This window comes from Scleropages formosus, chromosome 3 (genome assembly GCF_900964775.1).
Source record: "Scleropages formosus chromosome 3, fSclFor1.1, whole genome shotgun sequence".
NCBI classification, from domain to species: domain Eukaryota; kingdom Metazoa; phylum Chordata; class Actinopteri; order Osteoglossiformes; family Osteoglossidae; genus Scleropages; species Scleropages formosus.
This window is the reverse complement of record NC_041808.1, coordinates 3,100,118-3,207,628: the sequence shown is the minus strand read 5'-3', so window position 1 is coordinate 3,207,628 and position 107,511 is coordinate 3,100,118. Positions and strand designations below refer to the sequence as shown.

Below are 107,511 nucleotides of genomic sequence, written 5' to 3'. Positions count from 1 at the left end.
AGCCCCCCCCCCGATCCCTCTCTCTTTCTGCCCCCCCCCTTCCTCTTCCTCTTTCCATCTACAGTTCATTTGTGCGCAACCACACCTCTCAGGTGACCAGATACCGGAACGAGCAGAAAGTGCCGTGCGTCACAATATTCGTTTTAAATTTATTTTTCATTTAAAATAAAGTGTAACGCGAACCCACACACACATTGTCTGAAACCGCTTATCCCAAGCGGGGTTGCCACGAGCCGGAGCCTAACCCAGCGATACAGGGTGCAAGGCTGGAGAGGGGGGGACACACCCAGGACGGGACACCAGTCCTTCGCGAGGCACTCCAAGCGGGACTCGAACCCCAGTCCTACCGGAGAGCAGGACCTGGCCAAACCCGTCGCACCCCCTGTAAAGTGAACCATAGTTGTTAAAACATCACTTTATTCTGTATTTCAAGTATTGCGATTGAAAAGTCTGTAATAATAATTATAGAGAGAGCAGCCGGTAGCGTCGTGATTAGAATTGCTTTCTTTGAACCCGAAGGTCACAGGTTCAAATCCCACCTCCGGCTGTAGCTCCCTTGAGCAAGATCCTTACCCTGAATTACCCCTGTAATGTTACTCAGCTGTGAAAATGAGTGAGTAGTTGTAAGTTGCTTTGGAGAGAAGCATCTGCTAAATGAATACATGTAAATAATTACATAAAATAAATATTCTTATTTTTCTGCGACGCACTGGCGTCCTGACCAGGGTGTGTAACCTCCCCCAGGCTTTGTGCCCGCTATTTCCGGGATAAGATCCAGATTGCCGCGACCCTGACAAGGACAAGCAGGGAAGGAAAGTGAATGAGCATTATTATGCTATTATTATATCAGTGCGGATTTTTTCAGGTGGTTTCCCAGCATGCCAGCCGCTTGACTGTTACAGTGACCTAACTCGCTCATGTCGAGGACCCCCCCATTCTAGTGCGGTCGTACAATGTGAGTTTTCTGTTTCTCCTTTGCCTTAGTTCCTCAGTCTGAACTATTTTGCACTTTTGTCGCACCGCTGGAAAGTCTCGTGGTTGTCCGTTATCGCCCTTCCTCCCCATCCGACCCACCGTGCCTCTGGTGGACCCCCCCGGTGCCCCTCTCTGTGGGAAGGCTTGCGTTAAAGGTGTGTCAGCCTGGACCGGGCCGAGACTTGCAGAGAGAGCTCCTCGAGGTCACACGTATTTTCTCGCATTCGCCACCCCGTCATTACATTTATTTACTTAGCAGACGCTTTTCTCCAAAGCGACTTCCAATGAACTGTATGTAGGGTCATCAGCCCACACACCTTATTCACCGCAGTGACTTACGCTGCTAGATATACTACTTACACTGGGTCACTCATCCATACATCAGTGGAACACACTCACACTCTCTCTGTCACTCACACAATATGGGTGAACCCGAACAGCATGTCTTTGGACTGTGGGAGGAAACCAGAGCACCCGGAGAACATGCAAACTCCACACAGACCGAGCAAGGATCGAACCTACGTCCTCTCGCACCACCCAGGTGCTGTGAGACAGCAGCGCTACTCGCCGTGCCACCGTGACAAAGGAGAGGCGCAACGTCGGGGCATCGGAGACGCAGATGAGAGCCGCTCCGCGGCCGCCGGCGCCTTTCAGGGAGGGAAACGTGAACGTTGAGCTAACGTGTCAATAGCAAATTACAGCGCGGCGCTGATGGAAGCTTCTTGTTGGAGGGAGGAGGAATGTCTGGCGGGCGGCCAAATTGTAATCGACGTCGAGGGTTCAGAGTCGGGCTGGAAGCCGGCGCTCCTGCGTCCGTCGCTGTATCCAAGCAGAACTGATATTTTAAAGGAGCCCCGTGAAAGAGAAGCTGTAAAGAAGAGGTCGCCCGGACGTGTTTAAGAGCTCGACGAGAGGCGTACTCTGGGAGTTTGCCTTAGGGGGGTGGGTCGGGGGATCGACAGCTGGCGGGGAGTCTTGTTTTCGCCCCAGCCTTGACGGACAGCTTTATGTGCACGCGCTAAAACGTGGCACGCCACACTATCTGTGCCTGGAGCGGGAAGCGATGCAAGCGTGCGCTTCGGCTCCCGCTCGCATGGACTGGAGCGAGGAGTCGCGAGTCGGAAGGGGCTCTTTCTCCCGTTTAACTGCTCGTGAGGGGCTTTCATCAACATTCGTTGTGAAACACGCTTTTTGCGATTTTTACCGCACTCGAGGCTGCGTATTTTTCAAGGTGCATACCTTCGCGAAGGATACAGTGGCAGTCTCTCTCCTGGGATTGGCTCCTTAAACGGGCCGTTGACAGCTGGGATGAGACGGCCCACCGCGGGGTGACCTTCGCGTCCTCGCAGCCTCGTATGATGAGCTGACGGGGTGAGGTGGAGGACGTTTACAGGTGAAGGACACGGACGGAGGTGATCTCCCCCATCCAGGCCACGTGCGTTTACACTAAACAGCCCCGTGTCTCTCTCCGTCTTGCAGACGTGGGAATCTGCGAATCGCTGGCGGACTCGTACTGGACCGAGGTCGATGCCGGTCGGGGGTTCTGAGGCGAACGGTCATCGTCAGCGCCCGTCCCACCCCCCGTTTTGAAGTGCGCTCTCGCACGGCTTTGTTTTTCGCCGTCGCTGCCGTGGCCTTCTGAAGTGGACAAAGTGCCTCGGGGCGGTCGTCAGCTTTCCCGTTACCATGGAAACCGCAGTGGTCTCCTCTGCATCCGAGTACCGAAGCGGCAATGTCACGCACGCAGCCCACACAAGCAGGCCTAGATTTAGCTAGGTGTGTGTGTGTGAGTGTGTGTGTGTGTGTGTGTGTGTGTGCGCGCGTGTGTGTTTGTGTGTGTGTGTGTGTGTGTGTGTGTGTGTGTGTTTGTCTGTTCCCATGGGGCGCTGCTAAAACAAATGAATAATTGATAACATGGAGGCACTAAAGGCCATACATCCTCACAGTCATGCGCTCATATACTTGGACTCCATACACACACACACACACACACACACACACGCGCGCACGCACACACTTACAGAGCCACTTCTGAGCATGTCAGAGCCACGTACACAGCCTCCAGCCTGCGCTAAGAAGGGGTGATTATGGGCACAACACTCCCTGTGACTGAAGCATCAAAGACGCGAGAGAAGAAAGTCTTGGTCCAGCTCTTGGCGCCGCCGTGAAACGGAACCTATCAGCTGCGACTGCAGGAAGCTTTTCACCAAGTGGCTTCCAAAGCTAATTGTCACGAAGCTCTCGGTCACACCACGCACTAAAATCCAGTCGTACCCGTTGGCTCTCACACACACGCACACACACACGCACACACGCACACACACACACACACAGAAACGCTCACACAGAGGTAGTAGACACAGCGCTGTGATGGATCGCCTGTCTCCCGGAGCCGACCCCCGACCCCCACCTGGGACCGGAGCCTGGCGACGGCAGGCGTTTGTCTCTCGCGTATCTCCTCTCTACTGACTCAGCACCTGCAGGGCACGGCACGCGAAAAAAACGACACGACGGCGACGGAGAGAGCCGAGACGTGCGGCGGGGGTCGGGGGAGGGAAAAAAAACCGTACAGCTGGAGCGCCGCGAGTGGCCTGTCGCCGGCCGCGTCTCCGGGGAACCCCCTGCTTCTTATCGGTAGAACGGGAGGCAGCTCACGGGGTCTTTAAGACACAGACTTGGAGTCTGCGATAAAGACTTTGTGATAAAGCCCACTTTGCAAATGCCAAGGATTTCTTGTTGTTGCTGTATTGTTTTGGTTACGATTTTGCTTTTTTAATCTCTGCTCTCAGCTGAGGACGATGCCCGACGTTCCGGTGGCCCCGGGTAATTCATCACGCGAGCGCCTCCCGGCCCCTGGCTGGGGTCTTCCGAAAGAAGAGCGCCTTGCTACTGGCTGGCGGCGAGAGCTCTGTTGGTGATCGCCGGCCTTGCGGGCTGCTGAGCCGAATACCGGTACCGTCCCGAGTTGGGCGAGTTTGTGAACCCTACCCGCCGCAGTCGCAGGGACATATAGACTGAGAAACACCTCGGAGGCACCGCCGCGGCGGGGCTTCCGCGACGTCCCGGTTCCTGGGAATCAGCTGTTTGGGTGCATTAATGCTCCGGTCAGATGCGTCGCTCGCAATTTTTCATTTCTTTTTTGTCTTCAATATCATTACCGAGGAGGTGCCTCTTTGGAGAGGGGAGGATGGACAAGTACCGTGCACGCACACACACACACACAGAAGCGATACATCAGTGCGGCTGAAAACGAGCTGAGCGAAACGAGACGTGACGTCACAGCTGGAAGAAGCGGAACACATAAAACGCCGAGAGAACGGCAGGGAGGCGTGGCTATCCTGCTGGCTCCGATTTGCCTATTCCCTTAAACTCTTCCGTCGTTTTAACCGCTTCATTTCGGTTTAAAGCCGTCGTGTTTGCCTCAAGCCGGTAATCCGTTTCGTCTGTTCTTGGTCGGCGTATCTTCGTTAGATCGTGTCGCTACGAGAGTTCCGGAAGCTACAGCGCTCGCTGGTGCGCCTCTCTTGTCTCTCCTGCGAATACGAGGCTCTTGCGAAAGCTCCTTTTTTGCTGCTAACCATGCGACCGTTCCCCTCGATCGTATCGCGTGACCCATCGCAACGCAATCGCTAAAGACCCTTTAAATGAGGCCTCCACGCTGCCTCCGCCGGACACGTTTTATTAGCGCCGCGGCTGCTTCCAGTACCGATACCATTGTGTTTTTTATCATTTTGTTATGTCTTGAACGAAGATCTTTCGGCACTTGTCGTGGCACGCTCGCGACTTTCTTTTTTACCGCGGCTTTAGCGAAGCATGGAGGCAGGCGTGACGGGCGTGCCGATTCTCGCGCCGTGCCAGGCGACGCCGGCGGTTTCGACACGTGCGAGCGTTTAAGGAGGGAGCGGGGCGTCAGGCATCCCCTCAAGAGCGACTCGCCGCATATTGTTGCGTTTAGTCAAACAGCTGTTTGCAAGAAACACCGGGGCGAACGGCGCAAAAGGAGCCCGAACGCTCGGCGAACGCCGGCGTGTGACAAGCAGAGGAGCGGGGAGAGGATTGCCATCTGTAACGGCGCCTTGTAGCACCCCAGGGAAGCAAGTGGCTTTACACCGGCAAGGTTGTAGGTTTAATCCACGGAAGGCCCCTGCTCTTTTACCCTCGAGCACAGCACTTAACCTGAACTGCTTTAGTAAAACACCCAGCAATTACCGATGGGTAAAAAGTAAAATTGTAGGATATGCAAATCACGATGGATAAGAGCGTGAGATAAGCAGCCGTGTCGTACGGCACCGGATCTCATTACGGTGTCCTCTCTTGCAAAGAACGTTTACAGGGTAGGATTATGCCGGGTGTATTTTTTTTCTTAATTCCAGTGGAAGTGAGTAAGGGGGGGGTTTTTTTTCCCGCAGAGGTGTGTAACTGAGCCGTCCTGCTCCGAGAACCTGAACGTCCCTCCGGCGGGGTGGTGGGGGCCGGTTAGTGTTTCTCAGCGCCATGCCGGTGATGAAATATTCATCGCATCCAGGTCTCACGGGGAAGGGTGGTGGCCAAGGAGCTTCTTCTTATTAGGGCAGTTTGTGCTGCGCTGGAGCAGCCCACGAGGGCCAGGGAGGTCTTGGGAAGTCATCCTTCATCAGTCGGGGGCCCGGTGAAGGTCCAACAGGACAAGAAAGCGCGGAAGTTCGATGCTCCGCGACCCGGTGTGAGTTATGGGGTTCTGGCCACCATCGGTGCCGCTTGCCTCATCCATCAGGAGCGGGAAGCTTGGGGAGGGGAAAGGGGTCGATTCTGAAATGCTGGGACGGCAGAAGTTCTCGACGAGGGGTCAGTTTGTATCTGTGCCGCCTCCTGGCCGAACTTCAGGCTTCCTGTTTCTCGATTCCACGTGGTTATCTCCAGGAGACGGTTACCGAAGCCAAGTTCCTCTGTACAGTTTCATTAAGAGATCCTGGAATACATCTTCCAAAGTCATTCGTGCAATTTCACGTTTAACCGCCTCAACGGTGACGGCGGGCTTTCCCGGAAATACCCACCTACCTTAGCTACTTCATCCGACGCGTCGGATGAGCCGTGGGGGGAGGGGCACTTGTCGCCTCCCGCTGGCGTTTGGGTCAAGGGTTTTCGTGACAATGGCAGCAGCCACAGCAGCGAGCACACGTTCTTCCCTCCAAGACGTCCCTGCTTGTGCCCACCTCCACCCTAACCCCTCTCCTCTCCCCGGGACGCTCCGACTCCTCACACCGCCGTAGCAGGCCTGCTGGCGGACTAAGTGCTGCGCCAGCACCGGCGACGGAATTCCATTTTGTCCAAGCGGGATGTGGTTACGGGGCAATCGCGGGGGAGCAAAGAGGGCTCGCCGGGGTCGTGCTGCAAGGTTGGGAGAGCGTGGGGTTTAGCTCAGGATTAAGGCGAGGCGGCTGCTGTGCGAAGCAGCGGGCGGGTGCTTGCGCCGGTGATGAACGGCCCCGATGCCGGCAGCAGACAGCGGAGCGGTGTAAATAATTGAAAGTTCAAAGGAGCCACTGCCGGGACCGGCGCAAGCGGTGATGGATGAGTCGGAAGGCTCGTCGCAACGCGGACAACTCCGCCGAAGAATCCTTCATATCGAACCGAGCTCTGCCGGGACCCCAGACGACGGAAAGCCAGTCCATTACCTTAGAAAAAAACGTGACAAGAACAACAGGACTCCATGTATGTGACAGCGGAGTTTTCTTTCCCCCCCGACACGTCCGTGGCTGTCAGACGCACGGCGGCGCTCCCGACGACTCCGGGAGCCTTTCTTTGCTCCGGTTGGATAATAGATTAGCTGCTTTATTTTATCTTGCGCGAGGTTAAATGAGACAGGAGCACCGCGGAACGAGGCTAAGGGTGGCTGGGCCAGACCGGGAGGGTGGCGCCGCACGAGCTACGGCGAACGAAGCGCTCGTTCTGATGCCGGATGGCAGTTTTAGCAGAACCTCCGAGTGCCGGACACAATTCAACTGGTCCTTTGAGAACGTGGCAAATGTCGCTGAGACATCTGACGTCCCTTGGGTATCTCAGTCGCTTTGGAACACTGGCGCTCGGTGTTGTTTTACCGCACAGCCATGTGAAGTACTCGTGTTTAAAGGAGTTTACCGGGCCTTATTGAGCTTTTTGCCCCCCCCCCCCCAGGGTTTGTTGTTCACTCCACGATTCCTGGTATCAACACGATGGGTCCCTGTCTTGCCAAACCTTCTGTAGGGAGGACAGAAGCCATGTAGAATTCCACCACCGCCGACCTTAACGTCTCCAACAAAAGACAATGCCGAAGATTTCCGGCAACAGTCGGCTCTGAAAAGCAGGTAACTGCCTGCCTGTACTCAAATATTTATTTTCGCGGAGACATTAGGCAATGTTCGGAACGGATTTAAAGACTTTGAAAGATATTTGACTATTTCAACCATTCCAGGCCTTTCAATAAAGCAGAAAGGAAAAAAACGTGTAAATGTAAATAATTTCTTAATTAAATAATATTCAGAGAAGTCAGACTGAAAATACACCGACGCTGGCAGGAATTAAGTCTATTCAAATTCAAATTTTGGATTGGATTGGCAAACCGCCAGTATCATGCTGCAATAAAAGGTTGAAAATACTCTTTCTGCAAACGTTAAACAAGGACACAATTCCTCATCATTTCAAAACTGCTCTTCATTCCTATAAATCATTACTAATCTGTTTATTAAAATAAGTAATCATCCTAACAAAAGGATGAAGTACACGTCACATTAAGTTACAATACACTTCTTTCAACGGCGAGGAATTCTGAAAAATAATTGAACTAATTGAAATGCAATTATGGTTTTTTTTCTGCAGCTTTTAGTGATTTTATTTGTTGCAGTCCTTGCCGCTGTTGTTCTGCTGCTGATTGCATTTTGATCGTTTGATGTGCATCGTCGTCGTTCGTCGCCCCCCCTTCGTTGACGCGAGTTTGGTCGTGCAGTCGACGCGCGGTTGGCGCAGCCGAGTTGCCGCAGTAACGCTGCGTGGGTGTTTGCACAGCTGGACTTGTGTGTCCTTTTAGTTTCCTGCAGTTTCCTATGGGATCAGTAAAGTTTTGTCCATCTGCCCGTCGACCTCATGCACTCCATCAATGACTGTGCGCATTTACCACAGTGTCGCACTCATGACTTTATTCATTAGCGCATCTTGCACTGGAGGCTTCCTCCATTCGTCGCTCTGCATCATCCTCTATCTCTAATGGTAATTCTTACATTTACATTTACATGTATTTATTTAGCAGACGCTTTTCTCCAAAACGACTTCCAATGAACTCTATGTAGTGTTATGAGCCCACACACCTCATTCACCGTGGTGACTTACACTGCTAGATACGCTACTTACACTGAGCCACTCATCCATACATCAGTGGAACACACAGATCTTAAGAAAATCTTAATTTTTAATCCTTTTTACAGCTGGATACTGACTGGGGTGTTTTAAAGCATACGTGCCCCTCCCATCAGGGGTCTAACAACAGGCCCCCTTTTGCTCAGGATCTAGATCTTGACGCTTACCTAGATGATGGAAACCTGAAACTGAGCACTGGGGGAAAAGCGGGAGACTCGAAACGGCGACGGCCTGTCGATCCACTGGCGCATTTTGGCAGCGGGGAAGGTCATCCGTCAGCAGGACTTCGGAGTCCTGGCTCGGGAAGCTCCGCAATACACCTCGGGGTTGAAAGGTTAGGGGACAAAGGCCTCGGCGCCTTGCTCTCCATGTTTCCAAGAAGCTGAGAAGGAAGGAGGGGGTGGCAGGAAGTGAGTCGTCTCCTATCGGTGGTTGTGTTCAGCTGCTTTCTCTTATCGCGGATGTCACGTTTCACGGATGCGTTCCTTTAGGGAAGCCGTTAAGTGAGATACTGCGGTACTGCTCCCTTTTCTCCCTGCTAGCTGTGCTAAAATCCGTGTAAAGGGCACCAGTGTTTGACAAGCGGTGGATCATGTTGTTTGGGACTATATACTCACACCCCACGGTGATTTATACGTCTGAGCTTTGTCCGGCTGCTACGGAGCGAAACGCGGGACGGGGCAGCAGCTCCTCCAGTCCGGGTGGGGCGAACTGGACCAAATTGACCAGGTTGTTCTGCTGCAGGACTGCCGGGGGTTTTATGACCAGTTACGTCTGCAGGACTGAGACGAGACGCCGCCCTGCCCTGCCGTCGGCTGATGGGGTGAAAGGCACACCCAGGGGGAAGGGAACGCTCAGGGCCTGTTGCTGGGGGGGTGTTCAGAGCAGCGGTGGGCCGCCGATTTGACATCCTCACAGATTTTGTGTAGGGACAGCTGGTAGCGTAGTGGTTAGAGCTGCTGCCTTTGGACCCAAAGGTCGTAAGTTTGAGTCTCACCTCCGGCTCTAGTACCCTTGAACAAGGTACTTACCTTGAATTGCTCAAGTAAAACATACTGTGCTGTATAAATGGGTAAATAATTGTAGGTAAATGGCTTTGGAGGAAAGCATCAGCCAACTGGAAATAGACACTCTCATTTTGACAATGGACAGCTGGTAGTGTAGTGGTTGGCATCGCTGCCTTTGGATCCAAAGGTTGTAGGTTCAGTCCCCCCCTCTGGTTGTAGTACCCTTGAGCAAGGTACTTACCCTCTGTTGCTCCAGTAAAAATGACCCAGCTGTGTGAATGGGCAAATAATTGTAAGTCGCTTTGGAGAAAAGCCTCAGATGAATGTAGGCGATTCCCTTTCGCGAAACCGCTCGCATGTCAAGGGCCGGGGTGCCCGCAGGGGGTCCTGTTATGCCTCAGCGACAGAAGGTGAGGAAGCACCTGTACAAGAACAACAGCAAGACACAGAGCACAGCAGTCATAAGGGAAGTGTCCATTACCAGAGCCAGACACACAACCCGTGGGGTATGAGCGCAAGCGGCCGATTCTACGCCTGTATTTCTGAAGGATTTTCATAGGAAGTGTTCCATTGCGCTTCATTCCTGGGTAATTTATACAGACGATGTAAAAATGGCTCCTAATTCACCGGTGCTACAATTACGTACCCTGCCTTGCCTTGCACCCTGTGCTTCCAGGTAAGACTCTGGACCACGGCAGCCCTGACCGAGACAAGTCGTAGTTAGCGACTCGTACGAAGTTGCCATGGTAACAGTACGATGCTCAGCTCCTTTCTCCGGTTCGCTGGTCCCACGTCAGCCAAAGCTCCCCTGCTTTCCCACAATCCACTTGTCTAGCCGTCCACCAACACGTTTAATTCTCTTTCCTTACGTGGGGCAGTTGCGGAGGCGTTATGGCTGGAAGAAGGTCTGCACATGGTTGGGTGCGCTCAGCAAAGGGCCAAACGTCACCTACGTATGATACACGGCTTCTCCGTAAAATGGTAAGTGACACGCATTCATGGCGTTTCCACCGGAACCTCCCGCATCTCATCAAATTAGGACGAGAAACTGGCTCGGAAAGACAAGCGCCCGTGGGGAAGATCGCGGTTTGGCTCGCGCCGAGTCGGCCCTCGCAGCTACGCTATGCTCGTCCTCGAGAAGGGAGCGCAAAAGCCGGAGGGGTTCGACACCGCTGCTCCCCTCGGTCCCCACCTGAGCGGCTCGCAGCCGTTTGGTCGTACCAATGGCGTCCTTCGGAAAGCATTTTGGACATTTACAAAATGAAGGTTTGACTCTTGGTCATTTTCACTATTATTCTTGCGCTCACGCAACACAAAGGCAGCGTGAGAAAAGCCCTTTAATTGCGTTCGGTGTTTTTGCCTAAACTCGGCCAACTTATATCCTGCAATTGAGACTTTTTCCCCGTCTTGATCAGCGAGGGAATGGGGTGCTTTGCCAGCACTTTGTTTCTGCGTGACCCTAATCTAATAAAACCGTGAAAATTGGGACTGACTCTTAAAGCATAACTATTTTTTTAGGATACACGTGTTCTAAAAATAAGCACGTATCCCAAATATAAAAATGACAAGCCACGGTGTCGGCTCGAACCGCTTGAAGTCGTCTCTGTTTCAACGTCCTCTCAAAATCATCGTCCAGTTTATGACGCATGTAAAATAAATGTAGTTTATTAATAAATCGTTGATCGGTATTCCAGTGTCTCGTGTTATTAATAGATACGCATCACCTATTTATCAAATAGACGTAATTATTTGAGATGGTTTTATCAAATACAAAATAGGAGTTGACTCAGTGAACATGCCAGCCCATGAGTCCTCTTCTGTTTTGTCTGCTGTTGACGAAGTTCGGGACGATCTGGACGAACAGGAGGGGAAATGAATCATTCTCAACATATGTGATTATCACAGAGAGCGTGATGAAAAGTTACGCACGCGCTCATGGTGTACGGTCCCCTGCGGAAACAGCACACGGCACGAGTGCGCCGGAAACCCCGTGATCCCCTGTAATGAAATTCTCGAGGGGAAGCGAACCTCTTCCCTGCAAAGGCCGCGGGCCGAGGTGGTAATGGGCAGCAGGGAAATGGATTAGCAAACGGCGAGTGTGTGTGTGTGTGTGTGTGTGTGCATCGGGCAGCGCGTGCAGCTTATTTTATATTGTAAGATTTAATATAATGATCAATATGTGTTACAATTTAAGTAGAAGGCTGAAGAGAGAGAAAAGCATGGTTGGACCTCATCATGCTGAAATATTAACTGCAGTAATTCACATTTATTTCCTTGTGGAATCAGACTTCTGATGATTGTTTAATCCAAATGCAGTCCAGCTTCTTTATTAATATTATTATTACTATTATTATTATTATTATTATAAGGGGGGGTGTGGTAGCACAGTGGGTTTGACCGGATCCTGCTCTCCGGTGGGCCTGGGGTTCGAGTCCTGCTTGGGGTGCCTTGTGATGGACTGATGTCCCGTCCGGGGTGTGTCTCCTCCCCATCTAGCCTTATGCCCTGTGTTGCCGGGTTAGGCTCCGGCTCCCCATGACTGTGTATGGGACAAGCGGTTCAGACTGTGTGTGTGTTATTATTATTATTATTAATATTATTATTATAAGACAGAGGGGTAGAGGATTCACAAAATAGTCTGTGTCCAAAACCAAAATTTTTCCTCACACACATAGCTGTATATAGAACTGATAGGGAGTAAGTTTTATTAATTATTATAGTACAGTAGTAGTAGTAATAATAATAATAATAATAATAATAATGTTATTGTTGCGGTTGTTGTCCAGTGTGCTGATAACGCGTAGCTGGCTCCAGGAGGGGCTGTCGGTCCGCATGGAGAGGCGGAGGCGGAGGTGAGCTGGGACCGCGCTGCGTTTATAACCTATTTGCCTCTCTGCTCCAGTGGCTGCACTCAAAGGGGCAGAAAATGAAACAATGATGCGGGAACCCTGGGAACACGTCGAGCGGCCCATTAAAGACCACCCGAGGGCCTCTCGGCGGAGGGCAGCGAGCGGCGACGGGGCGGGTGGAGGAGGGGCGGGGCGGGGCGGGGCGGGGCGTTCTGCGTCGGCAAACATCTAAGGATTCATTTCGGGATTTATTTCGGAGTTGGGTGTATCAAGGATGCGCGCCATAGTCCGGACCAAAGCCTCGCAGCGTTGTTTATTTTTGGTTAATCCAATCAAAGGCCTGTCTCGGATTTACTCTTTCAGACTAAGACTTTCGGAGGTCTTCAGAAGGATTCCTGCGATAATGATGCGGAGCGATGGAAAACCGTGGACCCGCTCCAGGGACGCCGACACCCGACACGTGCCAAGCGCCGTCTCCCCGATCCCTCCGCGAATATCGGGAGAGCGGAGCGTGCATCCGTGTTGCGCGAGTCACGACTGAACAGCGGGAAAGAGGCAGGAAGCGGAGCGGAGCGCAGCCGCGAGGCCCCGCGCTTCCGCCGGCGTAGTTGCGTTTGCTCCCGGTGCTGCGAGTTACCTGCGCAGGTGTAGCCGCCCCCGTCGTCTAAACCCTCAACGTTTAAGCTCCTTATACACATTTAGCCCTTTGTACAGATGGGTCATTTTTACTGCATCCATTTAGGGTAAGTATCTTGCTCAAGAGACAGCTGGTAGAGTAGCAGTTAGAGCTACTGCCTTTGGATCCAAAGGTCGCCGGTTTGATTCCCACTTCCAGCCGTAGTACCCGTCAAAGTACTTACCCTGAATTACTGCCCAGATGTCAGCTGCTCTGGAGGAAAAGTGTCAGTTAAATGAATAAATGTCGGGGGTACTATAGCAGGAGGTGGCGTTCAAACCTGCGTCCTTGAGTCCAAAGGTAACAGCTGTAACTGCCAGGTGGGGGTGGAGCAGCATACCTGTAGTGGTGTTCTAGTCCTGGGGGAAACCTGTGACCCGCTGAGAGAATGAGGCCGTATGGGGTGAACCCAGGAGGGGGTGTCTGTCTGTGTCCAACAGTGGCCTGACTCTCGTGTGGGAGAGGTAAAAATAATTGTGGAATAAAGAAGTAAGAGTCCAGTGGTGTGTGAGGAGTCCTTGGGTGCCCCACCCCCACCCAGCTCCCTCTGCGCCTGCCTTGCTGGCCTCTCGCACACGCAAACAGGTTTGGCGACTGTCAGCTGCTTAAGAGCAAGTGACGGATGGGCTTTTGAGTCCCTTTTAAAGCGACGCCACTATTCCAAGGCTCTGTTTGCCTTCCTCGCTTCAGCACCGACACCTCATTCGTTTAGCAGGCCAGTCCTTCGAAACCTCCCTGCCCCCTTTCGTCCATCCTTCGGTCGCCCCTCTCCGGGCGAGCCAGGCGGGGTCACGCAGGGGGCGACACTTTTATGAGGTGAGGACGTTTGCTTGAAGGCGCGGGCCCTTCAGGAGAGACGGAACCCGCGTGGCCCCGCCCCTGGGAGGAGCCGGGGAGCGCAAAGTCACGCGCGTCGTTCATCGGCGCAGGAGCTTCTCACCCCCGGCGAACAGCGCCGGTGCACGCAAGGCCAGTCGGGCGACTTTGGACTCATTTTGTCCAACCGTTACACAAGATGCTCATAAAAAGTCCCTGTTGAAACCAGACCCGTCCTAGAGGAGTCACCTAGGTCACCATCAAGTCTTGATGGTTGAGGGCGAGGACGGCCTGCGCCGTGGGGATGGAGAGCGTGGCGGTTTGGGTCGGGTTTAGCGATTTAAGCCCAGTCAGTGGCGGAATGCACAAGAGGCGTCCGTGCACAAGATCCCAGGGGCCCTTGGACGAGAGCGCCGTAGCCCGACCAGTGTCGCGAGCGCCGTTGGGGAGTCAGAGATCCGCACGCGTCCTACGTCCGAGGCGGAAGGACACGCGCACGTACCCATGTTGCAAGCACGGCCGTGAAATACCGGCGCCGCGTCGAGCAGGGCTGCGTGCTTAAGGTTCGCCGTGCTGCGTTCGCCTGTTATCCTTCGGCAAGCGAAACGCCCTTCGTAGGGGGCGTGAAAAATCAAATACAAGCCTCGTAAAGCTTATTGAGGAAACTGTCAAAGGAATGATACACCAGCGACGAAAGGAAGCGTGCGAACCGGGAGACGGCCGGTTGCGTTCCGGAAGGTTCGGGGTGCAAGGCGCTGGAGAGGCCCTGATTTTGTAACCGGAATCTGTGCGGAGAAATACCCACGTGTTTAAACAGGCTCAAGTGTAAAACAAAGCGATACAGATAAAAGTGTCTGCTAATTCCAAAGGGACATGAAGGGGATAAGACACAAACGAAACATGTTTTCTTGTATTTATTCATAAATCATTGCTAAGAAAAAAAAAATACTAAAATACTATACATGTATATAATTCATAAGCTCCCTTTTATATATTTACCAAAAATTGAAAATTAAAAACCCAAGTCTAGTATAAACATTTATGTCATTACAACATGTAACATATTTTAGGGAAAAATACTGAACCCAAAAAAGCAAAAACTTTCTATTATATAGATACAAAATCAGCATTAAGATATTTTGATATTGAACAGCTGTAGGAAATTAGGTGCGTTTTAATCCTTACCTCTTTACAATTTCTTTGTCACAGTCACAGTGGACTTAAATACCATTTTGGGAACGTACAGATCCTTCTTCGGGCCTTTTTTTTACCTTAAACGCATCTTTACGGCAGAATACGAATACGGTTCGGTACATTATAGTAGTATTGCACGTTGGCTTTGGGGGGGGCTGTCAATGACGTGACATCACTTCCCCCTCATGAGGACACACCTAATCACACACTCGTTACACAGTGCCGGTTGCTCGCCGGAGGCACGTTTTCCGCTTGACCCTCGAATACACGGTGACCTCGTCTTTTTTTCCGACAGAATAACACATTGTGCACAGAGCCCGGTGGCTCCCGTTCCCTCTCACCTCCTTGTAGGAATCCCGGTGCCGCAATCAGGCTTTACGACTGGGCCCCGCTGTCTGCGGAAGTCTCTATTTGTTCATTACCTCTCACCCAGTACCGTTAACACACACACACACACACACACACACGGAAAAGAGATTATTACTGAGCCCTTAGAACCACATGGTTCACAGACTGGATTCTACTAAACGGGGGGGAAAAAAAATGCTAGATTATGCAGTAAAATAAGTACAGTCGGTCGCAGACCGGTGTGAAAACCTAATCAAATTAACAAGGAGTTGTTCAATTTCGGCAGGATCGGGTTCTTCCAGGATGGCGATTTAGCTCGTCGAGATAGCCTATCTTAAATGCATTTTAGTGTGCGGTAATTATTTTCGAAAAGAATGACTCCAGAGGACGGGTCTGGGTAATTACCGCTGATGGGACATCAATATGAACTTGTTACGCTGAGGCTTCTCTGCGCTTCGTGTGGATTTAACTCGAGCGAGCGGTCGTGTTTACTTCATTTTATTTGAGGCTAGGCGATACTCGTCAACATGACCTTTTACAATCTCGCTCGTCGCTCTCATCCCTACGTGGAAATTTCTGGAGAACCGGCGAAGCGGCGTCGCACGAACAAATCCCGTTCCCGGCTCAGGTTCGCAACGCACACGGACGTAAGAAGGACATTTCACGTACACTGAAATCAACTTGAACGAGACCACTTACAGCATAGTCAGTTTATAAAATCAAGATGCATAAATAATTTACGTCAACAGAAAATGCACATATATGTTAACAGAACAACCATAAAAAGCCGCCAAGTGCAAGAGCCCAACAAAACGTCTCATTGCGGGCGTCAAAATCAGGTCGCGCCAGCGATGTCACTTCCCGCGAGGGAGGGCGGAGACTCCCGGAGTCACACTGCTGACACCATCGAACGATGATCAGAAACAAATCCAGTGTTAGTTTGCGTAAAATATATCTTTTTATTTTAAGGACTCTGTCAAACCAAGGTTAAAAAAATGGTAAGCGACATTATACGTAGTGCAGCACCTGATTTTCTTTAAAGCTATTAGTTTTGCAATGTTCGTAACAGCAACAGTGACATAAAAAAATAATTCAACAATGGTAGAAACCAAAGAACAAACCGTTCCCCCCGCATTAAATCCAAACTTAGCAGAGGTTTGCATAATGGATAACAGCAATAGCAAAAAACAACGACAAAATGGTTTTGGCAGAAAACATCCCAAAAAAAAGAAAAGAAAAAAGTGACATGCATCGTTACGACTGACGCGCCAGGAAATGCTTCGGCTCATTCATCTGATTGTCCTTCACAGTAACGCGAAAGGGGCCACGAGAAGCCTATAAGTGCTCGAGCTGCAGGTCAGTGTGCTGCACCAGCAAACATCAATGGAACGTAACAGGAACGTCTTCAGTGTGTAACATCTGCTGGAAGGTCGTCCACACGTACAGACAACAACACTGTCATCTTATATCTTATTTATAGTCATAAATAAATCAGGTCTGTCAATCTGATTGCAGTTTCCCGGATTAAAAAAATACAACACTCTGATTTCATTTTAATATACTTAATTTATCATAATTTAACAAAAACCTTAGAGGTGCTTTGGTTTTTGAAGCCAGAAAAAAAAAAAACAAAAAAAAAACAAAAAGTTAAGATGTTTTCAGTGTTTTAGGATGAAACAAGAGACAAATTACAGCCTAAAGACCACAAGGCTCTCTGTCGTCCCTTAGGGTTCGTTGCCAACTTGAAACAGAGCGTTTCGGTTTTTCGCGTACAGCTGGTCCCCGATTTGCGATGGTTCGACTTGCCATTTTTTCGACTTTACGATGGTGAGCTGGCGATAGACATTCAGCGGAAACCGTACTTCCAATTCTCAATTTTGATTTTTTTTTCCCGGACAAGAGATACGCGGATCGATACTCTCTCGCGACGCTGGGCAGCGGCGGCGATCCGCATCTCCCAGTCTGTCACGCGCAGGTGTGTATTAAATGCATTTTCGACTTACAATATTTTTGACTTACGATGGGTTTTTTCGAGGAACGTAACCCCATCGTACATCGGGGACCACCCGCGTAACCAATAAATGCTGAATCCGGGAAATCACCAACACACGAAACAGGTCTCATTAGAAAGAAGAAGTTTTGACACCTGCATTTTTATTGTCTGTGTTTCCTTTTTTAATGCAAGGCAGCTGTCCTTTCTGCTCCTCATAGTAGCATAATGACTTGGAAGAAATAAATAAGTTGTCAGGTAAATAGAGGAAACAATCGAACGAACGAACGAACGAACGAAAAGCGATGAGGTGAACGCAGAAAGCCAGGTCTTTTCTTTTCCTCTCCGTTACAAATGGAGCCTTTCCTCGGGGAGAAAATGGACCCTTCTCCGCCCTGACTTATATATACAGCCTTTCACAACTTGGCCTGTCCCGCCTCAGTGGGGGGTTTGCAGTGCTGGGTTTGTCGTTCTTCCTGAAGACAAGTCAAATCAGTCCCCCCCCCCCTCCCCAAAAAAAAAAAAAAAAAACAAACAAAAAAAAAAACAAATGAGAAATAAAGTTCTCTCTTCTTACAGATATACATATAAAAACAAGGAAAATTATCATTGATCTGTACAGCTATACAACCTGAATAGGAAGATAGGCAAGAGGTACTTAAATGTATGGCTTAATTGGAAAATCATTCCTTAATTTTTACGTAGAGAAAATTAATTTATTTATATACTTTTATAATAACTCATGTAGTTGCCAGGGTGTTACAAAAGCATAAACTGAGGTCTAGAGAGTGTCCTGGACACTCTTATTGGGCCAGTGCTCTACGTACCAGTTCTTGTACCACTCCAGTGCACGCCCCGTGTCCCCCAAACAGATACATAGTCAGGCTGCACTATGGTCAAAAGCTTGTCTGTTTGGTCCTACCAGGATCACTGTAAAACCCGTGCATGTCACGATCCTGGACACCTTAGGACCTGTAATGCTGTTCCAATGCAAGATGATCTGACCTCACAGATCTTCTTGCCTGTGCGTTTGTTTGGTCTGCAGGAAGAAAACTCAATCACGCTCCAGTGGTTGACCGCTCATCCCAGCAACTCCTTAGGGGCGATCGCAACTTTCAAACTTGGACCGCTTCCCCTTTAGGCCCCTAGCTAAGACTCCTGCCGGAATCAGCCTTGAGATGCTCTGGGATTTGGGCCGATGTGCTGGAGTGCTGTGGATGACAACAGCTTGCTCTAGTGGCGAGCCTCAGGTAGGCCTGTGCCTATCGAGGTGTGCTGGAGTCCTGTGCGCCTTCAAGAGCGATGCTTCTCTCACTTGGTCCAAGCCAAGCGTTCCCAGTTTGCATCCAGCAGAGGGGGAGCGGAAAATGAAGACGGGGAAAGATGGTCGCCACAAAGGTGACCACCGTCACACCCCTTTCACTCCTCTTCTCAGCTGCAATGGACAGTTCCTCGACCTTCGCTGAGGGCTCAGGTCGTTCAGTAGTATTACTAGGAGGCCAGCAGTGGAGGCTGCTAGCAGAGGATGGACACCCCGTCGACCGTGACTAGCTGACCGCTGGTGGGGTCATAACTCCCAGCCAGGTAGTAGAGGTCCTGGCTGCTGGCGGATGGCTTCCGGCTGCAGCTTAGCTGCTCGTACTCCTCCCGGCTCACCACCTGACACTTGTGGGAGATGGTCTGTACATCATTCTCGTCTTCATGGGAGGATTGGTACAAGGCATGCTGGAAAACATCGAGAGGCACACAGGGTTAAAGCCGGAGGCTTCTGTGTTTGACAGATACAAGCCTATACTCATGTTCTTGAGTCTACAGGCTACTGATTAGATAGTGATCTTGGGTTCCAGACAAATCCGGTATTGTTTTGGCAGGTAATACTGTTGAATTATGGCCGGAGCTACACATCTTGTTATCGAATCTGTGGTGACACATAACGTTGTACACGAGGGACAGGATATTCCAGTCCTGGAGGGTGAAACTCGTGCAGGTTTTAGAGCGTCAAAAATTGAGGTAGAATAACAGTCAGCCTGTTTAAAATGTGCATCGTGACACAAGTCCTGCAGCGACATAAGAGGGAATCTACCTTGCCGTCCCTGTGCCTCTTGCCGAGCTTCGTCTCTTCTGGGTGGTAGAACCACTTCACCTTCACCACCATGTTGCTGGCCCAGGATTCCCAGAAGCTCTCGATGCGGCCAATGTAGGGCAGGTTCGGTCGGCCAGCAGAGAGAAACACGGCGCAGTCACCAACGCGGACCGTGTCCCGTCCACGCACTATGGCCTTGTAGAAGAGCTTGCGCGCTTTGCCCTTCATTCCTCGTCTCTGTGCAAACAGGTAAAGTCTCAGCCAGTAATCTTGAAAAACCTCCGGCGAGCTGAGGCCCCACAGAAAGTGACTCTATCACTTGAAATGCTTGGGGTTTCCCAGTCCCCTGCGATGCTTGTCACTTTTTTCCTGTTCTTTACAGTACCGTGAGCTCAGAAATGGTTAGAAAACGTAAGCGTTAATTACTGTCTAGAAAACAGCTTTTGTTTTACAGCATCTTGTTTTATGATAATATCTCCAGGACACTTAAAAAAAAAAAAAAAAAAAAAAAAAAAAAAAAAGACAAATGAATCTCACCTGCGTGGGATTACCGGACCACCTCCAAAGCTGTCTTGCTGGAAGAAAGGAAGCCATCTTGGGTACGCTGTTGGTCAATGGCAACCGCTCCTTCCTGGCACGGTGCATGGGACTTCGCGATGGCGACAGTGAGGAGGGAGAGTTGGGGCAGTCTTTCCTCCTCAGCGGCTTGATGTTAGCACTGTTGTTGCTGCCGTTATTGCCCCCTGAACCCTTGGTGCTGGGGATGGCCTTAGCCTTTGCCACGAACGTGTGTTGCGCCGGGGCCGATGGTGGCTCTGGGGATTGCTGCAACAAGGCATGGTGAGAAGAAAGGCATCCCTGCAGCAGCAGCGTGGAGCCTTCCTCATCATCGGAGCTGTAGGACGAGTCGTTGTCTGAGGAGCAGAGGCTGGAACTAGATAAGGAACCGGAGCTGGAGGAGCTGGAAGAACCAGAGGACGACGAGGACACGGAGAGGCGGGAGAGGAAACGTCCTGCAGTCCGGAGGCCACCTGAGGCTGCGGCCAGTCGACTCTCGTCTTCCTCATCCTCCTCATCCATGTCGGAATAGAATCCGTGGCAGTTGCTCAGGCAATTCATGCCAAAGTCAGAATACTCACCCATAGTCATGACGGGTGAGGGTTTCCGCAGATGCGAGGCCCCCTTTAGTAGCAGTTCGGCACGAGTGCTTCCGCCTTTCTTGTTGTCCTTCACAAGCAGGACGGGATGCGAGTACCCCACCGAAGAGGGCATCTCCCCTAAGCTTTTAGTCCCAAAGGTCTTGTCCGTCCTCTCGCTCTGGCCAGAATTGCTGAGCAACAGCAAGGCTTTGCTGTTTTTGGTCTTCGGGGAGGTCACCCCCTCGTGGTCAAGCTTGACTAGGAACTCTGCACCGGCCTTCCTGCCCCGTAAAGCCCCCACCTCCCCCGGCCTTCTGCCTCGGCTGCAGGGGACACTCTTGGCACTGAGAGGCACGATGGCCGTCTGGCTGCCAAAGGATGAGTAGCCGTTAGCTATGCTACTGAAAGAGTCTACCTCAAAAGTGCTTCTGAAGATGCCTTTGGCTGGGGTTGCAGTTGAAGCTGTAAGAAGTGGGAACATCTCCTCCCTCCCTTTGAGCATTTTCCTAGGAGTGCCATTGAACTGAAACATGTTGTTATTTGGCCTCTTCCTGGGCACGGCTACCGCAGGCCAACCGGTGAGAAGAGCGCCGCTCTTGCTAACGCTGTCCGACGTGGGACTCTTTGTTCCTGAGTTGACGCTTTTTGGTTTGCCTGAAGGGGAGACATCGACGGCGTTCAAATTCAAAAATCAGTTTCAGTCTAAGGAAGAAAAGCAGAAGATTGGAGCAAAAGAGAAATGCAATATCTGCCGTCACTAAGGGATTGCGGATGTCGCATTCACTGATGGAGCTGCTCAAGGTCGGCTTGTGTGAGTATAGCGAGAAGTTGGGAGAACCTACCAGATTCCATGTGTTCTGGGAGTCTGAAGGAGCAAAGCGGTACCGCAGTGGTTGTGGAACCAAATTTAATTATGCTTATGTGATGTTCGAGGGACGACTGTTCTGTGCCTGCTACCTGACTTGGCTTTGCTAAAAGTCTTGCTTTCCTGGGTCCTTGTAGTCGCCATGTTATCCTGCCGCTCAGAGGATGCGTTGCTCAGCCCGCTCTTCTCTAGGGCGCAGCTCCGGGGACCCTGGCGGCTGCGTGAGATGAGGGCAGGCGATGGCTCCGCACCTGGACAGAGGGATAGGTGGTTGAGTGAGGGGGCGACCGGGTGGACAACGGACCGAGACGTTGGATGGGGCCAAATTCGCTCCGTACTTCTGTTTCTTGTTGATTATTATCAACTCAGTGCAAATCTTACAATGGATCTGGTAGTCGGGTGGAAGAAAGCGGACGTTGTGCAGCGAGATCCAACCCCTGTCTCCATCGTCAAACTCCACCATGACACTTCCCTCCTTCGGCTCCTCCCCAGGACCCCCTATGAGACGGGGAGAGAACTGCAGCTGGAGCGAGTTGAACGACTTTTATTCCATACGGGAGGTGCGAACCCGTCCTTCGCGCAAAGAGACGTGCTTCTCCCACCTCTTTGTACGTATCCAGGATAGAGGCATCTCGAGCGCTCGCTCCAGTACGCACACACTCGCGTTCCTGCTGCCAGTCTGGCACCCGTCTCTGGGCGCACCTCGAGCACCTGAGAGATACGAGGAGACAATCCCCAATCAACGTCACAGTCAGGAAGCACTTGGAGGGAATCAAACCGGGATCAATCAAGGAACAAATCAAAAGTCAAGGAAAAATAAGGAAACAAGGAAAAATCAGCACAATGGAAATAATTTACTGAGGGCAGTGACACAAAAGCTCAACTGTGACGCTGGGAACTCAGAAGCTCTAAATTGTGATTGCAAGTGCTGTAGGTGTTCCGCAGCATGGCAGTGAGACACACACACACGCGCACGCACGCACGCACACACACGCATACGGTGGAAATGTCTCGGAAGCTTTTTTGTTTATCCTGGGCCAAATCATCAGCTTGACATATTTTTTAAAAGGCAGGAAATTGTGATTTGTAAATCAAGACCTGCTGAGTAACCGTTTAAAAAAAGAGCCATGGAGACAAATAAGAAAAAAGGGGGAAAAAAATGTAAACGTGATTATTTAATTGCGGCCTGCCAGCGTTTCCCCCCTGCGGTACGGGCGGGCCTGACGCCCACCGTTCGCTGAAAGCTCTTTCAGCCGCCGTTCAAAACGGTTGCCGTGGAAAAGGCGCACCGACTGAAGATGGGGGTGAGGAAGCGGGGGGTTATCCAATCCCTTGGCCGAGACACGCAGGTAAAATTCCCGACAGCGAGCAACCCGTAAGATTATCGAAAGAGAGAAAATGACGACGTAAACTCGAAGCGGCTTCCTTCCCTCAGACCGCTGTGTCGGTTTAGAGTAAAGAGATTAGTTGTGTGACAGTCAGAAGCATTTATGTCTCAGGGAGTCTGGACAGACAATGCGGTGCGACCGTCTCCTTGCGGTTCCCCTTCCGGCAGGAGCACAGGGGTCATGTGGGAATTCAGCCAGAGAGGATGGGCTGCAGGGGGTGCAGCGGTTAAAGCTGCCTTCTTCCTTTCCTTCCAAGGGCCCGTGTTTACACTGATTCATTGATCTCATGCTTTTCTCCAAAGTGCCTTACAGCGTTAAGGTCCTTGCATTCATTTACCCATTTATACAGCTGGGTCATTTTTACTGGAGCAATTTAGGGTAGGTACCTTGCTCAAGGGAACTACACCAGAGGTCTTCAGTCCAAAGGCAGCAGCTCTAACCACCATGCTACCGGTACCTTCCCTCGATCAAGGTACTAACCCTGAATTCATACAGTAAAAACTACCTTGCTCTACAAATGGGTAAATCAGCGCAAGTAGCTTAATATTCTAAGTCCCTTTGGAGAGAAGTTTCAGCTAAATAAAGAAATGGAAACACTACATGAGAGAATCTGAGGAAGCGCTTATATCTGTGTGTGTGTGTGTGTGTGTGTGTGTGTGTGTGTGTGTGAAAGCATGTCTTACAAAAACCTCGAACCTTTCTGGGCAGCGAGACAGTGGACGACGGAGACCGAGAGGCTGGAGTGTGAACAAGAAAGAGGAAGAGAGCAAAGGCGAGGAGTGAGAGAGAAGGAAATAAAGGAGCATTAATGCCTTGATGTGCCCTTACATGCGAGTGTGGGGGGGGGGGGGGGGTCTGTGTGAAGTTTCTCTCATTCTTTCTCTCTCCCCCCCCCCTCCACTCTCATTCACTTTAATTACATCTCCACCTCCGGAAGCCCTGGCTGACTCGTGCAGATAATGTGGATCAGATTGCAGGCAACAACAATGCCAAGCGTGCCCCCCCGAACAAGGGGGCGGGCAGCTCCTGTGCCTGGGGTGTGCTGGGCATGGGTGGCAGGGTGTGTGTGTGTCTGTGTGTGTGTGTGTGTGTGTGCGTGTGTGTGGCGGCTGGGGGACGTTGTGATTGATGGCACGGTACATCAAAGCACTGGGTACTCAGAAAGAGTGGCCCTGTTCATCACAATGGGTTTTGTGTGTGTGTGTGTGTGTGTGTGTGTGTGAGAGAGGTGGGGGTTGGCACACAACCTGGGGACTAATCACGAGACCACAGACAGCTGCACTGCATAATCCCACGGCTGCACAGCCTCTCACTGCGGCCAATTTTTTGTTTGTCTGGGCAGACAGACAGCTCCTCCTCCTCCTCCTTCTTCTTTTTCTTCTCCTTCTTCTTCTTCTTCTTCCAGCTTACTGTCCTTTTTTCACCAACTTTTTTCCTTCCCCTTTCCTTCAAGTCTTGACCGCCCCCCCCAAGCCTTCCCCAAAACACTTATGATCTCTCCCCTTCGAGAGCCGCACAGGTGGGGTGGGTGGTCGGGGTTCGCAGCGTTGGAATCGACACAACGGCGTCGGTGGCAAGGGTCCAGAAGGGCCGCGGCGGGAGGGACGGAAGTCACGGCTCAAAGAAACGAGAGCCGTCTTACGTCAGAGAAAAAAGGAAAGCGAAAGAAAGGTTAAAAAAAAGAGCAGAATACGTCAGTACGGAAAATACGCTGGGATGAATGAGGCCGACAAAGTAGTGTGGGTCTACGGCGTGTAATTAGCCCCATTTCCCCTTTTGCCTTAGAAGAACTAAGCATGTTAGCATAACCTGGAGTTGGGCAAAGAAGCATTTTGGGAAGGGGGGACTACCCCACCCTCCAGGCGACCGAGCAAACCCAAGCGGGAGCAATCACCGCTTATACAACCCGTAGACAAAACAAGCGAGCGCTCCCCCCGGGTGGCTGTTTCGTGTTAGCCTGGGCCTAACCTGGACGCGCTTCACAAATGGGAACGCCACCGACACGGGGGGTGGGTGCGGGCGGGAGGGCGCGGCGGGACCGCTCCGCCAGCTGTGCCGGGTCAGCGTGCGCCGGAGGAAGCGGGACGTTCGCGACGCCAAGACGAGATGGGGATTTTCCCACGAAAACAAGAATATCCTGCCTCCGCAACATCATATCATCTGCTGCAGATGTTTACGAGTTGCTCTACCTACAGAGTCGCCCGGAATGGGATTAAAAACACAGTAATAAAGAGCACGCATATCCCTCTAGGACACAGATGTTCGGGCTGTAATGACTTGAGCAGACTGCCGGAGAATTGGGCTGTTTACGGCGCCCTCTGCCCCCCGCCCTGCCCCGCCCTTCCTCGTGACACCCCCCTCTGGGGGTCCGCGGAGGCGGCTCCGGGTTTCGGGAGCGCGCTGCGAGGTTGGGGAACGGAATGGGAGGGGGTCGAGGCCGGGTGCGCAACTCACCGCTTCCTGCAGCAGCTGCTCCAGGGAGTAAATCCTGGGTCTGTTTCCCCTCTCTCCCTCGATGACAACGCTGTAGCTGCGGGAACAGAGGAGGGGCGATAACCGCGCGTCACCGGCGGAGCGGCTCGGGGGAAGGGGAGCAGGGCAAGAGCCACCGTAGCATAGCTTGCGTCCCAGGCCAGGGTTCCCGCAAACGGAGCCAGGGGCGCGGTCAAGGCCGAGCGGCACACCTCGGTACCGTTACAAAACAGGTACGCAGGGAAGCGGAGCCCGGTCCAGCTTTGTCTGCCCGTGCGGACCGCTGGCTCCGAGTTAAGGGGCCATATTTCGAGGACAGGCCTACGCGTACGGCTTTGACGCTGCCGACATCCCATGGGGGGGTTTCTTGTGATGTTTCCAGAGGCAGCTGCTCAAAGCCTGTCAACAGAGTGTTTTATGTCCCATCTGAGCAGCTTCCGCTGGACCCCAACACCGGGGTGAGAGTGCGGCTGCTGGGAGACAGGAAGCGGGAGAGCAAGGGCGCCAAGAGGGAGGAGCTTACATGTCGGGGAGGTCCAGGGTTTGAACGTAGGCTGCGTAGAGAAGCTCGTCCTCCTTGGCGATGAGGACCTTCAGCCCATCGACCAGCAGCTCCTTGGTGAGAACGCAGTTGGGCACGGCTGTGGGGGGGTTACAGACACACGAGACTCAGTCTTTTTTACCTTTTTCTTTCGGAGGCGGATGGATGGAGCAACGACTGAAATGAAAATGAAAATATATTACGGCAAAATATATTACCACAGCTCCGTACCCTCGCAGCCACCCCCAGCGTCGATAAACGAGCAAAAAGCAACCGGACAAAAGCGAAAACAAAAACAGAGAAAGACATAAACGAAGAGACAGAAAAAAATGACTGAAAGCATTCGGAGGCAGCAGGAGGTTCCGGGCTGGAAAGGCGAGGAATCTAGACATCGCTTTCGATGTCTCTGTAGCGCGGCAAGGCCGACTCGAACCCGAATCCGCCCAGACCACATAGGAGAGATGCACCGGAAATTCAACTGCAGCTGTGAAACAACCCCAAGATGCGTCCACCCTCTTGCCAGATGTGGGACCGAGGGACACCACGCCCTTCGCTCTGGCTGCTGTTTCGGACGGCATCCGCCTAGGCGCTCTCTCTCCCTCTCTCTCGCTCTCTCTCTGTCTCGTCCCCTTCCATCAGCTAGAGTCAATCAGTTGGAGTGGCAGACAGGAGGGACTGTCCTCACAGTGCAGGACTTTAAAAAAACCCGTCTCGAGAGTGTGTGACGGCGGCGGTGTCATGTGCAGCGTAGCGGTGGTGCACTCTCACGCAGCCATACCGGTTTCGTCTGTTTGCGCGGACGGACTGTAAGGTCACCTGCGGAGGGCGATCTACGCGGGTGCGCCGGGCTGTCCTCGTCGTCGCCCTTCTCGTCTCCCTCCGAGAAGCTGCTGTCCGCGTCCATCTGGAAGCCCTCGTCCGCCGCGAAGCTCTCCAGCAGGCGACTCACGGCGCGACCCTTCGTCTGAGGGGAGCAGAGAGGAAGCGGGACTCATCGTCCGGTTCCCCGTCCACAAATACAGCGCGGGACAAGCTTCCCATCGATTCGGAATTCCATTCGGCCGGTGTCTCGTCCGTTTTGTAAATTAAAACTCCAGGAAAAAGTTAACTGCACGAGGTATTCATATAGAATACGGCTGCGAGTTTCTCGGAGGCGCGTCCACCTGTGCGGACGAGATTTCCGGAATATTCCGCGAAAGCCCAGTTTACTGCATTGCCCCTGGATGAAGCCCTCGGTCGGCCCCCCGCCCCACCGAGGCACAGTCGGCCTTCCGCACCTACTTCCAGGATGACTTGGGAGCAGCCGGAGCTGATTTAACGCTGCAGTCCTTCCTCGCCGACTCTTAGCCGTACTTTAACAATACATTATTCATCCTCCTCGGCCTCCGACGTGCTTATCTTATCTGGGCTGATTTACAAGTGCTTACGTTTGACATCTTAACGCACGTTGTGTAATCCGCTTATGTGGCAGAGCAATACGGCGCAGAGCGTGGCGCTCCGGGGCAACGCGTGGGAGGACGGAGACCCCACCCCAGCCCCCACCTGCTTGTTCCTGTCCCGTCTGCCGCGGCCGAGGTCGTCGCTGCGGACTGGAGGTGCCAAGCCTGCCCAGCATGCTCTCCTCTGCAAGGCGCAGGGGGAACAATGAGCTGTGGCTCGGGGCAAATTCACCCCACTCATCCCAATGGCGCCAAACCCCGCCCCCTCGGAGTAATCGCCCGAAAACGGCACCACCCCAGCAATCCATTTACCGGCATCAACCGAGACGCAGAGCAGGTAAAACACAAAGTCAACCTTCGCCATGTGAGACTGCGGTTAAGTCCGGTAAACAAACGAACAAACGAGTCCTTGGAGCGCTTCGAGGTCGACCGGAGCACTCGCCTTGGCCAGAGGAGCCTGCAGCGCCGTGGTTTTGCGAGCGGCCTTCTTCAGCCTTTCGCTGGACATGGACAGGACGCCGATCCTCCCCCTGCGACCGCAAGGCCCCACCCCGGAACCCAGCCTCCCTTGCAGCAGCGGCTTCTTCTGACGGGTCAGCGGCGGTGCCTTGGAGCCCTGCGCCATCCTGGGACCCGCCGCGGGGGGAGCCGCCGTCCTGCCGGGGGCCCGCTTCCTCACCTTCACCTCTCCCTCCACCACGCCAGGCAGGTGCAGAGCGCCTGAGAAGAGAACAAGTTAATCGAAAGTGCGGTCAATACGTCGCCGATCTTTCTATACACTCAAATATATAATCATATCTAAAAGACCTTTTTTTGTTTTTTTTTTTTTTTACTTTTTTCTTTACCCAGCAGTCCTTGTCTTTCCTTTTTATTCTTGGCCTTCTGATTGGCCTCCAGCTTCACCACCGACGACGGACAGGGGTCAATCACAGGCCCGCCCGGCGACACATCCTTAGCGGGACGACTCTTAGCGCTGTCGTGGCCTTCCTCGCTGTCATAGCTGCCTTCATCCTCATCTTCTGCGGAAGAAAACGACGCGGGCTTTGAGCCAACATCCATCTCTCCGCTACCAAACGGCAGGAAATCGTCTCTCTCGAGCTACGTGGGTTCCAACGGCATGGGTTTGCGGTCGGAGAACCTTGGCGAGCGTTCATCACGACAGGTTGAGCTACTCCATAATCGGCGGAGACCAGACCCCCCCCCCCCGCCGCCCCCGCACACCCCCACCGCGTCTGCTTTATTGGCAGCTGTCTGCTGCAGCCCCGCCCACACAGACGGACAGCGTCGCTGCGACGGCTATCAGCAGCCGTTTCGGGTATCAGCATGTGGCAGGAGCACTTGACACTTGCGGGGCGCCCGTCAACACCCCCAGCGCGTCCCCCGCCACAGGAAAGGGAAACTTTCTGGGCAATTAACAAAGTGTCGACAAAGACGCGTGTCCCTCCGCCGGGCCCCTGATGACAGCCCTTTCTCACGTTAAGGCTCTTGTCCCCTTGGACTCGACTCTCGTGTCTCTGCTCGCCGAGGGGTATCAAGGAGTAGGCGGGTCTAACGCTGCTTGGGAGGGAGGGGCTGGTTGCCGTGGGGACAGTTCCCGCGAACGCGGGTACCCGACTCACCCGGCTCTGAGGAGTCGCTCTCCGTGGGAGACGTGTCCTTCTCTCCCGTCGTCCCCTGCGCCGGGGGTCGGCTGCTGCCGGTGCGGAGGAGGCGGGGCCTGGTCTGCAGGTGGGTGGGGCTCCTCCTCTGACCCTGGCTTTCCAGGCTGTTCCCATCTATGCTGGGAGCTGTGGGTCAGAATCACAGCTGACGTAAGGTGGTTGTTGGGTCCACGCGTGTCTGAGTTGATAGGACGGGACACTCCACAGCGAAGCAAGCCCTACTTTGCATACGCGTCCCTTTGGGGACACGTCCTCACAATTTCGCCTGGTTGCAGAAATGAAAAAGCGCTCCTACCTGTGTCGCTCTGGCCTCCGGACTCGCTGGCGGCTTGGCGTTCGGCCCTCGGGGGGCGCTGTGGGGTCAGGCCGGGGCCGGGGGCCTCCTTGTGGCGAAACATACTTCCCACAGGGGCGGCCCGCTTGGCCTTGGCCTTCCGCTTGAGCTGCGACACCTTGCGGGCGAGTTTGGAGCTCAGCACCCCCTGGCGAATGCCCGGCCTTGAACTCGGCTCTTCCGCCTAAGGAACAGGAGGAGGGCGAGACCGTTCTTGAGGACTCCAGCCCCGAGCGTTTGAACTGGCCTCCAGGTAACACAAGGGTGGCGCTACGAAGAGCCATCTGCTATATTCTATAAATTAGAGTATGAATTTGGGGGGGGGGGGGCGGTCAGGGTGCCGTGAGCTACTCCAGAGGAGCTTATAGTGAGTGTGTGTGTGTGTGTGTGTTCTTTATACAAAGTGACTCATGTTACACATTTTTACAGCAGAGACCCCTGTGGCATTTGAACCAGCAACATGCCGGTGAAAATCCAGTCCCTTAACCGTAACCCTGGTAGCTGCAACAATGTGGTTCTTTCTGGTCGCTTGGAGGGACCAGATCTCGGTTTCACTGAAGGAACAGCTACACAGCAGAGAAAACATGAGCATCGCCATCCCCGTATCACAAGTTTCTATTAGCTAGGGTTATTATAAAGGGCAAATGTACATCATTTAAATTTAGGAAATATTCTGGGACGACGAAGGGACCGGAGGGGGCGATCTGACCTGCGTCGAGCCGAGGTGGTCGTAGGTGCGACTCGAGAGCCTCTTCTTCTTCCTCTGTGACTCCCCAGGTGCCCGGGCTTCTTCGGCCAGCGAGCCGAGCCCCGCCCCCAGAGAGCTGCCAGTCACAATAGAGGGGCTTTCATTAGTCGGGGACCGGGGGCGGAATCCCCTCGCTGTGCCGCCTAATAACTGTCCTTTGATGAATGAAAAGAAAGCGGGGCCCCTCTCCTGGCCACAGGATCTGACGGCAAACCTAGAAATATCGGAGGGAGGTGCTGGTGGAGAAGCCCCGCGGCCGAGGCGCCCGGGCGCGAGGGACGCGACGCGACGCCATTTACGGCTAATAGTCCTAAAAGGGTGTATTTCCCTCGCCGTGGCGACATGAAAGCCTTCTGCTGCTGCCATTTCCATGTGAATGCAGCACGCGGCCCCGCTCTGCCGGGAAGGCCTCTCCGCCGGGGGCAGACGCGCCGGGTGCACGAGGGGGCGGGCTCGGCGTCTCCGCCGGCCCGCCCGCCCCCCCTCCCCGGCGTCGCGGCTCGTCGCTCCCCTCCGAGCGGCTCCCCGTGCCCCCGGAGTCGTCCCCCGCGCAGCCGTCAGTCAGGGGCCTTTGATTGACGGGACGGCTTTCGGCGCGGGGCGACAAACCCGACGTGACGGGGCGGCCCCCCCGCAGCGCTACCGGCGCACAGCTGGCAGGGGGGCGATCACGCGGCGGCTAATTGAACAGGACCGTGATTAGCGGGGCGCTGCTGAGACGCCGCCGCTCTCCCGCCGCTCGGGGAGGGGGGGGCAAATTAAATGCTAAGAAGCTGTACTCATTAGCCGAAGTGACCCAGTGCCTTCCACTGCGAACAGCTGAAACACAGATGTCTCCCTGGGGGGCGAAGACATCGTCCACCATCACCGTGCACATGACTGTCACTCACCCCCTCTCGTTCTTCCCATAACTACCGCGTTTGATCCAACCGTTGTCATTTGTTTTTTTTTATTCACAAATGCAACAAAGAGCATGTGTCCCCCCCCCGCACCCCCCCACCCGTGCGTCTGCCCCACTTTCCGCTCAGCTGCCGCAGCTCCGACCGCCCGCTCTCCGCGGGGGCATCACTGTCACAAGGCATCACTGTCCCACACCCGGGGGGGTGCAGTCACACAGGCGGAAGGAGAACTGAGGTGACATCGGCGGGACGGCTCTGAACGCTGGCCGAGTGCTGCACGCGCGTGTGTGTGTGTGTGTGTGTGTGTGTGTGTGTGTGTGTTGAGGGGGGAGTAGGACCTCCAGTATATGAATGTGCCAGAGGACTAAATTTCAGACATGCGGGCGACCGCTTGCCTGGCTCCCACCTGAACCCTCCATGCGGTCAGAGCCAGGACCATAGAGCAACTCACAGTTTGCATCCTGATGGACGGTGCTCACACATACACACACACACACACACACACACACACACACACACAGAGTCTCTGAGAGCCACTCCCATCACACTAACGCTCGCCGACCACAGCTCACAACATCAAGCAGAACCCCGAGGTGGAGGCTGTCGGCACCGAAGTCCAGCACCAACAGAGAGCGAGAGGCCAGGAGCTGGTACTGATAACCTGGAGGAGATGCTCTGAGGAGGATTGGTGTGCACGCGCACACACACACACACACACACACACACACTTTCTCACCATGCCGACACAGCTCACAGGAGCAGCAGAAACGAAAATGAACGTCATCAGCATTCCTGCTTTGTCAGACCTCCGACTTCAGCTGAACAGTGGAACTGGGAGAGAGGCAGCGAGCCTCTGTGTGTGTGTGAGTGTGTGTGTGTGTGAGGAGGAGCTTCAGAGCTGCATTTGGACCACCAACCACTCTCCAACATAAAGAGTAAAGGCCTTTACTGTCAGCGGACGTTCACGCCATCGGTCTTTACATGGACAAACATAAAAAATACAACGGAGATGAAAGGAAAACGGAGCCGTAAAGCGGAACGAGACTGGAGGCGCCGCCGAGCCGACCGAACGCGAGAGCCGCTCCCGGTGAGCGAGTGTGTGCCTGAGTGGGCGGGGGGGCCCTGCGGGACACTGTCCGCTGACCTGAGCTGCAAGGCTCAATCAATAAACACTAACCTCTATCGAGCGACAACTCCACTCAGTGACCTCCCCCCCCGCCTTAGATTCCCCCCCTGCTGGGGAGGTGGTGCTGCTGCAGACCCCGAGCTGGTCTGGACAACGTCAACATCCGTCCCCGACGGGGACCCATGCAGTAGGCTCAAGCACCGGGCAGATGGACACAACTCAGGTTTTCACTAATTCAGGAGTGTGTGTGTGTGTGTGTGTGTGTGTGTGTGTGTGTGCCTGCGTGTGGGCACATATGTGCATGCACTGCTCCCGTATGCAGATATATCAAATTTCCTGAGCTTTTTTTCTTCTATTATTTATTTACAATGTTAAGCTACTTTCACTGATTTCCCCATTTATACAGCAGGGTCATTCTTACTGTATCAACTCAGGGTAAAATACCTTGATGAAGGGACCTACAGCACTAACCACTACACCTCCTGGTGCCTCATTTCAGAGGAGACACCTATTCAACGGCTCCTTCAAACTACGTAGCCAGAAGTAGGTGGACACGTGAAGACCGCACTCATACGTGCTTGTCGAACATTTAATTTTAAAACTGCGACCACTGATATGAAGTTGCTCCCTAACAGCCTCCGCTCTGCTGGGAAGGCTTTCCCCTACATTTTGGTAGTTGCCACAAAGTTGGAAGAACATAGTTGTCTACAATGTCATTATTTGCTGTAGCATTAAGATTTTCCTTTCACTGGAATTAAGGGGCCAAGTCCAAAACACGAAAAAGAGCCCCAGAACATTATTCCTCCACCACCACCACACTGTACGGTTGGCACTATGCATGAAGCCAGGTAGTGTTATCTTGGCATCCGCCAAACCCACATTCCTCCATCAGACTGTCAGATGGTGAAACGTGATTCATCACTCCAGAGAACACATTTCCACTGGTCCACAGTCTAATGGGGGTGTGCTTTACACCACTCCAGCAAACACTTGGCATCGCGCATGGTGATCTTAGGCTTGTCTGCAGCTGCTCGGCCTTAGAAACCCAGTACGTGAAGCTCAAGGCGAACAGTCCTTGTGTTGACGTTGCTTGCGGAGACAGCGTAGAACTCAGTAGTGAGCGCTGCATCCGAGGACAGACAATTTTTACATGCGACATGTTTCAGCACTCAGTGGTCCCGGTCTGTGAACTCGTGTGGCTTCCTACTGCTTCGTGGTTGAGCTACAAAACTAATGCTTGACCGGGGCAGGTTTAGCAGGGTAGAAATTTGAAAAACTGATTTGCTGAAAAGGTACAGTCCTGTAACTGTACCACAGCGAAAGTCACTGAGCTCCAATACGACCCAGTCAGCTGCAGATGTTTGTCTAAGGAGATTTCGTGGGTGTGGCTGAAATAGCTAAACCCACTAATTAGAAGGGGTTTCCACATACTTTTGGCCATTGGGTGCAATGGTTACAGCTGCCACCTTGCATTCTAAGGACCTGATTTGAAATCCCACCCCCTGCTGCAGTACCCTTGATCGATGTACCCTTATTCTGAAATGCGCACACACAGTGTTTGAACCGCTTGTCCTATAGGGGGTCGCAGGGAGCCGGAGCCTAACCCGGCAACACAGGGCGAAGGGCTGGAGGGGGAGGGGATGCACCCAGGACAGGACGCTAGTCCGTCGCAAGGGACCCCAAGGGGGACTCGAACCCCAGACCCACCGGGGAGCAGGACCCGGTCCAACCCACTGCGCCACCGCGCCCCCCACTATCCTCAAATGATAGCGTAAAAATTACCCAGGGTAACTCGGCGCAAGTAGCTTCGTGTACAAAGTTTACATTCGGTCGCCTCGGAGAAAAGTGTCAGATAAGTGAATAAATGTAAAGCTACCGTTCATGTGATCCTTGAACCTGCGCCCTTCAGCTGTGGTTCTGGGATCCTGGCAGCGCCTCTCCCTCCGGCTCACTGAACAGCAGCCCGACAATTTCTCCATTCACACGGAACAAAGGGTCCGGCTGTGCCCACCCCCACCACATTTTACCGCGCTAAACACAGCCAGAACAGCCAGTTTCAGACGGCGAGTCACAAGCAATTACGGCGAGCGAAACACAATCTGCCTGCCGCTGCCTCTGCCGATGATGACGACGACGACGATGATGACGACGGCGCTGAGGTCGAATATGAGAGCGGGCCGTAACCCGACCCCAGCCGCACCGCACTCGTTCCATTAGCATTAGCGTCTGTCACATGAACGCCAGGCTCTGTTCAGGGTCCTCCCCCCGACCCAGCTCCCCAGTCCGTCACCCTCCACCTAAATTCTCACCCCTGTCCCTGTCCAGCGGCCCGTGCCCTCCAAAGCCGACCTCCTGCCCTCTTGCCCTCCTGCCCCGCTAACCCCAGGTGACCCCAAAGACCCTGTCGGCTGCGTGTGACACGCTGATCCCGGCTTTCCCTGCCGCCGCCTTCATTTGGACGAGGGTCCACCCTCTTCCATAGCACCCTGTCTGCCGGCGCCTACCCAGCATGCCCTGCTCCCACGGAAGGGCCACCCCCCCCACAACCCCGATCTTCAATTAAAGAGGATTTGGACCCTGAGGCCAAGCAGGGATTGAGTCGTTGCTTTTCCTTCATTACCCACCATCCCACGAGACCCCTGGACCCCCAGCCGTGCCCTGGCGCCCCCCCCCCCCCCCCCCCCCACGGGCCTCCCAGCCAGCGGAACCACAGGATCTGATAAGAACGGCAGGTTATGTTTCGTTTATTACAAATAAGGGTAAAAAATCAGCGTGCTTAACAGAGGAGGAGACGGCGGACGAAGGGCGAACCCACGACGGACCGCGTTTAACGGCACCTCCCTCCGCGGTGAAACTGCAGCAGATAAATGAGGGGCTGCTGCGGCGCGGGGCCGGGTGCGAGGGCATTTTTTACAAGCCTTTAGTGCTGTCAGTTACACAAATAAGCGCGGCATCGGCGATTTGGCTGTAATTAAGCCCAAACTCAAGTTTTTCATCAGGGGCAGGACTAATCTCTCGGCCCGGGGTAATAAAACTAGATTCCGTTAATCAGGTGGGGTAACCCGATTTGACCGGAGTATTAAAACGACACAATCCGACGTAAACAAAGGTGGGTTTTTCGAGGCGTAAACACATTAATCAAAATGATAACTTAACGCATTGACTTTGTCGAGACGCGCCGCTCTTATCGTATTAATATCAGAGGAGCGTCGCGGGTCACCGGGAGTCGCAGCTCCTGCGGATAATCAATGGGAGTTATAAATATGATTAATGGGCGGCCCCTCGCTCTGATTAAGCTTCAATTGAATCCCCTCATTCCAACTAATACGAGGTTTCCACCGTCATTTGCACAAAGTCGATAAGCGTGTGTGACACGCACTTTTACCTGGACGAGCCCTCGGACCCACGCGCACGCGCGGCTCGCGCGGCCCTACCGGACATCGCGCGGCCAAAGGCCGTCGCGCCGCCTCGCCCGCCGAACGTTCAGCTTCATCACGCGGGGGCTCGCGGCGACGAGTCCGCGCGTGCTCGCACCCGCGCCCGAGCGTCACCTCAGGACCCCCAAGCGCAGCCCCTCCCGCTGCTCACCTGGTCCTCCTGGGGGTCTCCGAAGGAGCCGAGGGGCCGGAAGCGACGTTGGATTTGCGCTTCCGCGGTCGGCCCGGTCCTCGGCGCGCTGGGCTGCGACACGTCTCCTCTTTCCTGTGTGGACACAGAGCCCAGAGCGGTCAGCAAAGGCCCTTTGCCGGTCAGCTGTTTCAAAGAGCTCATCAGCAGTGGGTGGGGGATGGGCGGAAGGGGCCAGACCCTCCTTCACCAGTACAGGTGGTCCGTCCTCCAATTACGACATACGGGACTTACGACGACCTGGACTTACAAGGGCCATTCCAGCCTTACCGTAGCAATTCCGAACCGTGACGTTTGGTCGTAACGACCGACGAGGACGGTCCACCCACCGCACGGCAACATCCCGGCGCATCATTATATTTCCATCATCGAGCGCACTTTGGTTACACGGCTGTGCGTTTACGATTCCTGCGAAGTTACTTGTACTATTTATTATTCCAAACTGGTGTCATTTTAACACAAATAATGTGTGAAATTAGTTAAAAACGCAAGAAAGCCGTGCGATACGATGTAGCGTTCGTACAAGTTAATTGTTATGTATCCGTACGGCTCATATTGGGGGATTTTCGACAAACGGCAAAGTCGACTTGCGATGGGGTTGTCAGAACGGAATCCCACCGTTAAGTCGAGGACCACCTGTACTGGGTACGAAAAGGAAAGCGGTGCGAGGATCCGATCCGAAAGGCCGCGGGCGTGTAGGGAAGCGGGCGGGGCATAACGGCGGAGGGGGCAGGCTCTCACTGGTGGTCATGCTTCCTTTGCAGCTTGGCCAGCTCTTTCTGCTTCTCCTTATAGCGTCGCTGCAGCTCTGCCAGTCGCACCCGCATGGCCAGCTCCTGCCCGTCCAGCGTCTCCATGGCGACCTTCGCCGGACAAGCCTGCCGATGGAGACGGAGACCACAGCTCTGTTACGGCAACAGCTACCGGGACCTTCTCCCGCCCCATTTATCTATGTTATGTAGGCAGAGTGGACAGGTCTCACTCTCACACTCACTCACTCACTCACTCACACACACTCTGGACTCTTTACCGGCTCATTCCGGGGTGTCCAGCTGCTCTTTCTGCGGAGGTTGAGGGTCCTCCGTAGGGGGCCAAACCGCCCTGAACTGGAACTCTGTTCACAAGCAGAGTCCAGTTCCAAGGCACGGGCGGCCGCCAGGGTGGCCAGGCTCTGGAGGTCAAAGGTCAGCAACTCTTCTCCTGCAATGAGAAGCTTTTAATTAGCGAGGGTTTGGTTTCCGACCGGTCTCGCCGAGCAGGGAGCTCTGGGCTGTCGGGGGTTTGCGAGCCTTGTGCCGCTTCGGCCTTCAGCCCTCCAGTCTAAGGACCCCAGTGGTCTCCCGTCGAAAACCTGCCCCACGTAGATGACAGCAATGACAGCGCGAACGCTCAGGGACACTCTCGGGCATCTCCGTCCCAGAGAAGGAGAGGGAAATAAACAAGTGGCCAAGCGGAGATGGAGATACCGACTTCCTCCGCCAGCTTCGTGGAGGTACCGTGCGTAGGTGTGTTTGTGGGGCGCGAGGACAGGCCATGAGAGCCAAGTGTTTAGCGAGCCTCCTGCTTGCCGTCTAACGCGCTCCCAGTTTCCACAGCAGAGGGAAAGGTGGGGAGGGGGGGGTAACAGATGGAAAAGCTGAGTTCATAGGATCCAGGTTCAAATCCCACCTCCTGCTGTAGAACCTCTGAAGAAAGTACTAACCCAGGACTGACACGGTAAAAATTACCCAGCTGTATAAATGGTAAATCAGTGTCAGCAGGTTAGCACTGTAAGCCATTTAGTGTCAGTTAATGTAAATTTAATACATTAAGAACCAACCGGAAGGGAACTTTTCTCTTTTACCCCGCTGCCCCTCTCCTCGGACAATTTAGGGTATCGCACCCATACCATCCTGCTCCAGCTGGCAGAGATCCAACTGGATGGAAGGGTGGCAACGCATCTGGTGCTTTAGGACATCGACTATAGACCACAAGGCTGCTGGTCTCTGTCCCCGCGGGGGGTGTTGCTTTAATAAAGCACCCAACTTCATCTAAGAGCAATTTGTGTGCATTTTCCATTAATATAAAATAAAAGAGCGACGCAGAGTAAGTGTCCTCAAAGACACAGGTAGAGGAGCCCGAACCGCTGGACAGGTGGACAGGCGTTGCACGGAAAGAGCCTTTGACGCTGGCTGGTGGAGAAGACACCCGCTTCCTCGTTCGACAAAGGAGCGGAAGGGGGGTGCGGACGGACGGGGGGGGGGCGTCGCTCGTCCTTGGCGCAGGGGTCAAATGATGTCAGCCCCGGCGCAAACAGAAACCCGTGATGTCAGCGGCTCTCTGGGCTTGGGTTTCTCCACCTGGCTGACATCAACCCGGTCCCTGCAGAGGAGCTACTGCGGCGAGAACAAAATCAATGCCTTCCGCTCCACGCCGTCCGTATCAGGTGAAGTGTGTGTTTGGGGTGTCTGGCCAGACAGAAAGAGAGAAAACTGGGAAAAGAAGCAGGATGAGAGAGAGAGAGAGAGAGAGAGAGAGAGAGCGCTCGGTTCCCCGTGTCCATTAGGATCACCGCGACCCCCCGTCGGGGGGACAGTCCTGGTCTCACAGGACCGTCATCTATGCAGGTGGTCCAGCCAAACTCAGCAGGCCTCCTATGACGTGGGAGACCCGGTGGCCACGCTGAGCCCCCTCCTCTCTGAAGACTGGACCTCACGCTCCGCTGGACGACCCGGTTAAGCGAGCAACGGAATGCGAACGGCAGCGAAAACAAGGCAGCGTGGACGCGGCCGTTGCTTTTCTTCGCCGTTGAGCGACGATACCGTTTTTTCAGAAGCGTCTTTGGGGATCGCTTCAGCGCTTCAGGACGGTCACGGAAAAAAAGAGGAAAACAGGCCCTTGAAGGGAGATGCCGCTCTTTATGGTTTAAAACAACGGAGTCTGATTAGTGGGGGGGGTCATATCCACCGTTCAAATGAGCTCCTTCTGGGAGGCGGAGTCACAATTCTTAAAGACGCCCATCCAGAGTCACGGGTACCTAACTGGTCTTTGTGCTGCCGAAACACTAGAGCCCATACAGCATCCTAGGGGGCGGAGCCAGAGGGACATGAGGGGGGTCCGGAGAGCACAAGGACATCTTATTGGGGGCTGGACTTGTGGCATCTTAGGGGATAGTCTGTGTGTGTGTCTGTGTGTGTATGTGTGTGTCTGAGTGGAGCTCGCTCACCTTGGCTGCTCCCTGAACAGCCGCGCTGGTGCCGCAGCTCCAGGCCGGCCAGCTCGCTCAGCAGCTCCATGCCACGGTGGCCACAGTCCAGGGTGCCACACGGCAGGGGCAGGGCAGCTGGGGCCGGGCCAGGTTCCACATCTCCGCAGAGCGCGGCCGCGATCAGCAGCTCCAGGCTCCAGATGCAGCGGGCCACGACGGGGGCGGAGCAAGGGGCGGGGCTCGGGGAAGGGGGGCGGCTGCCGGACAGCTCGGCCGGGGTCTCTTCCGGCAGCATCGTTCCAGCGTCCTCCTTGCCGGCGGGGCCGGGGGGCGGGATGTCAGCGGGCCTCTTCAGTTCCTCCGTCTCCCTCCCTTCTGTCTCCGCATTCCGCTCATCATTCAAGGTCCTTCCCCCCGCCAACTTGTCCTGGCAGCCTGCGGAATGGTCCTCGTCCAGGGTCTCGGTCCCCGTCCCATTGGCCGGGACGGCACCGGAGGGAGGGACCTGGGCCACAGGCCCGGCAAAGAGCTCCTCCTCTGGCTCGAGCGCAGAGGGACCGCCCACTGTCCTCACTTCTCCCGCTTCCTCCTGGGGCTCCGCCTCCATAGGCTCCTCCTCCTCCTCCTCTGTAGTCCTCATGGGAATCTCCACCCCTTCCTGCTCAGGCTCCTCCCCCTCCTCGGGGAAACGGAGGGACCGCGGGGCCGGCTCAGTAGGCTCGGCTTGGACCGCCTCCAGGTCGGCGGGTTCGGCCAATCGGACGTCGTGAGGGGAGGGGCCTCCTCTGTAGCCCATGGCGATGGCGGGATACGTGTAGCCGGGTGGTAAATCTAGGAGCAGCGTGTAGAGAAGGAAAACGGTCAGCGGGGGCAACGAGAACGAGCGCCGGCACCCATTCCAGTCGGATTTTCCTTTTTTAAACTAATACTAAAGCAGGAGAGTCGATGCGAAACGTCCGACGGCAAAATATGGCTAAATTTACACACGCAAACACACACGAGCGCACACACACTGTGCCGTATGCCGAGGCCATCCGCTCGTTCGTGAGCCGATGCTGTGATTTGTTTGGCGTTTCTGCGTTTATCGATGGCGCGAACGTCTCAGTGTGAGTCGTTGAGAGACGGGCTGTGTGTGTGTGTGCGCGTGCGTGCGTGTGTAGTTGCGGGAGCCAAGCTAGATATTGATGACACAGCGGAGTCGGGCTGTGATTGCAGCGGCGGAACTGTCACCCCCCTGAGTCGTGTTATTGATGGTATCCATCACCCCCCCCCCCCACACACACACCACAGCTCCACCAGATGAATGTAGATCCTCCTGCTCCTGACTGCTCAAGGACCCCTGGAGGACAGCGTGCAGCGTCTCCGTCCCTCCCTCAGTCCCCCCCCCCCCCAGTGACAAACTCAGAGACATAAATGGACACAGGGAGCCATAACCAAACCGTTCTTTCTCTTCCCATCATAGACACACACACACACACGCACAAAGGACCCCAGAAATGCACCTTCCCTCACTTTCCCGTCTCTCTGAACCAAAAAGCAGCCGAGTTACTCTAAAGCGGCAGCTGTTCCTTATCTCTGCCCTCCTTCCCTCCCGCCCCGCTTGTTCCTGGCCTGCTCGCACCCCCCCTCCCCCGTGTTCTAGCCCTTTCCGTCTCCTCCTCCACGCCAGTCCGGCCTTGAGAGCTGCAGCGGAGCAGCTCCTCCCGCGGAGGAGCGTCTCAACGTGAGATTTGACACGATCCAGAGCTCGAGGTTTTTAATTGCGCCCCCAGCACTCGGCTCCGAGGTGCCGGAGACGACCCGTTTCCCGCCGCTTCCTGTTGCAGCAGTGTGGCGCTGGGGCCCCCGGGTGGAGGTCGGGTCTGTCCCACCCCCTGCTCAGGACCAGACGCGCAGTGCAGACAACAGTCTGAGCCCCCGGAGCACCAAGTGCGTGGAGCCTGAGCTCGAAAGTGAGTGTGTTGTCCACGCACGTGTGTGTACGCACACACATACACAACACACGCGCACAAACACACTCACAAGTGGAAGGGGCACTGTTAGGAGAGCCCTAAGACTGCGGGGGAGGGGGGCATCCAAATACAAACCAACCATGTTTCCAGCAGACAAGATAAGCAGGATCTCCTTACCGGGCTCTAAGGATTCTGGGTAGTCCTGCGGAGGCTGTCCCTCCCCTCTCTTGTCCTGGGACTCGGCCCCTTTGGATGGGTGCGGAGGGGCGGGGCTCAGAGCGGGGGACCTGGGGACGGCGGCCGGGCTGGGGGCGGGGCACGGCGTGCACGGGGTGCTCTTGGGGTGGGGGCGCAAGGAAGGTGAGTGGCAGCACGGGGACAGGCGGGTGGCACAGGCGCTCGGGGAGGGGGTGCTCTTGGCGGGCGGGGCGAGGGAGTAGGGTTTGGTCGGTTTCGGGGTCCGGGGCTCCGACAGCAGGTCCTCCAGCTCAGCGGCGGGGTCGTCCATCTTCCTCTGCGTCTGCCAGTCGCAAGGTAAAGAGGGTTAGGGTTAGGGTTGGGAACGGGGCTCAGGGGTTAAAATCAGGGTTAGGGAACGCGCTCAAGGGTCGGGAATAGGGAGCAGCGGTTAGGGAAAGGGTTAGAGTTAGACAGGCGGAGGAGAGCAAGACGGCGGCGTCAGTAAGAAGACGGAACAGCACTTCTGCGTACGCTTTCAGCGAACGGGACTTCTGGTGGAACGCAGAAATTCGGGAGAGGGTCAGAACCCGGACCGCGGTTAAAACCGGAGGGCTGTTTAGTCCGGCGGGGAAACGAGAAGGCGGATCCCGCGTGGGCGGATGGATCGCGGCTCCGTCGCCGTGCGCATCGCCGGAGCCGGCGCTCCTCTACAACAGGCCTGTGAGAATGTCAACAATCCCAGGAAAAACACATGGGGGAAGCGCGGGGGAGGGGGGGGGGATCAGCGTAGATCTTCCTAATGACTAACTGCTCTTTGGCACCGGGCCGCCACCCCCCCTCCCCCGTCCCCCCCCACGCACACGGTACAAGAACCACAGCTGTAATTTGTTTTTACATTTTACATTTTTTTCTGCGACTTATTTATTTTTCTCAACGAGCGAAGCACTCATGGGTTCCACCATCCGTGTGTGGCGACGGAGGCCCAGGGGAAACCACGGAGGGATGGGTAGGGGGGTGGTGGTGGTGGGGGGGGGGGCTGCCGGGGCCAGGACTGCGCTGGCGGTGATGTGGCTCTGGTTTCACCGCAGCTGAAGTGGGGATGGGGGAGGGAAGGGTCTCCATCCCAACACCTACTGTTTGGCTAAAGCAGCGGGGAAGGAACAGCCGTATGAGCTTCAGGGTGGCCGGCCCTTGTGAGAGAGTGTGTGTGCGCGTGTGTGCGTGTGTGTGCGCGTGTGTGCGTACGCACACGTTACCTGGATCTGACTACTCCTGTGCTGTAGCTCCTGTGCTGCTCTCTGCTGATGCTGCTGCTGCTGCTGCTGCTGTTGATGCTGATGGTGATGCTGATGATGATGCTGGTGCTGATGCTGATGCTGCTGCAGAGCATACAGCTCCTGTTGCCGTAGAAACTGGGAACGGGAGTACACGGCAGGGTGCTGCATGTGCGAGGCGGGCCCCCTGGCGCCGTACACGGGGGGCCACAGTCCCGACTGGTCCATCACATCTGCTGGGTGAATGATAGAGGAAGGGGGAGACAGAGGAAAGAGGGGTCTCATCATCTCAGCCTGCAGACACACGCACACACGCACGCACACATAAAATCTATATCGTTTACCCATTTTCACAGCTTTCTTTCATAGCTTCGGTTTATAGTGACTGGGCGAGAACATCCGACAGGCGCTCGTGGCCAATGAGCTGATTCCACACACCTTCCTTCACCGGTTGGGATGAAGCCCAGGAAGAACTTGCCGGACTGGTCTTACCGGGGTAAACCAGCAAAGCCTACTTTATACAGTAATAATAATTTCTCAGTTGAGGCCACTTGCACAGATGACCTTCATAACCTCCTACAACCAAGCCGTCCATTTCTGTCCACTCTAGAGGACATGTTGTTTTCAAGAGCAACCCCCACAACCCCGAGTTCCAGTACGACTTCCAGAGAACATTCCGTGCTTTTAAATGATACCTCGTGTTTCGGGGTGGGACTCGAACTCCAGGAAACGTGCGAAAAACCATTACTTTTGCGGCGTCTCGGGAAGATAGCGGCAAAGCTGCCCGCGGGAATTCTTGGGCGAGCCCCCGGCCGACCCTCGCCGCGCACCCAGACGTCTCGATGTGCGCGGCTGGCGGAGGCGGAGAGAGAGCGGAACGCGGAGCGAGAACATCGGGACAACACGGGCGCCACACCCCGCTCCGTGGTAACGTGCGCTCTGGGGCCTGACCCTCCGTCCCTCCGTCCCTCCGTCCCTCCGCCACCTCCACCTCCCGCAACCTCCGCCCGGCGAGGAGAGCCCCTTTGTTCCGAAAGATTACCGCGGCTCGGCTAATGCCTCCCCAGGGACGGGCTTCGCGGATGTGCTTCCCCTCTCCGCTGGAACTCCTACTGAGCGAGGAAGGAAACGTGCCACCGAAGAGAACGGGAGGCTAATTAAATTTCACGGCTCGTTTGCCAATCTGGGGGGAGGGGAGGGGAGGGGAGGGGGGGGGTCGGCCCGGCCAACCCTCCGCAGTCGTGCCAACCGCAAGAGCTCCTCCGTGAGCCTCGGAGTACGAGGCGTGGGCGCTGCAGGTACGTCGCGCCCTCGCCGTTCGCTACGACCGTGACGGGGAAGGTCCCGGCCGATCCGGCGGGTCGTTCGGGGAAGGCAACGGGCGGCAGCGGTACGCGAGCGGGAAGTCGGAGGAGCGCCCCGGCACCGGGGGGCGCTGCGGCGCACCTCTTACAGCCCGAGTGGCCGGCGAGTCGGCCGTGTGGGGGGTCTGTGTCTTCTACCGTGGTGAATTCTCACGGTGCTGTTCCACCCACTCGCTGACTGCTCTCCAGCAGAGTCCCACGCGCTCGTCCCCTCAGACCGCTGAGCGCGCACGCTGTCAAACACGTGCACGCGAGCACAGGGAGCTCGCTCGCTCTCTCTCTCTCTCTCTCTCTCTCTCTCTCTCTCTCTCTCTCTCTCTCTCTCTCTCACACACACACACACACACACACGCGCGCACACACAGCGCTCAACAGCTGCATTTGGATGGCGCTCTCACTTCACCGCATCCAAGGTTCAGTGAAGCACATGATCAAGAACTGTCAAAAGTTTTAATGAAAGCGATCTATTATAATACAGTTACGTAATCAGTTTTATAACAATAATAACAATAATAATAACTGGACGGAACACACGCGTGTTTTAGGAAGCCGCACGCCGGCAAGTGTCGTTATTGCCAACCGCCAACCAGGCCGTGATGCGATGAACGTTTAACGTGGAACTCGGCGCAGATCCGCGGGACAGCGTCCGCCGGAGACAACGTCCAGCACCGGCGCAAAACTAGCTTTGTTTCTGTACTCGGGGGTCCGCGTGCGGGGAGGGACTTTACCCAGGTGGTGTGCCGCTGGGTGGGCGGCCGGCTCCGCGGGCAGGACCACCAGCTGCGCCGGGGCGTCCTGAGGCAGCGGGAGCACCGGCTGCAGCGGGCTGGGCATGGCCGCCGAGAAGCCCGGGGGCAGGTTCTGGTGCAGAGCGGCGTGGCCGATGCCTGCGGGACGAATAGACGCGTGGTTATGAAGCCGCGCCCTAACCTTTACATTCATTCGTGACGCCCTCCTCCGCAGCGACTAACGCTGATTTCGGGGCGGGGGGGATTCGAACCCGAGTCCTTTGAATGCAGAGCTACAGCTCTAAACACTGCGCTGGGCTCTTTCTAGGAAGCGGTCGTGTTTCACTCTCTCATTCACCGTAGGAAGGTCCCGTCATCCATAAGGAGGGGCTTCCTGTCCGCGGCATCCAATGGTGGTGAGCGGGATGGGCGTGCGCGGCGGGGTCCGCGCCAAGCTGGCTGGCCTGAAGAGAACTTCCGCCCGGGACCACGAGGTGAGAGGTCAGGTCGCCGTGACAACTGCTGGTCGGGTGGATTCTGGCAAACTCGACCCGGTCCTTATTCTCCCTGCGGTCGCCAGGACAACGGGAGGAGAGAGAGACACACCGCAGATTGGCACCGGGACACGGGCGAGAGACGCTAGCCTCGAGAGCGGAGCCGAGGGGTTCACCTAGGGAGCAGCTCTCGGTCTCGGCCTCGATCCCGGTCCGGACAGGGCAGGCCTAGCGGGTCCTCGCACATCCGCTTCCTCTCATCCTCTCCTTCCCGATCCAGCGGGAACACGGGCCGCGGCATCCCTACGGGGGAGCAGGACGACAGCCGCGACCTCACATCACACGCTCCGGTCCTTCCGTCCGGCAGCCCGTTTCCTCGTTCGCGAAACACTGCAGCCGTTAGAATGCTCACCGTTGACTTGAAAGATCTCGAGCACTTTAAGAAATTTCTTCAAACACACGAGGCGCTCTTCCCTTCCCCATCTATGCTCCATCCCTACGCCATTGCTACTCCATCTCTGCTCCTTCCCTGCTCCATCCCTACTCCACCGCTGGTCCATCTCTACTCCTTCCGTACTCCTTCCCTGCTTCATCCCTACTCCTTCCCTACTCCACCGCTACTCCATCTGTGCTCCATCTCTACTCCTTCCCTGCTCCATCCCTACTCCACCGCTGGTTCATCTCTACTCCTTCCGTACTCCTTCCCTGCTTCATCCCTACTCCTTCCCTACTCCACCACTACTCCATCTATGCTCCATTGCTACTCCTTCCCTGCTTCATCCCTACTCCATCTCTACTCCTTCCCTGCTTCATCCCAACTCCACCGCTACTCCATCTATGCTCCATCGCTACTCCTTCCCTGCTTCATCCCCACTCCATCTCTACTCCACCCCTACTCCTTCCCTGCTCCTTCACCCTACAGTTCACTCCTTCCTGCGCAGGCACTGACACATAAGCGATCTCAACTTTGGCCCTTGGCGGAATCTGCCTGTTTATGTTTCACCAGCCAGGTCTTCCATAAGCCAAAGATCTGAAAGGTATGTAAACAAAGGCATTTCCAGATCCCCTTCCCACCATCCCCCGCTCGCCTTGTCACGTAAACAAACAGTTGCTCATTAAAAGCCGCAGCTGCCCGTGACCCTCCCGACCCCTTACCTTTCATGGCGGCCATAACCCTGTGTCGGCTGTTTCCCGGGTGACTGTCCAGAGGACGGCAGGAGGGGGGATCCCGCTGCCTTGCCACAGCGACAGCTATGCCCACCGGTGGCTGCCGCACCTCTCCTTCTCCGTGAGGAGGCGGGGCATCGCCCTCCCGACCGCTCCTCCCGCCTCCCCCGCAGTCGATCCGGTCCCCATCCGTCGGTGGCGGGGCCTTCCTGGGGGGCAGCGTCTGCTTGCTCTCCTGCAGCACACAGCTGCTCCCGCCGCCGGCTCCGGCCGCAGCCCCCGACTCGAGGCAGCCGAGGCCCCCGAAGGCGCTCTTGTGGGAGAGCAGGAGCGGCTGCTGCTGGCTGCTGTACTGGAGCAGGCTTTTCATGGCACTACTCTCGCCCTGGGGCGCCTGCGCATCCTGGGGACCCATCCCAGGCTGCTGCTCCGGCTGCCGGTCTCCTCCCCCACCGAAGGGGTCCATGTAGGTCTTCCGCTGCTCTTCCTCCAGCTGAATTCGGTGAGATCGCACGGACCACGCCGGCAGCGGCGGCAAGGGAGGCGGAGGCGCCTGCTGTTGGCCGCCGGAGCCGTACGCGAGCGACGCCATCTCCGGCTTCCGTTTTGCCCCGGCTCCCTCCAAGCCTGGCTCGGGTCGGCTGTGCTGCTGATGCCGGATGCGGGCCACCTTCTGACCATCCCGAGGCACCAGGCAGCCTTCTGCGCCGCTGCCGCTTCCGCCTTTCCCGTCCTGGGGGCGGGCACCGGGGATCAGAGCCACCTGGGAGCAATCGCGGTAGGGCGGAGTGCCGAGGTAAGGGCCGCTCTTGGCCCCCTGAGGGAGCGAGGCCCGGAAGATGTCAACGTCAGCACCATTGGCGCAGTCTCTGCTCCGGCTGCGTGGCCCTGGGTGCACCTGCTGTGCGCTCTCATTATGGTGATTCGGCAGCCAATCGGAGGCTTTGTCCGCTTTTCCGTATGACTGCTGCTGCTGCTGCTGCTGCTGCTGCTGTTTCCTCTGGCAGCTGTTAGGTATCCCGCCCCCACTGCTGTTCCCTCCTTTCTCCACTGACTTGTCCTTGCTGGCCCCTCCACCACCCCCCCCGCCAGGCACCCCCCGGCAGTCAGGGTTCCCAAGCTGGAAGGGCCCACTGCCTTTGTCGACAAGGTGCCCCACAGAGGGCACAAATGTGGGTCCCGTCACCTTCAAGTCACGCCCCCCGCTGCTGGCCAGACTCTTATCATGGATCGGTGGGGCAGGCAAGGGGGCCGGTGGGGGAGAGCAGTAGAAGTCTGGGTGGTGATGGTGGTGATGATGATGGGGATGGTGGGGATGGTGGGGATGGTGAGGGTGGTGAGGGTGGTGAGGGTGGTGGGGGTGGCTGGGATGCAACGGGAGGCAGTGGAAGCCCCCTGGGTTGGCGCCCCCAGCCAAAGGTGGGGGCATGGAGTACGGCACAGCATGGTGCAGCACTTGTCCTCTCTCCAGGCAGTCGGCCGAGTGCTCGCCGGCTCTCCTCTCACCGCCTGCTCCGTCCTTGGAGCAGCGGTTACCATTGCCTCCCGCACCCCCATGTTGACCCTGAGCGCCCGCGCCACCGCAGCTGGACAGGGGGCCCTTGGAGCCGGCTCCGGAGTCTCCGTTGTGCAGCTTGGCGCTCAGCAGACAGGCACTGAGGTGCTTGCCCCTGGCCAGGGCGTTATCCTTGTACTCGGCCCCCGCAGGGGCCTTGTGCCGCTCCAGGGGCCGGTTGGCCTCCTCCTCCAGGGAGGAGACGTGCTGGAGGTGCTGCGGGTGGGGGTCAGCGTGGTGCTGCTGGTGGTGCTGATGCGGTTGGTGCGGGTGGTGGGGTTGCGGAGTCGGCTGGAGGCTCTGGGAGGGTCTGTCCTTGGCCTCTTGTTTGCTGCTGGCCCTCTCTTTGTCCTTGGCCCCATGGACGACTCCACGTTCTCCACCCGCCTCCTTCAATCCCTTGTGCGGGCCGCCCCCGCTGCCCGATTCCCTCTCCCGACTGCAGGAGCCCAAGGGGTGTCCCGGCGTCGCTCGGGAGATGCCGGGGAAGCCGTGGTTGGCCGACAGGAGGGGCGGCTGCGACGGAAGGCTCCTTAGATAGAAGTTATCTGGGCAGAAGAAGAGAAAACGGTTCAGTTTCCGCGGCCGTGGGTTCGACTTTGTGGGGAAGCTGATAAAGGACACTCGTACCGGAGCCAGCACCCCGCTGCTTTCGCACGCGCGCTACCTCACCTTTCTGAGGGTCGTAGAAACGTTGTCCGTACAGAACACTGCTGTTGCCATGGTGATCCAAGTGGCTCATGGGAAGGAAGGTGGGGGCCAGACTCCCTGAGAAGCGGGGGTACCCTGGGGCTGCGAAGACAGATAAGAGGCATGGCTCCGATGAGAAGCGCGCACAAGACCGGATACGCACTCCCTCACACGCCGCTGTCAATACTTCGTCGAGATGCTTCGCGAGCAGAGTTTTACGGTCGTTTTTACACTTTGTGAGTTTCGGCCCCATCCGGAGGTGCAGGTCAAGCACCTCCGGTCAAAGGTACAACAGCAGGAGCATCCCTGGGGTCGCTAGCATGGGGGCCGGACAGAGAAAGCAGCTCAAAGAGCTGGGCAGCGAGAGCCTGCATCCCCCCTGTGAGGAGGTCAGGGGGAGGTAAACAGCCTCTGCACTCCACTTTGGTGCCTCTGAGAGCGTTCAGCTGCCCTGATCCACCGGAGTGCCGCGGGGGGGGGGGGGGGGTTACATGCAGAGTAAACACATTTCTGCCTGCCGGACTTGGGGTGGAATTGGCTAACCAGCACACGGGTGACACATCCTCATCATAAAGAATGCAGTTTGTGTGTGTGTGTGTGTGTGTGTGTGTGTGCGTGTGCGTGTGCGTGTGCACTTGCCTGATAAGGTGTTTGTGATTCCAAAATTTCTCCAGAATGTGTGCATGTCAGAAAGGATATGTGTAATAATACACGCAACGGTTTTGCAGGACCGTGTTGTGGGAAGACGCCTGCCGGCCCTTTAAATGGAACCCCCTTACGGTTTAACGGGTCCAATTCAGCCTGCAAATAGTCAGCATCCTGCCGTCCACACACACACACGTTTAAATTCAGGAGCACTTAGGACACACCACATCAAATTTATTTACTTAGCAGATGCTTTCCTCCAAAGCAATTTCCAATTAACTCTATGTAGTGTTATCAGCCCATGCACCTTATTCACCACGGTAACTTACACTGCTAGATACACTGGGTCACTCATCCATATATCAGTGGAACACACACTCTATCCCTCACACACTATGGATAACAGCATATCTTTGGAGTGTGGAGGAAACCAGAGCACCCAGAGGAAACCCACACAGACACAGGGAGAACATGCAAACTCCACACAGATTGAGCGGGGATCGAACCCACGTCCTCTCGCACCACACAGGCGCTATGAGACAGCGGCGCTATTCACTGTGCCACCCGCTTCCAGGGGACACGGGGTCAGAGTTCAGAGTGTCTCAAAACGGTGAGGGAAATATAGACACATGTGATCATTTGTGGGAGGAGTCAAGTGTGACAGGTTGGGGTAAGCGTGTGTGTGTGTGTGTGTGTGTGTGTGTGTGTGTGCTATAGAGAGACTGTGTGGAAGGCGGCGACAGCGAAGACGACAGTTTAAGTGTTCGCGCTCGGCCCTCCCTCTAATTGACACCAGAGCCGGGGGTCTCTGACAGCGGCATCACGGAGGAGCCCAGACGGTCAACATCAGCTTCTCGCCGCTGCACCTGTTTTCAACCACCACCCCGACCGCCACCGTTGCCATCACCGCCGCCGTCAGCACCTTCCCTCCGAAACGCGGAAAAGGAGCGGAAGAAGGACGGACGAAGGGGAAAACGACGATGTGACAGTAAGATGGGTGGCGTGAATAACGGCGGGGGTTGAGCCTCGCTCTTCCTGACCGCGGCGAACCGTTCGTATAGCCTCGAACGACGTCGTGGACGAGAGCTCTTGCAACACGGATGAGCAGACGGAATCGCACAAACAAACCGTGTCCGTTGACGGCGCACGTGTCCGCGGGGGCTCCACCGGTCAGCGTGTGTGTGTGTGACCACGGGGCCTGCCCAGCTGTTCCCATAGCAACGTGCACGACCACAAGCAGCAGAAAAACGGTGCAGCCAGACACGAAACTGCATTTTCACCGTGACTGCATGACGTCGCATGTCCCCGGGGTCACGGTGCTTCAGAAAGATCTCCTTTCACCGTCTGGGGCAACGGAAGATTCTGGAAGGACGTGCAGAGACTATTTCTCGCGACGCACGGAGCGCGGCTTCCGGCACACGAGGCTCTGCCAGCGAAACGGTCCCGTTTTATCGCGCGTCTCGGCGAGTTCCAGCTCTGGCCGCTCCTGCCAACAGCCCCAGTAAACGTGCTACCTGTGGGGAAGATTATCTTTTTCACTGGCTTTGGAAAAAGGAGGCAAAAAAGACGGGTGACCGTGCAGCGGAAACCTGGGTGTTTGCCGGCACCGTAATCCCCTTTCACGGCACAGGCTGCGCACGCTGGATAACGTCCAGGCGAGCGACCGACCCGCGGGCCGTCCAAGGCCACCTTGTACCGCGCTAATCCAGGCACCGCTGAGGGCCGTCCGCATGGGGTCGGAGCAGCTGACACGCCGTCGCTGAAGCGTGGAGCTTCGTCCTGGATGTGCGGGCGTGGAGTGGCGGCGAGAAGGACTGGACGCCGTAAAAGGGGTCGACCGCATCAGAGCCGCACATCTGGCCATCGCGATTTTGCCCGAACGCCGATTTACTCAAAGTGACCCGTGCGGCGCGACACCCCTTCCTTTCAGTCATCGATCGTCTGGTTTCCGAACCGTGCCGCGATGCCAACGCCCTCCTGGGGATGCGAACCAACAACCTTCAGTTCCCCCGGTCTCGAACCGCAACGGCACCGAACGCCTCAGCGTGGGAGCGACGCGCCGGATCCGGCACGAAGTCCGACAGCAGCCTCTCACCGCCTCTACGGAGGAGGTGGGCTGGGGGGTGTAGACAAAGAACCGGTGGGGGGCGCCCCCCACCCCCACCCCCACCCAATTAATTCAAACGGCGACGATTAGGCGGCGGCTGCGTGACGATCCGAAAGCAATCAGAGTCTAATGATGTGAGATAAAAACTCGGCCGCGTCGTCCTCCAGTCCAACGCAGCCAATTAGCCGCCACTCGTGAGACGCACTCGAGCTTGGTGCCACCGGCCTTCTGGGTACAGCTGCACCCACTCGCGCTCCACACACGCGCGCGCACGCGCACACACACACACACACACACACACACACACCCGCACACACAAATGCACTCCTCCCGCCCAGCTCCGCGGTTTCAAGGTTACACATTCCGGGTGCGTGAGCGGCGTCCCGGTGACGGAGCGGAGAGCAGGCCTTTCAGGCGAGGTGCTGATGTCAGCGCCGGCCGCCACCCTGTGACCAACCGGGGGGGTGGGGGGGTAGCAGGTGGCCTTGTGATTAAGAGCCACTCGTAACCAAAGGGTTGCTGGTTCAGATCCCGAGGGGGGGGCGGGAGGGATGCACAACCACAAACCTGAGTAAGGTATTTAACCGTGCTGCCTCTGTAAACCTGCACGTGTGAATGTGATGCGGTGTATGACATTATTATTTATTATGATATAATAAATATTAACATATATTATTAGAATGTATCGTGTACTAATAACTTCTCCCAGGCAATTCACCATGTTTGTACAGCGGACACGTTTAAAAAATGTACCGATGCAGCCGAGTACTTTTCACCGTATCAGTTCAGGCCGAATGCCTTGATCGAAGGTGCTACAGTGGGAAGTGGGATTCGAACCCAGCACCTTCGCTGCAAGGTGTCAAAAACTGGTGGGAAACCAGGGCGCTGGTTCCCACAGGCTGTTTGGCTCCTGCTCACCTGCTATTCAGAGGATAATGAGCAGGTGGCGGCGGTCACCTGAGAGAGAGTGCGGCATGAGTGTGTGTGTGTGTGTGAGAGAGGGACTGACCTCTACGCTGTGCTCCGGCCCAAAGGGTCCCAACGGAGGGACGTTCCCACAGGTGCATCATGCACAGAGGCCAACCGGACGTGTGACCCGCTAGTGCCGAGGGGCAGGTTAAAGGGGTGGGGGCTCCTCCACAGCTGTCCTCAGCTGCATCCCCCCCCCCCCCCCCCGACCCCCCACTGCGCTCTTATATTTTCATTTACTTTTACCGCCACCGTCTTTACGGCGCTAACGGAAACCAAGTGCGACTGGATCGACGGCGCGGCGGGAGAAAAGCGGCGCTTAATGAATCTTTCTTCTCGCTCTCTCTCTCTCTGCCCACACCCCCCATCCCCAACCCCCACCCCTCTCCCTCTCCCCCCTTTCAGCGATTCATGTTTTTCTTAAACTGCCTTCCACTGGGCCTCCCACTACGACTGCTCCCGCGAGAGCACTAAGCGGTTAGACATTACGGCACGCTTTTATCCACCTGTCAACCTCGCACCGCCGTCCCCACCCCCACCACACACACACACACACACACACAGAGTAGACGAAGGGGGGGGGGGGGGGGTCTTAATAAATTTAGTGTCCACCCCCCTCCAGGGCCCAATTACTGCTTTGCCTGTAAAAGTAAATTATGGAATCGCCGTATTCAACACACCGTCGTCTTTTCTCAATTCTGGTAAAACGGCAGCGGCTGCAGGAAAACGCTGGAAAACGCAGGGAAACGCGTTTCCTTTTTCCCTTTTTTTTTTTTTAACCTCCAGGCTGTTGGAACCACGGCAGGAGCGCGACGAGGCCCGGCGAGCCGACCGACGGCACGCTGCCGTCGCAGACCGCGCTCCGGGTCCTCGCCCCTCCCGCTGACCTCGGGGTCGAGGGGACGAGGGGTACGTGGTCGCGGAAGGCGGTGCCCGGGCGTGCCGGCCAGCCGAGGACAGCTTCCATCGAAACGACGCACGAGGAGGAAAATAAACACGGACGTCTCTTTCTGCCCTTTCTGCGGAGAACGAAAACGCCGGGTTCCTTAACCGCGTCTCTCTTTCTTCAATAGAGGGGAACGGTTCCGAGGAGCAGCGCAGTCCCGTGCACCCGTCTGTACCACACCGCACTATGCTGTACCCTGCTTTATACCACGCTCTCAGGAGTACCCTGCAAACAGATGCGCAGTTTACCATGGTAAACTGTGTCCACCGCATCACAAACAGATTCGCTCATTTAGCCAAAGCTCCTCTCCAAAGTGACACGCAGTGATTGTTAACTGGTACCCAACTGACATCCAGAGTGACTGACACTGTTAGATACAGTGCAGTAAAGTACCTACAGCAGAGCAGGGTAACACACACATACTGTATTTTCTCCAAAGCAGCTGACTATGGTACTTACAGTTATTCACCCCTTTATACAGCTGGGTAATTTTACTGCAGTAATTCAGGGTAAGAACCTTGATCAAGGCTTCTACAGCTGGAAGTGGGATTCAAACCTGCAGCCTTTGGGTGCGAAGGCAGCAGCTGTAACCTGCACAGCCGGCTGTGCCTACACACACACACACACACAGAGCAATTTGGAGTCACCAGTCCACCTGAAACACATTTTTGGACTGCAGTTGGAAACCCCCGTGAAGCGTGTCGCCTGTGCCGTCCTCGACAGTTGTCGTCATGGCGACCGAGGGGCTTGAGTTTCACCTTTCCGGCACCGTGGGATTTTGCTGGGAGAATCGCCCGTGTTGTTACCCTCGCGTTTTTACCACGTAAATTTGTTGTGGGTGTTTTCTCGCTCTCTCTCTCTCTCTCTCACACACATACACACACACACAGAGTCTCTCAGGGAATACTGGTGAGCGCTGGGGGGTCTGCTTCTCCAGGGATCACTGCCCAGCGTGCCAACGGCGGAGAGATGTGAACCTCTGCGCGTCAGGGCAATTCTGGAGGGGGGTGGGGGGGGTGTTAGGGGAGCAAACCTGCCAATCACATTCACTAAGTGAGGAGAGGTGACAGAATGGGGGGTTCAGTGGTCATGTCTGCTAATTGAGAGGGTGGGGTGCAGAGAGACATGGAGCAGCCCTGAGGGTGTCGGTCCTCACTGGGGGGGGGGGGGGGTTGGCTAAAATCCAGCCTCGTACCCTGGACAAGGGCCAGCTGGCAGATGGCTACTATCTCACATCAAAGTTCTAAACAGCCATTTGGGCTGCGTGTGTGTGTGCGTGTGTGTGTGTGTAACACCGCCGTTGTCGTCGCGATCCAAGGTCCTGCTCCTCCAGCTTTTCTCTCCCTCATCGGCCCACAGAGTCAAATGTGGGAACGGCACGGTGGTGCCGGAGCGGTCGAGGAGCTCGGGTCCCGCAGGCGGTCCCTCCCCCACACTCTTTCCCTCGGACTGTAAATCGGGAGTCTGGCACTAACCGCACACCATGGCACACACTTGTCTGGGCAGTGGCAGAAGGAATGGAGGGGAGGGGGGGGGCATCTCACGTGCACGGAAACTTTAACTGGAAGCCATCGGGGTGAAAGTGAGCGAGTGAGTGAGAGAGAGAGAGCGCAAAAGAGAGCGAGAGAGAGAGAGAGAGAGAGAGAGAGAGAGAGAGAGAGAGAGAGAGAGATGGCTCTGACTCAACAGCAGGATCCCAGTGTGTGTGGGAGCGATGACTGCATCCTCTGGGGCACAAGGACAGACCGTGGTGATGCTCAGGTGCCAGATTCATCTGCCTCTATAGATTTTTTTAACTGTGGCCTCTGGGCCAAAGGTCCGTGTGAACGAATTCACATGCGCGCGCACACACACACACACACACACACACACACACACACACACACACACACACACACACGGTCCGCTCTCAGCTGTGGAAAAACGTCTCTGCCAAAAGCAGTGATTTAAATCACTTCTCCTAATCCGCAGCGACAGGGCATCTTGGGAAAGAGCGGAGCTCACCGGAACGCACACCGACCCTCGGTGGGACCGTCCTGCCGCTCCTTGTCCGTCACGTCCCTTTGTCTACCTGCCCCTCTCCGTCTCTCCGTCTCTCCGTCTGTCCGTCTCTCTGTCCCGCTCTCTACCTGTGGAGGAGAGCAGGACGCTCATCCCCCCCGTTAGCGTCCTCCACACATCCACCAAGGACAGAGGACCTGGTCCACAAGCACCTCTAGGTAATGAATAGGTTTCAGCTGGTGTCTGGCTGAGACAGGCCTTGGCATTTCAGACTGTAAATGCACGCACACACACACACACACACACACACACACACACACACACACACCAGTTTAGGAGAGAGAGCACATGCTCCGAAACATCACCGATACCGTTTCGCTCTGCGTGTCGAACACCGAAGTCCTCACTTCAGCCACTCGTTCACTCAGCGACTTGTCATCCTACCGCTTGACACCCACCGCTTATTGCAGCCACGCACACACACGATCATACGTCTCATAAATTCACCCATTCACACACACTTGCACCGCCTCGTTCTAATGCCGCCGCATGTTCGCTCACCTGTCATCTCTCTTTCCCACGTGCATGTGGACTGTTATCGCCGTTCTACTGTAAGACTCATGCGCGCGCACGCGCACACACACACACACACACGCACACGCACACGCACACGCACACGCAGGCAGTCCCGGAAGCTCGTCTCACCACAGCTGAAAGTCTGCTGACCTCCTGGGGGCCCCAAGTCCCCTGGGTTGCGTCTGGCCGTCTAGGCAGGAAGCGGACCGTTGGGCGTCGGTTTGCCCGGCGGGGGCCACCTGACCTGGGGTCTGGCTGTGGGTAACACGCTGTGGGTGGGTGGCGACTCGGGGCTGAAAACAGCACACGCGGTGGGCGGGGCTCACACTCGGCAGCCCCGCCCTCCTTGCGCAACATCCCCTTACAAGTGTGGAGGACAATCCGGAAAGAGGAGATACGGGGAAGGAGGAGGAGCGGCCATGGCTCTTTGTGACACAGGAACGCCTTCGTAATCGCGCACCCCCCACCCCCCAAATCCCCTCCATGCTGGGGTCTGCCGGGGCATCACCTCCATTAAAATCAACGCTGGCCCCATCGGCTCCTCTTTACCCCTCCGGTGCACATGTAGGTCAGATACAGCGCCGAGCAGCAGTCGTTGCCCCGAGCAGCAGCGGGGGGCACTTTCTGATGACACGCTTTTTATGCAAAATAGCAAAACAATATGCAATTTTCTTCAAGGGAGACCGGGGGAGCACTGGGGCTTGCAGGCTAGAATCAATCACTTCTTTAAGGGCTTGTAAATTGTTCAAGGCAGCCCACAGGCAACCGTCTCCCTTACTGTCCTGCACGAGCTGCAGCCCTTTCCCTTGACATAATGATAATGAATACACCATTTATAACTGATGATAATGGCAATAATGTACAAAATGGAACGTGTGAAAAAATAAATAAGCAAATGCATAGACGCATACATAAATAATAAACACTTATTATTGATGTCGCAGTCGTTGGTTCGTGTTTCTAGGGCAAAACGAACAAAGGTGGTTGCAAGCCCCAGGAAAGGGCCTTTGTGGGGGTCGGGGGGTGGGGGGGGGTGTTTCCATGGTAGCGTTGAGGAAAGACAGAGTCCTCTCGTTGGATGTTGCTCCCAAAAAAAAAACAGAAGGCGCATTACAGAGACCGTAGGGCACAAGCGCCGATCGAAACGACCCGAATCCACCTGGGAATTGGGCAAACGCTCACAGGAGGAGACGCTACCTGGTCTCTGCGGACTCCCTCTCCTGCACCACATGCTTCTGGGAGATTCCCTTCTTCCACTTTCCCCTCGCCCCACCCCTTTATTAGCTCCTTTTTCCTTCCGTCATTATCGATCGCTCTTAGCCGCAGCAACAAGGGTAACTCGCCGTTTCGTGATGCTCTCCTGATTCATTTCGCCAGGAGAACCGCTACCGTGACACGGCAGCTGTTCCCACTGTGGTCAAGGGTCTCTTAATAAATGCGCCACCTGCTGTTCCGGCATGCTATCTCCCTACCTCCACCCCAGTCCCTTTGCTATCGCTCTCATCGCTCGCTCGCTCGCTCGCCCCCTCTCTCTCCGCCGTTTGCTCACACAGATTTGTTCACTCATTGAGTTACAGTAGAGCTGGGTGCCAGCAGCAGAGCCCCAGCGCACCACCTGCCAAGAGCAATTACTGTTCTCCCCACAGCAGCCAGCGGCCGCTTAACCCGCTACACACCACGGCACAGGCACGGCAACGAATTGTCGCAAAAACATTTATTTATTTATCAGACACTTTCTCCAAAGAAACTTCCAATGAACTCTATGGAGTGTTACCAGCCCACACACCTTATTCACCGCGGTGACTTACACTGCTAGATACACTACTTACACTGGGTTACTCATCCATACATCAGTGGAACACACACACTATGGGGAATCCCAAACAGCATGGCATGGGAGTGTGGGGGGAAACCAGAGCACCCAGAACAAACCCACAGAGACACAGGGAGACCCTATGTCCTCTCGCACCACCCAGGCGCTGTGAGAGAGCAGCGCCACTCGCTGTGCCGCCGTGCCGCCGTGTCGCCCACACACAGACAGGACCCCCACTGTAAGGTAAACTGGAGTGAATCTTCAGTTTTACCCTCAGCCCTTCCTGTTCGTGCATTTTTCGTTGGCAGTTTTACTTTTTTGGATTTCACTCCCTGAAAATAATTCAAAAATGATAATAACTCTTTTATTTTTGATATCGTTCGCTCTTCTGAATCACGCGAACGGCTATAGCGGCAAAAAAGGTCCATGTGTCGGCTTGCCCTGCGCCATAGTCTGGACACATGCAGACCTCACACACACACACATTGACTGAAACCGCTTGTCCCAAGCGGGGTCGCCGCAAGCTGGAGCCCAACCCAGCAACACAGGGCACAAGGCCAGAGGGGGAGGGGACACACCCAGGACAGGACGCCACTCTGCGACAAGGCACCCCAAGCGGGACTCGAACCCTAGACCTGCCAGACAGCAGGACCCCGTCAAACCCGCCGCACCCTTTCTAATACACACGCACTTGTTCATTTAGCTGATGCTTTTCTGGAAAGCAGCTTACAGTGTAAGGTTACAATTATTTACCCATTCATACAGCTGGGTAATTTTTACTGGCGCAATTTAGGGTAAATACCTTGCTCAAGGGTACTATAGCCAAAGGTGGGGTTCAAACCTGCCACCTCTGGATCCAAAGGCAGCAGCTCTAACGACCAGACTACCGGCTGTCCCGCAGCACACCCGTCACACGCACGCACGCACGCAGCGATGGATACAGACACACAGAGAGGCGGAGGACAGCGACTGAAACGCGAGCAAGCGAACGCGGGGACTGCGGCGTCCCGAACCGCTCGGTAACACGACGAGTAGCCCCCCACGGAGCCGCCGTTACACACGGCGGCCCTCGAACCCCGCTCGGCGTCACGGGGCGGGCCGCGCGGGAGCGCAGAGCGGAGGGGCTCGCTCCCGCCCCGAGACCGAGCGCTCGGAGCTGAACTAAAGCCCTTTTGGAACGAAGCGCCGAACGGGAAAAAAAAAAAAGTGCAAGTGACACCGCGCCGCTTAGCGTGCAGCCTCAGTTGGGGATTACGCCAAGGCAAAGTAATTAAACAGACATTACGAGCGCTTAGCCCAAACATCGGGAAAGTGATGTCGGGTAAGCGGCGGTATTTACACGGGATCGCGCAGAGGCTTAGCGTGGCGGCGGGATCGCGGAGCAGCGGCTCGCGTCCGCCGGGGGCCCCGCCTGCCGAGCCGCCCGTGAATTCGAGGCGAATTCGTGCCGATCCGTCGCTCGGCTCGAAGCAGCCGGAGCCGAGAGTCGGCCGGGAACGCGGAGGGGCGGGGTCCGTCTCCGGGCGACCGCACCGTTGGCATTTACATCCCACGCTCTCTGCGGCGGATGCCCTCTGCCAGAGCGCCGACGCTCTGTGTGTGCGTGTTCGTGCGCGTGTGTTGTACCTTCGTGAGAGTGGGGAAACCAGATCTGGGAGGCGCCGGAGTGAGGACCCCCGCGGAAGGAGGGCGACGAGGGCGAGGAAGGGGGCCCGGACGGATGAGGCGGGTGCGAGGGCGGCGAGCCCAAGCCGCTGGCCAGGAACGTGCCCATGAAGGAAGCTGAGGAGTTCCCCATCAGTCCGCTGCCTGGGGGGGGGGACAGAAAGAGGGAGGGAATACATTACATCTTCCCATGCAGCCTTGTTTATCTGCCCCGCGGAAGCTTTAAGCTTTCACACATTTATCCTTGACCCACTTACACATGTGGGCATCGCTGTTGCCGCAATACATTTGAGCTCACAACCTTCTGGGTACCAGGCCCAGGTTCTCGATGCAACACACCTCCCGCCGGCCAGCTGAGCACACGGCCCCCCCGCGACGCTGCTGCAAGGATTTCAGTGCCGCCCCAGTGCGGTATCTCCTCCAAACCCAAGCCCCCACACACACACACACTGTATTCATCTCACCCTCCCACTCTCCCCTGGCACCGCACCCCCAGGGGAGCAGACAGGGTATTTCTCCAGCTTTTTTTGGGCCTTTTGCGCATCTCCGAACACACAGGACTCAGGGGTCTTTCATTCGGGAGATGTGGGCAGTGCGTGGCTTTTCTGGGCTCAGTCTCCATCAGCAAAGTGCGGTGAAGCAAACACACACACACACACACAGACACACACACACACACAGCTCTCGCGCAGCCCTTCCACAATCGGTCCCCACCCAGGACCCCGATCGCATCCCGAAAGAAAGTGCTAACTAACTAACCGCACTCTCAGGAATCCGCCGCCTGAAACGCTCGCAGCGGTCGGAACGCGGGGGAAACGAACACGGAATGGGACGGGGGACGGGGGCGGGGGGCGGCTCTCGCGTTCGTGCCCATCCAAGCCGGGGAGGAGAGGCAGCCGGCGCAGGGGTACGGATCGCAATGCGGAATGGGACCATTACCCAGCGTTACCCCAGCAGCCGGAGGCGAGGGCTAATTAAAGGATGAAACCAGAGACTGTGCCCCCCCACCCCCCCCAGCAGCACCTTGAAGCCGCGACACATAATCAGCGGTAGACAACTGGTCTGCGAGCACCTGTCTGCCCCCCAAACGCTCCCCAAATCCCCAGGACCGGCAGCCCTGACATTAACCAGCTAATCTTCATCCATTATTTACAGTCCTGCTCCTGAGCGTGCGGAACCCCCCACCCCCCCCCCGAAACCTCGGGCTTCGCGGTACAGAAGAAAGGAATGTCACCTGGAGGGGAGAGAGGGAGGGGGCGGCGGCGAAGGCCGGGGGGCGAGGAGGAGGGTCTGGGGCAGCCCTGCGCCGGAGCCGATAAATAAAACATGGATACGCAGTTCTACGCGCACACTGAGGGGGTTGGGGGGGGTGGGGGGGCATCGAGTATTTCAGAAAAGGAGAGAGGAGAAGAGGAGCGAGAGACCCGCACAGTGAGCAGTTAGCGCTTTAGCCTGCAGCCTCCAGATACACACACGCGCATCAGAATGACACCCAACCTCTAACATGTCCCTACGCCGTAAAAGCAACCAATATCAGCAGAATTTTAAAAATTCTCACACACGCACACTCTAAATTTTCCACCGTGCAGTACGAAGGAGGTGCGGTATTTCGGCTCGAGCTCAGATGACCTGAGCCGACCTCCGAAGCGGTCTTCGGCGGCGCGGCGCCGGGGGAGGGGGGGCCCTCCGAGACACCGGCTGTGGGGTCCGGCGTGAGCCGCGTACGCGGCGCGAGCTCGGAGAAGCGACCTGCCGACCGAGGGACCCCCTGCGGCCGTGCCGGGCTCCGCATCCGAGGCCTAAAGCTGCACCGCGGTATTTAACCGCACCCCTGCTCCCGTGCACGGACCCGACGTAAGCGGAGGTTCCCGGTGCGAACCTGCTGGTCAATTTGCATAGAAACACGATATGGATCGTGGAGGGAGACGGTGAGCAGGGGCAGAAACGAGGAGGCGCCGCCGCCAGGGAAAGTGCCAGCCGCGGCGGCGCACGGCCTCTCGGTGCGGCGGGCATGGCGGCGGCGGCACCACCCCGTGGGTTTAGCGGCCCGCCGGGGCCGCACGCCGTTCCGGAGGGTCCGCCTGCGTTTTATCTCGCTTCTCTCAGACGCCACACGCCGCTCGTTTGCTCGGAGCGCCGCGAACCCTCGTGCGGCGGAGCGGCGGCAGCGGCGCTAATCTGACCGAGTGGGAGGCTAATCCAATTAAAGCATTAGGGGAGGGGGTCCTGGGGAGGGAGCCCCCGCCCCCCACTTGGCCCGCAGCGACACGCACACGCAGACACGCCGATACGGGGCGGATCCGCTCGGCTGGCGCACGGAAACGCGCGCGCAAACACACACGGAGTCGTGGAGCGGATCCACTCGGTTCGGCACGCTGAAGACACGCACGCGCACGCGCGGGCACATGTGAGCCGGAGAGAGCGCCAGGTCCAGGAAACAACGTGAGAACCCCACGTCTCGCCGACAGGGGGTTCGGCTCCGATCCCAATGGGCCGCATCGAGAGCGATCCGTCACGGCGGAGGGCGTCTCCAGCGCTACGTCACACATGGTTTACACGACATCCGCTCCCCGGTCGACGCGTCTAAGAGCCCGCGTGCTCGGGCGCTCCATCGCGGTGGAACGCGGATGGTTGGGTGTGGCGTAGACGAGGGGCCACGAAGGAACGGCGGGAAAAATGACGCCTGCGCTCGGCACCCGGACCCCCGCGCCGGGGTCTCCGGAGGAGGAAGATGATCCGGGCGAGGACTCCGCGATCACCGTCGTATTCGTCTTTATCGGACCCGCGATGACTGTACCTCCCCATCTGTGAGTCCTCGGTCTTTTTGGGTATTTTGTGGAGGAACAGGGTTTTTTTTACAATAGGCTTTTTTTTTTTTACAGTTTTGGCCAGCTTCCCTCGGCGCACATGACTGGTGTGATGAGTGATGAGTTGAGCGATGACTGATGGGAAATGAGTGACAAGTGATGAGTGATGGGTGATGAGCGATGACTGATGGGAAATGAGTGATGACTGGTGGGTGATGAGTGACAAGTGATGAGTGAGAGGTGATGGGTGATGAGTGATGAGCTTTGTTTCGCTTCTGTTTTTCAAATTGAAGGACCGCAGGGGCGCAGCGGCCAGAGCTGTTGCCGCTGGACCCAAGGGACCTGGGTTCGAATCCCACCTGCCGCTGTAGTACCCTTCACCTCACTTACTCCTGAACTGACATGGTAAAAGTTACTCTGTTCTTTAAATGGTTAAATCGGTGTAAGTAAAAGCAGTGCGTTGCTATGGGAACAAGTGTCAGCTAAATAAACAAATGTGAATTAACACTGATAGCTGGAGAACATCAGTGGCTCCTCTGCAGAGCTGCCCCACACACAAGGAGAAGGGGGGGCACACAGTGGGGGGGTGTTGAGGGGCACAGAGACGGAGCGAATGTGATGGCGACACACCCCCCCCCCCCCCCCCCCCCACACAAGGCAAAGGAGAGAGAGATGCTCCCAGGAACGAGAGTGAGTCGTTCACCCACTCCGCAAGGAGACGACGTCCAACCCCCCCCAGAAAGGGCGAAGAACCCCACCCGGACAGCACCCCCCTCCCCCCAAAGAGTCAATTTCTCTCAGCGCAGGACATTTCACTTTGCCACCCTTCCATGGAGGCACAGCACACTGGACACACACTCACCTCCCGCAACATTTACATTTATTCCTTTGTTGCTGTTCTTCTTCAAAGTGACTTACAGCTATTATCCCTTTTATACAGCTGGGTGATTTTACTGCAGTAATTTAGGGTAAGTACCTTGCTCGAGGGTACTAGAGCAGTAGGTGAGATTTGGATTGAAAGGCAGCGGATCTATCCAGCACGCTATCAGCCGCCGCGCGACACACGCATCACGCACGCGTCACGCACGCGACACACTCCCCGGCGCCGCTGCGGGCACTTACCCCAGAGGAAGGCACGGCGAGCGCGACGCCGAGACCCGCTCCCATCCCGCAGCGAGGCTCGCGAGCACCGCCGCTCGGAGCTCGACTCTCGGCAGGCGCGGAAGAACAGAATCCGAGAAAAACGAAAAAGTGAGGGGCGGGTGCGGGGCCGGAGGGGCCGGGGGGCCGGAGGGGGTTTCCTTCAAATCAAAGTCATCTTGAAGGCATTAAAGGAACAAGTAGCCAAATTCCTGTCGGTTCGGGAACACTGCTCCGCTTGGGGTGGGGGGTGCCATTTTTCGGACACCGCACCCCCAGCGTGAAGCGAGACCACGGGAGGGGGGTTGAAAACGGGCAGATACCGAAGGTGGGGTTGGAAGAGTCCGGTGGAGAAGGAAGTGGGAGGAGGAGAAGGTGCGAGTGTGCTTTTGGGGAGGGTGCGGTCTTGGCGGGGGGGCAACAGGCTCGGACACACCCCACACCCACAGCCTGCTGCGTGCCTGTGGACTGAGGTGGGTGGATGTGGTCAGGGGTCGGGGGGGGGTGAGGAGCAAAGAAGGACGAAGGGAAGGAACTCGGCCACCTGAGTGTAAACGAGCGTCGCCGAGTTGGGCTTTCAGTTCGCAGCGGGGGGGGGGGGGGTCCCTGGGGTCCACCTGAACATCAGCCCCCTGGGGGAGGACTGGAGACACAGGAGGGACAGATGTCAGAACGAAGGATGGGAAGAAAGAGAGACTGAATGTGTGTGTGTAAAAGGCCTATTATGCACGGCCAGCGAAGGACAGAGAACGGCTCGACGCCCCGCTGCCCACGGTCAATACGCTGCACTTGCGGCGGCGGTGGCGCCGCTGGCCGCCCGCATCCCGAAGAGCCCGGCGAAGGGCGCGACGGTCTCCCCCCACCCCGACCCCAATCGGCTGCTGTTGCGGACCCCCCCCGCAACACCGCTGACGCTGAGCAGGCGGCGATTTACAAGGATAAGGACGTCGGCTCATTTGTTCAACACCTATAAAGGGGCGTCGACCAGGAACACGAGCGGCGAGAGAGGAGAGAGGGGCCGAGCGGAGCCTAACGTCGAAAATCGGCCCCTCCCCCGGCGACGGCCTCAACGTATCGCCCCTGTTCCGCAGACACCCAGCGGACCCACGCCGCCCACGCGCTACGGATGAACCTCCTGCTGCAGTACCCTCGATCAAGGCACTTAGCCTGAACTGACAAGAGTACAAACAACCCAGGTAAATCACCGTAAACAGGGTACAAACGTCACACTGCGAGGCATGGCGTCCGATGGAGGGAGGCAAGATCCCGTGAACGTACGCAGTCGAGAGGCTTCGTGGCCCCATGAGTAAGAACGCCAAGCCCCGCCCCCATCCCGGAGCCCCGCCCACTTCAACCTCGGGGTCGCGGCCTGCGGGACGAGCCAATGGGAGCAGGAGAGAAAGAGAGCGACGCTGACAAATGACCGCCCCCCCAGAGGCGGACCCCAACGACGCGGCTCTCTGCGGCGGCTGCGCTGACCTGCCACTTGGAGATGCGCGGACCGTCGTCGGGACGCCGTTCGGCTAATTGCGCACATCACGCAAAGCGGGGACCCAGTTAAACTATCGGCGACGCGCTCGTTTCCACGCTAATGGGCCTGTGGTCGTGTCGGAACGCGAACGCGTCTTCAGAGGGAGCGAGCGAGCGTTCTTACCGTCACTCCTCTACCGCCAGGATACCCCTACCACGGTAATTTACCAAAGTGATCCCCAGCTCATGAACAGAAGGGTTTTTTCCTCCAGGACCGACCGGACTACGGTCGCTCCAGGAAGACCGGGGCTGCAAGACCGCGCCCCCCCACCGGACCTCTCATTCCCGGGTCGCTGGCCATAGCCATTAAAGCCAGCCGGCCGGGGTGGGACGGTGAGTCCGGAGCACCGCCGGAACCAGCATCCCTCACACGCGCAACCCCACGCGACCGTGGACCCGCCCCCTCCCCCGCCTGTCCGATGCGCTTGTTTTCTTTCCCATTATATTTTCCATTGGCACAGAGAGGAGAAAATCATATTTACTCTCCCGCTGGGCCCATGTAGCTGCACTGATATGGAAAATTATTTCAGGGGCGGCTTGAACCGTAAACGTTATTTTTGTTCTACTTTTCCAGTTTATTTTCTCTCTTCTCTTTCCCTTTTCCTTGTCTGAGGCGCTCCTTGTCTTCCCGCCCCGTCAGAGCGGTCCGGTCGCCGCGAACGCTCGTCCCTCCCGGGCATCTATCGTCCTGCGACGCGCGCGAACGGGGGCGGTTCTGCCGGGGTCTCGCACAGCCCGTCTACCCCTCCCCTGCAACCTCCCCTGGGGGGAGACGCTCGTAAAAACGCGGGTCTCTTCAGGCAGGCAGTTCCCACTGCGCCGAGTGCCCCGGCGTGGAGAGGACCGCAGTTCGCCCCGTTTCCCAACCTCCTCTGCGGCGGGATTTGTTTGCGCTGACGGTCGCCCACGAAGAGCAGCGTGCACCGGTCCGGTCCTGTCCGGTCCGGTCGTGTATGTCCGAGGGTAACGAAGCCGCACCGGTGTCTCCAAAGGCCTTCTAAGGGCCGCACTGCTGCTGACCGCTCACAGTATCAGCGCTGAACGCTGGAATGACCGCAACCACCACCTTCCCAATGAGAAAACACGCAGGTGTAGCAGCGTGTGCTTAAAGAGAGGGGGACGGGGACAGTGTTGGGATGATGCTGAGATGATGCTGGTGACAATGATGGGGACGGTGGCGGGGATGATGATGGGGATGATGATGGACGATGTTGGGACAATGCTGGGGGCAGTGACAAGGACGATGATGGATGATGATGGGGACGGTGGTGGGGACGATGATGGGGACAATGCTGGGGGACGATGGCAGGGATGATGCTGGGGATGATGGTGTGGACGATGACGGGACAATGCTGGAGACGATGGCAGATGATGCTGGGACAATGCTGGGGACAGTGACGATGACGGATGATGATGGGGACGGGGACGATGACGGGGAACAATAACGACAGGGACAATGCTGGGGACGATAGCAGGGACGATGCTGGGGATGGCGGTGGGGACGATGGTGTGGACGATGAATGGACAGTGCTGGGGACGATGACGGGGACACAAAACACATGAGAAAGATCTCACATTCTGTCCCACTTGGGTTTTTTTCCTCGTTCCTGAGAATCTTGTTTTTGGGGGAATTTCTCTCTCCTTCTTCTCGCCGTTTCGCTGCCAGATTCTCACGCGAACCGCCGAGGCCCGGGAACGAGAGGGGGCGGTTAACGATTTCCGCGTGTCTCTCCCGACGACGGCCCGTCCCCTCCCCTCCCCTCCCCTCGGCCTCCGCTCCGGTCCGTGACGGGATGACCGCGGGCCTCGACCTGTGACCGGCCGTGCAAACGCGAACGAGAGCGGCGCACCGGCTGCTGTTGGGCGAAGAGCTTAGCGTGTCGCTCTGCGAGGGGAACACGCAGCTGTGCAAACACACAAACACGTGCGCCGCGCGGGAAAGTCGCTGCGGATAAAACCATTTGCTAAGCAAATACGCTAATCGCTCGGAAGCGGGGGGCTCCGAACGGTCTTTTTTTCTGTAATCTTAAAAATTTTTCCCGACCCTTCTACAGCACAGAGACCGAACTCCCGCTTCCGGTCCACGAGACCGAGGTTTGGGGTCGACTTCCGACGACGGTCCTTCTCGGGGCTCCCGGACCGCGGTTCCGAAGCTCGGGCCGCCACGTGTTGGCGACGTGCGTGCGAGTCGCCTGCCTCGCCCGTCGCTTTAGCGGAAATTCGCGAGCGCTCACCGTGGGCGGGACCGATTCCGGGGGGAGGGGAGGGGAGGGGAGGGGGGGGGGATTGTGGGAAGGCCTCATCGCCACCCCCCCCAACCATGTTGATCTCACATCGCTCTTTAACACACTAATGCTACGGTGGTGAGAACTTCAGCTGGACTGTGAAATATCTGTTGCGCAAGTATCCCCACATTGGAGTGCGCGCACACACACACACACACACACACACTTGCATTCCAGAGAAGGCATTCACGGCGGGGGCAGGAAGCTGGCAGCATCGAAGCCTTGGACACACACGCACCTGCGGAGAGCGTATCACGAGACTGCAGTCAGCAGTCGACCGCACCGTCCGCGCGCGCATACACACGCACGCACGCACACACACACACAAACACACACACACACATTGCACAGATGCCTGAGCTGTGGGCGGAGGCCTGGGGTTTGTCTTGCCCTCCCCCAGCCGACAACAAACGCATGCGGCACGCCGGGCGCGCCCGCCCGTCCCCTCAACTAACACGCGTCCTGGAAGCAGGAAGCGGCGGGAGAGAGAGACTGGAAATGGAACGCGAGGCTCAGCCGTGCGGCGCGTTGGCGTGGGACGCCTCGAGAACACGCACTCCGCCGGGGCTCTCGCACCCTCGTCTCCTTTACCCGGCACGCCCCTCCCCACGGGCTCCCTCCCCACGGCCCTCGTGTCGCTCCTCGGCCGAATCGCAGATGCTGCGGGTGAGGATCGCGCCGAGTTCCCAGCACTCGGTCTCTGAGGAGTCCGCGCACACACACACACACACACGCGCACACACAAGCGTTTCTGTGTGGTGAAAGGATGGAATGATTCCTCCTCCCACCCATCTGGCTCTCACGCCCCAACTCTGACCGTTCTCTCCACCCGACCAGCGCTCTCCATCATCAGTCCATCGTCCTGCCATCATCTGTCAATTGTCCCACCATCATATGTCCATCGTCCCACCATCATCTGTCCACCGACCCACCATCAGTTGTCCCATCGTCCCCTATCATCCCTCCATCGCCCTGCCATCATCTGTCCATCGACCTGCCATCAGCTGTCCATCACCCCACCATCTGTCCGTTGTCCCACCATCATGTTCATCGTCCCACCACCATCTGTCCATCGTCCTACCATCATCTGTCCACCCGACCCACCATCAGTTGTCCCATCGTCCCTTATCATCCCTCCATTGCCCTGCCATCATCTGTCCATCAACCTGCCATCAGCTGTCCATCACCCCACCATCATCTGTCCGTTGTCCCACCATCATGTTCATCGTCCCACCACCATCTGTCCATCGTCCTACCATCATCTGTCCATCGACCTGCCATCAGCTGTCCATCACCCCACCATCTGTCCGTTGTCCCACCATCATGTTCATCGTCCCACCACCATCTGTCCATCGTCCTACCATCATCTGTCCACCCGACCCACCATCAGTTGTCCCATCGTCCCTTATCATCCCTCCATTGCCCTGCCATCATCTGTCCATCACCCCACCATCATCTGTCCGTTGTCCCACCATCATGTCCATCGTCCCACCACCATCTGTCCATTGACCTGCCATCATCTGTCCATCACCCCGCCATCATCTGTCCATCAACCCCCCCATTCTCTCGCCTCCCCCGTATACATATAATGTATATTATACATTAACTGGGGTGCAGCAGGTGCTGTAGCTGTTAAAGCTGCTCCTCCCGTTTGCGCTTGAAGGAGGTTCGAATCCCACCTTCTGCTCTAGGACCTTGGTTAAGGTACTTGCCCTGCATTTGTGCAGTAAATATTCACCCGGCTGGATAGACGGTAAATCACGAATAATAAACTATTACAAGAGAAGACCGATCGCCCCATCTTCCCTCTTCAAACGCTGTTTATTCCAGCATTGCGTAGGTTCGCGCTCTGATCCGAAGGCGTTTACATGCCTCGGTACGAGCGGAGCTCCCGTCCCAGAACTAACAACCTCATCATCCGTCCCTGCCGTCCTCCGTGTCTCCCCTCCCTCCTCTCCTCCTTCGCGAGGCCTGCGCAGCCTCATCCTGTCAGCTAATAAATCATTCCCACAATGCACTGCCCCAGCTCAGCCGCCCCCAGCCCGCGCGCTGTCAGTGTAACACCCTGACATCCACTAATCGTCCGCATTATGACTCGCCATCCCCGTCCCGGCAGCCCCCACGTGAGCCCGGCACGTCCGCGGCGATTAACGTCCGACTTTGGTCTGCACTCAAGTTCTACAGCGAAGGAGAACCAGAGAGGCTGCGCATCGGCTGCGCATCGGACACAGCGGCACGTTTCTTCATATTATTATTATTATTATTAATATTATTATTATTGTTGTAGGGGGCGCGGCAGGTCTGACCAGCGCCTGCTGTGGGGTGGGTCTCCGGTTCGAGCCCTGCTTGGGGCGCCTTGTGATGGACGGGCGTCCCGTCCTGGGTGGGTGTCCCCCTCCCCCCGCGGCCTTGTGCCCTGCGCTGCCAGGTTAGGCTCCGGCTCACCGCGACCGCACTCAGGACAAGCGGTTGTTGACAATGTGTGTGTGTGTATTATTATTATTATTATTATTATTATTATTGTGTATTGATATCGCTGTCTCGCACTACAGGTGACTCAGCAGTGTTTTATAAGCAGACCTCTAACCTCTCGCTGCTCCACAGGTTTCCATGAATATTTATTATTCATTTAACCATCGCTTTCGTCCACAGCCACATGCCACTCGGAGTAAACAAAAGTGCGTCGACAACAGACGCGGACACGCGATTTCCAACACGCGCGTGGAATCGATCGGTGACAGATGGTGGGACCCAAGATTACGGAGCAGCGAGGAGATCGGGAGAGAAGTGGCTCCGAAAGAGATGTGTTCTGAAACCTTTCTGAGGTGACGGGAAGGATTCAGCAGCTCTGAGGGGCAGAGGGAGCTCAGTCTGTCACGCCGGAACCAAATCCACGAACGTGCAGAACCCGGTCAGCACCCCCCCGACGCCTAAGTACACGACGGGGACGTGGCACGGACACGGGGGGGGGGGCGCGAGCCGACCCACAGCACAGAAAGGGTGGCGGCTCGAGGCCCTTCGTCCCAGAATTCAAAAACGGGAGGAAGGAGTTTTTCGGCTGTGGGAGCGTCTCTGTGTCCAAAGCGGGGGAGGTAGCGCTGGGTGTGTGTAGGGTAGTAGAGTAGAGCTTTTCAAGAGGTTACCAGGAACAAAGTCATACGTGTGTGTGTGCGTGTGTGTGTGGATCATATAGACCCCCCAGAAACAAGGGATCTATAACAAGAGCACGACGACGTCCCTCTGGTCACGGTGAAGGTAAAAGGAAGAGCTTCCAAGAAATACGCTGAAGCTAAGAGGTTCACAGGCTCATATTGTGGATGTTCCTGTATATAATCTTTGTATTTTCCTGCAAGCATTTTACATAATTTAGCCCCCCCCCCGCAGACACCCCTCCCAAGACGCTCGGCCCTTCCCGGTAAAGTCGATTCCTTCGTTCCACATTCCCGTGGGGTTCGTGCAATTCGCCGTAAACTATTACACAAAGCACATGTGAGGAGCCTGGCTTCGGAATCGAAGTGCGGTGTCGGGCGGCTGACGCTCATCGCCTGCGGAATGTGCCGGAGAGGGCTGTTCAGCATCTGCCGGGCTGGAAGACCGAGAAGAACCCGGGAGTGAAACTGGGAGTGTTTCCTGCAAACCGTCTGGCACAGAGTCGTTCTCTACCGGAGAAATGAGAACACATGAGATACCGAGTGACGCACAGACCGGGGTGGAGGAGACCGGTGACCGCCGACGCTCAGTTATTCCCGGTCACGGCCACAGTCAGAGCCGGGAACCCGGCACAGCAGCGGCAGGAGTAGCGGGATCCCATACCATTGGGATCACGACAGATGATGCTGTGCAAGCTTATGGCACAGACAGGAGATCTGAAAAAAATGGGTTGGAGACCCTTCTTGAATGGTGAGAGGGATTCAGCAACTCCGAGGGACACGGGGAGATCATTTCACTACTTTGGTGAAACGGGTCACGAGTAGAAGCACCACGCAGCCAGACGTGGAGGAACGCAGCGCTCTTGCCGGGCTGTAGGAAGTGATCAGATCCTGCAGCCATTGCGGAGCAGATCCTTTGGTGATCCTGGCAGTCGTAACCAGAGTTGAGCAGCTACAGGAAACCGTTGGAGAGACGAGGAGGAGAGACACGTAAGAACGCTCTGGCAGGTCAAACACAACGTGCTGTGTCGTGGCATTTGGAGAAGCCTGATGGAGGAGGTTGGAACACCAGACAGGAGGGATCCGGAGTCCCGGTGACATGTCCACCACGGCCTGGACCGGTAGCTGTGCGGCGTGTTGTGTGACGAGGACGCATCCGGTGGACTGTACGTAGGACACGTCTGCGGGATCAGTGCGGTGGAACAATCAGAGAATGATCTTCGGGAGAAACCATACAGGGAGACCACATGACCCCGGAGACTGGAGGACAAAGTCCTGCTCTGCCGTGGAAAGCAGCTGCCGGAAGCGCTCTGCCTCCATCTTCCCCGCCGCAGAGCCGTCAATCCCCTCTCCAGAGGCCCGAGCCGTCGGGGACCCGGCACGCCGACCCCTGTCGATCCGTTCCGTCGGCGCATCGTCGCCACGGCAACCGTGTGCCGGAGGGGTGGGGGGCGGAACTACGAGGCTGCCAGTCAATCCCAGGTCGGCCCGGGATCGATAGCCGTCTGCTTTTTATTGTCACATTTGCCAATTAACAGGGCCTTTTTGCCGACGGAGGCTTGTTGACAGCCCCGTACGAGCAGACGCGACCTGTTGAAACGAAGGTATCGAACCTCTCGATCGGCGAGCCCCAGGCCGCCGCCGCCACGTCGATGGCGGCGCAAAAGGCCCGGCCGGGGGCCGTGGATCGAGGGACGAACTGCCGCCGCGTTCCCTCGGAAGCAGAGGAGGACAAAACAACTGCGTGTTTTTCTTAGGGGGCGACAGCACGGTAAACGGTACCCGCCGTACCCCTCCCTCTCCGGAGCAGGGTGCGGCTGGGACGCGATCCGCACGATCCGCCGGACCCCGGCCGCCCTGGCCGCACCCGAGCTGCAGCCTCAGAACGCAGTACATTCACATCGATTCCTTTATCTGACGCTCTTCTCCGAAAACAACTTACACCGATTTACCCGTTTGTACAGCTGGGTGATTTTTACTGTATCACTTCAGGGTAAGTACCTTGCTTTAAGGCTCCTTTGAGTCCAACAGCAGCAACTCTAACCGCTACTCCACCTGCTCCACCTACATTACCTTACACAGTATATATCAGCGAGACACACTCACACTCACTTTAAGTTCCAGGTAGGATGAGGTCCTGAGTAGACACACACACACACACACACTGTCTGAAACCGCTTGTCCCAAGCAGGGTCACGGCAAACCGGAGCCTAACCCAGCAACACAGGGCACAAGGCAGGAGGGGGGAGGGGGGAGGGGACACACCCAGGACAGGACACCGGTCCATCGCAGGGCACCCCATGTGGGACTCGAACCCCAGACCCACCGGAGAGCAGGACCCGGTCAAACCGACCGCACCCCTCTATCCCCTCTCCTCACACACGCTGTGCCTCATATTGTCTCTCTGGCTCCAGTTACGGAACATTCTGTATCAGACCTCTGTACTGTAAGACACACTGGAGACCGGTAATGTACCGTACTGTATGTTGGACCACCTTTTACACTGTTTGCTGCTCATGTCTCCTGCCCCACTTTAACGCCGCTAACTGGGAGAAAGAAACGATCCCCAAAACTCCAATGTTCTTCTTCCAGGGTGACTGCTGAACCTTGAACCCATCGGCATCTTGGTGGGGGGGCGGAAAGGAAGGAGACACAAGGGGGACAGGAAACGGACGGCCTTTTGGGAAGCGGGGGGGATACGAGGAAGTGCTGAGAGTGGCAGAGGTGGGCACACAGGGTGGGGTTCGGTGGACTCTGTCCAACCCTCTCTGGAGAAAAAGCATAGAAACGGGAGGACTGCTGCATCTCTCTCTGTCACACACACACGAGGTGCTGGTGTCACCATGCTTCATGTGTCAGGGCCCAATGCCTCCAGCTTTCACTTTCACGGTTAACTGGGGGAGCTTCAGCACACTTCGCTTAGAGAGTAGGGGGACGGCCTGGCGTCCAGCGAGACGGCTCGAGGAGAACCCAACCTGGACGCGACTCTCCCGATTCTCCGGCTCTGACACAGCGCAGGACGGCGCTATAAATACGATCCGCTTTGGTGTGAGTTTCCAGTTTCCAGGGCGGAGCCGCTCCAGCCATGGAGGTCTTCCAACCCACGGGCTTCCTGGCTGTCCGGCTGCTCCCCGGCAGGTCGGCGCGCCAGCATGTTGGATGGGCAGCGGCTCGGAGTAACAGCTGGACGCTCCCAATTCCACGCTGGAACTCCAGAAACAAGAGAGGGGGGCAAATGGGCTGAGGGAACCGGAACCGAACGTGATCGAACGCAAACATTGCGCAGCGCTACTTTGCCTCATTACGGTTGGAGAAAAATGTCCAAGTACCCATAAGCCCTTTGCCACGCTGCTCGTATGAAGTCGTTTCAACGGCAGCCGGAGAACTGGTCCACCACAATGTCAGGGTGTCCTGCTGAAGGACGCTGGTGTACCATTCCAGAAAGTGTACAGACCCTTCCCAGATGGGTCATCGCAGGTTCCAGTCCCTTCCCTCCGGTCAAGTGACAGAGGGCAATACGGACCACCTTTTTGCCCTCAGTCTGTCCCTTATAAGCCGCATTATAATCCATGTCCACTCTTGAACGGAAATTCAGATTCTCCTGGTCGGTCCAGCTTGGTCAACGGTCCACAGTCAAACAACAGTGCTATTTACATCGCATTTACTCCATTATACTCACTTTACACTGTTATTTGAATGTTGCTATGAAACATGACAGAGTGAGCGATGGCGTTCACAGAAACGCCTCGCCATGCCTACGAACACCAGAGAGGACGGTGTCGGGTGCGAGCGTCACCCCCAGCGGTGGAGCAGCGATGCGGAGCCGCTGCTGCACGTTCACTCGGGTCTGGAGAGCAGTTCCGTCAACGTGAGAAACAGCCCGTCGCTCCTGCTGACATTCATCACGGACATTCATCATCCGACGGGCTCTCGGACCGTGACCGGACGGGGACGGGAGGTCACCGTTGCGGCGCCCCCTACTGGTGGCACACACACGGGACTACCGGAGGGTGGGAGGAGAACCCTAAAGACCGCTCATTAACGAGAAGTGCTCATAAACTCCGCCCCCAGCGAAAAGGAAACGCGCGTCCCGTGGCGGCGGACACTCCGTCGGTCCTGAGGAACGGCGGCTGGAGCCCCGTCGGTCTGCGGCGCGTCGCCGAAAAGGGATGGGAAGGGAAAAAAACGGTTGAAAAGCAGCGAGTTAGAGATTTCCTTCGCAGCCGCATAAATCACGGCACGCAGACGCGGGCAATCTGCTGCACGGCGGCTCTATTTAAAAGCGACCCCGCCCCCCCACCACCACCACCACCACCCAGCACACACACCTCCCCCCCTCCCCGCAGTCACCCAGATGGTCGGTGTGCTGGATCGTCGTGCTAACCGCCGCGCCGGAGGAAGCGAGCTCGTGAAATCAATCACAGCCGGGGGCGCCAAAGCACCCCCAACCCCCGCACTGCTGAAGGCAGACCCCCCCCCCCGCAGCAGGCTCTATAAACAGCCCCGCGCATTCACTGCTCAAATAAAACCTCCTCACGCTGTCACATAAAACACACAGAGCAGCAGCAGCAGTTGCCGCCGCCAGCCGGCAGGCAGACAGAACCTGGGTGGGGGGGCGCGGGAAGCAACAGGTACACAGAAGCAGAGGCCCCGGGGGGCAGGCAATGTGCCCCCCCCACACACACACACACACACACACACACACCTGTTGGGGGCCCTCTGTTTCCGCTCCGTATATGCCACCTCGCAGTCGGCACCACGTCACAGTGTGTGTGTGTGTGTGTGGGGGGGGGGGTCAGGGACCACTAAGACCTCATGATGCACACACACACACACGCAGGTGCACACACACACCAGATGACTACTGGTGAGAGGGGCTGCTCTCCAGCTGCTTCCTACAATTTGAGGGCGGCGGAGTCGAGTGACATGGAGGCACGGACCCGAGGGGTTCGCGACCCGAGCGGGCACGGCCGACGCAAGGAGCTAATCGGAAACGACGCCTCCCGGCGGACGCACTGGCACTGGACAAGTTACACCCCTATTATCACCGCTAGAGCTCAGGGAGCTTCACCGGCCTCTTTAAATCACGCGCTGGGGCTTTTTTCTCCCACGCTGTTTCATTAACGACATGTGTTTTCCAGCCTGACCCCCCCTCCCCCAACGCCGGCACTGCAGGGGTGCGTTACAGGCCTGGCTGAGTGTTCACACACTGCACCGGTGACCCGGTCTTTCCACACGAGGCGACCGAGGGAACGCTAACGCGATTTATTCATCCGCTATGTATTCAAGTACTCATTCACTCAGATTTTACACACAATGTGTGTGTGTGTGTGTGTGTGTTCTACACTGCATCCTGCTGAATCAAACAGAATTTCTCTGGGATTAATTAAGTCTCTTTCGATCACTCTTTCACTCACTGCACCTCGGTCTGGAACTCTGCTCGCCCCCGAGTCCAACCGTGCCTCTCAAATCGCCCACGTGCTCGGCCACGCCCACCTCGGGATTATTATGAGTCCCAGGTGCGGCAATGCTGTTTAGATGGGCCGCCGGGGGCAGGAGGAGGCGGAGCCTACGGAGCTCAGACTGGTGGGGGTGCAGCGTATCGCCTCGCGCCCGGTCGCTCCCCAACCCCGGCACAGCCGACGTCCCGCAGCGTCTTTCGCTTTCTGCTCTTTGTTCGAACCCGTGGGCCGTCAGATGGACGGTGGCGCTCGCACCCTGTCCCCTGCGTGCGGTCGAACGGGACCCGCGTCGAGGGGACCGAAGATGCACTAAGGGATTCACCCTTATTTACTCATCCGTAGAACATCTGCTGGATGTGATCAAAGCGAACGACGGAACGCATTCGTTGCAGCTGCTCGCCGACTAGTTCGCTCCTTGGTCGTTTTACACCGTAAAATTCCTCTCGCATCGCCGCCCGCCTCTCCAACATCTCCGCATGGATGTCCGATCACCACCTACAACTCATCCTCTCCAGAACAGAGATCCTTCGCCTCCCAGCCGGTCCGTCCTCCCGTCCGGAACTCTCCGTCGAACTCGACAACTCGTTCATTTCACCTTCGCCGGCAAGGAGTCTGGGAGTAATAATCGAACATCGAACCCACAACCCGGACATCCTGCAGGATCTGCCTCTACCAAACAACAGACTCTACGCAACTCCTGGTCCAGGCCTTGGGTTCACCCCACCAGGACTACTGCATCTCTTTACTGTCTCATCTTCTGGTCTCCGCTGTCAAACTGCTTCAGCTGATACAAAATACCGCGGTATGAGTTGTGCTCGACCTGCCAAAACGTTCCTATGTATCCCCCTCCTCGTCTCTCTCCATTGGACCTTCTTGCAGCTGCCCGGATCAAATCCAACTCTCTGGTTACGGCCCACAAAGCCATCAACGGATCTACTCCCCGATATCTACAAGACGTGATCCCTCACTACGCTCCTCCACCTCTGTCCGCTTGGTGGTCCCACACACAAGGGGTCCACAATGAAAAGCGCAAAGGCTTTCGGTTCTGGCGCCGACGTGGTGAAATGAGGAAACGAGCTCCCCCTGTCACTCAGAACTGCTGAATCCCTCTCTACATTCAAGAAAGGTCTCAAAACTCACCTCTTTTGGACTCGCTTCCCCCCGATGTGCCCGAAAAACACGTGTCTACGTTTAAACTTGTTTTGTTTCGTAACGGAAAAGCCTTCATGCAGCAACTCGTGTGATGTACACTGATTTATACCGTGGTACGAGACAAATTGACCGCACTCTAGAATCACGCGTCTGCATCCAAATCGCTTCCTCTGTTGATGAAATGAACTCTTCGTTTCGTTCTCTGAGATTTACGTCGTTCTCGAGAAAAGCGTCCGATGAACGAATCAACGTAACGAAACGCAAACGCGACGATCCGATATTCAAAGTTTCTCTCGACCGCCGCGACGGCTCAGCTCTCACACACGGCGCGACGTGCTCTGAACCCAGCGGTTCAGACACAATCAACGGGCTACGAATGGAGTCCAAACAAAGAGCAGAGCAGCAGACCCAGCGGGTTGTCGGGACGAGGCCCCGTGAGCGCAGGACCGCAGCCCCAAAGTACTGTCGTTAATAACCTTCGTTACCGAAACGAACGGACGACAGCGTGTGCGCAGCCGTGTCGGTGTAACGTCGGCGTGACGTGTGAGGAATTCCGCCATAATGCCGCGTTAGCGCGCCAGACCTCGCTCATTAGCCTGGGGTCGTGACCTCAGTGTCACCCATGGGAGTCTCGGTAATTAACAGAGATGAGTTTTGGGATGGGGGGGTGTGGAAGAATGGAAAGCAAACACACACACACACACATTCAAAATAACCCTGAGCTGTGGAGAGCAACAGGAATCCATTGTCATTAAGTCGTCGGTCAGCGGACCACATCCCCCACGCCTGGTCGGTCTCCAGGACACCCCCACGCCGGGGCCTGACCGCTCTGCAGTCCAACTGCGCGGGAAGTGTGTCCCCTCAGCAAGCGGCTAAGGAGCAGCCCACCCGGGGGCACCTGGGCGAAACGCGCGACCCGGTGCCGCTCCCCTCCGCCATGCGGTCGGTCAAGGGACAGTGACGGCCGCGGTCGCCGAGCCCACGAACGCAAAAACTTTAAATAAGGTGCAAAGAAGAGCAGGAAGGCGGAGGAGGGCGAGGGGCCGGCGTGAACGGAGCAGACGGAGACGCACCGAAGAGGCGAGCGAACGTGACGTCGGGGCTGGGTGTGGAAAGGTGTTGTTATTGCTCAACCCCCCCTCCCCCCCCCAACCCCCCACTGCCGCCGCCGCCGCCGCCGCCGCTGCCAATGAAGGTGTCAAAACAGATCCTCCCAAATAATTGCTTACTCCAAACTACAGGTTTCAGGTGTTAAGTACCACCTGGCTGATGACAGGTCGGACACGCGGGTGACAGGAACCCGAATGGGGGGTGGGGGGGTGAGAGAGCGAGCGAGCGAGCGAGAGAGAGAGAGAGAGAGAGAGAGAGATGGAGGGAGACAAGTGGGAGGAAGTGCTTGTTAAAGCAGCAGAAGCGGCTCCAGTCCCACGCAGCCCAACGGCTCGGATAAACTTGGACCCAGTCGGAGCCGAGTAAAAAAAGGCGCCATCCTGAGAAGCGGCCCACCGGCGCCCACACGCTACACGCCATCTGTCACGGGCGGCCTACGGCCCCGCCCACTCGTCCGAAGGCGCCGACGACACGGGAGAAATCCGAGGAACGGCCCGCGGAGCTGGAACCCGAGACCGGAGGGCCGGTCCGGCAGCGGCGTGGCAGGAGGAGACGGAGGAGGGGCGAGGTCGGAAAAAGGCGCCCGCACGCTACAGCGCGCTCCAAGGTAAACCCGTACAGCCCGTTTCCTGTCACGACCAAAATAGCCGGCGTCACCAGAAGGGTCCGGCCCTCGGCGGCGGCCGGGCCGCTCCTCGAACCCGCGGCGGGAGGACGGGCCCGACGCGTGTCCTGGAAAACAGGCGCGGGGCACGAGGACAAAACGAGGGCGCGGTAAAAATAGCGCAGGAACGGAGCGGTCGAGGCCCCTGGAAGAGAGGGCGGCTTTTTTTGGCGTTCTTATTCTGGACGGCGGCGGCAGATGAGTACAAAACAAGTAAAACAATCTCCGCGCTCATGAAAATCCAAAAATGCAAAAAAAAAAAGAAACGTTTCGCCCAGAGCGGAGCTGTTTCCGAGCCACGTGTGCAGCTCGGCAATGTGCTTCCTGGCTCTCGGTGGCTGTTCGCCGCCCCGGGGGTCAAAGGTCAGCTGTTATTTGGAGAGAGAGTGCGTGTGTGTGTAAAACCCCACTCTCCCAGTCAGACTGACCTGTTCACCCATCTTAGCTCCAAAAGCTGGACTCTCTACAAGATAAACACCTTGTTACACCGCAGCGGTGACCCCCCAACCCCCCCAGCCTCCTCTCTCGAACCCGGGTCGTTTCCTCCTCGCTTCCGGTGCCGGGACAGCAAGAGACGCACGGCCCTCCCGGGCAACGCAGGAAGCTCCTCTGTGGATTAATTCACATTTGCAGGCTTTGATTGTGGCAGACCCCCAAAGGGGTGGGGGGTGCGAAAACTTCAACACGAAGGCCACACGCAGAAATGGACTTCAAAGTACAGGTGCCACCGGTTTACTTGATGATGTATTTTTAGACGGCCATAAATCCAGGTTGCACGTTGGATGCCGATGCCGCGTTGGGGGGCAGGAAACCCCCACCCTCCTGGGGGAGGGGGGGAGCCTAGAACCCTCCGCTCTCCGACCCCCTTCTGCTTCTATTTATTTTAACTTTTCGTTAAGGGCCGACTCCGGAGGGGAGATGCTGCCATTGTTCTTGAGAACCCATGGGGTTCGGGTCGGACCACCGCGAACCCCCCCGTGCCTCTCCACCTCAAAGGGCCCCGTAAGCCGGCTCCGGTGCCCCTGACCTCCGGCGCGCTCCCTCCCAGCTCACAGTTTCCGCGTGGGCGTCGCAGGAAGCGCAATCAGAACCAGCTGCCCCGCCGCGGTGGCCGCGAGCCCCGCTCCGAATCTCCCTCCCGCACCGGGGACCGCAGGACCTGGGAAGCAGCGCCTCCTCGGGACTCGCCTCGCGGTCGCCGTGGAAACGGTGGGTTTCCTGGGTCTGAAAGGGTCGTGGGCGTTTGGGGTCGAATCCAGTGCGCCGACAAGGCCGAATATACAGGAGGGGACATGTGAGTCTTTGGTCAGGGGACGGGACAGAGCATCTCTCTCTCTGCCTGGTTCTCTCTCTCTCACACACACACACACACACACACACACACACATTTACAGGTCATTCCCCTGGGTCGCCATCCCATCTGTCACTGTGCTAAACCGACAGGCCCAGTAAAGCTGTGCTAATGCGACCCTCTGGGACACGTTCATGCCTATGTAGACAGTAAGGTTGGGCCTTCGAGATGCAGAGTCAGTCTCTGCGTGTGTGTGTGTGTGTGTGTGTGTAGAGCGGGAGCACAGAGGAGTAAGAGGAGGAATAAACAGATTTCTCCTATAAAAAAAAGAATGGACTGACAGGTGGGGTAATACCTAGTCCTGGGGGTGCTGTGGTGGGCGGGGGAGGGGAAGGTGAAGCCCATCACTCAGACCTGTCCCCCAGCCCTAAGCCTGGGCAAACAGAGAGCGGGCGGAGCCAGACGAGGCCGGGGGGCGCCGGAGGGGCTCGGCCCGGGGGGGCAAACAAACTCCCTCCCTGCGGCTTTGTGCTCCGCCGCCCCGCAGTCATTAAAAGCAAACACGCGGCGCACTTGAACCCGGAGACGGACGGGGTGAAAGATGTGGCGCTGCATTCAATTCGCCACCTGCGCGCCACCCCCCGCCCCACGCCGCTCCATGTTCAGAACCCGGGAAGGGACTCCTGTGCTGTGTCTGTGGGTTCTGAACCCGAACTGCTTCAACTGGAAACACACCGATGGAAAAATCCAGCAATAATTCTCAACCCGGCAAACCGCAGAGAGGGAGAACCCGACTCCAAACCGCCCCGTTCCTGCAGCTTCCTGCTTCTACGGGCCCAATTGAGGGTAAGTACCTTGGTGAAGGGAACTACGGCACAAGTGGAGAACGGGACTCGAACCAACAGCCTTCAGGCCAGCAGCACCCACCGTCAACCACCGCGCTACCTGCTTCCTCCATCTGCTCTCCCCTGTGCGCGTGAGACAGCACACATATGCTGTGTGTGTGCGCAGGAGCTCATGTGTGCTGAGTGGTTGTCTTCGTTCCTGACAACAGCCCAGATGGTCTGAATATGCGCGCGTGCGCGCACACACACACACACACACACACACACACACACACACACACCTTGCTTTGCCAATGCACAGATGTACAAGGGCCTGGAGATAAGCGCAGGGTCTTCCCGCGTGTTGAGTGTGTACGCTGAGGTCACTGAATGGGGTGGGGGAGGTCAGGAGCGGGTGCTGGCGATGAGAAACGAGCCCATAGGGTCGGGGGGGGGGACTGTGGGGGGGGGGGGGGTCCTCACACCCGGCCAAACCCACAGCCAGCGACACATCATCGCCGCAATTAGGGGCATTAAGGGCTAATTCAGCAGCCCCTGAGTGGAAGCCCTGCGCCGTCTCCGCGCCGCTGTTTACTTGCGTCTCAGACATTTAGAGTATCTGGTGGGGGTGGGGGGGGTACAGCGCAACGTTTGCTTTACGGACTCAGTGGTTCTCCGATGGCTCCCGAGCCAAACCTGCGGAGATCTGCTGTCCCAGTGTGACCGGATGGGACATTCTGTCTGGATGCGCCACTAAGCATGTGCTACCACACACACGCACACACACACACACACACACACACACACACACAGACGCACAGACAGACACACAGACACGCGCAAGTGGCCGCAGTTGAGTTGTGGTCTAACAGCTCTCTGTCACAAACTCACACTTGGTGTTTTGCTCCAGATACGAACGGACTTCACCGCGAATCCTGGGCGGAACTGGGTACCCGTTTGGAGGAGGTATGAAGTAGATGTACAGTAAAAAAGTAAAAGTACAGTAAGAAAGTAAAAGTAAAGGTACAGTACGTGTCGCTTTTTTACACATTTATACTGTAAGCCAATGCTGACTAGAGCGCATCTCCCACCTGTAATGTGGTACCTGTTCTTCTCAACCTGTGACCCCCGCCCAATTCAGGCACTGCCACTTTTCCTGGGGCAGGGGGAACCGAACAGCTTCCTCTGCTCATCCTCAGGTACTGTACCGCGGTAGAGTCCAGGGCAGACTGTGGGAAACCGTTCACCACCCACATCTACCTGTGTCTAAACTGCATGGACCATTTCACCATGATTGGACCTCATACTCATCGTGGTTCAACAACTTTCACCATGATTGGACCTCACACTTATCATGGATCAACACCTTTCACTATGATTGGACCTCACAGTCATCATGGATCAACACTTATCACCATGATTGGACCTCACACACATCATGGATCACCATCTATCAACATGATTGGACCTCACATTCATTGGGGATCACCACCTTTCATCATGATTGGACCTAACACTCATCATGGATCACCACCTTTCATCATGACTGGACCTCAAACTCATCATGGATCACCACCTTTCACTATGACTGGACCTCACACTCATCGGGGATCACCACCTATCACCATGACTGGACCTCACAGACATTGTGGATCACCAGCTTTCATCATGATTGGACCTCACACTCATCGTGGATCACCACCTTTCACCACGATTGGACCTCACACTTATCATGGATCAATACCGTTCACCATGATTGGACCTCACACACATCGTGGATCAACACCTTTCACTATGACTGGACCTCACACTCATCGGGGATCACCACCTATCACCATGATTGGACCTCGCACTCATCGTGGATCACCATCTATCACCATGATTAGACCTCGCATTCATTAGGGATCACCACCTTTCACCATGATTGGACCTAACACTCATCATGGATCAACACCTTTCACTATGACTGGACCTCACACTCATCGTGGATCACCATCTATCAACATGATTGGACCTCACATTCATCATGGATCAACATCTTTCACTTTGATTGGACATCACACTCATCGTGGATCACCACCTTTCACCACGATTGGACCTCACACTCATCCTGGATCACCACTTATCACCATGACTGGACCTCAAACTCACTGGGGATCACCACCTTTCATCATGATTTGACCTCGCACTCATCGTGGATCACCACCTATCACCATGATTTGACCTCACACTCATCATAGATCACCAGTTTTCACCATGATTGGACCTCACACACATCGTAGCGCACCACCTTTCACCATGATTGGACCTCACACACATTGTGGATCACCAGCTTTCATCATGATTGGACCTTGCACTCATCGTGGATCAACACTTATCACCATGATTGGACCTCACACACATCGTGGATCACCACCTCTAACTATGATTGGACCTCACACTCATCATGGATCACCACCTTTCACTGTGACTGGACCTCACACTCATCATGGATCACCACGTATCACTATGACTGGACCTCACACACATTGTGGATCACCAGCTTTCATCATGATTGGACCTCGCACTCATCGTGGAACAACACCGTTCACTATGATTGGACATCGCACTCATCATGGATCAACACTTATCACCATGATTGGACCTCACACACATCGTGGATCACCACCTTTAACCATGATTGGACCTCACACACATCGTGGATCAACACCTTTCACTATGATTGGATATCATACTCATCATGGATCACCACCTATCACTATGATTGGGCCTTACACTCACCATGGATCACCACCTGTGTTGGGCATCACCACCTCTTACAATAGGCAGGTCCTGAGCTGATGTTCCACGAATTTCACCACTTGGGCATCAAACCCCCTGTTGGGAGAGGAATACACCTGGCCTTGTGGTTGGGACGGACTGGATGGTGACGAGAAGTTCAGCAGACCCTGCTAACCCCTAGTTGTGGTTAAACAATGCGTGCTTTTACCCAGCAGGCTATTGGTTCAAGTCCCTGCGAGGCGCTATGTTACATGTAAACGCAGAAACCTTCTGGTCTACGAAATAATACTTTGGAAGTGGTGGCACACACTGAGTGTGTGATGCACTCGGGGGAACGATGCTGAAGCAGAGTACACATGGCATCTTCTGCAGAGGGAAGGGAGAGAGAGAAAAGGGAAGGATGCGGGTGGGGGGGGTCAAGCGAGAGGGAAGGAGAGAGAGGGAGGATATCCTTTACTAATGAAGATACAGGAAGTGGCCTTATGGCGCTGCCATTAGGCCCCTATCGGGCCTTGTGCACATGCGCATCACTTCCTGCCTCCTTGTTAATCAGCCAGTCCCCCCAGTGCCCCCCCCAACACACACACACACCACACCAGCACAACGAAGACTTTTCCACCACTGTGAGACAGCACAACACCATCTGTATGTGTTGCAGCAGGAAACGATCCACCGCAGGTTCACGCCCCCAAAAAGAGTTTCGCTGAGCCGGGGTCAGTCCCCATGTCCTACCGTCAGTGTGTACTTCCTGACCATACAGGGGATAGTTTATGGGTAAGAGTGTAAAACAACATAAAGCCCCATTGTTGAGCTTTTTTTACATCAACAATTAGTGTGTGTGTGTGCGTGTGCGAGGTCTGTTTGTGTGTGGCTGCATGTGCGTCGTCATAGCGTGATGGGCCGAATCCCTCCCGTGTGGTACAACCTGTCATAGCGCAGTAATTTCCGACACACACACACACACACACACACACACTCCTGTGGAATCCCACCTGGCCGAGCGAGGGGTCGAACGCAGTGCCGTGTCATTCCTGCAAGTGCCGATTGCACTCGGAGACGTTCACACACACCCCCCCTCCCCTCCTTGGGGCGTAAAAACGGCTCCGGCGCTTTTAAAAATAGAGCGGCTGCTATAATTGGACGCAAACAAACGTGGCCCGGCTCGGCAGCACCCCCCACCCCACCCCACCCCACCCCACCCCACCCCTTGCCTGATGCAGGCCGCCCTGCTGCTCCAGGGGGGTCGGGACCCCGCGCAAGCTCTGACGTAGAGAATCCCCGCCCCCGCTAACCCGGCCCTCTCTGCCTCTCTGACCCTCAGCCCTTAGCGGGGTCAAGGGAACCGGGGGCCTTGGAGGGAGAGGAGGCAACGTGGCCTAGCGGTCGGGGCTCACTCTGTGGGAGGGGAGGGGCGAGCGAGGGAAAGAGAGAGAGAGATGAGGTAGGGGAGAAGGGAGAAAAGAAGAAGAAGATAAAAAGGGGCGAATAAAAAAAATAAACGAAAAGACGGCGGAGGACGATTATAAAGACAAGAAAGAGTTTTGCGAAGGACAAGAAAGCAACGGGGGGGCGGGGGGAGCGATCAGACGCGCCGCCGCCGCCAAACAAACGGCGAACAGAGCCGTGTTTTAATCAGGACGAGTCGGCACGAGCCCCCCGACGCAGCCCCCCCGTCGCCGCGTCCCGGGGGGCTCATTAATATCAAATTCCTCACGCGCTTCTTCTCCTCGCCTCCTTCCTCCCCTTGACGAGCTCCGGTACAAGCGTGGTTCGAAGCAGAGCCTCGCACCGGCGGCCGCACCGCCGCCCCTCAGCTCCAGTCGAGATGCCCAGCTTACGTCTAACAGCATTTGCATGGGTTCGAAGCCGTCGCTTCGCGCTGTCACGCACGACAGTCCCCGCAGCCCGGTCCCGGGTATGAGGGCCCTGGGTTCAGCTCTCATTCAAACAGCCGCGCAGCAAAAAAAAAAAAACAAGCAAACACCAAGCGGTCAAGGTGACCCGTGTGGCAAGTGAGGACCCACACGGGTGACCCCCCCCTCCCCGTCTGGTCACTGCAGGACATAAGTACCACTGTTTTTCAGTCCGATTATATCACTTTTCTCCCTGTGTTCATGTTGGGTTCCTCCAGGTGCTCTGGTTTCCTCCCACACTGCAAACACAATGTGTTTTAGGCGAACTGAGGATTCTAAATTGCCCTTATTGTGTGTGTGTGTGTGTGTGTGTGTGTGTGTGTGTGTTATTGCCCTCTGATGGACTGGCCCCCCCTCCAGGGTGTACCCTGCCTCACGCCCTACGCTTCCAGGACAGACTGAAGCACTGTGACCCTGCGCCGGACGAGCGGTCATCGACAATGGATTAACGAGCAGTGTGAACTAAAGACGGTGAAATGTGGCTCCGAACACACACCCACGTGCATTTATTTTTCGATCGTACCTCTGCCTTCGTTTTCAAGCCCGTGCGACGAGGACCGCGAACCGCACAGCGTGTGGAGTCAGCAAGTCAACAAGGCAGAAGAAGGACGGAGAAGGTGAGAGCTCTGGGGGGGTTGGGTGGGGTGGTGGTTTGCTGGGTAGGTGTCACACCCCTCCCACAAAGACGCGGCCGTTTCCAACACACGCACAAACACAAGAGACTGGAGAAAAGCGGAATTTTTGGAAAGTGAGGGGGTCTGACTGGGGACTGGGTGGGGTGGGGGGGGGCAGTGGTTCCCTCAATGGGGGGGGTCACTAACCCCATCTGTGAGCACCACACACTTCTACCGGTCGCCCGGCATGGACGGTCAGCAAGTCGTCCTCTAGATGAGTGCCCCTCCCGTTGGAGCGACCACGCAGCCTGTCACAACACACACACACCGCTAACACACACTGCCCCGTCCTCCCATTGCGCTGCCCCCTACTGGTCTCGACGGTTCGCTCGGCGCTCGCCGTCGTCAGCGGCGCCGGGACGCGTTCTCAAGGGGGACGGGATCCCACGTGCGGACGGGCGGCGCCGTGGAGCAGGTGCCGGTCGCCCCCGGTTACAAGCCTTCGTCCATTTCCACCGGGTGTCGGTTACCCGATCGGAGAGCATCCCGGCACTGACCTGACGCCTGCCCGCGCAGACGGGTCCGTTACATCGCCGACACCCCCCACGCGACCCGAACGCACAAGCGCACCTAAATGGCTAGAGGGCGAAGCGCCCGCTCTCCCGACCCCCCGCCCACCCCAGCACCCGCACGCGCCCCCCTCCCCCTCGAAGCAAGGAGCCGTTTTAGCGTTTTGTTTTGTGGGCTGTTTAAAATGTCATTTTTCTCTCGTTCTCCGACTTCAAAGCGGCTCCCTGAGCTTTTATTTTCTTAGCCAAATCCTAAAATTGTTCCTGATTTAGGGAGTTGGCGGCGGGCCGAGCGCCGCGGCCCCCGTGCGCAACCGCTGACTGGAGCCGCCGAGGAGCTGCGGCTCATTTACGGGCTGCCCCTGGCCCTCGCACCCACCCCGGGCTCGAGGCACACACGCCCTCGCCTTGCCTCACACACACACACACACACACACACACACACACACACACACACGGTCAGGGCCCTCCTACCAGCAGTGCTGCTGGGTTACGTTAACCGCTCGGTGTAAATCGCTCTCCGGCACATTCACGCGGGAGACCCCCTGCGTCCTTCTTCAGAGCCCCCTGGCTGGGTGGGGGTGCCCGGTGGTGACCTCCTGCCAGAGAGGACCATTGGTGGCCAGGAGGTGGCGTAGCGATTAGAGCTGCTGCCCTGGACTCAACAAACCCAAGTTCCAATCTGACCCCGAACGGACACAGTAAAAATTACCCAGCTGTACGTGTGTAAATCCTTCTAAGCAGCTCAGTATCATCCGCTGCTTGGCTGAATGAACAATGATTAGAGAAAGGAATTATTAACAATAATAATAGTAACAATAACATTGATATTGACAGTAAATTGGTCAAAAAAGGGAGGAAGAGTAGAAAGAGTTCCTGGTTTTGGCCCTTAAATAAACAGAATGCTGTTTAGAAAAGCATGGAACGTAAGGGGTTCCCTGCCCCCCACCCCAATCACCGAAGCAGTCAAACAAAGGCTGGGGGGGGGGGGCGGGAGGTGACGCGAGAGGAGTCCAAATTCCTTCCTGGGGAAGGAGGGTAACAGGGACGGGGGTTCGACGCGGGAGGAAGTGCCATTCGCGTTTCCGGAGCGGCCAATGTGGAGGACCACCGGGGACAATGGATGCGGACCCCCGTCGCCCCCCGGCACAGAGAAAACCACACAGACTCCAGTCCTTCGGTGGCGAAACCAGACTGTTGATTCACCGAACGTGAAATGAATGATTCTCATTGTCTCCTCATGTGCAGTTTGGGTTCCCCGATGGGCCTAAAGGGCACAGCCCGGAGAGCTGTGTCACCCAAGGGGTCGCGACCTTGACGGCGGCGCGGTCCACAGTGCCGCTTGCAGCGGCTCACCGTTTACTTCGCCCAGTGACAGCGTCAGCGGGTTTTACACCGATCCCCCCCACTTTACCTGTATGCGCCGTGATATTTAATGGAACTGCCCACCTCATCTGCACACCAGGAAGCCTCTCGTTGGGATGCGAACCCACAAACAGGATTGGGATGCGAACCCACAAACAGGACGTCGCTCTCCGCTTGATTTGAAACCCTTGTTTCGGAAGAAACAAAATTACCCCGAACTGTCCCACAACGGGGGGCAGGAATCAAACTCATTAATTCGTCACAATTTGGGTTTTTTTCGCTCGTTTCCAACGACCGCAGACGAACGGTGCGCATGCAAGCAAGCGCACCGATGTCCTCCTGTACGAAAGGAATGATTAACTGAACGTGTGAGAGCGTGTAAACACACACACATCTCCTGGGGGAGGGGGGGTGGCTTTGAGGGATGACACAAGACACTGAACAAAAGGGCTCCCCTTTGATGGGGGGACCTGAACTGTTGGCAGCTCTATAAATGAACCTCCATGTGCCACCATGACTCCTCTGTGCGTGTGTGCGTGTGTGTGTGTGCGTGCGCGCGCGCGCTTGACCACCGCAACGTTCAGACGCTGATGTTCGCCTCTGTTCAGACATAACGCGGCGTGTCAGGTTACGGCGGGCCGGGTGCCGACGTGCCCCAGCAGGAAGACAATGACGTGAAGGAGAGATGCCGCTCGGCCGCCACTTGGGGGCGCTCCGCTGTGGACCGGGTCCCCGGTGTGTTCGCGTGGTAAACGGCACTCTGCTGTAGGCCGCCCCCATGGGGGTGCCACGGCAATGTCCGCCCGGGTCTTACCCGGTGCTTCCTTCCATCCCGTGGACACCGGAACACCAGTGGGATGGGTGGGTCGCGACCTGTCCAACCAGAGCAACCACACCTGCAAACACACACGCACGTGGACGGCACCAAAAATAGAAGCGCCGCGTGCCCCCGACGAGTGTGATCAAAGCCAGAGGGCCCGGGGCCGAGCGCCGATGACGCGCCGTTCCTGATCTCAGAGGGGGCGCCGCCGCTGTCGAACCCAAGTCTGAGGGCCCGGCGCAAAATAAAAGGAGCCCGAGCGGGGCCTGACAGTGGCGCTCTGTGACTTTCTGAGAAACATGGCTGCAAGAGAATGAAGTCAGGGGGGCGACAGGAATAACTAGAAATAACCCGCGTGGGAAACGGGGCTGCTGGGGGTGGGGGGTGGAAGGTGGGAGAGGCGGGGGCAGGACGCTAAGTAAGAGTGTCTGAGGAATGCGGGTGTTCACACACTTCAGGCCACTTGTGGAACATCCATGGTCTTTTTAACTGTTCATATTCATAACTCCCAGAAGGGCTGGGGTCGGGGGTGGGGGGGGGGGGGGCGTGTGGACGCCCGAGCGCAGGAGCCCACAGACCGCACCACCTCCGTACACGCGCACGGGTTCAAACGCAGACGAGCATGTGGATCGGAGGCGCGCATCGCCACGGGAGACCAGGCGCACACCTGTGTGTGTGTGTGTGTGTGTTCTGTGTGTGTGTGTGTGTGTGTTCTCAGGTGACCGCCTGAGAACCTTGGGACAACACCCCACCCCCACTCTCACCAGGTCCTGTATTAATAGGTCGAGTCCCGCAGCAGAGAGACGCCACAAACCCAATTCATTTCCCGGATGTGAAACGACTGCCAATTTATTAATTAGTCATTTATGAGGTGACGTCATTCTAATGAATAAAGCGCAAAAATGAGAATTAATACCTGAATGTGTGTAGCATTAAAATCCTACTTTTTCACTGTAAGGTCATTTGACTCCGATGGATTTTGCGGAAAGTTCATAATGTGAGTTTGGACACGAGGACAAGTTTTCATTTAGCGCGTCATCACAGTCCGTCGGCATCTGGATTGTAGTAAACTAGAGTAAACACGCCTGGGTTGTAAATAAGTCAATTCATTTTGAAATCTTTTTTTAAAAATAAATTAATTAAATCGTATTTTAGGTTGGGGTGGGGGAGGGGAGGTTCTGATGACTCAGAAGAGATAAAAATTCAGGGATAGAAAAAAAACAGCGACGTGCTTGTAATAAAACGCACGCACGGTACGTACTTTTTACACTGAAATGTAGTACGAGGCGGAAGGGCTGAAGAAAGGCCACTTAAGACCATAGCTGTAAAATATCAAGATGATAATAATAATAATAATAATAATAATAATAATAATAATAATAATAATAGTAATAATAATAATTCCTTTCTGACCATATTACTGAACGCGTCTGAATGAACAATAAGGAGCACAGAGACTACAGATCTGGCGAAGACACACGCGCGCGCGAATGTATTACGTGTATAATCGTGTGTGTGCGGGTGTGTATCTTATCAACATTCGCGTACTTTATTTAAAATGCAGATCTCGTGCTGTTTAAAGCAAACTATTGATAACTATGGATAACAGAAACACTGCGGAATAAGAGCTTTGTTTCAGTGAGACACGTTTATATGAACAATACTTATTGTTTTTATTCCTCTTACAACTGGCGGCGTGATATTACTGTTATACAATAATAATAATAATAATAATAATAATAATAATAATAATATATGCACGGTGATGGTATTATTATTATTATTATTATTATTATTATATAATTGATGGTGGTGGGGTTTCGCTGAGATGTTTTTCTGGACGGGTAGAAGAATTTCCTTTAAAAGGTGGAATCATTTCTATCAAGTTGTCTTCGTCTGTTTCTTGTATTCCGTTATATTTCACATTTCTCATAAATCCAGGGGACACAGCGGGAACTCTGGGGCTTTACACCCATTTACGCCCATTTACACCTAAATTTACAGGTAACATGTAAAAACAGTTGCCAATATTTTACCTGCGTTGCCTGCACGTCAATGTCTTATATTTTCTTTGTCATTCTGAAAGCATAAAATAATCATAAAAATTAAAACATTGGTATGTCCACGGTGAATGACGTGGATGAAACAGGACAGCGAAACCCGCTGGGCTGTTTTTTTTTTTCCTTCTTCTTCTTCTTCTTTTTTCTTTCTTTTTAACCGCGCGTGGAAACTGCCGGGATAAATAGGAGCGCAACACACAAAAAGCACAATTTTACGTAGAGGCCCGGACGACCCACGTGACACAGACAATGCACTGATTTAATATCCCTTAAAACACAATTCCGCAGAAATGATAACACGGTCCACGGCCACTCATGTGAGATACCCCCACCCCCACCCCCACCCCCTCCCACACCCACACCCACACCCTCACCCTCACTTACTTATCATTTAGCCTAGGCATCTAGATGCTCCTAACAGATTCCGCGCACATGTGACCACTGGCAGGCACAGTGCACCTATTTCAGTATGCAAAATATGTATCTCACACACACACACACACACACACACACACACACACTTCTGCTGAACTAGATACCTCGGCTACTTGTTAACCCCACTGCACGCGCTGTCAACCCATTCGCACCCCGTCACATTAAGGTCCGCTACAGAAGCCGGATTTTCTAGTGTTACATATTACATGTTACATGTTACAAACCGCCTTCTATACTACGCGACCCCCGCAATCGCGCGCGGACACCCGGCCTTACTGCAGCATCAAAATAAAAGACGGGGGGGGGGGGGGGGGGGGTGCGCGCGCTATTAAACGTATCCAATGTGATGATCAGAGTAGAAACAAATACTGGAAAATACCGGAAGACACTGGGGAAAAAAAACACACAGAAACACCGACAGTCATTTCTTAAGAAAGAGGATCACGGTACACAGTAAAACACAGTAAAAAGCAAACAAAACAGGGTATTTTTTCCATGAACTGCGACTGCCAGCAATAGTACTAGTCCAGCAGGAATTACAGCACAAATATGACATTCTGCTGAAAATACTCCTTCAGCTGCCGGTGCTTCAGCGCGCGCGCACACACACACACATACACGCACAGGCGCGCGCGCAGGGGTTACGAGAAATCTTTACCAAAAATCACCACATATTTACACATCAATTAGGGAGAATTAGAATAAGTGAGATCTCCTCTCTCCCCCCCTTTTCCTCTTTTACTGCGCGCGCCTCCGAAAGCTCGACTCTCGTTTTATGACGAACGCGGAGAAAGAGCAGTAAACAGTTCCATAAAAGTTAATAATATTGACACATAAAAAATGCGAGGAGTGCGGCGCTGGAGCCGATCTGCACAAAAGCCGCGCTGTCCCCTCGTTCCCTTTCGCAGTCGATCAATCAATCAGTGAATCGGGTCAATGAACCGCACAGGTTCGCACTGCAGCACAGAGAGGAGGGTGAGGGGTTCGAGCCCCACAGCGAGCGACCACCTCAAAGCAGAGCAACAGCGAGCAGGGGAACGCACCTGAATGCGGGGCCATGTGGAGGGCGGGGGGGTAGTACTTGCCCGGCTGGAAGGGCCCGTGGGGGGGCTGCACGGGACCGGGGCCGCCGGGGGCGATGCGGGACGCGGCTCGGTGCACGAGCGCGCCGCGCTCCGACAGGAGGTGGGCTGGAGGAGCGAAGTCCCGGCCTTCCATCCCGTCCGCGAGAGGGTAATCCGAAATGCAGGAGGGAGCGCGCGGAGCGCATGAAACGCCACCCAGATACAGTGTTATAATCCCCGGAGAGGAGGGCGGTGGGGAGGGCGGCGGGGTCCCGGGGTCAGGAGCTCCTGAGCATCACTTCTGCACGAGACCGGGGAAGAACAAAGAGCATTAGCGTTCCTGCTCGGAGGAAGCGGTCATGCGTGCCGCTCTTCATTTGTGCTTCAGACTGGCCATAAAAACGTCACACTGGTCATTTGTACTTCTTTCTGAAACTTCATACGTCACGCTGCTCGCCCTACACGTCATTATTTGTGTTCGTCGGCGGAGCGGGACGCGACACTCCGCTCTCTTTGCGCACGCAAAATAACCCGCGCGCAGCTCGCCGCAAGATGCACGTTAAAATTTAAGTTTAAATTTAAATTTAGAAAAAGATAGTCTGTACAAAAAAAAAAAAAAAAAAGATGCAAAGACGGGGCGCGGTGGACTGGAGCATTCGCACATTTCCAAATTACTAGCGCTTCCCTCCTCCCTCGTGTGCAAAGGAGAACATTCCCGTTCGAGTTTCTTTGCGCTCGATAATCGATGTATCGGGAACAGGAGCAAACAGCACCAGCTGGCAACGTACTAAATTATTACAATGACATTTCTCCGCCAAGGATAAAAATTGCAGCGCCTTTGCTTTGTATGGATTTTGGTTTCAAACTCTCATTCGTAAATTGAAGTATTATAATGCATACTGCAGAGCAGGCCAGGGTATTACACGTTGTAATTAAGTAGGATTTAAAGCATATTATATAGAGCAGATAAATATATTCTACATATTTATATTTGTATTCTCGCAACAGTGGACTATATATTTCTTGTGTACGTGTAATATATTCACGCACATGTGCGTGTGTGCACATATAATTATACATTATACATAAACTGCACAGTGTCTGATAAATGCACATAAAATCTTTAAGTATGCCCTTATTTACTGTATAATGATGAGTGACTGCGAAGCGGTGTCTCCCAGTCTACCTGATTCTCTGCACTTTCTCACATGTCGCACACACAAAGACACGTCCAGAACACTCCAGAACACGCCCAAGACTGTTACAACAAGGCCGAACCTCGGCTTTTTTTATCGCCCGTCATCATCTGCGATAAGCGCGCAAAGAATAAAAAATGTGAAATGTGAAATAATGCAAAGAGCGCCTGTCAGGCTCCACTAACACACACCTGAGCAAACACACGCTAATGACTCACCCTCCCTATTATTTCATATTTTTAAATAAACTCAGAAGTCGGCGGCGGCCCCTAGACGTGGTACGACTTGTAATAAATTGTAATAATAAAGTGTGAAGTCGGCGGTCCCGCTTTAAGCGCCGCGCGGCTCGAGACCTGGGAGTGCACGTGCGCGCCGTCGCTGACCGCGCTCGCGCCCCTTCCCATCCCTTCCCTTCCCTTCCCGCCGCTGCTCTCTGGACGCGCCGCGCGCTGCCTGTTCCGTTCGGCGGCCGGAACCCTGAGGCCGCGCGCGCCGCGTGCTGCACATTTTCTTGAATTTTTTAATTTTTTTGGTACATTTTTTTCCGCTAAAAACGAGGAACGCGGCTGACTTACACGTTATGCTATTTGCATGTTAACGCCGCTCAAAAAAAAATTAATAACGCGAACGCCGGTGCGAATATTTACAACACGGGAGCGTTTCGTGCACGAAACGCGGGGTGTTTGTGTTGGAAAACGCGTGCGCTGCTCTCGCGCGACACAAGAGCACACGCATGTGTCATACGTGTGTCGTACGTGCTCCGTGTTTCCACCGAGAAGACGTGTGTTTTGCTACACGCTCAGTCCGTCTCAGGTTAATGAATACAGAGGAGCGAGACGGAGACCGGGTTTACCTCAGGGATATTTTTTTATTAGCCGTGTTGCCGAGAACACAACCGTGTGGCGTTTTCTATACGAACCAGCGCGGCTACAAACATGCGAAAAGACACGGGAATCACACACACACACACACACACACAGTCGAGCTGCGGGCCTCGCGGATAACTACGCACAAAACTAATGTAAAACGGGTCGGTGTGTGTGTGTGTGTGTGTGTGTGTGACAAGGGAGAGAAGCGGTGTTCGGCGGGCACGCGGGACTCGCTCCTCGCGCGAGCTCGCGCCGCGAACGCCACTTCTTTCACATCACGGATCAGTCCGTGTGCGCGAGCCGAGCGCCGCCGCTGCTGGGAACTGGCTTATCTTTTCCAACACTTCTCCCCGTTTACAGTGTGCAATAAAACTGCCCAAAAGTGGACACCGGCCCTTGTTCCGCGTTAAAGTGTGCACAAATTATGTGGAAATTGTAATGACTTAAAAATGCGTGCTGTAGAGCGAGAATCAGCGCGCGGCGGCGACAGCGACTCTTCCGCGGAAGCCGTGTCCGGCTGGAAGTGCCTCTCCTGCGGCTGAGCGGTGTAAACAGAGCCGGGGAGCCGGAGGAACGAACGGCCGCGCCGAAGTACCTCACACAGAACACACATAAATGCACAATTAAACAAAAAAAACCCCATAAAAACAACCATTTAGAGAGTCACAATGTGCCCATGCGCGCGGCCCCTAAAATCAAATCCCAAATGGATCAAGAGCCGTTGTATTTTTCCTCCAAAAATAACCAAATAGGGCATTTTCTCGTAGTACATTATGAATTCTAAACATCCCCCAATTTCATACGCAGCGAAACATGTAATGTTGTGCCGTTTGAAAAGCAAACTGACTGTTCGCAGAGACATTCTCAAAAATGTAAACGCAGCGATTCATTGTCCAAAAAATCCACGTTTATATATTTGTGTCGCAATGTGATTGAATAAACGAAATCTTAACATGTTCATTTTCTCTCCCTTTCAGCAGCGTATTTTATATATGTTGATATATTTATTTAAATTTATAGAAATATATATATAGGTCCACGCATTTATTTTATTTTATTTATTTTTTTTAATTTTCAAAATAAAGCAAACTACAATGTGTCCAAACAAATTATATTTCCGCAAGTCTCGATTCAGGTATAACATTTGAGTGTAATATATATTCTACGGAGAATGTTGCAAAGAAACGGCACATGAAAAGCGTATGTTTATTAATGCGCATTCCAAGATTAAAAAATACACAATAAATAAATAAATTACTTACTGGTAAGTTATTCCTTGCATAACAATAACTGTTTGAAAATGTGGAAAAAGTTAATTTAAAAAAAAAAAAAAAAAACAGTAATGCATGAGGCTGAATTCTTTTTGGAAAAAAAAAAAAGAAAGAAAGATGTGGAAATGGTTACATCCTGGTCTGTTTGCAACGTGCAGTTGAACAGATGCTCCGCACTTTCAGCTGCTAGCAAACCGAAGCTAGGAGCTCCACACGGCATCGCTCTTTCCCTGCGCCGCCTCGCGCTGCTCGTGCCACTCAACTGCGGAGGGACGGGGGGGGGCGAGGGAGGAAGGGTGGGCGGGGGGGTGGCGGCACACACGCAAGCCCATTGGTCGGATGCCTGAATGCTAATCAGCTCGTGCCGCTCGCCGTGCCGTAAACAGGCGCTGCCATTGGACGCCGCGGCGGGCCAATGGCGCGTCAGCTGGAATAACTTAACAGAACCGCGGGCGAGCCGTCTCGTGCTACCGCGAGCTGCGCAGCTCGCCTTGCGCAGCCGAGGAGGCGACCCGCATTAATGTGTACGGCGCGTTCACGTCGCAGGAGCGCTCCCGCGATGCATGTTCTATATGCATTTTAGCCTCATTTACCAGGAAGTTGGGCATGGACAAGGTACTGAGCTAGGGAGCCGGTCTCCTGTGAAGAAGAGAATCTTCTCACAAGTCTCCCAACACTTTTGTAATGGATCTAAAATGGCCCGTTAGAAATGTATTATTACGTTCAGATTCATGTCATATTTTGTCTAAGTTAAGAGCGGGGCTGCCCGCTGCGATTGTGTAATGAAGACTTATTGAAAAGGATACAATATATCTCAGACATGTGGCCGTGAAGGGTGCAGCCTAGACATGAAGTGCTTTATGGTTTACTGTAGCTGTTATTGTCATTCCAGTCCGGGGGCAATGCAAAGTTATTGGGCAGGCAGCCCTGGGCTCTGCTTTGAAAAGTTCTTTGGCCATAAGCAGCGCAAGTGAGACATCACAGAAACAAAAAGTTATTTCATGCTGAATCATATAACCTAGAATTAAATGGATAAGGGTAAGCGATGACTGAATCAGAACCCAAGTGTGTAATTCTTTGTAAAATGATGGCACTGCTGCTCAGTATGAATCAGGACATCATAGACGACTCTGAGTGTGTGTGGCCCGCAGATGCGTGTAGGACACTGGGGAGGATTCGAGCCTTTTTTATTATATATGAGACCAGCGTTTCAACATCTCAACAAAAGAAGTGGTACCGCCTCTTATGAAAAAAAAAATAACTGTTGTCAGTCACACCGCATGTAAGCAAACGGAAGAATTTCACTGACCATTACACTTTATAATGGATGTTTAGGCCCAGGCACGAGGAAGAGGAACGATCTGAGGTGTCCTGCGCGTTATTTGCAGAACTCAGCGCTAAGAATCATGCGACCAGGCCCGTACTAGTGAACCCAGTCAGTCTCCATTCATTGTCCCAGTGAAAGCTGTAAGAACTAATCAGAGAAGAAGAGGGTCTGCAAGAAAACATTTAATGGCAAAAATTAAAAATGCAACCACTAAAACACCGATTACTTTTGCTTAAGAACACTTTTACTAATATCAAGACAATGGATTAGCTCTGTCAACAAGATAAATACCATTTGTTAATTATTCCAGATCGTTTCTTGTATAACGGGTTTTCATTACTATGCTGGGATATTTTGCCAGTGACGGTTGTCTGCTCCTAGAAAGGCTATTACAGTTATTGAAAAAATATAAATCCATTTTTACATATTACTCCCGGAACGTAAAGAGTTAAAAACCCGAGGTTCACTCAGGCTCGCCTCTGATTGGCTGGACGCTTGCCAGAAGACTGTCAATCACCGAGTGTAAACAAGGCTCTGATTGGCTGTTGGCCAGTCCGCACTGGGCTGCCTGAAAAAAGCAATTACTGGCCCTGCGGTTTCAAGGCGGCCCGCAGTTGGATGATGAAAGGAGATAAGGAGGGGCTGTTTCAAGGCGTCCCCGAGGCGGGACCCGGCGGCCCGGGAGCCGGAGGGGAGTCGCGAGCCGCCGAATCAAAGGGCGAAATTACACGTTGTATTAAAATATGGAAGCTGCATGCACGGATTAATGCCATGCAACAACAACAGCAACATCAACAGCAATAATAATAACAACATCGCAGCAGTTCGAGCTGGAACGAGAAACGCACCTTTATTTCCAGCGGAACGTGCAGGGAGTCCGATTTGGGGGAAACGCGAACGCGGATTCTCGGCGCACGAGGCGACGCCGACGGCCGGGCGAGACGAAGGCGGAGGTCGCGGTTGCACGGAAGACACACGAAAATTCCCTGGATCCTTCTCTTTGACTCGTTTCCACGCGGAAGAGTATCCCGAGGTTCGTGTCGGAGTCATTTACTTACTTAATAATAATAATAATAATAATAATAGGACTCCAGACTCCCGCGACCCTAAATCCGGACAAACCGTATTGAAAATGTATCTGGTTGTATGGCTGGAAAAATAATAATATATAACAATTTATAAGGACAGCATTGCTCACCATTGTCAGAATGATTCGTTGTGTGTTTCGCGTTGTATGACCTGCAGTTACACAATTTTACAATCTCAAATTATTTGTACTCAATGTTTATTATTATTGTATTATTCCGGTTTTATGCCGTAGCTAATGTGAATGAAATGATTAAAATCGCCATTCGTAACATTGTAGCGCTCGTGTTTTTTAAGAGTAATTGAGCCTTTCGCTCCTTTGTGTGCCGACAGTCGCGCGCTTCTCTCATACATCCATCCAGTGACATTTGTTTCACACTTTATACTTTTTTTTTTTAAAGCGGTGTGTTCAGCTCTGCCTTGACAGCCCTGCATGTGTCGGGCAACAGTTTTTCAGTGTGCATTTAAATAAATTATAGTCAATATAGTTCTCTACATTGTGCTATAATACCATCTTCCCATAGGCGATATCACACTGGCCTATAATTAAAGACAGACGTTTACAGAAAGTCTTATTTTTCTCATGTGTATGTTAATTTTTATATTTATTTTTATTCATTTATGTTTGTTGTTTTATTATAGGGAGCTGTGTCACCCTATAGGATTTTTGCACATGCTAAAAATGTTTATTTGTAATAATCTCTTCAGGGCTGAATTAAAAAAAATATTTTCAGTGTATTAAATGAAGGTATTAATTGTAATATTTCTAATTTAATATGAAGATGTTTTTTTACGTTATGTTATTCAATTATTATTTTATTGTAGTTGAATAATTCAATACTTCCATTTTTAATTTGTATACACTTTGCGAAGTATTAATTATTTCCAGGCACAGGGATGATGAGGGGCAGGGATGAAGGGGACAGCTATGCAGTATGGTTATTGACCTCTGAAATGCACATTAGTGTTTGGGACACTTTTTTACAGCCGTCCTAACTCCAGCAGAGTGTTTGACTCGGGTGTTGATGTGGACACACAGATTTACATTTGCTCTTGTATATACTCCAGCTGTAATATTGGTTCCCATAACACTCACATTAAAAGAGTAGAATAACCCCTTTTTGAGTTGTGGGTAAATGCATTATAATCACATCATGATGCAATGTGCACGCCACATTTCTAACCAGGGTTCTTGCCCTCATGAACTATTCCTGACTTGATTTGCAGCACACACTCGCTCATTGTACTCCGGGTGTCCGTCCCTGTCCCTCGTCGAGGACCACGGAGGCCTCGCTGCTGCACGTTGGCCACATTTTCACGTTCGAGGCGATACAAATTAATACAGAGAATTTATTCATGGAAGTCAAGCCTTCTGCAAGTTCTTTAAAGCCAGGGCTTTTGGGGAACACGAGAAGTCCAAACAGTGGGAAGCTGCCCCACGCGTGGACCTTCGGATGGTTTTCACCGAACGCGCAGCAGCCGCAGTTTTTTTTTTTTAAAAAAAAAAATTCCTGCTAATTCTCAGGATTTTAAATTTGCGGCCAAGTTGTACCGCTGCCTCACTAAAGCGAAGCTCAACAATAGGCCGCGTTGGGACAAAAAGATAACATTTCTTATCCCACAAAAGGTCCAGTATTTAAAACGCCGGCACGCATTTGTCTTGTGACAAGAAAAAGGCCTTTTATTGCGAGATTTTAACGGGTTCTTGAAAAGTGGGCTGTGGGGTCCTTTGTACAGCAAGCACAACAAACAGGGACACACAGGGACACACGGACCCGCACGCACACACACACACACACACACACACACGCAGTGTCTCCTCGGCCCCTGCCCCGCGTGCCAGCACGAGCAGCCGCGCGGACGGACGCGGGATAATTAATGCGGAGTGACTGATTGCTCTTGAAACAAACCGGTCCTGGGAAGAGGATTGTCGGTGATCAATGAAGCGCGTCTGATTGACACTTCTCCCTCCATCCTCCACCCACACCCAGAGCCTCATTCCAGAGCCATCTTCCACCCACACCCGGGCCTCCACCCGCTGGGATGAGGCCTTCCTGCTGGAAGGCCCAAATGCTCCTTATCTCCTTGGTCTTTGGTTCCACCTGGATTTCTGTCTAAAGCGTAGTGCACGCAGGTGAGCTCGGCCTTCCTCCGAAGCCTTGAGGTGCCTGCGCACCGTGCTCTCGGACACCCCCACCCCCTCGGCTTGCCAAGTAATTGACACATGGCTGTATTGCACACATTCACCAGCAAACTCAGTGGCTGCGTCCTGTAGGTGATACCATGGAATATGTTCAGCGAGTGTAAAGGGTACACAAGGCCTGTGGGTGTGTGATGCCATCAGAGACCTCAGCACCCCGAGGCCCATTCCTCCGCCAAATGTCCAACACGCCCACCATTTTCTTCCTGTTAAAATACACCTGACGTCCGGCGGCACGGATGAGTGTCGCGGTTTTGTGGTTCTCTTGGGCTTCACAAGAGGAAACATAGCGGCCTTTACATTTCCACCTGGGCCACAGTGAGGACACACTACAGCTTTTTTAAAAATTTTTTTTAATCGTGTCCAGTCTAATGTCCTTTAGTGAGCCTTGGCCGCTGTTATGAAACTGACACTTTGATAAATGCACACATATTTACAACAACAACAATAATAATAATAATAATTATAAGAATAATATGGACAGCTTGTCTACTCAAACCCATGTTAGTGTGAGACTTCTGAGTTGTTCATTTTGCGCTGGAAAAGTTTTCACTTTTTCTTATCTGCAACACTTTTTGGAAACTAGGAGGAACTAAACTCAAAAATAATTTATGCATAATAATTTATATACACACAGAGACACTTTCCATACAAACTGTATTCTATTCAAGATTAAGCGCGACCAAGGGGCACTTTAATAAGGAGTTCACCTCGTGCTCTCAGGCGCTTGGGTGAACTTCTCAGCCTCGCTGGCCCCTCATCTGCAGGGGTTAAAGATCTCTGATCTCCCTGGTAGACGCTTCAGAGCCATGACGTAGTCAGGTATGTGTGCTGAAGTACCAAAATATTTCACAATAAACATCTTAAAGATATTTTTACACTTAATTCCCACAAAAAAAGCAATTTTTTAACCACGTACTGAGGAAAAAGCCACTCTTTGTGCAGTCTGCCTTTTCATTATTGCAATTAATGTGCGTTTCCCACACAACACCTTGCTTTTATAGCTTTACCATGCTGAAGAAGGTAAGTCCTCGGGCAACAGACCGTGTGGCAGTACAGACCTTTCAGGTTCCCATATTCTGCAACCAAATGGGCTACCCTGACTTTGCAGCTGCTGGTTTTTTCAGATTTTTCAGAGTTCATGGCCATAAATTATATCTGTGTCAGAATGAGGCAATTAAGGGACACAAGTTTGGACAAGGTTTTGCACAGGACACGTCTTTTGACGGAACCCAAGTAAGCAGTGTGGGACCAACCTCTAAAAACAGGTATATAAATCACTGCAGCTGACAACCTGAGTCAACCCCCTATTGCAGCTCCCTTTTCCAACATATACATACATATACATTTGTGTGTGTGTGTGTGTGTGTGTGTGTGTGTCACACATTCGTACACACGCTTCTCTCTCCAGTCACAGTTTTCCGAGCCATCAGACAAAAAAAAAGACCATTGTTTTTCAGAGGAAATGACACAATTATTGGGAATGCTTGCTTCTATGAAATATTCCACACGCCCGTAAATATTGGACAGCGAACGAAGCTCGAACCTGTCAATTTATACTCCTGTTAGGACAAGATCTTTGTGGTATAAACAGAGTGACAACGGGGTAAGTCACATGGTTAGTGGTTGGCCCACCTTTTGGTTGCCTTAAGTTGCACGGCTCCTATTTACAAAAAAAAAAAAAAAATCCAAATGTCCCCCAAGGCTTCCGGATGGACACTACCCTCAAAGTGCCTCGTGTTCTTGTCACATTGCACAGTGGACCACTTGTCCTCAATGTTTTTTTTTTTTAATTAATTTTTTTGCATGAGAACTGGACAAGGACTCATAGTCAGCAGAGACTGCAGTCATCTCCCAGAAGCGATCGGTTGCTCTGCGGGGGGTCACTTTACTCGCTCTGCGCTTTAATTTACCCTTTTTTTTTTAAATATTTTGCCCGCCGCCAATGGAGTTACTTTCACACAGATTTCTGCAACCCGGAGGTTTGCAAGTTTAAGAGCCGAAAAGGCCTTTGCCGCGCGATGGAAGTCGATGGCCGGAAATATGGTTATGAATAAACTTACTTTCTTTTATGTAAACGGACAGTGTGAACAATTTTGGAGGCACGTTGCTCACTGCTGATGGACATTCGCTCCAAGGTCACGGCGTTCAGAGAGGCGAGACAACGCACGTGCGCTTCCAAGAGCCTCGAACACACACGCGGGGAAATGAAAATTTCGGATCGACGCGCTCGCTGCCTTGTCTGCTTTAACACACACACACACACTTCAATAAAGTCCAGTCCAGGGGACGAGGTGCTACCGGCTCGGGTCAACGGCAGGACCCGAGATTTGGGCGCAACTCAGCAGTGGCGCGAGACGCGGCGCGAGCTCCTCCACCGCGACGTTTTTTTTGTTTTTTTTTTGTAGAAAAGAAGCTCCAGCTGAACGTAAACACGGTACCTTTTTACCATATATCACGACCGTCCACTGGCCACACAGCTCAGAAAACATCCTTCGGTGCTGAAACGCATCCAACATGTTTCATATGCGCGTGACATTTCTTAACGCATTCATTTGAAAACTTCCTTTCTCGTGCTACTCACGGGGGAGGGAAATAACGTGGAAAACAAGTTGCAGATACTTTTTTTCGGTGTTTACAAATTTCGGACAAATATAAAGACACGTTGGGCGCGAGGCCTGCGTGGAAAATGGCGTAAAGACGCGCGGTCCTTGACGCGCGACTCCAGCGCGCGTGTCCATGAAAACTGGTTGAAGATAAACCCTTTTCACGAGCACAAAACACGACACACACTCGTCGCGTTTTTTTTTTTTTTTTCCTTTTTTTTTCTCTCCCAGCGATGCTCCGCTTTTTACACTCGCATCGCGGCCTTTTCATTCGCTGCGTGATGGAAACGTGGAGGTGTCACCGGGTGGTGGTGGTGGTGTGGGGGGGCAATCTATTCGAGCCGCGCGTGGAAATGGGTAAATTCTCACTTTTCCAGCTCGTGTACTAAAGTGGAGCCCAAACCCGGGTAAGAAAGCAGAACATTACTTTTACGCACAGGACAGAGAGCACGTTGAAAACAAAGGGTGTAACGGTGCGCCACGCGGCACGAAGGTGAGTTTGAAAGAGCAGTGATTGAATACATTCACTTGTAGATATGAATGTGCTTATAATATCATCCCCGGAGAAGCCCTGACTGCTGTCAGGACACATTTTGAAATTATTGGGAGACATGCAAATAAACCCTGTAATCTCTGCCTGGCCTCAAAAAGTTAAATATCACAAGCGAGATAAACAAATAAAATCGCTTGTAAGTTATAATCCTCGGACTGGACCTCGTTGAGGAAATTTGTTTTAAAAAAAAAAATAAAAAAAAACCTCCTCGTGGGAAGAGATCAAAAAGAAGCACCAGCGCGGGGCAGCGCAGCTCTGGATAATGTTTAGCCACGATAGGTGTGTATTTTATGACTTGTTATACAGATGTTAATTATTAATTATGTGCGCAGACAGGAAGTCTATAATAGGCCCGAACAGACAATCAATCCTGCGTTTATTTAACGGCGCTTTTAATGTACATTTTATTTGGATTGAGAGTTTATTTCAGCGCGATGTGCGGCTCACACCAGAATACACACCATTTGTGAGAAACTCAGACAGTGAGTGCAGTTAATAATTGCCCTCACCCCCACCCCACCCCACTAACAGTCCTCATACACCACATGCACATTGATGGTGGTGGTGGTGGTTGTGGGGGGGGGGGGGGGGGGGGGTGATTGACTATGTGTACAAAAATTTCACACACAAAAAAAAATTCAGAAAACCACACACACACCTCATTCAATTCACAAACTGCGCATTTAAGCAGAAACTGCCTCTTTAAAACTCTTCAAAAAGGCGCAGAAAGGCTCTTCGAGCTCACTAATGCAAAGTTAAATCCATGTTCTACATGTTTTACACGTAAGTAACTAAAGGGTAAAACACAAAGTATATATTAGCTATGGATACACTCTTTCTGGAGCAGCTCCTGTAGCTCCAGCTCCTCCAACCTTTACCACTAGTGCTGTGTGTGTAAATACAGTGTAACAAGGTGCATTATTTGCGGGCAGTGGCAGGAAACCAGCATCTTCATCGCTCTATGAGTCCAGTCTCACCAGAGTGAACATGAAAGAAGCAAAGAAAAGGCGGTAAAAATGGACATGGCCTGAGAAAAGGTGTAAAACAGCTGCCGAAAGCAAAGCTGGATGTGGCACCGTGTGTGTGTGTGTGTGTGTGTGTGTGTGTGTGTGTGTGTCTCTGCTGAGCTTCTGTATCTCAGAGGTGATGTTTTTCAGAGTGTGTGATGACCTTGGGCTCCAGAAAGCCACCACTCAACACATCCCTCCATTATTCATCGTTTACAATAAAAGTAAAAGGCCTCGCGAGCTGTAGTCAAACTGCCAGTGGAAAATATACAAATATGTCCATATAGTGGCTCGCGCATCATATGCAAATACATATTTAGGCAAATCCAGTTATTACTCAGACAAATAGGTAGATAAACTCAGAGCACAAACGAGCCCTTAAACTTGCAGTTGACTGTATTGGGGGGGGGGGGGTTATTATTTTCTGCTAAGCTCAGTTGAATAAAAACAAGGGAAAAGGCAGAGTTTTGGGGTAAAGGGCACGAAAACACAGTAAACCCGTCCAAGACTTGGAAACAGTTTACCGCTCAACTCAGAACTGACAAAAAATATTAAAGAAGGGGGAAAAAAAATACTGATCAACCAAACACTGCCACACAGTCATTTGCATGCAAGAAAGACTAAATTTCCTGCGAAATGTAGAGGATATGGTGTATATGTATATATATATTATAACATATATAATATATATATAACACATAAATGCATATATATCGCACTTGTATATATACGTATAGAAATGCTGCTATACATGTCATACACATATATAATTGTGTAAATGCATATATATTTACAGAAATGCAATATTAGAAATATATTGGAAAATATATAAGCACTGATTGTGTGTCCAGACGAACGGTACTAACTCACTGTGTTTTACCTCACTGTGTCCTAGGAGTCGTTCCCCCTCTTTTGCTCTTTACTCGGAGTGCCGCCGCACGGGTGCGAACGGCTCGAGACCCCCCGCCAAGAATGACCATTAAAAGCGTTTCTTACCCTAACGCGTCCATGTGGCTCGCGAGGTAAAAGCAGCTCGTTTACCTTCTATTCCAGAGTGAATCACCTATTAGCGTGTGAATAATTTCAATTTACTGCGCAGTGCAATGAGGCGTGGAAATGCGAAATTAATAAGGGTTGTGGAAAAACAAAACTGACATCAAAGGCTCGGAAAAAAAGATGAGGGAAAATCCTTAACTTCTCTAATTACGGAATGCAATAAATTGCCTGTGAAGGCTGTAAATTACATCTGTATTTCCATATTTACTCTGGAGTTCGTCGTACAAATGCCAACTATCAGCGTGTATTAGGAATAATCTGGATTTTGGGTACGTGTGATAAATATATTCTCCATACGACAAGGACATTTCCGTGGTACAAGTTTCTTTATCTCCAATCATTCTTCTTCTTCTTATTATTTATTATTATTATTATTATTGTTATTCTTGTTTATTATTATTATTATTGTTATTATTAATATTATTATTATTATTATTATTATTATTATTACGGTTATTATTAAAAATTACTATTATTACGCACACATTCATTGTGGAGGATACATTTTTAGCATCTCAAGGTAAAGTTTCATGTTCCGTGGTTTTAATTTCCTAATTGATAGTGACACTGATAAATGAAATAGTGTAAATCAGAAAGCACCTACCTATGTAAACTGCAGTCCCTGCAGGAGAAAAAAAAAATTCCTAAATGGCTAAATCAATATTGATTGATTTATTCAGGAGGAAAAAAAAAATGTTTTTAAAAAGGAGAGAGACTGAAAAATGTTAAAAAGATGGTAAAGCCACCTGGACTTCCTTTTCCTTCATTTAAAATCCAGAAGAAAAAAAAACATGCGAGTTTTACGCACAACGTTAAAAGAGCTTCGTGTTAATAAATAAATAGCGCTTTTGATCTCTTTTCCTAATTTGTGAAAGAGCAGCCGCGGACGGTCGTCTCCTTCCTCTCCTTTCTTCTCGGGTCCTTCATGTGACACACAAGAATGGTGCTTCTACCTCGGTTCCTCTCCTTCTCTCCTCCAGTCGAGCAGATCCCCATCGGCTCTCCAGAAGACCTCCAGCAAGAGGCCTCCAGCAGAGCTCCCGCGTCAGAGCTCCACGAGATCCGTCCCATCCGAACCCAGGAGCTTCTAGAAGGTGCTCTCCTTCTCCACCAGAAGCTCTCACTCACCTCAGGACGGCCGGTGCTCCTCCGCTACACTGGGGCTCCTGACATGACGCACCGAACTGATGGAGAGACCAACCGACTCTGATCTCCTTCCCCAATTGAGGCCATTCCTTCTCGCGCTTATTAATTGGGGGAGGGCGCAGTGCGCTCGCGGCCGCGCCGCCGCCCCCCCTCCCCCTCTCCTCGTGCCATTGTTGTGCTGTTTATTGCATTTTGTTTATATATGTACTTGACTGTGGTCCTGAGTCGCGCGAGCGCCGGGACTGTTGGAGAGAAGGAGCCCACCTCGCCCCCCACCGCCTAGCCATTTACCGTGGTGCAGCCGCACAGCTCCCATTTTTAGCACCCCTACTCCACCACACCCCCACCCGCACCCCCCATCCCCCCATCGCGCAAGGTAGCCGCAACAATTCCCTTCGCAAATGAAACAAATCGACGATGGCGACATGTGGAAGGAGCCCGGAGTCCTGGAGACGCTCCGCTGGAAAGGAAAGGCTGTGTCTCTTAGCGCGCGCGCGCGCACACACACACACACACACACACACACACACACACACACTTTGGTCCCCTCCAGGAAACCTCCACGACCTCCGTTCTTGCACAAGGTTCACTTTCGCATCCTTTTCCCCGAGCGGCTCCTGAGCGGACGCGCGTGCAGGGGGGACCCGCCAGGGTCTCGCGCCGAGCGCAAAGTTAAAGTACGGATCCCACCACTCCCCACCTCAACCACCCACCCACCCCGTATCCCGAACCCCGAACCCCGGCCCCATCCCCCCCGACGACGCGACACCTCCACACACGAACAGAGAGCCGCGGAACAAAAACACGCACACAGTGTTCGCTTCTCTCCACCATACTTTACTGGATGCACAAGGTCCGAGGACTCCCCCCGGCCCCCCTCCCCCGAAACGCCGCGCGGGTCCCTCCGCAAGGTGTCCCGTAAGCGCGCAAAAGAGAAACGATCCCCGCGAAAGTTTGCAGCCTTAAAAGGCGAAATTAAGCCTTAAAGGGGACGCGTCACTTTTCCGCACGTCCCTGGAGCAAATCTACGTGCCCTACCTTTAAGGTCACCGCCCCGGGAAGTGTGACGTCACACGATTAACCCTTCCCTCGCCGCGCGGGAGGGGGAGGGGGAGGGGGAGGGGGGCGCCTGAGCTGCACGTGTGACCCCCTTCACTGACACTGTGGCGCTTTTGCAAATGTGTGTGTGCGCGCGCGCGCTAATTGAAAGTTAACTCCTGCGACAGGTATGTTTTCTGCAGGGTTGGTTTTTGCGCCCTTTTCATATCCTGCGTTGCTATTGAGCTGTTACATTTACATGT

General features: G+C 54.5%; 1 protein-coding gene across 5 annotated transcripts; it reads right to left on the bottom strand.

Moving 5' to 3' along the window:
• Positions 1-17,782: 17,782 nt before the first annotated feature.
• bahcc1b (BAH domain and coiled-coil containing 1b) lies at positions 17,783-106,570 on the bottom strand. 5 transcript variants are annotated; one of them, XM_029250604.1, is made up of 29 exons: positions 106,193-106,570; positions 91,873-92,194; positions 58,820-59,002; positions 48,119-48,238; positions 45,880-47,994; positions 44,901-45,027; positions 44,589-44,797; positions 44,231-44,389; positions 42,121-42,374; positions 40,862-41,204; positions 38,751-39,563; positions 36,576-36,745; positions 36,287-36,423; positions 35,507-35,620; positions 29,855-29,969; positions 29,107-29,329; positions 28,770-28,937; positions 27,996-28,169; positions 27,593-27,870; positions 27,254-27,334; positions 26,528-26,675; positions 25,694-25,811; positions 25,153-25,228; positions 21,913-22,021; positions 21,692-21,808; positions 21,403-21,561; positions 19,844-21,099; positions 19,307-19,543; positions 17,783-18,948 (listed from the first exon to the last, which is right to left on the bottom strand). In XM_029250604.1, exons 2-29 carry the CDS (start codon positions 92,045-92,047, stop codon positions 18,739-18,741), a joined length of 8,388 nt encoding a protein of 2,795 aa, XP_029106437.1. In that variant the 5' UTR covers positions 92,048-92,194; positions 106,193-106,570; the 3' UTR covers positions 17,783-18,738. The 5 variants fall into 5 exon arrangements, with proteins under 5 accessions (XP_029106437.1, XP_029106436.1, XP_029106439.1 ...); XM_029250603.1 differs by lacking the exon at positions 106,193-106,570 and adding an exon at positions 95,221-95,446; XM_029250606.1 differs by lacking the exon at positions 106,193-106,570 and adding an exon at positions 95,221-95,446 and having other exon boundaries at positions 27,996-28,166.
• Positions 106,571-107,511: the final 941 nt, after the last annotated feature.

What these genes read in the sequence shown, in the direction of transcription:
- bahcc1b (XM_029250604.1), bottom strand. Translation starts at nt 92,047, where the DNA reads ATGGAAGGCCGGGACTTCGCTCCTCCAGCCCACCTCCTGTCGGAGCGC. An exon ending in GTTTCCCCACTCTCACGAAG is followed by an intron (nt 48,239 to 58,819) that starts GTACAACACACG and finishes CTGTCTTCGCAG; the next exon opens with CCCCAGGGTACCCCCGCTTC. An exon ending in CGGAGGCCAGAGCGACACAG is followed by an intron (nt 28,938 to 29,106) that starts GTAGGAGCGCTT and finishes TCTGACCCACAG; the next exon opens with CTCCCAGCATAGATGGGAAC.